This window comes from Phymastichus coffea, unplaced genomic scaffold (assembly GCF_024137745.1).
Source record: "Phymastichus coffea isolate CEN01 unplaced genomic scaffold, Cenicafe_Pcof_1.1 PCOF00175, whole genome shotgun sequence".
Taxonomy (NCBI): domain Eukaryota; kingdom Metazoa; phylum Arthropoda; class Insecta; order Hymenoptera; family Eulophidae; genus Phymastichus; species Phymastichus coffea.
This window is the reverse complement of record NW_026706986.1, coordinates 1-112,410: the sequence shown is the minus strand read 5'-3', so window position 1 is coordinate 112,410 and position 112,410 is coordinate 1. Positions and strand designations below refer to the sequence as shown.

The 112,410-nt window shown below is 38.4% G+C and overlaps 1 protein-coding gene and 1 long non-coding RNA gene across 3 annotated transcripts; one reads left to right on the top strand and one right to left on the bottom strand.

Annotated features, from left to right (window-relative positions):
• The first annotated feature begins 23,068 nt into the window (after positions 1 to 23,068).
• Positions 23,069 to 82,635, top strand: LOC131673388 (uncharacterized). 2 transcript variants are annotated; one of them, XR_009302705.1, is made up of 4 exons: positions 23,069 to 24,027; positions 73,092 to 73,148; positions 79,849 to 80,342; positions 80,418 to 82,635. It is a non-coding gene; the product is annotated as an uncharacterized LOC131673388 (long non-coding RNA). The 2 variants fall into 2 exon arrangements; XR_009302704.1 differs by having other exon boundaries at positions 79,849 to 82,635.
• Positions 82,636 to 103,436: 20,801 nt separating this feature from the next.
• On the bottom strand, positions 103,437 to 108,620 carry LOC131673398 (membralin-like). The gene is made up of 4 exons (XM_058951351.1): positions 108,526 to 108,620; positions 108,334 to 108,433; positions 105,514 to 105,865; positions 103,437 to 104,287 (listed from the first exon to the last, which is right to left on the bottom strand). Exons 1-4 carry the CDS (start codon positions 108,618 to 108,620, stop codon positions 104,046 to 104,048), a joined length of 789 nt encoding a protein of 262 aa, XP_058807334.1. The 3' UTR covers positions 103,437 to 104,045.
• Between the last annotated feature and the right edge of the window lie 3,790 nt (positions 108,621 to 112,410).

The window sequence follows — 112,410 nt, the reverse complement described above, 5'->3', positions numbered from 1 at the left end:
GTTTAAATTACTGTTATACTAGTAAAGTTTTTTGTATTTTGCATAAATTGTTGTTTTATGTTTCTGTGACACTGAATTTTAAGTAATACATGGAGTAAGCACATTTAATGAATTTTATTATGAAATACGCGCTAATATTATGTATAAAGTACTACAAAACTGTGTATATGACTTCTGTTTTTACAGGCATGTTTACGAATTTAAACTACGACAATAGTATATATCGAAATTTAGAAAATGTGTTTCGTTATTCGAATGTTTACATGGAGCATTAGTTAAAAATATTGTTCGAAAAAATTACATTGAAACAGGTTAATTAAAAAATTTTCAATGGAGTATCATATTTCATTCGAATAAAAACATGCTGTTCTAAGATTTATGCAACTAGTTTAACAAGTACGTATACTTGATAATCTAGTAGCGTACCACATCAGTGTAAGTTTTCTCGCGTAAAAGTGTAAAAGTTTTTTCTTAAGAAACTTTTAATACATATTTCACATTGAATACTGGCTGCAGCATCAGATATAGTGACACGGGATATTTTAAACCTTCAAACTACCGCTAGAAAGTGACCGAGTCTTTTAAAAAAATTGCTGATTTGTTTCTTCGCATAAAAAAAAACTGAAGGCTGTTAAAAATGGTAAAGATCGTTACAATCCAATTCAGAAATACAGCAAGAATTAGAAGATTATGTCAATATGCAAGTCGTAAAAAATAGGAAAGCGAAAGATTTCGAGCCACATTGTTGAACCGATAAAAGACTAGGGGTTTGGTGGAATGTCAGATAAAATTATCTAAAATTATTTAACAGACTTGAATAATCATTAACAATAAGTTTTGGTAGTTATTGTTTTATAGCGTACTTAAGAATCAATGTTCTTTGCATTTCACGTCAGATTGTTGACTTGAATAATGAATGGCCATATTGAATTGTTTAATCATATGAACGAACAGCTAAATTAAATCATATCACTTTCTATGCATTAAGTATTCACAAGAACATACATAATATAATGTATATTAATTTTTTCCTTGCAATTCCTTGACAGTTATGCCCCAGTGCACGTAAATTTTTCACGTAGGACCAACATATACAAATGGGTTTTCGCAACCAAAATGTTTAAAAACTCGTTTGTTTTTCATGGCATAACAAAGGTAGAACATTTTTCTATTTCTCTTAATCCAATCCGAATTTAATATACACATTGTTGTTGTAAAATGGGATTCATCAAACTTTTTCTATTTATGTCTCGACTTTTTAACAAACTCAAAATACTTAAATAATTGAATCAATTATTTTGTCCATTTTGAGGAAGTATATTAATACTTTAATAACACAAATATATCTGCAAACGTGACGATTTGATTATGTATGATCGATTACATTTATTTGCAGATAAGTTAAGCAAAAGTTTTGTCTGAATAAATAATAAGCAACAAGACTGCTGAAAAAAATAATCACAAACATATATTGACCCCTTATATGTATGTTAGACATTTAGACAACAAAGTTTAGACATTTTTGCATCAACAAAAATATAATTTCAAAGTACTAAAATAAAAATAGTTTGTATGTTAAATAACTGCTGTTCAAAAAAATATATATTGAATTTGTCAGAAATTTTCATAAAATTGATCTTTTTTTCAATACATTTTAGAACTTGATTTCGATAAAATTTTATCTACATTCTAGTAGTAGAATATTAAATAAGTTATTTTTTAGCGTATTCATCGTAAAGAATTAGTTATTATTTCCATTGGACTTAGCTCAAAGTAACGCAATGTAGTAAATAAGCTTCATATTTTTGCAATAATAATCCTGTTAGCAATTAGTGCAGTACATACCAAATTTTTCATAAATAAGTATATTAATTTGAACTTGAATATTTTTATTCGATAGAATCGTTGTAGTTTATTATTATCTTTTTATGATTTTAATGCAAAAAAAACCAGGAATTTTTCATAATTAAAGCATTACAAATAAAGATCCTTAAATATGCTATATTTTCACAATAAATTTTTTAATTTGAGAACAATTTCCTTTGAGAATAAAATTTATTATTGTTTTTAAATTGTTTTTTAAAATCCGTAGGGACTAAAAGGGAAGTAGCCAGGCTAGTCTTGTAATTTTCGAAGTTTATCTTAAGACTTAGCCGTCGTTAATGTATTATGTCATTTACACAAAAAAATAACAGGAAAATAATAATAATTTGTAAAACAAAAAGAAAGATATCTTTTTCTTAAAATTTTAATGGTTCTCTGGTAAGTAGTAGAAGCTTTTGCATACGCGCAACACACATCTTTACCACGTTCATATATTTTCTTCTTTTATCTAATGATCGAAAATTTCTAACGAACCATAGGAAGGCGTCGCTCTATTAAGCCTCGTGTGGATAGACTTCCGCGGGAAAGAAATTCAATTATGCGCGCCTCGCTTCCGAGCAACTTCCTCCTATCGTTATATATTCATGATAGGTCTTCTAATATTGGCGGCATTGTAACAGGAGGGGAGGAGGTATTATTTAATTCCTTGCCATTATCTACATTCGTTGCAAGGCTAACCGCATCCTCGTTTGCTGTATTGTTGCTACTGTTATTAGCCACCACTTGAAATGACGCGAAGTTATACTTGCGTCGACAGAAATATTGACACAAAGAATGATTAATTACATGAAGGAGTTAGGTCAGTTTACATCGTCACTCTTCTTTCCTAAGCTAATACTTTCTTGCATTTTGGCTCGTCGAGATAGATGTTCGTTCGAAATCGCAACGGTAGCACGCAATAGATTTATTAGTTACGTCACCCGTTGCTGCATGCACTTAGACAATAGTGCAACAATATAATTCAAGTACTCTTTCAATGACCCACGAAATTCGATATTAACGCGCATTTGCATGCTTTATAGACGAGCGGATTGTTTGAATTAAGTGTTGAGTGTTTTGTGATACTGTGTCAAAATTACATCTGTTTTCGAAAGCTGAATCCAAATTTGAATTGTGACTTATTACTTGAGCGTTTAGCTTCTAGTGTGTGGTAGTTTATTGTTAATTAGAATAAATTACAGCTTTAAATGCTAGATTGACGTTTAATACATACAAATTTCTTTTTTAATAACGCAACGAGGCGTAACTACCATTCGGCCGTTTCTATCGTATCAATTAACTTGCAGTACTATTTTACTCTTGGCGTCATTAGTGAATACGTCGCGTCGACGGTAGAGTAAATGAACCAGCAACTAATTATCATTAAACCGAAAACAATTGAGAATTTTTTACGTGTATATGTACAGCCGTAATTTGGATTCCGTACGCGCGTGGAAGTAAAACATGCATAAGTTAATTTGGCGCAATAAAAACACCCGAATACGGCAATGAAAGAGAAACTGGCGTGCAAGGGCATCGTATACTACTGAGTCGATTTTCTTTGTATGCTAATAACGTGGGAGAATTTTTTCCTCATCTATCGCCAACCGGTTTCCTTTGATTTCTAGTTGAGGTGCCGCGCGTACAGAACGAGAGTCAAGTACACGATAGCAATTGCGAAGAAGCGTTTCCTTACTTGATAAGTTGAAGGAAAAGATTTATCGAGAGTTCCGCAGTTCTTGGTTGTCACGATCTTGTGGAATTGAAATCCTTGACGAACGTGATTTTCACTTTGGAGGTCGGATGTTTTCTGCGTGTGCGCGCGAATCTAAGAATTCCCTAATCGTGTTTTCATTTCAAAGTCTTTTATATTCATTTATTCGTTTTGCGTTGAGCATCATTTATGCTGATGTTTGATTGATTACGTTAGCGAAATTCACTACGACGAAAGAAAAATCTTACGCTTTCGACTTTAGGTGCGTAATAATCACGCAGAGCGACAAAAACAAACACAACCAAGTACCGTCGCGTGAGTGAGCGTCTTGTTCACGCTGACGCAAAATAAAGGAAAGGAAAAGAAGGCGAGTCGACAGTTACTTACTTTGCGCGAGATAGCCGCACTGGAAAGAAATATAGTCGGCGAAAAAATCGAAGCGTAACCGACGACAGAATCTCATCTAGCTGGTGTATTCTATGTACTAATATTTTATTTTCCCTTTTCGAGTCTTTTGAAATTTACGTGTACTTTGAGCTTTTATTACCATTATTTTAAATTATAACTTTGCTCAATTCTAACTTACAAGGAACTAATAAAAAATATCATTTATCTTAATATCTATTTTTAATCATTATTATTGGAGAACATCCACAAGGTATAGTTCGCTATCGATCAATAGAGCAATTCTATAAAATAAACATTTTCTTGTGGAAGAACATAAACAATGCAAAGAAGTCAACTAAATCTTGTTTCCATGACAAATCTGCTGTTGAATTAGGAACGGGTACTTTTTTCGTTTTATTTAATTTTAGCAAATTTACTGATTGGAGTTCCAAGAATCTTACGAAAGCTATGCACGAAACATAACAACGGCTAGAAAATTTACGAAAATTACAGTGAGAATAAAACCATCGACGCATATAATCACAAAAAACTCGTCGAGACGGGTGAAAGAGAAAGAATAAAAATATGTGGAGCGAGAGACGTAACAGTTTTCGGGGCGTTTGTTAGCAATTAAACGTTGTAAATGGGCGACACTAGAGCGCGTAATTGGCCGCGACAGAAGGGAAAGGAACAAGGCTCCACGGCATACAATCAAGTGCTAGAAAGAAAGCCCGTCAAGTGTGCCTCGACACTTCTCTTAAGGTGATTCAGAGCCGAACGGGCTCAGAGAGAAAAGACCTCGTCATGGATTATCGGCCGCTCACGAGCGCCTCATACTTTGCTCAGTTTTTTCCGCTAAAAATAGCGCCATGGAAATTTGCTGTCGAGTTACGAACGTTCTTTTATAAGTCTACGACTTACTTGCACAATTTCGGCAATCTTTTGAAAGATTTCCATTGTTAACATTGTACACGCAGCAATGACAAAGTTTTACGTCGAATTCGCTATCATTACTTTGGATGAATAACGTAAGTGCCGAAGCTTATGTTCTAACTACTACGGCATACGCTGTGACGATGAGGAAAAAGTCTCACGTGGATAAAGATTTTAATATCCTATAAATAATACTTTTATTGGATGACGTTAATTGAGTAAAGTAAAAAAAAGGAATAGTCAAGTCGTGTCTCAATTGTACATGCTAAGCTTTTTCGTAAGGAGGCGTGGCTGTTACTGACAAGTCATTTTGCAATACTTTTCTTCCTGGAAACTTCCTCGATCAGAAGTTAGAGCTGCGTGAAATGCGAAAACAGAACGCAAATGTTAATCGACAACAAATAATCTTTCTTCTTATTTCGAAGTTAATGTGTAAAAATATTCCGGATTAAAAACTTGTTGAAAGTCATAAATTAGAAACAAAACTTTGTTTGGATTAATTATTGAAGATATATATATAAAAGGAAATAAGATGATGGTACTAAAGAATTGATATAGGCAGAATTTTCAAGCCAATCAAAGTCTTTATATACGTGATTCTGCTGTAACGAGCCATAATTTTCTCATTTATAACATAGTGTTTTGTAGCTTGTTAGCTTAGAAAAAAATAGAAAAAATTTAACTATTCCTTTTTTCTTTGCTAAATAAACTGATCAAAATCTGTAGACAACCGAGAAAGTTAGTTTTCAAAAAATGTCTTATAAACAGTTATTTACAATTTTGAAGACTACTTAAAGCATACAATATAAACAAATGAAATGAAAAAATTCTCGTTTAATTTCCGCAGCTATGTTGTTCAAGGCCCGCATGCACAATGTTCGAAAGTGGTATTGTGATTAGGATTATATCGCAGAATGAGTGAGATAGAGACAGAGACAAAAACAAAGAGGACCAACAGAATTGTCGTAAAAAAAACAGTGAAAATCGCCTGATGATTCGGTCCGATTCCGTCCTCTAGATTGATAGTCATGACGAATATCCGGGCGCTAGCACTTTCACCAATTGTTGTCCAGACTCTCCCGTTTTTCGGTCGCTACGTGCATATGTATCTAGTTCGACCTATGCGCGTGCGGCAGATGTTCAATTTCCTACTTACAGGCTCGACACAAACCGTACATGCGGTTGCAAAACTTGGTTGTGACTTTTTCTATTCAACAATTTCTTTTTTTCAGGAAGTAAATCCAGTCAAATAAATAGCCTTAAAAAACAATTGTTAAAAAATAAACATCTATTTCCATTCACATAAATAAAACCTAACCACTTGCTATACATTATATCGAAAGAGAAAATCTGTTAAAATTATTGCAACTCTATGTCGTAAAGTAATGAAGAGCATCCAATAGATTTCACTAAGTGAAAGAAATTATTCTGAATGTAATAAGCATTATGTCAATCAATTTTAAAAACTCATATAACTTATGTATTTTTGCGGGAAAAAGGCTTTCATCCTTTTGCCTTTTCGTCGATTATAAATTAAGCGTCAAACATGTCGTCACATAAATCCATGGCAAAGCGAAGAAAAATGAAAAGAAGCCACTCGGAAAACGACACTATTCATTGTGTTTGGTTGGTATTTTTAGAAAGGCAATTACGCATATGCTCGCATGACTCGGTTTTTACGCAACTCAACGTGTACGCAACGGATCCACCAAGACGATAGCCATACCCGCCCCTAAATATTTATCATAGGCGCGGTGTTAATAACTGGCTACGTAAGCTGCGGACGACCGGATAAATGTGCCAACTTGAAAGTGCATTTATGATGAGGATAAAAGCAATGACGCAAGCAACGATTGTTGCGAGTGTACTCTACTGCACTTTACGATATTTTTGACATGAGTCCACTTGTTTAGGATGTCGATGTGGTAATTTTTTATGAAAACGAAGTTTGTAACACTATTTTTTTTTTGTCAATAGTTTTTTTACGATCGTTGCGTAACATTTTAATTGTCTTTTAGATTGAATATTCCATCATAAACGAGTTACACGCATTGGTTTAATGCAATAGATAAATCATTGTGTCTCGAAAGCTTTCAAGTATTTATACATCGTCCTTGCATTAAAAATGATTAATGGTAAAAGTATTATCATTATTAAAGGAAATGTTATAATAATTGATAATCGGCAGCAGAATTTGTAAAAAATCAATATCGGAAAATGCATTTAAAAGAGACCATAAAAATGACCAACCCATACGAGTAATGTTGGTAGCGGGTTTGATCAAGTTTTTGAGAGGTCGAGATTTCCGCGTTTTATTGGCGCGACGCATCGCGCCCTTTTTTTAACTCGCCGCACTCCCTTTCATGTGCACACTCCCGTTATTTTATGTGTCACCGATGATCTATCAAGTTGAACGGATGCAGGTTCAGTACAGGAGTAGTCGTTCAACTTTAGCGTTCACTAATCCCGTTTTATACGTTTGCGTAGTCATCAAATTCTGCTAATAATTTTGCAAATAAAAAAATATGTAACTTTTTGCATTTATCGTTCAAATATAAAGAGTCCATACATTGGAAAATTACAATGTCCACGCAATAAATAAAGAAGAAGAAGAAGAAGAAGAACAAGAAGAAGAACAAGAAGAAGAAGAACAAGAACAAGAAGAAGAAGAAGAAGAAGAAGAAGAAGAAGAAGAAGAAGAAAGTAGTAATAAACTTACATGCATGTATCGCTAATGGTCGTCCCGAATCGATTCGCGGGCACTTGTTTACCTCACTAATGAGTATATTTCGCGCATTGACCAGAGGGGGACCAGTGTTTGTGATATATATACACAACCTTCTCGCGGTTCGATCGACACTGAGCAGACGATCTTTTTGTCGGCTATGTGTAAACGCGCGGCAGTCGTTTTTCCCCTTCTCTCCGCTTGTATTATACTCTTTTACCGTTACACGCCGTATATAGGAAGTGCCTATGGTGTAACAGTATACCTTTTTGTTTTTAGTTGTTTGTCGCCAACTTAATTAATAGGCGAGAGAGAGAGGGCCGATCGCTACTAGATGATGACTAATTTGTTTCTTTTTCTGAATTAACAAAGCGTGAGAGGGCATATAAGTAACTGATGTCTCTTACGTCTATGGTTATTAATTATGATGATATTCTTTTTCATATCATGCATGGCAATTGATTTTTAATGCTTGTCAATACTAATTACAACCTGTCTAAATGTCATTTGTATACTGGTTATTAGTGTGTGTCACATTTTGAAACGATCATCTTAATAGAGAAAGTAAATTTAGTGACATTTGTAAAGCGATTTCTATATGGAAAATTGCATCCAATTAAACTAATTGCAATAAAAAATATATTTTGAGCATCACCAACACGTAGACATTTTGAAAATTGTCATACATCAACTCTGTAATTCCCGTTGCATATCTTGGAAAATTAGTGCGCGCGAATCACAAATATTTGTAAATTTTTAACTCGAGAAAGCGCGCGCATGGTCTGTTTTCAAATATTCATTTATTCTATGTGCGTTCTTGATTAAATTCGTAACTACAAATCTGCTCGATTTCGAAATTAACTCAGCGTTAATGTTGTACAAAACTTGCATTCCCTTTCTATCGCGTGTATTCTCAAATTGATATTAGAAAATGAAATATATTCTTTGTTGGCGTTTGTTGAAAGAAAAACAGCTAAAAGCTTAGATTTTGAGAGAGTATACACGTGTTTTTATTGTTGATCTAGTATTTGTAATGGTCTTTAACGTGGCGTGTTAGAAATAAACAAAGTCTGGTAGAAATTAAAATTAAATTTAAAGAATATTATAATTGACATGCGTTGCCGAATGTAAATCTGGTGACCGAATAGGCTGCCGAAACGTGATCATTAATCTCTGAAGTGTGTATTACGATGATACGTGTCAATCTGCGATCAAAATCGGTTCATTGATACTGTAGCCTAAAGGTGAAACGAAATAGAAAATGGGTAAAATAAAAAGGGTCAGAAATGACCCAGCATACTTCAAGAGAATATCCGGCATATCTACAAAACAAAATAACGACAGAAGCATGAATAGCTAATCCACGTGTGCAACTGCAAATTAGCGTGTCTTGGGTTCTCGGTGATTATTTCGCTGTATGCGCCTGCATTAATCGGCGTCACGTACGACTCCTCTTCTCTATACGTCGCACGTGACCGATCATCCCGCTGACAGCGATTAATATTGCGAGTAGAAGCGTCGTTCATTCGCGCCAGAGCAGGCTTTTTATGGATCTTCTTTTAATCACGTTTTTGGAGAAGGTCTCGTTATACTTATATGGTTTCAATTTTCAAACGACGCTTCCGCTCCGATGCGTTGGCTTCTTAGAAAGAAATAATGTTATCCTCGTTGATTTATCGTTAATCGCTTGGTTATATGCACTCTGGCTCAGATTTTTCTCCAACTTTCGATTGACATTAATTTCTAACTTTTAATTTTTGCGCATTACGAGTGATCATTTTCAATTTGCACGCATGAATCCAAGAATGAAGATCGCTGAAAAATACGATAGAAAAGCAATAAAATTGATCATCAATTTCCATAATCTTTGATGAAACTTTTTCTATAAATGTCTCTTTTTAATCTGCGATAAATCAAGTATATCTCTATTAAATTAAAGTAAAGTGAGAATGTTGTTCGATGAAATTGAAAAACATAAATATTTTGATGTGAGAAATATTATTTATGTTAGTAGAATGGATTGAAAAATGTATAGAATTATTATTTTTTTAAGTATTTTTCTTCCTTTCATAATGGTCGTTTTCAACTATATTTTTAAACGCTAGATGAGTTTTTTATACTACTCAAAGTTGTCAGAAAGGAAATATCCCATTTAATAAAACGGCTATTAGTATGTTAGTGTACAAAAGTAATCTTGAATGATTGCCGACGTTTTGGTGACGTTTTAAATCACTATTTTCAAGGCCTAAATCCAATCAAATTTTACATTCTTATCGAAATTTGGATACGGTGTTATCATACTAACACTTATTGGAATAAAATATTTCATATGGTAATGTCACTTTTAACAGAAGTCGTTAAATGTATCAATGAATGTTAAATATGTTGAGCAAGAACAATCTTACTCATTACTCAGTAATCAGATTTTTGACAAAGGTATCAAATCATTGGTAAATTAAAAAAAATCGACTTGTAAGGATCCCAACGGGAAAAGATTACTTGGATTTCCTGAAAAACTCATTGAAATTTGAAGAAGATTGTGAATCGCTCCATATAAAGTATTGTCAAACAAATCTTGAATTATAATAGTCTAGGTCAAAAATACATTGATAGAAGTAATTATAACAACTAAAATTCAAACTGAAATTTAGATTACTTTAAAACATTTTGAATTTGAATTTTGATAAACTATTTATTAGACTTAATGATTTAGTTCTTTTGAATCCTTTGCTCGCCAGAGACATCATGTCATTGACGTATCGCGTATCAACTTTACTGAACTATCTTTCATCGGCGGTAAGTAAAGTTGTAACCTGCAGTATACCGACGTAGTATTTTATTGACTTTTAGAACGAAGACCTTCGTATGATCGGGTGCACGACAGGTGAAGCTACTTGCTCAGTTATATTTTCTATCGAATAGTGCGCCCTCGCTGGCGCCACTGTGGTGGTGTTGTGGCTATATAATGGAAAAATTTCTCCCATTAAAAAATTATTAACCGTTCTATCGAACACAGCAGTTTCGTTCAACAATATAATGCATTTCTTTAAGATTTGATAATCGTTTGAAACGAATGTCAACGATTTTTTACTGTTCTTTCAGGGTTAATCACGTAACAAAAAAGCAAGTCTATCAATAATACTATACAATTCAGATGCAAAACCTACCATTACGTTTCACTCTATAAAGTTATTCGCTCTTCTTTTCTTTCAATTGGCAAGCTCTTTAACTATTGATTGATGAAAAGTTTACTTTTAATTTTCATTTCTAACCCTTTACCTACTTGAACACTATACGTGACATTGATTTATGCGAACACTTCGGGATAAGCTCATCAATTACAACTCACGGGCTTTTGAACGATAAATTTTTTCATTCTCCTTTGGAAAATCACGGACTAATACAAATGTAAATGTATACTTTCGAGTCGTGGTTAAAGCATCCTATTTATATCCATTATCTGTGTATTTGCTTAGTGCTGTGGACACCATGTTGTCTTGTGTTTGATGTTTTTTTCACTTTAAATAAGTATGTTAATTGTAATTTTCAATTTACCTCGCGGGACGCAACCGACAAGCTATGACAAACTTCAGTAAAACGTGAATGAATTAATGTAATATGCGATCCATCATACCTCCGATTTTTATTAAAAGTGTCCTACAAGAAAAACATCTGCCGCGTATTTGACTTTAGGTGTAAAAGATAGCGTTGGAAAGCAAGTAACATATGTCACTTTTATTACATCGCTTACGCTTATCAAACATTTCCTATATGAAGTTGCGTCAATTAGAAAATTGTCCGTTCGGCTTTAAAGAAAAATCAATATTTCGACGCGTATATGCCCTTTCCAATTAAAAAATAAATTTTTATAAACTGGACTCGGAGACATTCTTCTCTTTCCGTTTTCCTCATCTTTCACACACAGATACACACGGACACACACGTGCACGGACACACATCAAGAGTGCGTCTCATTTATTGACCTAGCAACCCCCGGTGCTTCGACAATAGAGTTTCTCCCCCAACAGGATTGTTATCGATCTTATCGTTCATCAAACTCGGCGTGTACGTGTGTGTACTGCTGCTCTGTGGGTCAACGAAGCCTTTGACATGTATTTTTTTCTTTTCCGTTGAAGATGCCTCGCTGGTGTAATATATTGGAAAAGTATTGATAAAATTTATACACGAGAGATACCCCGCATAGTACGCGGTTGTGTATATGCACACGTTGATGGAAATTTTATTATCGCACGGAAGAGAGTCGCGAAATAAACTCTGTGTGCATGTGGACTTTTATGGATAACTTCGTTATTTACAGGACAATCGCGTTATTTTAGCCGCGCTTTAAAGCCTTTGACGGTATCACAAAATTTTCGTTCCCAAGCACTGTCGGAGCAAAACGGCGTAAAAATCAGTCGATGTGAAGCCAGTAATGGAAAAAAACGAAACCGTCGCGTCAATGAATCTTCATGTAAGAAACTCGTAGGATGATTGGAAGAGCGGAAGACTTGTTTGGCAAGTGTCGACGGGGGGGTTGTCCAATCGAGCGCATTTCATTAAGGACGATTGGCCTGCAATTACTGGGCAGGGACGACGACGACACTCGCTCCGCGGGTGGTCGACTTATTGCTACTGAAGCCGCCGAAAATTCGGCGCCGCGCGGGCGCACTATCATTGTTGTGAATTCGATTACCGACGGAACATTTATTTTTCTTGATTACCGACGATCTGTTCCATTGGATGTGTTCCCTCCGCATTCATTTTTATTAATCGACTGTTAATCCGATCAACGTCATTTTAGAGAAACGTCGTGCTGTTTCGCTATTGATACTAATAGGCAGGATTAATATACCAAGTTTGGATAGATGATTTTGCTCAAATTATCAAATGGAATTATTATTTAGTAGTAATCATATATGCGAAATGGACCTGTTGAATCGTAGCTAAAAGAAGCGCCAAGAGATATTGGAACAATTACAAATAGCAAATTGAACATTAACATTCAAGAATAAATTGAAACTTAATCATGAGAAGCTCCTTTAACTATTTTTAAGCAGCGATTCTCCTGCAGACACGTGAAACCAGAAACTACACCGCGATGGCCATCGCGGTACAAAAGTTTCTCTCGCGATTCTTGTCATCGATAAAAATCACAAGCGAGTAGTAATGGTTGGCGGCCGTGCGGGCAAAAAAATAATTGGACGTGCATATCCACTGACGCTTTACCTCTCATTACGTCACAAACGCGGACTCGAGGGCAACGCAAATACGGGGAACAAGCGTTTCAGCGCGCGCGCTATAGGATTTTTCTTTTCTTTTTTTTCGAGAACGATCGTTATTCTTGCCTGGTCGTTGTTGTTAAAACATTGCTTTGACATGTTACGTTATAAATTCAATCTGCACGGCTGCGAATCGACTTATCTGCCTCACAAGCGCAAAAGATGTTGACGCCTAGGAATCTATTGGAATGCGAGCTTTATTTCGAGTGAAAATTTGCCAAGGATAGCAAAGCCTTGCATATCCGATCGCATTCTCAATTCTTAGAATCCCATGCTACGAATACGATGCTCAACGAAGCACACGAAAATCACGGCATATTCAAAAGCGGACAAGCTCTCTCGTTGCTTTCTCCTTTGACGTGCAGAGAGGACGCTCGTATTGACCTGCATGCGCATGTGCGTACACGTCGAGGATATAAAGAAACGCACGGCTTGTCAATCGCAATGTACGCGCGAGAAAAAGATTCTCTATACAGAAAGGATGTTCCTCTCCGCGATCAAGGGTCTTTGCTCTGACGTCGCTACGATTTCTGCAAGCTACCTTGCTTTCTTTATTCTTTGCTTTTCACGAATGATGTTTGCGTCCTCGTGATTCTTGATCTGCGTTAAAAAAAAGAAAATGATGTACTGCAAATACACGCGCGCACTCCCTTTAAACCTTCTCGTCTGATCCCTCGCATAAAAGCCATTCCACTGGCGAAAAATAATTTTCGGACGGCTCATTATTTTCTATTGTCAGTCCTCTCCCTTGAATGTTCGTCTTCGGTAGTATATAAATAATCAGACTAAGGATAGTTGGCGTCCTTTTTCTTCGATCTACGTAAAGATCTTTATCTACGATAAAAGAAAACACGTATCCACGTATCGGAGCTCGAGCATCACACTCTCATAATTTTTCTCGCGTCGCGCGTGCCTTCTGATAATTTCACTCTCATGCGGGGTGGATGCTTGTTTCTTGATATTATGTCATTATGGAGCGTGTTATTTTCAGATGTGTTTGCGCGAGAGTGACACTGTTTTATTCATGATGCTTTTATTCATCGAAGGTATGGATGGATACTCGCCGTATAATTTTGCAATGGCATCAGTTTTTGGAATGTGAATGGACATTGAAATTAGAAGCATGGCGCAGTAAACTTTATATAAATATTCTTATCCATCTTTAATTAGCATTAATCTTATTCAAATGTAGGTAAAAAAGGAATTTTCTTGCTTTCGAATTAATAATTCATATTCGCCAATGTGGAATCATGAGAGCAAGAAATGAATATAATGTAGCAGCGGCAATAACAGTAGCAGCAGTAGCAGCAGCAGCAGCAGCAGCAACAGCAACAGCAGCAGCAGTAGAAGCAGCAGCAGCAGCAGCAGCAGCAGCAGCAGCAGCAGCAAGAAAGGATAGGTAAGGGTCGAAAAGCCGGCAATCAGTGAGTTGAAATCGAACATCTGTCCTTATCGCTAGTGAGAGATCTCAATCGTTCGCCAGCCACGCTTTCCAGGCGATCGATGCGCCCGTGCGGGGGCTTCGTTAAATTGAGATATTGTAATCGTCCCGAGACCTCCTCATCATCGTTATTCTCCCTCTCTTTTTTCTATACTTGCCGTTTCCTCCTTTCTCCTCGCTACGGCCATTCAGAAAAGTCACTCGCTTGTTTATCGTATCTTTCGATCCCTAAATCATGATTATGGCTTCGCGTACATGTGCATTGATTGCTAGTGAAGAAAAAAAATAAAAATTGGTGATGTATTGTGCTAACGACGTATTAGATATTTGCTTCTTTGTTATTACTGATATCATGATTAACGTGTGTCCAAGTTATCCGAAATGGAAAATTATTGACGGAGAGTATGGATATATTCTTCGCGAGAGAAAAGATTTTCGTTTATTGTTTGTGAAAAGCGCTACTGACCTGTTTTTTCGTGGGTAAAGGAGTTTTAATGTCTAATTAATAATACGTCTTGAACGTACGTTAAACCTAAAAAACAGCATACTTCCTGCTAGTATTCGATATCAAGAAACATACTCAGAACAACGTATTGAATACGAAATTAGACACAACACATACCAATCGATATGTATTTCCCGTCACGATAACTATCTGGCACAATTTTCCCCCGGCTAAACATTATTAGGAAACTCAAGTCTTTCTCGCAAAAAAGGGATGAGGGCAGCGCAAATAGATCGCGCTGCGCATATAGTCAAGGAGATACAAATTAGAGTCGATCATTATCGAGATAAATTTGTATGAGAAATAATATCGAGAAACAGGTGCGAACAGAGTGAGAGAGAAATGGAGTTCACAAACGAAGCTTAGTACTAAGAGTAATTGGCAGCGAGTTGCACAATTATATCAAAAATCAATCATCCGAATTAGAGTGGAGAAATTGAGAGAAGGAAGCTTGCTTGTTGTTGCGACCTGGGCAAGGTATTAACTTAATTGAAGCCAAGACGCTAATTAGCGGAAGACGTGGCAAAACAGCAACAGCCGGAGATGCTCGACAAACTCTACGCGCTTCACAGCACCTCGCACCTTAGTACTGAGAAACGACTGAGTTATTTGTGCAATAATCTGATTCTTTTCTGTAATAAGCTAGCACAAGCGTTTGCTTTCAAACATATTGCTAAGCCACTTACTGAAAAAACAAATCGTTCTTTGATTTTTTAAAACGTTAAGTTCAACATTTTCATCATGTGAACATTTTACGCCTAATGATACGAGCGCGCATTCGAGCGCATTTAAATATGCAAATGTTTCGACACTAATGGACCTGTTTTACGTACTATTACGTAATAATCTTGATAAATGTAACATTAAATGCTATTAGCAAGCTGTCAGTTCGACTTATGCCAAACTGTACGCGCGTTCTTGTTCAAACTGGGGATCAAATGACGTGTGTACCTGATGGAAAATGAAAAATTGATTGAGCGTGAAAAATAAATTAAAAATTTCATATTTTCACTGATGTAAAAATTAACCGTTAACATGGGGTACGGTTTCTTTACAGCTTCACAGATTTTGCATATTTTTACAGACGTGGTCTTTTGCAGAAGAAAAGATGTAAATATTTGGAGGAACTAATTCATAGATGATCTCGATTGACACTGTGTTTTACTGCTAACGTTTACACACTAATTGCTGTTAACAATGTCGTCATGCGAAGGAATTAAAATTATAAACTTACGTAACAATAATATTCAGCGATTAACGACATTGTCGACGATACGTTTATATTTAACCAATGCAGCAACGTGATACAATAAATAATTCATTCTTGTGAGTCGGCACGTTTGTTGAGGTTCGTAAACGTCTCTGTTCAGATCAATATTGTGCGTTTGACGCGTAATTGCATTCTTTATGGGCGCGTCGGGCGCTTTTGTCTTTTTAACAGCCTTGATAATTACGCCAGCAATAATCTAAATTCATCGTGTCTTCATCGTGTCGCGCGAGGCGTGTTAGCTTGTGATTTTATTTTTTCTGATTTACGTCTCTCTTTTGGAAGATTCGAGATTTAACGCTAGAAAAAAAGAACGAGAGAAAGGTTAGCGATTAACGTTAAGGAGAAAGCTGAAATGAAAGAGACTATACTAAGTGAAGAAATAGTGGAATCGGTCTGCTTAAGTTGATTTGTCAAGTCGTTCGCCTATGGTAAGGAGACTGCCTTCCGGTTGATTTGCATAACAGTCGATGTTCTTTTTCTCTCTTTCGAGCACGCGCTCTGTTAAAAAATTTGCATAATTTTCGAATCCGCCAATACGTGCTGTATCCCTCTTTTCTCTACTGTGTGCGGATAGCAAATTTTAAATTCAACCGCGCGCGAGAAGCACAAGTATAGCACGTTTGCGTTTTTAATGGCACGTGAGCTGATGACGATTGACAGACTTTTGAAATATTTAGTATTTTAGCAACTTCCGCTTTTGTGCATTTAATTGACTAGACGTGTAGTACATCCATTTTTTAATTGTGATTTGATTGCTATAAATTACGCGTTTCGAAATTTGGTAATTGCTAACTCATAAAAATACAGCGTATTAACGCTTTAAAGTTCACAGCAAAACAAATACTCGTGTTGAATTTTTAATTATCATGATCATTAACTTGAGAAATTACAAACGAAAATTTTTTATTTAAAGAGGATCAGCCGGTATTAAATAGTGAATATTGAAAGTTTTTTTCATTAGCATATAAAAATTGTCCTAATAAATGTATCGTTACGAAATCTTTTTCATCTTGAAGGGCTTAGTATGTAATTTTATTTTCTTGTTCATGAGTATCAAAGACTTATTTAGAGACCCTAGCAAGTTTCCTGTCCGCATGCTAAGTACGCACTTTCCGTATGCTCGGCCAAAAACATGCGTTCAAACACGAGCTTTCCACACGTCGTATCGAAAAGTTCTGTACGATACATGTTCAGGAAAGAGTTCCTCATCTTGTGTGCCTTTCCACCCTCGCTTTGCTCGGGCGTAAACGCCACGTGAGACAAGAATCTACTTTCCCGCACTTGTATCGTGATGTACTATTTTACGTTTGTCAACCAGTTTTCCTAAAATTGTGAATTGTTTTTTCTTAACAAAATTTACAAACCGGTCTAAAAACATGAGAAAATAATCTTTTGAAAACCGGTTTCACTCATTCCTAAACAGGACCTAACAAAGACAATGAGTCCTCCCGAAATGATTTCCGTTCACTTCAACATTTAAAAAAGCGTCATAAATTCAGTTTTCGACACTCCGTGCGCAAAGTGCGTCTTTCCCACAAGCTCGGCAGAAAATGTGCGTTGAAAATCGCACTTTCCACACGTCGTATAAAAAAAAAATGATACGACACATGTTCAGGAAAGACTTATATCGTAATGTACTTATATCGTAATGTACTATTTCTCAACAAATAAGATGTTATTATTAAGGGAACTTTCTAGAGCCTCTCAATAAGATTTTGAGACTCACAAACATGAAATTGAAAGCTTATATCGAGTCCTTTAAGATGTCAAGTTTCATGATGATATCTTTATTATAATACACTAACAAAGAAAACGTTCAATTGTTACTATCAAACACCGGCTGATCCCGTTATAGGATTATAAAGAAATTTCTTATTTTAAGTTAGATACTTCTCAATAGTTGTAGAACCTGTTTTAATTTATAGTATATTTCTTAATATTGTTTTTGACACGAGGGCTAATACTAGAAAAATTTATTGCAAATAAAAAGATATGTTTCAGAGAAAATATATTCTACCGTCTCTATGCGCGAAATAATATTATATTTAAAAAGAACCTATCCTTTGCAAGTGATCTTAATGATATTGAATAGTGCATTACAGGATAAGTGCGGGAAACTAGACTCTTGTTTCGTGTGGCGTTTACGCCCGAGCGGAGTAAGAAACTCTTTCCCGAACGTGTGTCGTATTGTTTTTTTCGGTTTTCGATTTTCAACGCACGTTTTTGCCGAGCATGCGGGAAAGACGCACTTTGCACACGAAGTGTCAAAATATTATATCCGAGTCACTGGACTAAATAATTAAATGTCCCTCGTCGTGAAACAAGCAAAGTTTGCTGAAATAAACAACGAAGTTCAGAATCTAGCATTCTGAATAAAGTGAAAACCATATGCTTATACATCTTCATAGCTATCAATCATGAAATCATTTTGAGATAAAATCGCAAAAATAAAATGAATTTCTTTGGACGAGATAATTTTTACGACCTCTATTAGAAAAATCTTTGCTATGTGACACTTTAAAGCATTCAAATTATCATTCAATTGTTTATATCACTATGTAGTTAATCGGAAAAAGAAATAAGAACAGTGCGGAGATGAATTTTTATTCAATGCCAGAAATGACAAACATCATTTGCAAAACACTAGAGGAAGCATAAACATCCTAGCATCTGGCGTGGCAAACAAATGTCAGTCCACAAAACTTGCTGCACTCCGTCACACGGGTATTCTTTTTATTTTCTTTCTGTATCCGAGATATATCCAGCCCATGACAACGACAGAATCTTATATACATTTCTATTTTCCGCGCCGTCGTCTTTTCTTTCTTGATCTTTTCAGAGGCTTCGTTCCATGTATTGTCGTCAGCGACGTCTCTTCTGATGTCAACTTTCAAACGCTTGGAAAATTGCCCAAACGCTCACGCTCTGTATACTGCAATCAACTTGATACTTGATTTTCGTCGTGATTTTCGAACACGAAACTTTTTATAATAGAATGAAATTTAGTGCAGTGTTCGCATAAGATAAAATTTACATAATCAGCTTTTTTAATAAATATTTTAGTAGCATTTTTTCATTTTTCATCAGATACAAGTTACTCGCCGATTCATTACATAGCAAAAAATCTCAATGCAAGCTTTTGCCATCTATACACTTTAGCCACTAACTAGGAGCCAATTGTACACTTACTTTATGCGATCAAGGATGCAAAAGCACAGTAAAATAGCCATGTAAAACAGCAAAATAACATATGGCAACACAAAGAAGAAACAAAAAAGCTATTTCGGAAACAAGTGGACGCCCAAGCTCGCTTGGTCATAGAATTTCAAAGGAGCGCGAATTTGGGCGAAAGCTGCCCGGTTGAAAGGATGTGGCGCGCGACGTACATACAGCATCTGTAAAGGATTATAATTTGATTGCGGGCACAACCAATGAATAGACGGCCGCCACGTCGCGGCTAGTTAGCGGCGTATTCATTACAAATTACAGACCACGACGCGCCGCACCGCAACCCGGTACTACGATGAGCTACGCACGTGCGAACCAATCGAGCTGCCTCTTCTTGTCGTCAACCACACATGCGTGCCTTTTAATTTCGTACCTGCATGTGCGGGCCTCGAGTTTGTTACTCCTATTTGAGGCTGACTTTTTGTCCCTGAAAATAGAGCGTCTTGCGGAGATACCTTTCGGCTGGTATTTCTCGTTTGGGTACGAGCGTTTTCGGTTTTGATAATATTATTCTTGAAAAGAATTACTTATGGGTCGTAGAATTGAACTTTCGAAGAAGCATTTAGTTGAATGGTTATCTTATAAAAACTAGCTTCTGAGGAACTTCATGAAGATGTTACAGTAAATTTCCACATTATTCTATGAAAATATTTCAAGAAGATGCATTTCGGTAGATTTAATCGAAATTTTCAAAACTTTAACAAATTTCCCTTAATAGTTCGGTTTCAGCGAAATGCACATTTTCAAAATTATATTAAATAAATTACTTCGTTATTGTTAATTTCGCAGCAAATTTAATAGTACGTTTTTATCAGATTCATTCATTTTAATCGTTGATTGAATAAAAAGAGCATTTCTATTAGTTTTTTTACATTAAAATTGATGCTTTATTTATATTTTGTAAAACCTGCTTAGAAAATCGATTTTATGTCTTAGTTCCGCTGATATCAAATTTACAAAAATTTGTCACTTAGATAATACCCACCAAGGTCCGTACGTCGCTCTGTATAAGAATCAAGCGAGCGTGCTGTGCCCCCCCCCCCCCTCACCCCTGCCCACACGGTGGCGTTTTATCTAAAAAGAAGCTTGTCACGTCCGTAAATAATCTTTTGTCTTTTATTCCACGTCCACACAATGTAACAGTCTTCGATTCTCCCTTTAGTCTTCATTTTCGACTTTTACCTTTTTTTCTGTTTGCACCGAGCGTACACATAGCGTGCCATGCGTGATGGCATACAAAATATTTATGGAAGGTGGCAGACTAATTTGCCGTATAATTATATTTGTGCGAGTTAAAACACAATCACGGTAAAAAATACTGACGTGAAGTTTTGGTAGCGCAATAGAATAAAATTATAATAATCCATTCAATATTCAGCTCTATAACAACATAAAAATTATCCTTGTGAAAATTTAATTCTAATAAATTAAAATCATTCAATTGATCGAGTCGTAAGGTTCAATTTCTTTGGCCAAACTGACAGCCAATCTTTGGATCAAACAGTCGGTAATAATTTTAGAATATATATTTATAAGAGCTTATTATCATACTATAATATACAAATCAGTCGTTGAATCGCCAGAGTAGTGTAACGTTTAATCAGCTGGGTACCAATGAAGCTTATGTAGTAGCCGATAACATTGAATTATGAACATTCCGAATCGTTACAAAATCGTCATAACGAAAATGAAGCTTTTTTAAACCAACGCTTGTCGCGCTCACTAGTAATTTGTATTAATATTCAATTTCATGCTTCAATGAAATCAAAACTATTATAAAATACACTGCATACATAAAATAGTTCTATGCTCTGACATGCTTAATATCCGTTGGCGTTAATTGGCATAAAAAATCCAATGACGTCGATATTCGCAGATATAGATATTATCTCAAACCTAATATCATATCAGATCTTTATTAGATGCTAGCTAAGCTGTAGATGATGGGCAGTGTATCAAGTTCGTTTTTCTTTCTTTTTCTAAGTAAATCTAATAATTCTTTTATAAATAAAAATACTGAAACTCAGTCTCGGGTTTCTGCTCGTTTGGAGAAATACTTTTCACAAACTATATTTCAAAATTCTTACTTTCAGCAAGATAACTATCATATTTTACTAATTTATCCATAACAATTTTGAGGTTATTTTTCCATATATAAGTTTAATTTAAAAATTTTTTTTAAATAAATTACTGGACAAAATGAGATTAAATTAGTTCACAGTATTTATTTTATGAAATAATCTATTAGCTTATGATTTTCTTCATATTTAATGTCTATTCGAAGCTGAACTTTACAACAGAAATATTCAATAAATTTATATGTCGTAAGAATAAATGTAATTGAAAAGTATTACAATAATTTATCATATTATTTTAATGTTAGGATGTTGAGTAAATGTAGATATTATTTTCTTAGTGCTTACGAAGCGTCTTACTTATTTTTTGTTCACTCAATTAATGAATACAAAATTGATATAAAACATTTCGAGATATTTATTAGCACAAATTTACTGAACATATTAGCTGCTGTGCTAATAAAATTATATGCACTAATTCCAAATACACATACATAGACATATATGGTGCCACATGACGGTATCCTGCGTGACTACCTTTCCGCCACTCAGATTACGAATAAAATGCCTTCACTTGGTAGGCCATCATTTTTTTTATATAGGACACATTTTTATGTAGGATAAATTCATGAGACACGCTCTCGTAGGAGACTCAGTAAAATTAATATCAAGTCGCCAGTGACAAGTACGGGAAAACGCATTTGGAGGCAGAAGAAGAAGGACCGAGCAAAGAAAGATCAGAAAGAAGCGACAATCCGTGAGGCAGCAGCTCAAAGGCGAATGCGCGAGCGACCCCTGAACTTTTCCTCTAGCCCCCGAGGCGCGCATAGTACATGTATATAAGTGCGAATCGTCGCTCTCTCTCTCTCTCTCTCTCTCTCTCGGAACGCAACAAGGGACTTTCCGAATAAAGCATGGGATGGGGGATGTAGAAGGGAAGAGAAGATCTCTCTCTCTCTCTCTCTCTCTCTTGCAAATCGAATTTTCTTCAAATTATTTATCATTTCCTACGGCAGTGCGCTGTATAATTTCAGTGATGCAAATTTGATTTACTTTATAGTTATGTGACGAGAACACTATTGGTTGCTAAAGTTAAGAGTACAGTAGAAGCTTGCATTGATGAAAATATTTTCACGGATTGAGTAATAAATATTTAGCTTGTAATTTGCAACAATTGGCATATTAAAACTTATCATTTTAAAAAGATAGTCACGAGTGCATTCATTTTTATTACTAAACACGTTGAAAATGGCTTACCAGAAAAAATTGTTTAAGTTGAGGTCTCTTTCCTGACAAAACAAAAATCATCATTCAACTACATTTTAAGGTTTGCCTGACCACTATGTCAACCAATTCGCATCCGAAGCAAACAGTCCACACCAGTATGTCAAAGCTCCCAAAGCCCGACGATCCAAAAACGAGGAAAGAAAGGAAAAGGGAAAATCGGCAACAAACAATTTTAGTAAACTAGCGTGAAGGAGAGTGAGCGAGTAAGAGCGCTTGCGCGCGGGAAAAAGGCGATTGGGGGGCGGCGCTCGAGCCACTCCCGATAGTACCCCCGTAACTGCGACGCACCCCCACAGCGAAAATCCGAAGCGCGTAGCGCGCCAAGGGAGAAAGCTTCAGTTCCTCGTCCGCTATCGTGCTAAGAGCACGCGCCCTTCAAGTATCCCTCGCACATTATGCCAGTGTTTCTTGTCGTGCTTCTACCATCTTTGTCTGCACTCGATTAATACCCGTACTTGATTATTTTAGACTTGTGGCCAGCTTTTGGTGAGGTGTTCTTTCTCATTCGATGCGACATTTCGAGTTAGATTCGTTCTGTAATAACACAATAGTCTAATGTTACGTAGGATTAGTTTTCTCTTCTACTTCATATTTCGGTTGAACGCGAACTTAGAAAATATATAGCTCTTTTTCCGATATTATATCTTCAACAGATCTTGATGTAAGTGGTGTACTTCTTCATTCTTTCAATTAGGAATTCAGACATTTTTTTCGCCGGTAAAATCCGCGTAAAATAATGTTATTTCTCGTTACATTTCCGTATCAAAATAAAATCAAGTCAAGGGAATCCCGTCAACTTCAATCTTTACAGTTGATTTTGCTTTCGCAGCAGAGATCGCGCGCTTGACATATTTTATCTCGCGATTTGATAATTTTTTTGCACATTGTTAACTTGGTCAGATATTTCATGTAATTAAGTCTTTTTCTCTGTACATATTTCGTTTGGAATTATACAAAGAATTTGTCAGCTCATTATAATTACGACAGTGCTTTTTTCCTATTCGTATTCGTTCATTTTTTAATTGAATAAATATGCGATAGCAGCATCACTCTAATAAATTCGTCTACTTTGAACAAGATATAATCATATTCTTCACTTTTTACGATTGATTTTTTTCCTCGAACACGCGGCGTGAAAAGGAGTTCTATAAAATAAAAAAAAATGTAACGTAACACCTGCTTCGTATGTATGCGGGCCCCACGTGTGCCTCGTTCGGTTGAAAATTTTTTGTAAGAGGGGAATGGCGTGCGCCCGCGTCGCGTTCGAGAGAGGAACATAACATACATCAGTCCACCTGCTACGACTAGCTGACCTGACTGGTAAGTTATTATACTGTTACATTTTTTATTAACTTTTTCACGTATTTGTAAAAATATAATTTAATTTAGACGTCAAGTCTTCGTAGATAAAAAACTTAAATGTTTGTAAAATAAAATTATCTCGACAATCTCAATGGTTTTAAATACACTACAGTGGACTACGTAATGTTTGTCATTATCTTGATTAGAAAAGTTTTATAACACGATAGTCGTCACAAGTTTCAAGAAATCAATAGTAAGATAGTCCAAAAACATTTTCAATTAATGTATACAGTCATAAAAAATTGCTTGCTTAGACAAACTTGCACTCCAATGAAATTATTATTATCAAACTCGAGAAAAAAATCAGTCAGTGTTTAACTCAGTAAGATTCTGAAATCTAATTAAATTGTAAACAAGCATCTATTGACATTCATTTTCTAAAGTAAAAACATCGAATTTCCAAAGAAGGCCACAACTCTATTTCAACCTTATATACAAAATTACTCTCTCTCTCCTCGAATTTCCTTTAGTTTGTATACGCTCGCAGCGTTTTGCTCTTACGCCCAAACATTGCAGGAATGCTGAGAATATGCGTGCACTCGCTGGTTAAAAGAACAAGTTGTTAGCCAATGTAGGTACAGCATAATTGTAGTTTTAATATGGTGTTTTAAAATAACGTCGAATAGCGCTTCTCCAGGACAATCCGACAATTTTCACACTTGTTTGCTCTCGAATAGTTACATTCCAACTGGTGATTAGCATTCGTACAACTTTGATCAGCGCACAACATAAAAATTATTTGACACGAAAAATCTAGTAGCTAGTGAGAAGCATCGACGACTCTTTTAAATCTGGCTGGCGCGAACACATTTGGTTTATTGGAAAAACGTCAAGTTTACAAAGTTAGCCAATAAAAATTACAACTCATTACCCAAGTTCGGCCGGCATGCCAGCAATTCTACATGAATTTTAACGTATGTATCATGGCTCGCCGAAAATTGTCGCTGAAACATAGGTAGAAAAACAAACAGAGAACTCGTTACAATAGTTTGTTCTAGTATCTGGCTCGCCAGTAAATTGGACAGTTTGAAAATTCATGTACATTGAACGGTCTTTTTCATTGAATTTTACGCGGGGGGTCATCATTTTACGTATTTTGCTATTTTGCACTTGTCTAATATTTGGAATACCACGAACATTTTCGGATGCGAATAGAGCTGAAAAAATCAACCTTTTTTCTTTTTTTAATTTACCCAGTGGTAACCAATTCATATAAATACGTAAGGAATATTTCCGTCGTTGAACCACTTTGATATTACAACCATCCTAGTACATAGTAGAGTATTTGTTCATCATAATCTTCGAAAACGATACGAGCACAATTTTAAACATTGGAATCAACATGAAGAACAATTATCGATCGATATAACCTTACACGAAGTGCAACAAATAAAAACTGGTTTAAATAATGAGTCTTACGTCACTAATTACGAAAAATTCACACCAAACGTTGTATGTCGTTAGCAGAAGAACGGTCTTCTTGGTAACGATCAGCATATCTAACTTTGCGCACTCGAGATTAAAGAAAATCAATGGTTCACCAGCTCTCTCCCTCGGTATGAAAGCCGCAGGTGCACCCGGAGCTTTACGCAAACTTTGCTCTGCTGCCGCGCGAGATTTCGCGAAATTAAAAATTGCCGCGATTGTAAATCTCTCGTAAGCTGAACTTGTGCCTGTTGGCGTGGCACGCAGCTATCGGAAAACTTTCCTTTTTTTCGCCTTCTCACCCTCCCAAGAATACTTAGCAAATGGCTCTTCTTCTTTTCCGCACGTTGTATATACTTTGATGCGCAGAATTATTTGCTAATTTCGCGGTTTGTTCCCACGCCGTTCCTTTATGGATTCATTTTTTTCTTCCCTTCTTGTTTTTCTTTTTATTAGGGTACCTTGTTGTTTTTCATATACATACTGCGGTATGAAGCGCGTCATGTTTTTTATGGCTTAAAAGTTCACGCGATATCTTTTATTTTGCGCTTATTTCTTTTTGCTGATACTATTCGGTTATATGCTATAGTTTCAATAGATAATATAAATAATTAGAAAATTGACGTTTAAAAATAATGTATTTTATTTGATAAACCGATGCGAAGAATGATCCGTCACTCAATCCGTTTGTAATCGCGGATTACATAAAAACTCACCATTTTCTTCTTAAAAAAATGCACTGACAAGTATAAGAAAGCCTGGAAAAGGTATTCTCCATCTGGCGAGAGCATAATAACACAACTAAACAGAGAGGAAGAGAGAGAGAGAGAGGGAGAGAGAGAGAGTGGAAGTATAAGCTTGGCGTATACGATAAACAAGGGAGGAAGGAAAAAACACAAGAATGAGATTTTGATATGCCGCAGGCGCGCGCACCACTATGAAATTACCTCGACGATATTTTCCAATTTTCCGGGCATTTAGGGTACGCGACTCAGTGATTCTCGAGCATTATACGCTCTGATCTCCAGTGTGAAATTGCTTTGCGTCTACCACTCTTTTTCCGTTTTTCTTTTTTTGACTTTTTCGTATATAAAGGGGAATCTTTTGTTGAGTTTTAATTGCTTTGCATCAAGTGGCTTGTCATTGGGGGAGACGAGTGTCGATTCAATAGACGTATGTTTTCAAACAGCTAATTATTGGATAGATTTCTATTGAACTGTTAAATAGAATGATTAGTATTCTTACTCAGAAAATCAATCAAATATTTGACCATGAGTGATAATATTGATTTGTGGATTCGTAGGCTACCGACTGTCCCCTATTCTTTCGATTTCCCGCGACAACCGAGTGAATCCGAACACGCTCACGCTGAGTAGCGCCGAAGTACGTTCCGGAGATACGATACAAGGCATTTATTGAGTGAGCATCAACAGCTCGTCATTTTGCTATAGCCAGTTGTGCACGTGCGTCACTCTGTAATCCTGTAGTGTTCATCTATATACGACACATCGGGTCAAAATTTATCTTTTTATTACAGAGTATTTTTAAATTATTAATGAGTTAATTAATTTTATCTTGATACCTCTAAAATACCTAAAGATTGAAAATACCCGTAAACGTTGAACAATATAATGAAGCGTAGATCTCCCAGTCCGTACGTTACTCTTTCCGCGTGCTTTTATCAGTATTATCCGATTGCTATATTCCGTTATGAAATTTCCGAGTTACAAAAGCAGCGCTCCAGTCGAAAAATACGCGGCGAAATTCTGGAAAAATGAAAGAAGAGGGAAACTATTGGAAAAACAATGTTGTTCGTTAGTTCTTAACTGAGTACAGGCACGGTAAAATTTCTAACTGTTGGAATATCAATTTTCCGATCGTTTTAATTGAGAACCAGAGCGTGGCAAATTATCCGCGCACGATCTCTCAAATGTATCCAACGAAAACTGAACTTGCAAGTTTCCGTCCGAAATCGAATCGACGCACGGTGGTTTTACCGGATATTTCGTGTATGCATGAATTTCGCCTATTACACGCACAACAGAACATGGTTGGGGGGGGGGGGGTCAAAAGCTTTCCATTCTGCGCTCGAACAGAGAAAGAGAGAGAGAGAGAGAGAGAGAGAGAGAGAGTACAATCTGCTTTATTTTCCTGTTCTATTTCGGAGGTCCTATTATTGAACAAGATTCGCTTTTTTGCATTATTCGAACGAAGAGGATAAATTAAATACTTGCTGTCGGTTTGGATCAAAAGTAGCAAAACAATTAGAGAAAAAATTCTGTTTTTTTAGCTTCGGCAAACCGATCCATCGTTCTTCGTAAGCATGTTACTTTCCGTCGGATGATAGATCGTCAAATATATATCTTTCAAAGTCAAAGGCGCGTCTATATGTTAGCAATCAATCGTGAGCGCTGCAAAAAATAAAGTTACGTGCGCCCTTGCTGCAGCGGCAAGACAAACTTTATGATGTTTGAAATTGCGCATGCCAATATTTGATAAGTGTTAGCAAAACGCTCGCGCGTATCGACACGAATTACATTATCATCGGTGATCGCGCAATTAATCATCGACGACCCAACTAATTAATCTTCTGTTTTCCAATTTTCGAAAATTACAAGCACACGATATCATTTCCAAAGCAATGCGCGTCCCATAACTATTCGCCGGCAAAACGTGAGAAATTAATCAATGTCAAAAGAAACGAATGCACCACTGCGGCTTTTAATAAATGTTGCATTATAAATAGCATTTCAAAAACAAGAATACGTAATCAATTGCTACTCGTGCTAGAGAGTTAGCCCGTATCGGTTCTGTACTAATATTTGACACATCCGGAAACACCTAGAAGGGTTATAGAACGGGAGCACTTTGGAAGGACACAACTGTTACCCAGAAGCTATAGCAATATCTTTCCTCATGCGAGTATATGTTGCCGGGTAGAGCTATCTCATTATCCTCGGCACAGCAGCGTTTCTCTCCTGGAATTATTTGTTGCCTCTTGCTGGAACTTTGATCGAGCAATATCCCTAACTCGTAAATACATAAAATTAAAGTCAAACCATAGCGATGCTCATAAGAAAATCTTGGTATTATCCGAAACAAATGCAAGACGACATACTCAGAGAACTAATCAACGAAAGCTGGATTTTAGAAAATTTTATCCTCCATTGTATCTCTCTTTGTCTACGCTCGATAATCCTATTTCGTGTTGAGCCGTGTCGTCACTAGAATCTCTCTCTCTCTCTCTCTCTCTCTCTCTCTCTCTCTCTCTCTCTCTCGCCAACAGAGGCAGCTTAAATAATTAACCTAATTGTTTGTGAAGTCGCGCCCGCGCGAGTCAACGAATCCTCTTTGGTCTCTCGAGAGCAACGGCTTATACTCATGCGCACACACGAGCAGAGGAAAACTTTTTATTGTCGCGTTACACATGGCATGACCTTGCAAGATAGATTAATACGTGACCGAGAGATGGAGTCTTTTTCTTGACCAAGTGTTAATTACCTTTTCAATTGTTACTCGTCAAAATGCCGGCGGGCTAATTTGTATTTTGAAAAACCGATACTTTGAAAGTAGATTATATTACAATTGCGCTCGATAGCTAGTCTTCATTGCTACGTTAATAATCAAACCGAATAGCCAATTATCAAAATTTTGGATGCAACCTATTTTACAGTCAACCACTCGTAAAATAAAGTTGCACAAAGTTACATCTATTTTCATTACCATTCTAACACTGGTGCACTTGGAAAGTTTTCCAATAATATCGCGTTTCAACGTATATACGTTTCTATAAATTCATAACAACGATCCGAAAAGTTTTGGCCTATAACTTGATATAATGCTTCTCCATGCGTAAAGCGTAGCAGTAGTCGACTTATTTGGGGCCGAATATTGTTTCCTCTGAAAGTTCCTTTTCCTCTCCTCAAGCCTGCTCTTCGCTTTTTTCCCACGAACTTCGTAATAAGAAATTCTTGAGCGGTTATCGCGCTGAATATAAATGGCATGGGTGGGGTTCACTCTACACCGCCAAGTTGCAGCGAAATTTTCAATCAATTCTTATGTACATTATAGGCCCGTGCATTATCACGTTATTCGTACCGCGAAGAACAGAAGCTACGTAGCATTAATTGTTATTGCCATCATCAAAGTCACGGACATTCAGAACTATAAAATCCCATAAGAATAAAATACGGCGTTAAACTATGGGAAAAAAAAAGCTTCGTGTGCAAACAACTTTCGTAAAGCAAAAATCGTGATTTTGAAAAAGATTGAATCGTAATTTAGAAGTGCTGGAAGTCATGGTTGTCTCTCGATAAACCAGTGAAGCAGCAAATGAAAAATTAAGCGAGCTTCATGCCGTAAAGAAACCCTTCTAGCCAAACATCATCAAGACCATTAAAAGAATAACGAGTTGCTCTCTTTCTCTCTTGGAGGCGACAAACGAGTTGCGACGGAATTAGGATTAAAAGTGGTCAAAAATTAAACTCTTATCTTGGCAGAAGCCCGACCTAAAAAGGTAAAGGAGTCTGGCCCCTCCCTTTCTCTCTCTCTCTCTCTCTCTCTCTCTCTCTCTCTCTCTCTGCGGGGACGTTTAATCTGCTGCCGGCGTTGCAATTTCTTCCCATTAGCGAAAGGCACCCCTCTACCTTTTTCTGTCTGTCTCTCTCTCTCTCTCTCTCTCTCTTTGCGATTAAATATTTGCATAATCTCACGATGGCCCGGTACTTGTTATATTATTATAGGTGAAAAGAGGAAGAGGCAAGCTGCGAGAACAGTTCTGGTTTTAGTTTCAGGTCATGAGAGTTTTGAGAAGCTGTATCCACCACACTCTTATTATAAATCAACGTCGTCGAGCTTGAACTTGTAATCTGTGTACTCGCTGCACGCTACATGCTTGTGAAAGATGGTTAGCCGGGCTTTTTCTTCTCTCGCTTTCGGTTGCCTGCGCTGACAAATTTCTTTGGAGAATTTCATAAATCTTATTTACTAGATATGTGCAACGATTGCACACTCAGTGTATTTTAAAGTTTTTTTTAATATGGATTGGCACCGGTCGTGGGATACCTATTTCTCTTTTTTGTTACCTAAATTGTTACTATCAATTCATTTGTAGGTTAAAGTAGAAAGCTCAGCGTTTGGTCAGGCGTGTCATATCAGGATTTCACATATATTTATCATTTTACATTTTTTTCCACAGAGTCTACATGTACACTGCTGAGTTTATCAAAGTTCGAAAAGGTATGTCGCTTTTTGCCTTTCTTGTATTTTCTTATATTTCGTGCAAACATGTGACCCACGACGGGTATCCAAACGAAATATAAATAAATGAAATCTAAGAGAAATATTAACATAACATTTTGTGTAAGATTTAATTAAACAGTTACTTTTTACACATACACACACACACAGACATACACTCGCACGTATAAATGTATGATAAACATATACATAAAAATAATTAAAATATTATGTATCTCGTACTCTTGGTAATATATAATCTAAAAGTATCTTAAATTTTCAATTAATCAAAATCATTTTTTTCAATATTTAATTTCCTCTAAACTTCTTGCAAAAATAAAGATAATTTATGTTATACAATTTGAAATGTAAATTATCGATACAGACACCATCTCACGGTAAATCCATGTGTGCTTAAATTTAAACGTTTAATATGATGTCACCCTTAAGAAATACATTGTCCTTAATTTTAAACACTTCTAAACGTTTAAATTCAGCGACAATGTATTTCTTATGGGTGACGTCACAATCACACACTTAAAACGTTTAAATTTAAACACATAGGATTTTAAGGTTTTGTCGTGTCTAACGTCAAAAAATAGCATACATGAAAGCTTTCACTGACATTAGGATATATGTATATAATGTCCTCTAGCCACCACACTATTGATTCGCCAGATGGTGTTTCGTTAATTTATATCTTCTCTGGTATTAAGGCGTAAATTTAGTGATTATATAAAGCAGTTGAATAAATTGATTAAATAACGTTGAATTCATATCAGCTTGGTTTTATTACGTTAGAAAAATGTGTCTTACTGGTGTTTATTTCCAATTCAATCTTCTCACTCATTGAATAATAGTTGCATGCCGCGCGTAATTATTAACACCTGTTTTGAGGAAGACACTCATCGTAACAGCTCTTAAAAACTGAACCCTTAGAGTGGAGAGAGTGAGAGAGAGAGAGAGCAGTGCCATTTAAGCACACACTCTCTTACTCCGACTCTCTGCCTACCGAAGCAGGTCGCTATAGTAGGGTAACTACAGCTCTCAGCAAACTCGCGTTGCTCAGCTTCCTATGAAATTGGCCGGGGACCACTTTGACGCGCCGATGATCTTCTATGGGCTGCCTCTCAAAACTTCTCTTCGTGCTTTTGTGCTCTCGCGAGTTGGAGAGAGAGAGAGAGAGAGAGAGAGAGAGAGAGAGAGAGGAGAGAGAGAGAGAGAAGAGAGAGAGAGAGAGAGAGAGAGGAGAGGAGAGGAGAGTGAGAGAGAGAGAGAGAGTGAGAGAGAGAGAGAGAGAGAGAGAGAGAGAGAGAGAGAGAGAGAGAGAAAGCTTTACTCACACACTACGCAGCTATGCGTGCAGACCTTGAAGGTGAACTTGTTTTTGCATTCTCGAGTTAATTGGGAAAATCCTTGTGCTTTCGACAGTATTGATCGACGCCATGCATGCATGTAACATTGCTGCGACGCCGCGCTTTTGTTTGATCTCACGCGTCTATGGACTACGGGAGCGTGTTGTCGAATATTCGACACAAAGGTTTTGCGTCTAACAAAAAACGACAAGTCTGCGCGTGCGTGTTGCAACATTTACTAAATTATAGGCATCGACAGGCTTCGTAATTTTAGAAGTAGATGCCACGTTGTTGCCTTTTGGCTAAATTAGTTGCAAGATAGTAAATCAACTATGCGCTGTGTAGGCTAAACTATTCCAAACACGCAGTAACAGATAGCCACGCGGGAGCTTTCGCGAAGAAACAGAAGACGAAAACATCCACGAGAAGTTTGTGTCAAACTATCAAAGTATATAGTAAGTATCGCGGGGACAAGGTGTGTGCGCATGTCCGAGCAGAGCGGGCGCCGAAACACAATTAGCACCAGTGGTCGCCAAAGACTGCTCTCGCTTTAAATTTCCGGCACGTTGGACTCGGGTCATTCCGCTTATCTGGGCATCATCAGAATAGCTTGTTGCTTTCTGTGAGTGAAAATTAACTAGACTACGTTTGATTTTTTTTATTTTCAAAAGGTGGCACACGATGTATTGCTAGAGGAGTTTTTTTTCGGTCACTCAGCAATCATCCAACTCTTATTATTTCATAAGAAAAAATCCGCACGTTCTACACAAAATTCACTCAATAAATATTTTAAGAGCCGCACACACTCATTGAATGACTGAGTATATGGAGTATCGATCGAGTTCTATAAATGTGAGTGGTTGAAAACCATGGCCAGAAAAAGCAACTTACCGCGAGCTTTTTTCAAATTATATTTAAAACTTTGTAGGTACTTTCATCATCGTCCACATCATTCAGTTTTTTGTTAAAAAAGAAAAACCAAAAATACAGAATTTTCACTGTTATTCGATACAGCTCAAAAAAGTATTGAAGTTATACGCTTGAATACATGAAAAGCGATTTAGAAATACAAAAATCTTACATACTTTTTAGCAAGGGAGGAATAATGCTTCTCATTCAGCGCACAAATAGAATCCCAAGCTCTCTTGACATTTCACTTTATATGTTTGTCTGTGAAAAGATTGGGTCACGTGTGACGGTCCTTTGAGAGTTTATTCACGAGTTGAAAAAAGCTCGATATAAAATCTAAGTATACATGCATGAGTAGACCACGAGTAAACAGTAATTGCCGCATAAGATCCTAATTATCCGGGATTACTTATCACGCGCCTGAATGAAATGTATAATCGGCGGATAACGATCTTGGCTTCATTAATGTTGCTCGAATTTGGAGAGCCGATTCAGATTCAGAGAAAATGTATTTAACTCAAACGAATTTTTAATCTCGAAAGAATATTTGTTGTAAATTTTTTGTTGGTAGAGCGCAATTTTCAAAGCTGAAGCTCTGGTTCAATTCTTTCATTGATTATTGATCCTTACTAAAGAATCTTTGTAGCTTCCTATATGGCAAAGATTATAGATTCATTCATGTGCACAACACTCGTAATCATAAGCACGAAAAATAAGAAAATACTCTGAAAAAATAGAAAATTATAGAATCACCACGAAAGAGAAAGAGACGCAATAAATCGTTTACGAGATTCCCGCGAGTCCTCTTAGGTATACGGCACATACCGTGTAACATTATGCGCGTATAGAGAAAAAGACAAAGACGACCATTCCGTTAACACCATCTTCCTCCTCTTTTTTATTTGTGACCCCAGCGTTAAGTAAGTTTCGCTTTAGGTTTTCAATATATATTCACGATACGAGGTACTCGCCAAGAAAGAATGGGCCATTATCAGCAACCGAAAAAGGAAGAGAATGAGTATATCATGGTTTCATCGTCGTTAACTGGCTCGCACGTCTTTCATTTTATTTCATTTTATTTTATTTTTCTTTTTTGTAGCACGCCAGAGGATCCGATATTAAGAACAGTTCCAAAATTGAATGGCTTGCCGGCGTTACGACAATACTTTGAAGTTACAATCGATGTTGAAATATCCTACGATGGTGATTCAGTCATGCTACGTGATAAGTTTCTGTGAGGTAACAGTCAGTGTTGGTTTTAATCTTTCCGTTTAACACGAAATTATTTTGGTTCACAATACTTGCGGAACAATATTTTGAAATTTAAACTAGGTTTATAGTCAGTTTTTCAATAATCTAGAGTAGCATTACTAAAATCAATTAGCATTCTACAGCTGGATCTGCATTCGAATCCAAACATATCATGAATGCGATTTTAGCTTACGTGGTGCAATTATTTTTCTTTATTAAATTTTCCATGCTGCATTCCTCTTAGATTCTTCAATTTCGTCTTTATGGCTTTTTTGTAGATAAAATTACGACATTTTCTTAGTTATTTCAAATATTTTCCGTGAAAAATTATTTAGCTGAAGAAATAAATTAAGATAAGTTAAAGATGAGACTTAACGCACAAAACTAGTTGCAGTGGTCAGTTTGATATTATGCTCAAAACGATGATACTTTGTCCTACTTAAAACACTGTATAAGAACTTATGACTTTCAATTTACTGTCGTTATTGTGGGCAGGTCGTGTAAACGGGGTAATAAGGAACGATTGGATTGATTTGATGCGACAAACGTCAACAATTTATTTATTACAACGTTTAGTGGAGAATATAAATGGGTACAAGGACTGTTAATAGCTTCGGAAGTCGACTTCTGGACCATTCGAGCGTCAGAACAAAAGTGCCGTATCGCTTGCCAGTGTCCACCTAGCTCCCTTCTCGTCGCGCCCTCTAACCAACGATTATGAAGGAAGCGCTTTCATGGGACTCGTCAGCGTGAACGTCGGCATCAACGTTTCCCCCGTGCTTTAGTCCCCAGCATACCGCTGGAGTATGCCACGCACCCCAGATAGGATCCCGGTACGTAGCCGAATCACAGCGTCACCGGGCGAGCCCTGCAGAGCTTTCCCGTCCGAAGACCACATGCGGTCCCATCAGGGCATTGCATGTGTTGGTTCAGAGTAGAAGAAGTGAAGATGCACGCCCTTATGACATTCAGTGTTCCACTGGTTTGTAAGACTTTGCCGCTGCCCTGACTCCCTTACGGACGGATTCGCATTCTTAACATTAAGCAAGCTAAATGAATTATACGATATATGGATTCGTATCTCTTAATGTTCTAACGCTGCTTTATTGCATTCATTAACGTTATTCCCCCCTTTTTTTTTTTTTTTTTTTTTTACTTAAATTACGTAAAAGAAGAGGCGGAGGTGGAGAACCGTGATTTTCTTATCTGATCGGAGATGCACGCAATTGGTATATCAACAGACGCGCATCTGGTTGCAATTAGCGACATGAAGAAACCTTACACGTGGACCGTTAAACTGGGTCGGCATAGTGCCTAGTGCCTAGATCTGGATTGCATATGTTTGCATTTTACTGCCCCTGGGCCTTTCTCGTTTATATGCTCGGACGTCCTCGAGGCCTTCTAAGTAGTATCGTGAGCCATCGGCGTGGTCGGACTGCGTTGAATAGACGCACTTATCTAACGCGAACAGTCGTATGTATAACATGTCATCAAATACAGCTCTCAAGTTACGAAATTCTATTCATATTTCGTGTCTAAAGCAAATGTTATTGAGCAGGCATTAAATGCCTTTCAAGTGCCATACTCAGTAATGAGCTTTAGTAATTCAAAAGCGTCGCGAGAGAGCTTTACACTTGATGATGTTAGTCCAGAAAAAGGTGAAGAAAAGCAATTCCTACGTCAAAAATACATGGATGAGAATCCCTCTTCTTAAGATCGAAGTTTTTGATCCCCGAGGGATACGCCAAAGAGCTGTTTACACTATCGGGAGCTTGGAATGTTGCTATGTATGGAGGAGGGTTGGCATACGAAGATTAATAATTGATTTGCTAGGTGATATAGTGTTTCAAACGAAATTAATCATCGATCGCTTTCTCACTCGCTAGTCGTTTGTTTATTATTGATTGCTACCATTATTAAACAAGTTATTTTCGGCAACATATACGACTCATACAACTATTCAGCTTCGATACGATATTTCACGTTTAACAATCAATTTAACTGGTACATATATATTAACTTTTCCAAAAGTGTAATAATTAATCTCAAAAATTTATGACGAACATTGGCTAAAATTACTAATAATATCTCAAGGTAATTCACATTAATTTAATTATAAATATACTTTTCATAAGCGACTGCAGCAAATTCTCTCTCTCTCTCTCTCTCTCTCTCTCTCTCTCTCTCTCTCTCTCTCTCTCTCTTTCTATTTAGCTCTCTTTGGTGTAAAGTGGTCTATTGAAAAAAAGAACCATCCAATCCTTTAGTCCTGCAAATAGCTTGACTCTTAACCCGCGTGCACGAGCGCGAGAGCGGTAAAAGGCTTCAATTTCCTAAATCGCTCAGTGCGAGAAGGTTCTCTCTCTCTTGGATTTGAAAGCGAGTGTAAAATTCGAAAATCCAGCTGACGCACCATAAGCCGCAACGTTCTCTCTCGCGTAGCTTTTATCCGTGAAAGAGAGAGACAGAGAGAGAGAGAGAGAGAGAGAGAGTTTACAGTAGTTTCGACGTTAACTTCAAAAACAAATGTTTAATTGCCGCAAGATAATTTTATACATACGTGCTTGATATACAGGATTCAGTTTCTATCATAGTGATTATTGAGTAAACCTCGTAATTAATATGTTAAATATAACGAGTTGTGAGTTTCAGGTGCGGTAGTTATTTGTAATCCTTATACCAAGAGTAAGAATTAATTATGAAAAAGAATGGCTCGTGTGATCAATTCATTGCGATGGCTTACGTGAAATTTTGAAGGTTGTCCATGAGATGAAAACACGTAAAATTAAATAACCATAATCGGGTAACGATGGGAAAGCAACATAGCGATAAAAAACTGCTCAAAAACTAGATGGGATGTAGAAGGAACAAGAGACAGGTGCGCGAAAAAGAGCAATCTTCAGGAAAAGATTGACCGTTCAGAGGATGATTATATTTTTCGAGATGAAGATCCGCTTGGAGATTATCGGAGTCACGTGTAGGAGGAAGCCTTATTCATAATCCGCAGTCTCTAGCCAATTAAGCTCGCGATTTTGCTCTCGCTCTCCTCGAGGATATTACGTGTGAAGCGGGAATGAGGCTCGAATGGAAGATCCGGGACTGCGATAACTTTTTATTGGAGGGAGACTGACTGAGAGAAGGGGGATTCGTTCGTATTCATGGAATTTGTCGACAGCTCAGCTCAACTGATTTATGCCTTTTGCGCGTAAAGCGTTTCCAGTCCATTAACGTATGTTTTTCCTTCTTTGAACTGATGTTTGTGCTGTTTAATTGTCTACTTGATTCTTTTGTTGGTAGCGTCGAGATTTTAAGGAAATAATAAGTACGGCCATTACCTGCCTGAGTGTGGGAATCGTAGATAAATATAAAAGGAACTGCGACCAAATGATTCAGTTTAGAAATAGTCAGGTAAGGATAACGCATTTCAAGCTGAAAAACTCTCCAGCTTGCCTTCGTATTTCAGACACAATCATCATATTTCAATCAACTAATGAGAGAAACACACAAGCCGTAAAAGGAAAGCCACAAAAGCAATCAATTAAAACCATCGAAACCCCAGCTAATCGAAGCGAGTTCTGGTGCCGGAGGGCCAGCCGAAAAAAAGCTACTAGAAGCATCAGCAGCTAAAGGTAACAAGAGACAATACATCAGTCACGTGATCCACCCTTCGTCGCGGAAAGAAAAAGTTTTTTTCGTGGGCGGGTTTGCCTCTTGATCCCTGTATATAGGCTTGAGAGCTTCCGAAGTAAATCTGTTTCCTCAGCGTACGCGTATTCTCCTCCCCTTTTTTCTCTTTTGCGCGTCCCTTACACTTCTGCGTGTGCGTTAACCTTTTTTCCCTTCATGAAAGCTTTGCTTCTTGCGTAATTTCACTTTATTACGGGGTCCGAACAGCTAATTTAATTAACTGGCTTTTCTCACATATGTATATAGATATAATTAATACATTCCCACGGTCTTGATGGAATTTTACTGTTTTCTCAAGTTCCTCGTTTGTTGAGCCCTTTTTCTGAGATTGTGTCATCCCAACTAAAATTTTTATCTTTAACTACATTTTGGTTATCTTTAGATCAGCAAACAATAAAACATTTCTTTCGTCGAATAAAGAAAAGCTAGAGAATTGTCTTGTCCGGATAGCAGGTCAATAATTTTAATGCATGTGAACTCTTTCTAGAACTAATTCGCAAACTGTTCTTCCTCTTTTCAGAAAATAACCTTTACCGCCGAGTCACTTTAAAAATGATTTTCACGTATTAGCCTCGGGGTCAGGATACTCCTCCCCGTGCTTAAGAGCAAGAGATTAACCGCACGCGCGCGATTCTTCACCATTTTTCCCTTTAGCCTTGCGGCTAATCAATTTTTCATGACTTAGGTAGGTACCCTCAATGCAAATTATCCCTGCGAGCGCGGCAGATAAAGAAAACGAAATAGAATACGTCGTGATAAATTACAGATTTTAGTAATCGCATCATTAAACTCAAAACAATTGGTAACAGTAATCAAGGCGTCTTCGTTATTAAAGAGGAATAGGATTTTGAAATATTCCGCAACGATAATAGAGAGAGAGAGAGAGAGAGAGAGAGAGAGAGAGAGAGAGAGAGAGAGAGAGAGAGAGGTAGTATCAACAAACAAAGAGGTGAAGGCACTGAGAGAGAGAGGAAGGAAGAGAGCAATGCAATTCACTTTGCAATGCTAATTGTAATATAAATATTTGCAGGGAGAGCTCCGGTGTATATACATAGCTTCTGTGGGAACATTGCCCGGGGGAAGGATTTTGCGCAAAAATAACTTTGCCACGTAGCGTCGCCAGTATAAATCGACAGAGGAATTAATCAATTAGTCGTAATGTATAATAATGGCAATAAGCCGTCGATATGCGGAGACGCTTTTAATGCCCTTCTCACATACGCGCGCCACGCGGAAAGTTGATATTCATTAGGGCTGCGAGCTAATTAACGTTCGCTTTAATAAGCGAGCATGACACACGCGTGTCAGCAGGGATTTGTTCGCCACGTTACCCGCCTAATTTACTGCAGCTGGATTCCAATGAATGTTTAATGTAGCTACAAACTCGGAACGTTTTTCGAGGACCCTGCGTGTACGTCGTTGCGGCAGTTAGGCGCGTCTGTGTCGAATGGCAATCGTCGCCGCTTTACGCGTATTAGATTAATCAGGACGAGCGCGTGAACAAATCTCCGTTGTTCAGGTATGGTTGCGCTGCGATTATCAGCAGGCTGAAGATTGGTCTTTTTATCCGCAATGAATAAATGCTAGCACTGGTAAAAGCACGCGCCAGATGCAAATGGACGCAACGCAAAGCGCGCGAGGAAAGTGCAACGATAAAGCTGCAGCACGGAAATAAAAGCCGGCCGGACACTCAGCTTAGGAACGACCTTAAAAATATGTAATTTCAGAGTGATGAAAGCTCTCCTTGTCTTCTTGCGCGTAGGCGCGCGCGCGTGTGCGATTTATGAAAAGCATCTGCTGCAAGCGTAACAGTTTTTACAAGCGGACACGGCCTCCCGAAAAAAGGAAGAGCGTAAAAGAAAGGAGAAAATGAAACAAAACAAGCTATAGTAGGTAGTAATCTCTCGACGCGTCTGTAAGTAATTAACGCATATGTGAGCGAAACAAGAAAGAGGCATGTGAAATAAAATGCTGGACCGTCGGAAGAAAAAGAACGAAAATGTGATTATATTTTCAATGGGGATTTGCTACACGGACGCAGTTTAATTAAAGTTGCCATAGCTGAATAAATGGCAAAGTGTGCTTATAACAGCTAATTATTGGTGCTATTCAATTAACGTAAAATTCTACGTGAGCGTTTTGTTCGAAACGTTAATTTCTTTTTTTGTAACGTTCGTTGCGTTTTTTTAACACTGAAACACGAGTTGGATAAAATCTGTCTGTACCACCGACCAAAGCTTGTTTGAACAAATACCCAAAACGAGCGAGACAGTACAGAAAAGTTGCAATTTTACAGGCAACTTTTTTTTGTTTTTCGAAACTCTATAACCGCTACTAATACGACTAGTTACAGTGTGGCGCAAAAATCGAGAGCGTTCCCTTTTATTACCATGTGTTAACATGGGTAATCTTTCTTTCTTTTTTAAGTCGATAAAAATGTTTATTACGTAGAAATTAATTTGAATTCTGCCGGCGGCCGATGTTTGTTTAGGTGCGCTACGTTGATATGTTTGCTTCCCCGTATCATCGCAACTGAAGTGAAAAAAATACGCAGATTCATACCCTTGACTGATAATTCAATCTAGCTGTAGCTGAAAGAAGCGCAAAAGTGCAAAATCGTGTTTGGATAATAAATTGGTTCACGCCGCCTATCACAATCTTTTCTGCGTACTAATAAAACTAAATGGATGTAACTTTCAGTACGAATTGCGATTGTAATTAAAAACGCTGTTTAATGCTTATACAAGAAGAATGCTACAAAGAAGAGAGGCGTCGACTGCAAGAGAGCTCTAACGCAGCTTGTGATGAATTCGCGGGCTTATGCTTTCGGATTAACTTACTAGTTTTTACGGCATACGCCATCCTTTCTTTCGCGATGCGCGGATCACGCGGAAAGAAACTGCTGATAGAAGTAGTCACTTGAAAGCTTGCGGTCATTAAAGGGGTTGTTGGAGAGGTGTCGGAAAGCTGTTAGGCCAAGCGTTGACAGTCGCACTGATGCTAAGTTATTGCGCGAAATAATTTTTTTTCAATGGCTCGAACGATAAACAGCGACAGATTTTATTTTAGAAAGAGAGAAGCTCGACGGCAATTAGAATGTGGCACTTGAAAAATCCGAGCTCAACACACTATAATAACGACAGAAGCACGGACAAAGAAAAAGAGAGAAGCAGCGACTACTCACGAAATAAAAGGACTCGCGTGTCATTTCCTCCTCTTTCATCTGTGCGAGAAGGTCCTTTGACGAGAGATAAAGTTGCCTACTCGGGGTGGCCGACGGCTTATTTTTTGCGTCTTCTTAAATTATATATCCAACTTATTTTTGCCGCGGTGTTAAGGAAGAGGAAGGAAGGCGCGTCGCGTAAGCGGCAAAATTGCTCCGAAACTCTGGGATTCGATTTCAGACTTCGAACTCTCTTGCTCAGTGAAGGCGCGTGAGACTTCAAAGTGGCGCGCACGCCGGAGACGTCGAAGGGAATATCATCAAGCTCTCTGATTGCGGTTTCCGCACTTTCGTGGATGCTCTTGCCTTTCTCTCTCTCTCTCTCTCTCTCTCTCTCTCTCTCTCTCTCTCTCTCTATCACTCTCTCTCTCTCCGACTCTTCTTGCCTCGCGAATACTTGTGCCTCACTGTCAAATACCACTTTGACCTCTAATTTGTTTCTTTTCCCACATTTTAAAAAAATATTATACTTTCTCTGCATTTCAGGTAAACTTTTCTCATCGTGTATTCGGTTTCATCGACGATCCGAAAGTCATGTTTAAAAATAATTAATTTATACACTGCTCACAAAATATTATAAAAACAAGAAACAATCGTCCCTCGAGCAAAACAATATATGTATGCATATCCGTGTGTTGGCGCAGGTCAAACGATGCTCAAGACGCGCCGCCGGCGTCGCTTCTGAAACTATCGCCCATTTAATCCGCGTCCCTTATTTTAACGGGGCACTTTTCGCTGGTAAAGGGCGCAAGCTCGTATAACATTAGAACCGGGCAACCTATGGAAGCGCGTCGCGCTCGCACTTCGCGGTCGCGTTATATACGCGGAGCGCGCAAGTGTATACGATTATACAGTCGCTGACAAAATTATCTGCGGTAGGGTGCTACGATAGATTTGCAAGATTAGATTGTTCTCTGATTTCTGTTACTTCTCGAAAATAGAGAATGGCATAGTGAAGGAAATTACGGCGTCGTCTTTGTGATGTATGCGATGAATTAGGATTATATTTTGTTGATTTTATTTTTCAGTCATTCGTTCTTATCTCAAAATATGTCAAGATGCTTCGACAATTTTCTGCATGAGAATTAAAAACTGATTCTGTCATAGTCGGAAACTATTCTTTCGTATGTTGATTGACGTTATCGTGTGAATTTTCAAGTTGGACTGTACTCGTGTTGAGATTTCATGTATTTGCTGAGCTATAGAGACGTTGCTGAGCCTTGGAAGGCAAGTTAACACTCGCCGCGGCAACGTTTCCTCAAAAGTACCCACTAAACACGTCTAGCGGCTTGTGTGCCTCCTCCTTTCTCCTTTTCCATCAAATTCTTTACGATCTCAAGAACATTCGTTTTCAGGCTTTTGATATAAGCAATTCACTATCCCTTTTCTCTTTTCTGTTTTACGATCTGTACAATTTTAAGCTTAACAATGCTGTGACGAATAAAGATTTGCATTGTACTGAAACACATTGCAGTTTGAAACATAACGCATAAATTTCTGTTACCGACAATAACAGCAGATCAAAAGTAGACACTATTTATTCCGGAATTTAGATATGTACGTATTATGAACTAATTTAGTTAGGCATTTAGTCGAAATTGGTAATTCAATTGTCTTATGACCTATGGCTTCGTGTAAAAGAAATACTCAGTATTCTTTTATGCCGGAGTCTCTTTATAAAATCAGCTTTCAATTTACAATACTAACGTTGAATAATTGTTCTGTTTGAATTTTATTATACTTTGACATATTTGCATTAAATATCCAGAAGTAGGAGATTTATATTTCAGTAGCAAATTCAATTTAAGAATACCTAATATGGATGGTCGGGATGAGGAGAGTGAAAAATAAAAGTGAGCCAGTTAAAATTTCTAAGCATTTCGAAATTTATGTGAAAACGAACAAACTAAAATATTAACGAAAACAAAACAAGTAAAACTAGACTTAATACGAGACATAAAAAATAAATCCCGTATTTATATGACGAAGTAGCCTCAAAATAATATGATCCTAATGCCCGTATTAACTTAACGAAGTAGTCTCGAAATAATACGATCCTAATACCCTACATATACATTTTTTGAATGTCACTGTTATTAGAAAACAACTTCAACAATGAAGATTATTAAAAATTAATAGATTATTTCATGTAAAATACTATGTAGGAATTACACTTTATTCGATGCAGTAATTAATTTAAAATAATGATTATAAATGTAAGCAAAACTTTAAAATTGTCGCGATTGAATAGTTGAAAAGTGATATTGGTTACGATGATTGTTGAAAAAGGAAATTTTGTAAATAATTTTTATAAAATAACGTTGCTGAATTGGCTAAAACTAATTTATAGTAATCTTTAAACAATAATACATCTGTTAATATGGAAATGTTCTATTAAAAATTAAAGAAAACTAAATTATGAGGTGCGATTGACGTTTCAATTTATTTAAAAAGAAATGAAAAGCGACCTTGGTGCGCCGTCTATTATCTACTTACTAATTACTATTATTGTCTTGAAATTTGGTTGCAAGAGAGAGAGAGAGAGAGAGAGAGAGAGAGAGAGAGAGAGAGAGAGAGAGAGAGAGAGTGAGTGGAGAAGATAAAATGAAAGGAATAGTACATTACGATACAAGTGCGGGAAACGTATTTTCTCGCACAGCGTGCGCAAAGTTCGATTTTGCGCACGCTTTTCCGTGTGCAAAGCCCTTGATTCCCGCACGCTTATCGTAACACGGAACTGCGCATGCGCAGACCCATTCCCGCACGGGGAAATACTTTGCGCACTTGTATCGTAATGTACTATTTAGTCTCTACAGTACTTTTTGTTGTAACATAAAAAATGTGCGAGTAGTGGAATCCAATTATAAGAATATCAAACCTGTTAAGTTTTAAGTATGTTCATGACTACTGTCAATCAGACAACTGAAATGTAAACAAATATTAAATGTATTTCTAATATATTTCAAACGGCATATTTTATTCATATATATATATATATGCTATCAGATTCTCAAAATTTGCATGTAAAGGAGTAAATAGATGCAATAAATAAGAAAAAAAGATCATAGAGCTTTCAAAACGCACTATACAATGTTAGTAACATACATAAATATTGCTTCGTTTTTTAAATATTTTTCTCGTTTTATACACTAATAATAAGTTAGATTTCACATTGCAAAATAAATTGAAAATATTTCATGAGTTAGGTAACTATTGTCAAATTGACAACGTCAGTCAATGTTGGTTTAAACTCCAGAAAGAGACCAATGAAACAAACAACGAATTTTCAAATATTATTTCTGAAAAAACTAAGGAAAATGTAATTCAACGATTGATGCCGAATTCAGTTTTGAAAATGACTGTCAGACTCGTTCACTCTCAAAGAACAAGGTGCATAACTATTTTTTAATCGGACAAAGATAAATTCTCACTGAAATGCCATCACTCATCGTAATAACGAATTGATTGTCGACACAAACAAGGTACGCGCGGAGTATCAAATAATAATGGCTGATCTGTCGGAATGTTAGTTAAATCAAGTAGGCAATATCAATGCTTTCAAGTGAGCAGCGCGCATACCCACACAGAGCCAAAATGATTCGAGCATTGTGCGCGCGAGCGTTGATCGTTAGCGTCGAACGCATCTGTGCGTGCAGCACCACGTGTATGTCGCAGCTGCGTTGCACGTACATAAATTTACGTGTAAACGTAAAGAGAACTGCTTGCACATATGTATGGCTAATCGTTCGCTGTAGTAGCGACACGTTGCGCGATAGTGACGCGCCGCTACCGCTGCTGTTGAAACTGCACGATCGCTTTTGACGAGTGGTTTCGGGGTGGGGGAAGGAAGGGTTGCAATGATGTCGTTTGATCCCGTCGATTGTGAATTCGACGCTGCATGTTACTGTTTTGATCTGTTCGTCTCGCTGATCTATTCACTGATTCATTTTTGAAATTGTATCTGTTTTTTGTTTGGCGACTCAAAAATACGTATCGGCTGGTTATTTATTTTTTCGAGCAATTTATGACGAACAGAGATAGAAGATATTTATTGACAATTTTTCATTTAACGTCAGACCTAAAGAATACAAAGTACGTACTCACGTATCTTTTGTGAAATTATTCGAGATGTATGTGAAACGATAATTGTAGAAGCAACATTTCTGAGTGTGTGCAGCTCACGCTGAAGTCGAAGTGAGAGAAAGCGAGAGAGAGAGAACTTTAATGAAGTGGTGTTGTTTCGTTGCTACAGCAGCATACTGTAGCAGCACGCAGGTATCCTTCCTATCTGTACGTCGATAAATAAACGCGCAAGCGCCCTGCGTATGTATGTACGTGCCGCGGTGGAGCAGCAACCCAATATCGTTCAATATGCATGATTCATATCACTGTTTCGACGACGAGCGACTGACACATGAACCGATTCGGTTCTCCGTTTTTTCTCACGTTCATATTTCGCTATAGACGATGAAAAAGGGAAACGCTCTCTCTTTTTTATTATAACGTCGATTTTTTCTCGCGGTCATTTGAGAATAGTAATTAGAGCACACGAGTGAAAGAGCCCTTTGTTGTACAGTGACACTCAACGACACGCGCTGAGAGCGATTCCCTGCAACGCAAAGTTAACAAATTGAAACTGCGCAGATAAATTTGTTCGAACTCTTGTTCAACAGGGACGTCTATATTGGCACGCAAATGGCCATTATTTCGCATATCACAAACGGATTATCTACAAAAGTTGCACGTTCACAATGGTCAATCATTTGCATGTGCCATGAGCAGCATCAACTCAATTGTCGCGTAAGCTACGATGCCTTCCCTTATTTATACATAATCACCGTGGTGAAATTAAACGAGACAATGCAGCAGCCTGCGAAGCGACGCATCGATGTCCATCTAATGGCAAATAGATCAAGCTATTTCCATGCGAAACGAGAGGGAACTTGTGAGAGCACGTGAAACGAATGGGAAGAACCAACCTACCTACTAGCATTGTTGCGCTTGGAATTGCGAATGGCACGTGGTCCAAATCATAACTGATATCCTCCCCAAGCGTCAAGTCACGTAACGTAAAAGTAAAAAGCGCCGCAACAATGAAATCTCTTGTGCAAGCCGTACAAAAGTGGCCTTATCAGACGTCGAGCAATATACGAGTATACGGAGACCCAGTTAACGCAAGTCAGGCGTGTTACGTAATTATTACGCCACTTGACTTCTCGGTGACGCACCGAGCGCCTTGCAAAATTCAACAAGCAAACTCAAACGCGCCAGCACATGCTCAGCCGGCATCTCTGGAGGCACTGCTACACGTGATCGCAACTCAAGTATATATACAGTTCCTTGGCGCTCAATAAGTAATTACGACCATATAACGGATTACGGGCAGCGCGATTGACAGCTATTGTGCCGCCACACCGCGACTCAGTAGCACGATTATACCGAGCGAGCAATTAAGCGTCAATGAAAATCCAATTAACGCATGTCCCGGCGATTATTGCCGAACAAGAACGCCGCTTTAGGGAAACGCACTCGGTTTTCATCGCCAATCGGACTTTTCAAACAAAAAATAACGGCGTGCGGTGCCGAGCAGCAACGAAACTCATAAAAATAAACTATTGTTCAGTCCGGCTACATCATAAAGTTCACCGAGAGCAAACATATTGGTTTACCGTTTTCCAACGCGAAAACCGTGGAAATCGAATGAAACTCGAAATGCCCTGACGCTCGTGTGCATGCGATACTCGCACCACGTACGCTCGAGAAGGAAAAAAAGAAAGAAATTTCTCGCTCGCAGGCGATGCCGAAAAAATCGGAGCCACGAGACGAGCAAACTCGACGTCGCGCTCCCTTTTTCTTTCGGCGAATTAATTTGCGTGGCTGAAGGGAAACGATCGCCGTGACTTTATCGAGCGACCACGCCCTTTCACACACGCGCGGTTAAAGGTGTGAGTTATGATAATGCGGCGAGCATTACGTTAATTGTCCGCCAAACACGGGGCCGCACCGCTAGCCTTCGGATATAGACGTGTGCTCGGTAAAGTTTAATGATCTCCACAGCGGCCGGAGGAACATGGCCGCTCGCGATCGACTGTGTGTGTTGAGCGTATGCGGGGGAGAGATTTGCTCCGCGTGTTATTGCTACCGCTCGATCGCTCGACCGCCGCGCGCAGGCTATTGTCCGCCTACGAGTTATAGGACGAACGCTCGCTTCGCCGTTAAATGCTTGGCCTAGTTCGCGCGATCAAAAAACCAGCTGCGATTATTCCGGATAATGGGAAAACAGCGTAATCAAGTAATGCTCGACTGATCGAATATTTTAGCAATTTGTATATGTTGAATGCCATTAACGCGCGTGCGCTCGTGCTTATTTCTAGGAAACAGTGTAATGTAATTATCAATTAAAATTTATGATGATGATAATATACATCAACATGTGGCTAGACGTATTATGAACTAGCGAACATGCCGACAATCCAATTATCGAATTGCATTACTGCAGCTAAATATTAAATAATTGACGAACATCTGTTACACTCAATATTGAAATTTCTGTTGTCAGAAAAAAGTTACGGGAATCTTATTTTTGAATAATTGTTTCCACACTGATCCTTGAAAACTATATATATTTTTTCGTTTATTTCAAGATTTTTACGGAAACAGCGTCTTGTCTCTTAGTTTCTGTGAAATATTTCTACGGCATTTACTACCTTTAATATCATTTCCTTTACCCAATCATTTTTTGAAGTAGAAGTAAACTACTAATTTAAAACAATAATGTTCGCCAAGCGGTAATATTTTTCAGTGCCAAATTCATTCATGTATGCACACTACTTTATTCTTGTATCATATTAAAGTTCGCTTATCGTCATGCAAACACTCACAATTAATTGTAAAAAAATATTTGCATAACAATACTTGCAAACTAAATAATCCTTTATTCCATAAGTTTAGTTCATAAATTGTAGCCTTACCGCTTATAAAAGGAATCGTAGCGTTAAACCATCAATAACGGGGGGGGGGGGGGAGTTTCGGAGCAGCCTCATTGGAGCGACTAGCGATTGCATGGATTCCGATTTAATGAAGCGCATAATTCGTTCGCGCGATACAGTTCACACACCGAAATTCACGTCTAGCAAAACGCATACGCAAAATTACACGCAGACACCGCACAAACGTCGTTTATATTCGCTAGAACTCAACTCTGCAAGAGAACTTACGCTCATTATCATCGACAAACCCGCGTGGATGAGGCTTTTTTCGGATCTATGTTTTTCATGACAGTTTGATCAAGTGTCGTTCTTTACTACGACGTTTTCGTCAACAAATCAAATTGAATATAGAAATGCTCGAGTTTCCCATGTTCATTAAAAAATCTGGCAAATCTGCTTCGTTTCAGTTGTAAAATTGCCTATGTGAGTAATACTTCGCAAAATAAAATGTACCTATTCTATTAGAGCGTATGTGCATGACGGCTATATCGAGAGTCGTAAAACCAGGAAAAGAACATCATAAGACATTCTGATGACGTGAGGATTTATTTACGACTTTATGGAAAATTTATTCAGAGGTGCGAGGAGAAACCACACATGGAGCAACGATTTTATTATCGTGGACGTGGACACGGCGTGAAAGCAGTGCGTAATACAGAATTTTTTTATTCGAATCCGACTTGAAAGAAATTGATGTGTCGAAAAGCATTAACAACTTGTTATAAACTCAATGTCTGAAAGCAAAAACTCCACGAGCAATCTATCCGCCCTCATCTCGGAGTAATTAAAACTTATAATTCGCGTCTCTGTCTTTTTTTATACTTTTTTTCGTCTTTAATCTTTTTTTTATCTTCCGGCAGTCCTCACAAGCCTAGAATTCTATGAAACGCAAAATCTCTCTGGAAGGCATTTTCGAAGATGGTACATATTACACAGCCCTTTAGAAACGCTACTTCATCGCAGATGCTTGCTTGGCTCGACAGTTTCGTCGGTAGAACAAGCACTAATTGGGCAAGAGAATGCAACAACCGCGGAATGTTCCTTTAAGCGGTAGAAGCTGGAACACAATGCTCTCTTCGGTGCGGAGACAAGCCGTTATTAACGTGAGCACGAGGTGTCGCCTACTCACTCGCTTCTCTTTGTGTCTGCTCGCAATAATTTGTGGCAGCAGTCGGATGCGCTGTTTGGTTCTAGGGCGCGTGTCATTATTATATTTGTTGCGCTAGTGGTTTACGAGATGTCACCACTTGCCACTAAAAAACATCGGAGAATAAATTGAATTGACGATTTATTCAATTCCAACAATCGAACAACGAGATGACATTCCGCATTCGTTACTTAAAATATCACGCGAGACAGTAACGATCGCAAATATACACGTACAACAACGAAAAAGAGCTTTTCAAGAGAGAGAGAGAGAGAGAGAGAGAGAGAGAGAGAAGTCAAGTGATATTAGAGCAGCAAGCAAGCGTAGCAAGACTCGAGTAAAGAAACGAAAAAGTCGACGGCCCCCTGTCTCTCCGCGAAGAAATGAGGCGACAAAGTCCGAAAGCTTTCTCTCTCTCTCTCTCTCTCTCTCTCTCTATCCCTCTGTTTTCCATTGTATTGTCCTGGTGCAATCGTCCGAACTTTAGTTTCTGCTTGGACATTGCCGCCCCCTATCTCGCTGTTGCGTATTTTTCTTTTCTTTTCTCAGATATCTCGACTTCTTTTGAAGAAGATTGGAGAATGCTTAAACAATGAATGCGATAGGAGATAAAAAGTTGCGTGGTATAAATCTCATGACGGTAATTTAGTTGATTAATTTTTGTTTTCTCCGAAATCTCCAATCGAACAATATACTTTTGACGATCGAACGTAATGCTCGTTAAATGTGTCTTGCAAGTTACTTAGTGGTTTGAAAACTCACCACGGATAATTCTTTGGCACAAAAGAATAACAAAAAAAGAAAGAGGCTCTGTCTTTATCTCCGCAGCACAATACAGACTATGAGAAATGCCCTAAGCGCCTTGAAAAAGCTAGAAAAGCTTCATAGAGAAACAGAGACATAACCGAAGAAGAAGAAGCAGTAGCAAAAAAGATAAAGCAGAGGATCATAGAGAAAAATGAAGCCAATAAAGGGCGAGGGAGAAGGAACAAACTTAAGAATGATAAAAAAGTGCGCGCACAAAAAAGAAGTTAGACGAAAAAGGAAAGATGCAGATACACACGAAAGGCGAGGGTTTGCTTTTAATCTTTCGTACGTGGTAACCTACATACATGTAGGGGAGTGTGGAAGAAAATGCGACCAGTAAAGTTCGCTTCGGGAATTGGACGTGCGAATTTGTAGAAGATCCTTGAAACGCGCAAAGAGATTGAGTTCTCAATTGATGGCAGGACATTTACCTTCGCTCGCTTGACAAAGCGTCTCCAGGTCTTATTAAACTCGATAATTCATCGCGTAGTGATTCGAAGGGATCGCCTCGAGACATGTTTAGCCGATCGGCGCGCGCACAATTGAATTTCGAATTATCGTCGCTCGAAGCATAAATCAGCGCGCGTATCCGAATCTCCGGAGCAGCAGGCTACATTTTATCTCGAAGATGATCTCTCTCTAACCGGGTTACTGTAGGCTTTCAGTAGCGCTAGCATATACAAGTATGTAAAACCGCGCAGCGTTATCCCCTTTAGCTTGTCTGCGCATACGCTGGCAAGCCTTTGAGCCTCGTGCCTTCTTCTTCGGCTGGTTCTTCTTTCTTTGGGGAAGGGAAGAACGGATTCTGTATGCAGTGCCCCACGAAATATAATAAAAGCACATGACGCGCAGGGTTATGGATTTTCGAAGGTGCCTTTTTCTTTTGGCCCCCGTCTTGATGCAATTTCTCCGTTGCGAATCTCTCTTAGCCCCTTTGCATGCGAGCCTGTCACTCGACGCATTATTCATACTTCTGTTTCGGAAAGCTCGCGATATTTTTAATCGAAAATTACATAGTTGTTGACGTATTGCACGCACGCAGTCGAGTAAACGACATTATAGAAGGACTTTATTTTGTCCATTCGCTGCTTTTCAATTATTCTCTCGTTCCCATGGCTGCATTTGAAAACCTACAATCGTCGCAGTCGTAGTCTCAGCTTATGTACAAGCCCATGGCAAATTCAGCTACTGCTACAGGAAGTTCAATATTCGAACGCCGCAATTCCTTCGAAGATCGCGCAAATCAAATGAGGCGCTCGCGCGTACTCCCGGAAACTAGATACGCTCACGTTTTTACGAGGTAGGCGTCGTGTTTTTACGTTTCTCTTATTGGTCTACGATCCTCTCTCCTTTTTTTCGGGACAGTGCGACGATGATTTTCACAGCTCGTTTTCATTTTTTTTATTTTTCCGAGGCTTATATTACGTGACTCCTCTTTTGACAACGTGATATTCGCCCGATTCCAAGAGGCAACGTATAACCTCTCTTTTTTTATCATTTCCTTAGCCTCGCGACTAGAAACAGGCTTTTTCATTCCTCTTGGAAAAGAAACTCTCCGCATTAATCCGAGTGTATACACAAGGCCGAATTTCATCTATCAATACTTTACAAAGAGGCCTCTCTTTCTCTCTCACACACGCACACACATACACACACACACGCGCGCGCGCGGGCGCACGCACGTACATCATATACGCACTTCATGCATATCATCATTAATCACGCGCAACTTTAGCGCGCCGCAAAGAAAAGCAGCTGCAACCGATCCATCAGAACTCGGGCAGACACGCATGTGCACACATAGTTGTGATGATATAATTGCCAAGAACCCTCGCTCTGAACACAATTAGTATAATGACAAAGTTCCAAGTTAATTTGTAGAATGGAAACAGCGTTGTAGTATCGGATTAATGCTTGTTATGGTTATTGCGTAATTTGCTCTCTGAGCTTGGACTGCACATATAAATGGCACTGAAACAACAAGTCACTTTGGCTTCTGTTGCACAACAATGATTTTTATGCCGAAGTAAACTTGTTTATTGAGATTTTTGCAACTTGGAAATCTAGTTTTAATGATCATGCCAAGTGAGGCGAACACAAAGAGAATATAAATAAATTCATTAAAGTTCTCGTCTATTATGAAATTGCAACAGTAGGGAGAAAACAAGTAAAGGGTGAGTCAATTAGATCTTACGTCGGACGCAAGCTTGCTCCCTTCCCCCGATTATGTATAGGTTCTAAGCTTGCGCAGCGTGAGCTTTCTAAATTATAAATTACTCGCGTGTAATTCTAGGGGGAGTTTGGAAGGAGGGGAGAACACGTTTGTGCGACGAGCTTCAACTAAAGTCGAAGCCAGAGAGAGAGAGAGAGAGAGAGAGAGAGAGAGAGAGAGAGAGAGAGAGAGAAATTACGCTTTAAAGAGGTTTCCTACTTACGCTGAAGAAGGCAAGTCTCCAGTTGCTCGGTAACATTGACTACGACGACATAGAAGCGTTTGCTTTAGTTTGATTTTTTTTTCAGCAGACAGCTATTTCAAACTAAAATACGTTCAATTAGAGGATAAGTATGAAGCGTACGTTTGAACGAAATTGAGAGAGAATCAGTAGCGTAGTCAAATATTCAAACTGACACCATTAAACTCTGTAGTTTCTTACAGCAAAACACCTTCATACTTTCATAAATGCTAAATAACTTCTTACGAAACTGCCAAATCGACGTTGAAAGTGTACGTCAAAAAGAGAGAGTATCACTTAACTATCTCGGGCGTCCTGAGTAATTTGCCGGCAATTAAGGAAGGGGGAACCTCCGAAATCTCCCGCGGCTTGACATAAGCTGCTATGAATGAACTTCCAGCACGGACATTGTCACGCCCCCACCACCTTTGGTGGTTATGGCTTGCCGCGTAAAAGTCAATGTGGCGAAGCGACGTTGGTTATATACAGCTCTGTTGCCTTCAGCATAAGCGGTAGAACGACGTGCGCTGAAATTGGCAATCGATACAATAATGTATTCTCTGCTAAAGATAAATGCATTGAATAAATCACAATCGTAAAATTAAGGCAAATCGTTCAACATTAAGTTTCTCTTTTGTTCGTGCTTCTCACTGTGACATTTAATATTGAAACGCGGAAAGAAAAATGAGAAGAGAAAAAAGTATCGGCGAAGGCTTAAAGATGGTGTTGAGGAAGTTAATAAGAATGTCAAATTTTACGGGAGAGAGGGTAGTATCCTAATTAGCTATCAGTAACCAATACCCCGAGAGCGATGGCCCGATAAGAAGGCGTCCTTCTCTTCTCCACCCCTACAGCCGAAGAAGAAAATGAGACCTGGAAAAAGACGCACAAGAATGGATGGCAAGAAATGAGAGTTATAAAAGGTATGAGATATTGCTAAAATGAATTCTACTGCTGCTGCGAGGTTGAAAATAACGTGGAATCTTTTTCTCCCTTCTCCTTTTCATTACAATAAATTAATGGATAATTGTTATAGTTTTTGTACATGTGTTCTTGTTAATAAATGATGAATTTAACTTTCAATTGAATTAGAAAAGCAAGTTACGATCACAACGTAATAAATATCAATGCAGGGAAGTAATGAAGGAAACGGGACGAGAGTCTTAATTATTTTATATGCGAGCAAAGCTATCTTCCAGCGGCGCTTTGATTGCCGATTAGATTAAGATTGCTTACCTTACATTGCCTTTCTTTGTTTACTGCGAGGCTAAAACTATTTTCTTTCTCGTCACATTGATTGATATCGTTTTTTAATGAAAACTGTCGCTGTTAGGAATAGAACTATGATATTTCCAATTAAATTCACTGGTTCTCTATGCACCATCATTGTAATTCTACAAATTGAAAGTCATTTTAATGAAAATTGTTCTTGAAAAGCAAACGTAGGTCAAAGTATCGAACAATCCTCAAAACTATCTCTAATGATTTCCGCTACGCAGTTATATTGACAAAAGTGGAACTAAGAGCTAACTGTGTATAGAGATAAAGAGAGAAAGAGAGGAAGAGAGAGAGAGAGAGAGAGAGATGAAAAGGGTGAGGGAGCGAGAGTAGCATCATTCAAAAAGGGAGGGGAGGGTGAATATATGCAGTCACGAAGCTTCTCAATAATGACGCTTGTGAGCCTTTTCGTGCCCATTGGTGCATCGACAGGATCGCGCTCTCGGTTTCGCTCGATGCTATGACTGGAATTTCCTGCAACTTCATGCATACATGTATGTATGGACGATCGATTGTGTAATTCGTGTCCATATAGATATGATGTCGATGTATATTTGGTTTAACCAATCTGCTTTTGAGAAACTATGTAGTTTCATTAAAATGAATTAAAAAATCGAACCCATATGTCACTTGTTTTATCGCTAAAAGTATCTAGCAATGTAGACGATTCTAAAGTAGAGTACGTAAAAACTAAGCATATTACAGCCATGTGCAAAGTAGTATAGTTATTTACCGTTATGGGAATAACAGCACGAGGAAGATGTACGAGTAAAAGAAGTAGATGAATGCAGTAGCTTTTTACTAATTGTTGTTTCTTGTATGATTTGATAGTCGTATTTTTTTCTTATTAGACAGCTTTTTGAATATCTCGATAATTACTCTGAAATAAACGTGGCTCAATATCAAATGCTTATAGCTACAATTTTCATTAATTAATAACCATATACTAACAAAAGTCTCCAAAAAAGAGAAAAAAAAATAGAAGAAAGAGAAAGGAAAAAATGGTCGAATGTCAAAAGATCGGGTCCGGTGAAAAGTTTCTTGGCTAATACAACTTTAACAGAGCTTGCACATTGGTTGGTATTCCCTAAGGGTTCGCTAGCACTGATTATGGTCGACCACCGCCGGCGGGGATCTGTTTTTTCCAATACGAATTAAAGCATATCAAAAGCACACATACGCGCGCGCGCGTACACGAAGCCTTAATCTAACTCGACCTCTCTCACGCGGTGATTGCATCGAGATAAATCTGTCGGTTATTCCCTTAGGGCGACGACGTGCGGCGACGAAGGAACCCGATGAGAGCGTCAATTTTATTGAGCTCTCGACGCCTCTTGCCTTGATCTTTTTGATCAATCTTGCGTTCATCTTCCAGGAGAGAAACTTGATTTCGTTTCAATTGTAACAACCTCTCTTGTGCGCTATTTTCCATGAGACTTTGTACAACGGCGTGTACGTTATTTACCAGCGTTTTTTCTGATTGACGATACAATTTTGTAGATATTTTTTTCTTTTCATTGAGCTATTAGCTATAAGCCTTACGAGAATTTACAAATTCGTTAAGTATGATTTTAATAGATCTAGCAAAATTTTGTTGTTGAATATAGTGAATCTGCTATAGCTGTTTATGAGATGTCGTCAATCCTCGGACTTCAAAAGATGTAATAATCAAGACTGAAGCCGTTAAAAAAGAATAAATTCAAAATAATGTAATGTTCGCATCCAACTTGTAAAGGGTATATTTTTTTCGGCGCTTACGCGCAAGTATTTCAATATCGAGGTCCTCTCCCCTATTGTCCGGCTCGTATATATATGTGAATGGCCATAGGAATGCGCTTTGTGTGTCGGTAACACAGTAGGAGCCTTTATTGTCCGCCTTGAAACCGCGTTAAACTTATGATCGTATATACACGAGGATTTCTCTATTTTTTTGGGAGAGAGGGATGAAATATTTCTTAATTGATACGTATGCGTGTGATATATAAAAATTATTTCTTTATTCTTGGTTTAAATGAAAATGTTAAGTTTCACATTTGGATCCTTGTAATAAAAAAATATTGTACCGTGAAACTTCATCCTGTTTTATTTGACAATAAAAGTTAGAAAAAAGTAAAATTTGAGAAATTATTCGCATTATATCAATCATTCGCCTATTCCGCCGAAATTCTCAAAAAAAATGTATCCATTCAAAGGGTTTCTCCTTTGTGGAAAAAATAATCGATCCGCAATTTTCAAATATTACAATAATGCTGAAGTCTTCTATCAAAGAAAAGTTCCTCTTGTTGGCATTCGGCGGGTGGAGTCGTTTTTATCCTGCACTGTACATTTCTATCGATACCGGGTGAGCCGATAAACTTTCCTCACAAAGAGTAAATCGTAGTTCGCAAATCTCAGCCTATAAAAATCTCCAATGAATATGTTGTGCTTTAGCGTTGCGGCTTTTTGTCGTTAAACTCTTCAAGTAAGGAAAAGGCAATTTGGTCAGACTCGCAGAAAAGATATCGCATATAAAATGGGTATCGATAAGTTTTCTTCAATAACCTGGAAAAAAAAAGAATCCAGATAGTATCGGCGAAAATTCGACACCAACATCCAACAACGTACACAGGGATCGTTTTCGAAACAAACCATATTTCAAGGGGAGAGAAAGAGGCTATGGTCCATCGATGAAACACAAAAAAAAATCCAATCTTGTCTTTGGGGGCAGGACTGCACTTTATATTCAATATAAAAGCCAAATGTACCGCAAGAGAGCTCTTCGCTCGACCATTTTTTGTCGACCCTTCTGGCAGTTTTCCGCTTCTGCTCTCTCTTCTTCCTTCTTGTTCTTCTCTCTTGTGTCCATCGCACGCGCGTATCTTTTCAGCTCGTTTCGAAGCTTCTTACTTAGTGGGGCGGAAATTTCGGGCGATGAAATTTTTGGTAGTGGATATCGTTCACGTGTACAATCAACTTTACTGTCCAATAAGTACTTTCCACCAAAAACTAGAAGCAGTGTATTATACTTTGCGTAGAAAATTATAGTAGCCGCACGCTGACTTTCCAAATTGCAAAATTGGTCAAGATGTGCAGTGGTATTTTACAACGAACTATTTAACCAATTTCATTTATAAGACGGACAGGAGTAGAAAGACAAAAAGCGAGTGCAGATGAAAAACAAAAGACGCGTGCGCCCACGTGTGCGTGTGGACCCGACGTTGGTTTGCAAGCGCGCTGCCGCTGTCTCGCAAGTTTATTTTGCCGGCGAGCGACGAGACGTCACGCGCAGCGAGAGAACGACGCGTCTAGCTTGGGCACTTTTAATTAATCACGGTCCCGCAGGCAACAACGACGATCTTTCCTATATAGCTATACATTCGTCGACTTTTCCGTGGAAATAAAGGGAATGCTCGATCTCCATTTGTTACCGGACTGAACTGATATTCGATTTTTACGTGACAAACTACGCGATGCTTCTTTTCCTTCCTCGCTGAAAAACGCTAGCTTTGGTCAGAGTCTTCCAGTTGATTTTAAGTGAATGAAATGGCTTTCTCGTGGCTTGCGATTCAATTTCTTCTCACCAAAGGTTTGTTTGTTGCTGGAAGCAAACGATAAAACATAAAAAATGCTTTGTCCCCCCCCCCCCCCCTACTACCTCTACTAATTTCATTTCCAGGCCTAATAATCCGCCGAAAAAAAAACCAAAATATTTCCATTCACTACGGCTCTCGTCGCACGCCCATTATTATTATCCGAAACTCGCAAACTCCAAAAAGCCTCTCGGTCTCTTTAAAACTGAAAACTTGTTGTAGCGCTCGCGCGCTCAGCTCATGAAATTCTGTCACGAAGGCTGTTTCAGACGAAGCGAGGGAGAGCAGCAGCAGCGCCTGTTATTGGGTCGCGACCACTTAATATGTAAATGCGGAACAGGAGCGAGCGAGCGCCGGTCGCGCCAATACTTTAATTTACATTTAAAATTGCTCAAATCTTGACAGGAGCCCGGGCCGCTGTCGCCTCGCCTTCCCCTGTCGCTCCTTCTTTTTGCTTGCGCTTTGTCTTAACGAGCTTCTTCCAAGTTTACAATCGAAAATAATAGAGAGCGAGCGCCCAAGTTTGTTCCTCGCGTTGAATTACTTCAACGTCGCGCAAAAGTAACCCAGAAGCCTGTTGACGCGCGGCTGTCGATATTTCCGTCTCTCCAGCGAAAGCTACGCGATCAAAGCTTTTTCCTTTCCCGGGTGCGTCTCTCTCCCTCCGAAAAAAATGAACCACCTCGCCACTTCAAGCCATCGCAGCGCATTAGCGAGACGAAAAAAAGGTTTTTTTTTCGATCGAGCAGCCCTCGGCAGCGGCATATCCAGTCTTGTTTAGAACAAACAGTAGCGCGCGTGCTTTTTCTCCGGCTGCGAGGATTTGCCGAGCGTCACGCGCTTTTCTCTATACAGCTGGGCCGCCGCTCGATATCGCGGTAAACGCGCCCGCCCATCGCAATGGTGCCTCTCGGATCCACTTCTCGCTATCCCCCCTCCTTTATCTCGCATTGCCTCTCTCTCTCTCTCTCTTGCACTCACACGCACACATACGCTCACTCACTCCCTCTATTGCTTCTTTTTTTCTTTGATCTGGTCGTGTTACTTGCGATTTCTACTTTCCAATTCAATTGTGTGCTTATTTTTCGGCTAAGGATGTTCCGTGAAATTTCTCGATTGCGCTGTACGAGTAATTGCATGCTATCAAACCTATTTTATGTTACAGCTGCGTTACGAAAAGCTCGTTACGATGTTAATCTTCTTTTTATTGCATATAAAGTGTTATGTAGAGCAATGAATATTTAAAAATATTCAACTTTGAAATATGTAAGATTTTTAATATTCGTAAAACTAATTTTATACAGTACACGAAGGTAGTACGGGAACTGACCCCCAAGGTCATAATCGCACAATACACGAGAGTCGCGTAAGAGAACTAAACGTACTATCAATTTCATTCGACTCAAGTAAATTTTAATCAAGAAGCAAAAATCTACTTACTGTATAGAATTTGCAACAAGTGGGAAAAAACATTTTTTTTACATAAAGCTACTGTCGCGTATACATAGAAATAATTTTCACAATATGTGCATCAAAAATTCTCCGCTATCAAAGACATAAAAAAAGAGAAAAGAAGAGAAGAGAGACGCGAGCGTAGAAAGTCACTTGGCCGCAAAATTTCAAATATCGCAGACCAACCGCACACGAAATTCCAGAGAGATGCTCGTACGTAACGAGAATTTCAGTCCATAAGCGAGAGTCCGACTCCCTCTCCGCCCACGTCATCTCTCGACGGACCTAACGCGAATGGACGTGGAATCCTCTTAAAGGCTGAGGGGGGAGAAGCTGTAGTGGCGTATATAGGCCAGTCGACGATCTGCTCTCTTTTTTCCACCCTCACTCCATTCACGACCTTTTATTTTTCTTATACGAGAGGGACAAACGTGGCCAGCAAAAATTTTAACGTCACTAGTTTGTTTCCTTTAATGAGGCACCTCCCCTCTCTCTTTTCTCCCTCTTTTACGATGCTTTTTTCCCTCTGAACTTTTTTTTTTTATGGAAATGCAAGTGTCCATATGGGGAGTTGCTTTTCTTTCTTGATATTTGCTTTTATGCTGTCTCTCTAAGTAACATGAATGGCCAGCTTATATATTATTACCGTATTTCGCCCAAGTTCGAGATGGCATTACTGAAGTGCATTGCCGTTGTGCTATTACATACGCAGTACGAGTATTATTCGCTATTCGTTCGATACCAAACTTCAAGTAGTTTATCGCATTTTTTACATTGAAAATTCCTTTTTCATTCTCGTGTTCAACAAATGAGGACTCTCAACATTTGTAAGAAGTGTACGTGGACAATGTGAAATAGAAATAAATGCAGTTAACTCGGGTCGTTGGCGAGTTAAAATATGAAACGCACTAGATCCATCACGAGCTTATTGGATAAGAATTGGAATATATACAAGCCACTCAAGAAAGTGCGGGAAACCGCATTTACGAGATTCTCGCTCTATACGAGATTAGCCCTTTGCTTAATTGAACCTAAGACCCGACATCATACTTTTCATCGTCGAAATTTTTGTAACAAAGAGGGCACAGGTAGAAAGTAACTCTGTATCTCGTTTCCAAACGAATCCGGTTCGTTAAATTTGCCAAAGGAATTGGCAGCGAGTAGTAGAAGCTTTCGCATGATACTCATATATTAAACCGATTGTAACATGGCATCGTGGAAGTTTGTTCGCGTGTGCTTTAAATTCATCGCATTAGTTAATTAATTTAAAAAAAAAAAAAACTAAAAAGAAATCGGGAAACAATCTCCTTTCTATTTTTATTTATTTACTTTTTTCCCGTAGTTACCGCATTCGAAGAAACAGATATCTAGAAAGCTGACTTGTTTGCCCATCACATTTCCGGTTTCTCTCGCATCGCTGCTGCAACGAGCGAGCAAGCAAGCACGGAAGTTCGTCATCCGTAAAGTTGTCTTCGCTCTTGTAGTTTTCGCGATTGCCAAGTCAGACACGACGGATGTGAACGCGACAATATTCTGTAACCCCCTTCGCGCACATAGCGAAGCTCGAGAAAAGTTCTCTCTCTTACTCTCTCTCTCTCTCTCTCTCTCTCTCTCTCTCTCTCTCTCTCTCTCTCTCTCTCTCTCTCTCTCTCTCTCTTGCACTATTTTCGCACTTGACTGTACTCAAGGAACTACTGCGAGACTTGATGTTACTTAACTTGACATACACATTTTTCGAGAAAGATCATACTTGCAAATATCGTTGAAGCTGACGAGATACTAATATTTTCGTAGAAGAATCGAGAGATCGGTGACTAAAAGAAGAGCGCGGGAGAAATGAAATTGAAAAGTTGCGCATTAATCGCATGTTAACAGAAAGATTGAGCAAAACTTGACAAACAAAATCGCATCAACGGCAAGTCGCCTCGGGGCGCGTTGCTGTGCCTACAAAGAGAATAACGGCGTTTGTTTTTGTAACCAATTTACAAAGCTATGATTATTTACAACTCTCCTTTGAACAAAATAAGAAAAAAATTTACAATGGCCGATTGGTTGAGAAAACAAGTTTGCGCGAGTAAACTTCTCATGTTGATTATTATATATACGCGGGATTCGATTTGAAAAAGTCGACAAGTCCACCGGAAAAATTATGAGGTTACGCAGTCAATTGCGAAACGAGGCGGTGCTGTGGCCTCGAAAGCCCAAGAAAGAGAGAGAGAGAGAGAGAAGACTATAGTTCTTTCGAAACGGGCTTTTGTCGCTATTCAATTCAAACGTTTCGATTGCGATTTTATAAGCACTTTATCAAGAACTGCCTTCGGAGTTTAAGAACTTTGAAATAATAGGTCATCGTAGCCAAAGAGAGAGTGAGTTTCTTTATTATTCAAAGTTCCGTCGAGAATGCAACAACTGTTTCTTTTACTGCGAGTGAGTAAATTAAAAAAAGATTCGCTCGGATTTCCAGACGATACTCAATATTTATGCATTATTTTCAATGTGAAAACACTATCAATCGATGAAGTCCATATCACAAATCTTTTTTCCAACGAAAAACCATAACAAATATCATTGCTTAAAAATCCAAATCATGGCACAAACCAAAGTAGCTGAACGAACTTCGGGGCGACTGTAAGCGAATTAACGAAATAAAGTTCTCGCATGAAAACGGACAAGTGTGACATTGTTGCACCCAAAGCAAATGAAAATTGTCGCGGGGGTATCAGAGGAAAAACGAGGCGTATTCCCGCGCTTACACAAGTCTCTCTCGCTTTCACGAACGCGATCGATTCATCGATACTTTAGCTCAAGCGAAATCACTGCCGAATGAAAGGCAGCGTTACGAGCGCAAGCACAAATAATTACGTTATCAAACTCAAGAGGGAAAATGCATTTAGTTTTCATGTTGCTTATATTAAGGCTTTGTTCATTGTATTTTCGTAGAATTGAATCAATAAGGCTGTTTTCGGTTTTACGATACATTATGTTAATAAAGGTTAAAACTGTAGTGTCTTCATTTGTATTTTTCAATAAGTCATTGTCATAATCCCTTATCTTGCAGTATTCATTCCCATCGAAAAGTAATGAATAAAAATTTACGTCTCCAGCCACACACAAATACCAAATTGTCCTGAATTTGCGATATCATTTTAAACCTGAAAAAAAATTCAGTCTCACGAACCGATAGACGGGTGAAAAAGGGTTGAACGCGTTCAATTTAAATATTTATAAGTTGACGAGGGGGGTGAACGAAATTTCCTCTCTTCCACTTTTCTAAGTGGTGAAGAGAGTCCGAACGGGCCGCGGAATAAATTAATCGAGTTTGTTATGTAAAACTAATTTCATTACTTGGCTGCGTCGCTAGGTTGCGCTATTACCACGATTAATTTGCCCAAAAGATTGATAGAGCGCGCCGGCGTACACTTTTCGACCAACTTTGCCTCGATTGAATTTGCCGTTTTCGTGGTTGAATTATTGCGACGCTCAATTATCCGATTATCGCTTTGAGCCGGAGATTTACCAAAAGAAGCCTGAGATGATTTTATCATTATTCTAGATTCCATTATGATGATTGGAATTTCAAGTTCATAGTCATTGCAAGATAAGAGTTCGTATAATGGGCTTGCAAGTCGAGAACTGACATGGTAAGTCACATTTTTGACAAAAATATCTTTGATGATGATGGCGACCTGAAAAATTTTCATTCAAGTAAAAACTATTTTTCACTGCTTAACGAGAGTTGAAAGAAAAGTCAACTCTACTAAATCCAATCCATGCGTTCTTTTCTTATTCACAATTGAGAAAATGAAATTTGCTGTAGCCATGGATATGTCATTTTAAATGTTTGATGAAATAAGATCTCCCGTTTCAATGAGAGAAAAATCGCATCTCATAGCGTGACGATGCTTCAACTTGCTGGCAAAGCATTTGGTAACCAGTCGCAAATACAAGAGAGAGAAGGGAAGGTAAGTATGGAAGACGCTCGGCAAGATTGAAGTTTGCTAAGCTTGTAAAGGGAGATGTCGGCAAACACAACCGACACTATGTTTCCGCGAGTATTTTGTTTAACAGTTTCTGTGCCACGTCGAATGAATTCATCTCAATTGAGTTATTTCGTAAATAAAATGTGACACGCAAATTCTCAACTTTCAAGAATAAGAAAAATCGTTTCGATGCTTAATAAAAGAGACGATCATGGTGAGATATTTTAAAAGGAAGCCATAACGCGATGTTTAAATTACAGTGAACTCTTTGTGAGTAACGTTTGTTTGGAAAATTAAAACATAGAAACAATGATCAAGTGATGTTTTGCTTTGTAGAAGGATCTTTTTATTCAGATTTATTTCAACTTTCAATTTTCGAGATGTGAATTTAACTGAAATGATGATACGGTGTCCTCATTTATAATCATCATGAAAAGCAGACAATATTTTCATTTAATTTCAAATTTACTTTAATAACATAGATTTCATACAAAGTCGTACACATCATTTTTCTGCAAATGGTTTTCGATTCTCACAGATAAAATAATGTTTTTATGCTATAGGCAATGCTTAAAGCGTACAGATATATCGTTTCCTTGAGAAAAAGCTTGTTTAAAAGGTTGTTTAAAAGTCTTGTTTAAAAGGTTACTGTACAATGAATTCATACGTTTGATAAATTCATGAAGCATTGTTATATTAAAAATACTGTTGTTAAAGTTATAATCGACGTAGGTGTGAATTATTATTCCAAAGCATTTCACATGAATTGTTACGCACTTACAAAATGTTGAATTATCTAGAGTATCGAAGAAATTGAGTAATAGAAGAATAAAGTTGAATTAATAAGATGAGGCCAAAACATCTCTTCTCGATGATTATTACAACGTATACATGCAATGTCTCACCGGAAGTCTTCTTAATTTTCTTACCAACGTTTTCTACTCGCAGCGCTAAGACGATTATCGAGGGGAAAAGGTCAGATTGAGTAGATGTGGCTTTTAAGAGTCATATTGAGAAAGAGACTTCCGCTTCTTCTTCTACTTCTTCTTCTTCTTCTTCTTCTTCTTCTTCCTATTTTCTCTTTTTCTTGCAGCGGCGACGACGGCCTCTTCGGGAGTAACCACTTTCCATTTTTTTCTCCGCTCGGTATCCATTGCTCTTTGTGAACTCTCAAGCGACCCTTTGCTTTTTTCACGACGGTAGTTACAGCGTTTTCGATTTTCTCGTACGTATTGCAGAATGCATTGAAGCTTTATAAGCATCTCCTTTTCGACGATCGTGGTAACATAGTTTCTTAGAGCTCAATATTCTCTGCAATTACGTTTTGCGGTAGATAGTAGATTGTCACATTCTATTTGCCACTGAATGACCAACGTATATTATTATAAAGTTAATTTCTAATGACTGTTAAAATAATATGCCCACTAGTAACACAAATAAGCTTCAACTCTACGAACCTAAAATTCATTTGTTTTGTCAATCGAACAATCGCATTTGAAATCAAATGCATTCACACATCGTATCGCTTTCGCACTTACGCATATTCGATTCTCTCTCAACATTAAAGAGCCTTAGGAAGAGCGGTTGGGAATGGGATGCAGTTGCTACCTTTTCCCTTAATCGAAAACCAACTTCGTGCAGATGCGTCCCCGGATTTTTTACTCTTTATACACCTGAGAATGCGATATTGTATCTTATTTTTGACTCTTACTTTACGTATAATTTGCTGGGTTTCATGAGCTTGTATTTTTCTTGCTTGAAACATATCTACCACGTAGTAACGTAGTATAAAAGTGATATTTGAACGATTTCAACTTTTTTTTCTTCTTGCACATTTCGAGGCTACGATAGTGAACATTGCAATAAAGTCTAGTAAAAATACAGTTACACTGTAAATAATCACCGCAAAAATTCGTGAAAAAAATCGACGATAAAAAAATCAATACATTTAATTAAAAGCAAACGGTGATCGGTTCGTTGCCTTTCGAACGCACACAAACGAAATAAACAATTGGAGAGCCCTCGAAACAACAATAGCCGAACGAGAAGAAAAAAGCATATATTTCACGTGTACGGAGTGTAAATCGGAATCAAGCTCGTCAGCCATGAATCTCGATCGAGCGTTTCTATGTTTATCCACGTATTCGGTCGTACGACGGCCATCGATTCCATCACACTCGATTTACCTAAGCCATGTTGGATACGCGCTCGCGCTTCGAAGCAAAGTCGAAAAGAGAAGATAAAGTTTACGGATGTACAGAGTGAAAGATGATAGCACATTCGCGTAGTTTTCTCTTACTACTAAACTATGAAAAAATCTAAAGTGCACAAGCGCCAATCAAAAGGATAAGAATAGACTGCAAATAGACGCAAAGATAAAGCGAAGTTAATCCGATAAACGTTCCGATATTCTTTTCTATATGTATCGAAACAAAAGCAAAGTAATACCGATGATATTTTTACTTGAACGTATAATTTAATAGGACCTTTAATTGACCTTCTTAGGGACGCTTGTATTCTCTCTTATAACCAAAACGAGTGGATGTATCAATTTAATACAAGGGACAGTAGAAGCGTTCACCGCCAGCGGATTAATGACACAATGCATTGCGCAAGAGAAGTAATTGAGTATATTACTTTTCGACAAGTCGTGTGTTTGAAATGGTCATAACGAAGTATTATTAATACATACACGGTTTCCGAAATCAAATTTACAGCTGCACATCGAAGTCATTAATAATATCTTTTATAGCTCGAGTTTATTCAGTCAAATGCTCTAACTGAGCATAACATCGATGACATTTCTACTTGAACGGAAAAATTCAATTGTTCCAACATATTGTTGAACGCCGTCACCCACACAAACTGTTCCATTTATACCGCCAAACTAACGGTGCAAAAAAGCAGGAGGTATTTCAATCGGCAGCGCGCGTGTACAGAAAGAAGTCTACGAGGATATCCAATTACATTAGAGCGTTGCCCCACGGGCGCAGAGCCAATTTCGAGCTGCGCGCTCGCGCTCTCGATAATTAAGCCTACGATAACCCATCGCGATTTTACCCCTACTCTCCTCAGCGTTAATTACCATTCGCTAAATAATGAGAGTTTACTCTGTCCGCTTCTCGGATGGCGCGGTCACTCCGAAGATCGTGCTCATTATCCCCGGCTTGTTCTTCACATTAATCATTGTATTCATTATCAGCCAACATTGTAGCGCACAGTGACCGAGAAAAAAGGAAGCGGCAATTACTTCACTGTCATTGGAGAAAAGCTTTCATCTTCCCTGGCGATTGAGCTTTTATAGTTCCTGTTGTTGTAAAAAAGCCACGCATCGATTCACAAGTGATCCATTTCCTCCCTCCCTTCGCTTTTTGGGCTTCTTGATTTTCTTCCTTTTTTCAGTAACGTTCAATTGGACTCGTTTTGCCCCCTTCCTGATACGTTGATTTTCAGCTGTACGTTCGTTTCGCTTTCTCGGACAATGTATTAAATGCGCCAATCGGAATACCGCGTCGTACTATTATTACAAATGTTTTTTTTTTAATATTCACGAATGGACGATACTTGGTATAAATGAACGATTGCACGAGTAATAGGAATGCTAAGGTAATCCGAATCGAATGATCAAGTAACTGCTTGAAACGTTTTCCATTAAAACTACAAAACTACATCGAAGCGCAAAATTAAAAGCAGGACTCCATTTTACAGAACGATTGCTTAACACTTGGAAGACGCTTAAGATCGACAAATTTTTTCCTCTCGGTCTCTTGTTTGATCAATTCGATTCTCCAATTAATAAAGCATTAAGTGCTAAAGTGAATGGCGTTTTGGTCAGTCACAGCTACGCTGAAAGAGAGACTAAGACGACAAAGAGGGATGCGCACTTGGAAGTGGAAATTAAGTATGTACAATTTTATTTGCTCGACAGAAAAGGGAGGAGTTTTCAGCGCTTTCCAATTACAGTTCCCAGAGAGATTGTGTTGCTGCCGCGCGGCTCTCGTCTCGCTTCAATGAAGCTAAAGGAAGAGGCTTTAAAACTAGCCGAGGAAAATAATTAAGAATTTCGTAAAATTAGAAAATCTCTTACATCTCACTTCTTTATTTCAGGGAGTTTTTATTTGCGCGAGTTGTAAGGCGAGATTAATTATCCGAATGAATAACTTGATTTTTCTGAATGGATGACGAAATTTCTTCAGAATGATTAGCTTTTTTATTTTTTGACCAAACTTTTGAAAATGTACTATTTATAAGACAAATATTCAAAGAATCTTTTGCCTATGAGCCTTTTTCCGTGTACTACACGTTGGTCGAGTGTCATTTAACAATCTGATGAAATTGGGAAAGCCAAAAAATACGCTAATGGTATCAGTGGGTATAAGAAAAATGTGTTCAATCATAAAGAAATCGTTTAATACATATTTTTCCAACGTTTTCATTATTTCCGTATAACACGGCGTACTAACAGTCACCATGGTGTCATATACCTACATGATCTCGCGACGAAATATCCCGCCAAGTGGAATTGCTACGAAATATCAGCGTATCGTTGTCGGTGTTGGCGGCGTGTCTAGGTCAGCCACTAATCACGTAACTTGTTTCAAGTATATTGTCAAGGTCAACAAGCTGCCAAGTTATATCGCCTTTATCATGTTGTATATTGACTGACGATTTGGATTAGTAGACTTGCCGTTTAATATAACTTTGTCAATTCTAAAGCTATTCATTGTTCAAGTTTTCCGAAATGTCAACACAGAATTTATACGTAACGATGTTAGAACTTTTAATTTTAACAAATTTTCGTACGCATGGCAACCTGAAAATTGCGTAATGCATACTATTATCGTCCTATCGTCGTCGTCGTCTCACGCAGCCCCAAATAAAAAAAATAAATAAAAGTACACCATCGCGTGTTCTCGGAAGGCATGTATCGCAGACGAGAATATTGCTTTCAACGTTCTCTCGCTACGTCGCAAAACACTCGCCGCGTAATTGAGTTACGCTGGGTAAATTTCAATTAGTTAAACTCAATTGTATCGACTAACAGTATGTATGTTCTTATATCTACGAAATAGTTTTCTTTAAAAAGATCGGCTTTTTTCTCATGTACCTATTTTTTCAACGCATCCGAACGGAAATGCGAAAAAAACATTCAATTAGCATGTACATTTTTTCGTCGGTTGTTTGTTGATCGATACTTAAATATTTAACTATCACAATAAAATTATTCTAGTGAACCAAAATAGCAGTAACCATAAGCTACCAAAGTTTACGCTTCATTAATAACCGAAAAAGTAAGCGGGAGAGACAAGTCAAGCAACGAAGTAATCCACGCTCAGACGAATTGCAAAGTGGCTAGAGAGAGAGAGAGAGAGAGAGAGAGAGAGAGAGAGAGAGAGAGAGAGAGAGAGAGAAGGCCACTCCCTTGGCCCCCATCGTCGATGGCAATATTCTAAGTACTCGTAAATGCAAGGGATGATTTATCGCTGGGTAATCCTTCAGTCTCCGCGCAAACGATCGCGAAAGTTCGCTCGCGAAGTGGAAGGGACGAGAAGACCAATTAAAGTCCGACGCTTGATTATCATCGAGCGATATCGCAGAAAACTTTATTTATATATTTATGACGACGTGCCGCGAAACTCAATTTCCTATCCGAGTTAACTTTCTCACTCTTTTTTTATTAGACATTTACTGCGGAAGTTATAACGTCGCGGATATTTCTTTTGGAATACGAATCACTTTTCTGAGAGAGCGCTTTTGCGAAAGCGTGTATTGACATCCATTACGGTAGAATTATTGTTGTAGCGTTCTTGTGTTGTTAATAAATCAAGTTTTATCTTTTGATTACTTTCATTAATATTAATAACTCATTTTACTGTATATTATTCCATACTTCTCATTATTGCTACTATCGCGTACTCAGCTAAATATATATTTAGATGTTTGGTATAATAATAATAATAATAATAATAATAATAATAATAATAATAATAAGAATGTAATGAAATATTTGAAAAGGATTATTTGTACTTTCGTTTTACCTAAATTATTTATATTACTGAAGAGATTTAGTATAATCAACGTGTTAAGATGGATAGATAGAGCGAGAGAGAGGGAGTATAAAAAGAATTACACAAATAGTTAAGCTAATCAAACAGCATCATAATAACTATTTAAGTGTTTTGCCAATTTCAAATTGGATGTTAAGATTATTTTGTTTTTATAGTATACATGTGAATCTATATATTTTCTACGTGACTCCAACGTATTTGGATGCAGCTATTCAATTGATAATCAATCATGACGGCATTGAAGTTACAAAACTGAACAACAATTCTAATTCAACAAAATTCTTTTGAAGCTTAACACCTCGATAAAAGGTAAACTAAGCAATCAAACAAAGCGCGAAGGGAAATTGCATTTTTTTCAATAAAATCCACGACGCGATACACACGCGTCATTCGTTGGCAAACGAAATCATGTCACTGGCGTTCGGAAATCGTATGTATATGCATGACATTCACTTATCGTTCACGAATTACATTCGTATATACGCTCCACATATATTATGTATACATCGCTCGATAATCTCTCGCGATATATTTTGTTGCGATTTCCCGTACGTAACGTAAATGTTCCACGCGATACAAAGTAATATTTTCACTTTTTTCATTGACAACTGAAAATTCATTCAATGCGGTTGACTAATTGAGCTGTGAAGAAAAATGCTTTTTTCGCTTTATCCGTAACATCGTTAATTGTTCGCTTTAAGGATTATTGCCGTCTATGAAAACGTTTGGTGCGTAATCCGAAACAATTATTATTGTGCTCGAAGTAATTAAGTTGGCAAAAATAATTTCTCTTTGTCGCACGAATGCGTTAATCCGCAGTAATTGATGGACGCCATGATGGTACCGAAAACGACGCGAGTTATTATTAATATTTCGCGGTTTGCCGAAGACAGGTATAGAAATACACGAAAGTCACTGCTGAATCTCGTTGCGCTTGTTCATTAATTGTCTACAAATTCCGTTCCAATTTCTCCGCACATTCATAAATCAGGTGCATGTACTTAATCCAACCAATCATGCTTCTGATAATAAAATAATTTCGTTGCTCGTAGATTTCTCATTTATTCGAACAGTTACGAACAATCAATAAAAATGATTCATAGCAAGTTCACATCTTGAACACGCAAAATGCAATTAAAAGAAATATCGTTCTATAAATCTCGCGCAACACCGATCAATTTTCGTATGCAGAAATCTATCAAACATTCCTCTTAAATTTTCATTAAAAATCAAAATCTGCGAATAACTCGTTTAAAATAAAACCGGCGCGCTTTCACAACTCGGATAAAACACTCTCGGACGTATAGAAGGCAACAGCGCTCAGTATAAAATTGGATCCGAAAAGAGAGGTGCAGAACTGAAGTCTGGTTAAGGCAATAGTTTTTAGCGAAGCACTCGTTTGTAATCGGAAGCCACTGAAGAAACAAGCTCGCGCTGTTTATTACCGTGAAAATCTCGGCTTCCGCCTAGTAGTTAGCCCACTTGCAATTTATGTAGATGAGTGGCTAGCTTCTTTGGCTTCTGTCGCAAGAGAGAACAATGACGGGATTTTACTCTACGCGCGTGCTCGATCGGTTTTTCTTTGCCAATTGGCACGCAAAGGCAATTGAGAAGCAGCTCGTTGATTAATCTAGCTGAAAACTTCTTTGTCGTTCTTTGAAATTTCACGCCAAAGCGAATTCCAGGAAATCTCTGTCATTTCGTTGTAGATTTTGCAAATCAGCGACGTGTGCAACGTTGGCTTCATAAGCAGATAAATGTGACTTTAACCAATGGCACTCGTACACAAAATGCACAAATACATTGATCAATGAAAGATGTGAAAAATGACTGTTTGTGATGAACGTCGACGTGTAACTGTTAACAAGTAATATAAATGCATATATATAAATCTTATCAATGTCCGAAGCCATCCGTCAAAACGTGATTACCTTTCTCCGTGTAGCAGTGAAAAGATAAAAAAGGTAGTTGAGCATATCCTGGCAAATTGATGCAAGGCAAATCTGTATAAGCGAAACGAGTCTGCATACATCTTGGCGGTTTGTAAATTCGCAATGAGGTTTTTTCGCGTCGTCACGTTATTCGTCATGCCAACGTTGAGGCTTAAATCTAACCATTAAATTTAGACAAGCCTCGCTCGCACACGCGAGCAAGAGAAAAGAGCTTCAATAAAGAAAGCTCGCAGTCGCAAGTTCCCGGACTGACCGACTTTCGCACTTCAGCCAAAAGTTTCGTTTCAACTTACTCGCAGCCATTGGGCTAAGCACTTGCTCGCGCGCGCGCGCACGCCGGCCACTATTATATTAATCCACTTTGTATCCCGGCCGCTACGCTGCGATTTCCAGTTCTTTCGCGTACTGTTCCTAGTTAGCCGCTACTTTACTCGACTTTACTTTGCAACAAGAGGTATTAAAGTTTGCCTGTAAGATTTCCGATAAATCCTCTCTCTGAATTGCCCTACCAATTCGAAAGGGCACATTTTTAAATAACTCGGCTTGTGTCGGCTTATGACGACGAGGAAAAGAATGGAGCGCGGTGGCATTAACAATGCAAATGGGTCTCGGTGAAATGTCGGCGCGCGAGCTTGAAGAATAATTCGAGCACACACGGAAAATACAGAAAGATTGCTCAATCCGCGCAGCATACGAACTGGAATTGCCTTCTCTGTCGGGCAGCGAAGACACCGGTGCTGCTTTTAAATAATTTAGTTCTTTATTCGCTCACGAGATAATGGAAACCGAGCGAACGTTCAATCCTGGGATTAACAGACATTGCTTGATGAGCTATTGTTGTATGCCATTGATCGAATGATACACGATTTTAAGATTAAAATCTGGCCATAACGAAGTTCGTTTTGTCGATTCGCGTGCTCGGAAAGTTATTTGAGCGTCGTTCGAATGCCTATCAAAACATGACGTTCAGGTATGGTCGCTGTCGACCTCGGTTTCTTTCTCCTTTAATAAACAAGTGATTTTCATCAGCAAGGCGTCAGGATTCAGTCAGTCTAAAAAATAAGCTACAGTAGCAAACGCTGTGAATCTGAATATAACAAAACAAAAAGAAAGAAAACAGACGAGTCTATCACGAAGCAACGTTTGGCCTCATAAAATCGACGAAAACGACGGAAGTTGACATTTTATTTCGCACGCAAGCAGTTACGAGCAATCACTGTCAGGATTCCCAAAAGCGTTGCATCGTCGTAAAAGGAGAAAAAATGTTAGGCGCGCGTTTGATGACGCAATCGATCAGCCGTCCCGTCCATACACATCCTGGGCGTACACCTTCCTTCGGACACGTCACCATACAGAAAATAATATTGAAGTTAGCGTGTCCTGATCGATCATATGGCCGGACGCTCGCTTCGAGGTACTTGCGAGCCTTACCACCTGACTTTTGTTCTTGAATTAGATCAGTTTTATCGATACTCGGTTTTCGTTGGCATCTCAACAGTTCTCCGGTAATTCTAAGACACTGAAAACCGTTTCCTATTCGATGCAACACGCCGCGCAGTAGCAGTCTATGTCCTTTGTGATGTAAAATCTAATTTTCCGAGCAAGCACAAGGTTAATCCACTAACCGGGCTGCAAACAGACGCCAGGACGTATAAAACTTTCCGACTGCAGTTCCGAGGCAATGAATAATTCGCCCGGGCAATTTACTACTTGGCGAGAAAATTCAAGGAAGAGCAAGGTTTCCAAAGGAGTGTCGCGCGCCTGATTTAACTTACGCAATTTTCATACTCGAAAAATATCGAAGTTTGCGAGCATAAGTATGCGTAAACTTTGACGCTTATACCGTCTCAAATGTTAAGCAGAACGCACAACGGCAGACGCAAAACTATTCGCTTTCTGTTCGGTCCAAATTGGCATTTGACAAGAAATGCTGCGTCGATTTTGGATGCTCCTGGCGACCGTATAACGTTTGCATATTCAGATGTGCACGCTACGAGGGAAAGACAGCTTTTTGTTTGTTAATGAATTCGAAAAGGGCTTTTCAATAAAAAAAATCGACGTAACTGCAGTCTCAGGCAGAACTATTCACGTCGAAGCCATCATTTGAGGCAAATTTCAGCGATAAAATCTTCTGTATTTTTTGTTTTATTAACATACACAAGATAACAGTGGGAATTTTTCTCACACAAACCTTGTCGTCCAAATACCAATGCTAATTAAAATCCTTTTTTCATTCTAGCATCGAGAAACCGTATCCCGTGCAATCAGTCCTCCCAGATGGCCCGGGAAACAAGAGGTAAGTTTTCAAATGTGAACAAGTCCTATCCCCTCCACAAAAGAGAAAAGAAATTGCAAGCGAATCGAGAATAAAGAAGTAAAAAACGTTGCAGACGCTCGACGAGGCGTGAAATCTACGATTCGGCATGGCGCAAAGTCGCTTGGGGAGTCTGTGGAATTTCATAATACCGCGACTGTGCGGCGACGTGTATCGTGAAAATCCACGAAACAAAGTGGTGCGCAAGTACAAAATATAACGTATGACCTCGGCAGTATATGGTCTCTTTATGATGCCAGCGTCGAATTCCGAGAAAATGAAAGTTTCAGAACTCCCTCAGATACCGTCGCTACGCTCAGCCTCGTTGATTCTACGGGGTGAATGCCAAACTAACCATAGCGAAGATTGGGACTCGAATGGAAAGAGTGTATATAGATCGATAAGACTGTCGCCGCATGTGTCCAATTTCATTCATTGTAACTCGCACACAAAACTAGCCCGGTGAATTCCACTAAAATATTAAAAGCCACACGACGACGGGAGGAAAAGCCTGATGGGCAAAGATTGCCAAGTTTTCGCCTCGCGGGACCGCGCCGAGAGTCTGACTTATTTAGCCTTCCTGGGTTGGCTTTTGAATGCTCTTTTGTGTTCCGTCGGAGCAGGAACTTTATTAATTGCGCGTTTTGTTATGCAAATGCAGCGCGTTGATGCCGCGACGGCGTTGGCCTTTTAAAAGATTACCCCCCAATTCATTTTGCCACAGCACCAATTGGGAAGTTGACCTCGCGCACGCGCGCTTTCTGACAGAAATTTTGCCATCTTCGACCTTCAATTTGACGGAAAGCTGTTATTGAAGCTGGCGTGAATGAATTAAAATGATTCAGGTTAAAAATGACCTCTTGAATTTCGACTCTCGTATTCATCGGCAGCTTTGTGTTTCTTGTATTTTTTTCTCATTGTCACGTACTTTTTCCTACGCACAAAAGTTTCAGCGTCACGGTAGACCGAAACAAAATATCCCTCCGGGAAATGAAGCATAATGGCATCTTAAAAGCCTTGAGAATCTCCTTTTCACTTGGCTTTCCTTCCTTTTTTCTCAGCAAGCTACACCTGCACTCGAGCGTTTCATTCAAATGCAAATGATTTTCTCGCGATAGCCACGTATCCATATAATAATAATACTGCAACAATCTTGTTTACGACTTAATTCGTAATCCCTTAGCGTAGATTATCGCATGGATACGTAAATTCGTGCTCATCGTGTTATTCGCCGGCTAAATCACGTAGACTCGCGCGTACGTGAAATAACCATTAGTACATCGACTAACGATAAACGGTCCGCAAGCGAATAGCGCTCTTAATCCCCCGTCGGCGATACATTTATAACAATCGAGTCTCTGCCACTGCTATATTTGCCAGTCGTATGCGCTGCACTTTTTCAAAGGGTAAATACTCCTTTCTTTTGCTTCTGCCTACATTTTAGATCGGATCGTTGGCTCTCGATGGCTGCATTCGCTCGTTTCATCGCTTATGATTTTATTGATCGCAAGAACGGTTTTTTAATTCTGTTGTGAATATCAATCGAATGCAGTCACGTGAAAACATCTTCATTCCCGAAAGATTCCGCGAACCGAATTCCACAGACTACACAATGAAATGAAAGTCAGAAATAAAAAGCATAGAGAAAGGTGCCCGTCGAGTCAATTACAATACGCATAGAAGTCAATAATCTGCCGCTTCGAGGTAACAGAATTTTAAGTGGAGGGGCTAATATCGAAATATCCGATCCGTATATTTAATGACTGCCACCCTCCCCGCGTGCCTCGTCAGTCAAGTTCAATTCAAGCAGACCGACGCCGCCGCTGCCACTATTGGCAGTCACTCAATAAGACGTAGCAGCAGCAGCAGCAGCCCTTCGGTCTTGTTCAAGTCGTTTTTCTCTTCTTTTACTTTTCTTTCTCTCGCGCGGGAACAATGCATCGCGCGCAGTATTTCTTTTTTTCGCGAACAACTTTCGTGCAATGAAACGCTGTCAACGGTGCGGTCCATTTTAACGTTTAACAACAATTGCGCATGTCGGTCGTCAGTTATTTCCTGTACAACCTAGAACGTGTATATAGCGTGTGCACTTTGAAACGGCGTCGTAGTTATATTTTATGTTGATCGCCGAGCTTGTACAAATTAATAATCCGCTCGACATGCATAAACTGAAATCCGCATTGATTCGCGTGTTGTTTCACGAGCACAAGCTTGAATTCAATCGCATAGCAATATTGAGCAGTGTATAAAGCCGTAATCACCGTGAAATGTGCAGTACATTCGATGATTGGATGTTGGTCAGTGCAAGCCACATGGAAATATTATAAGATATCGCTTTTAAAAATATAACATGAAACGGAGTATCACCGTGCGCATTTTACGCAGGCAAATCGGCACCGCGCAACGCGATTCATTTAGAATGGCAGCAAGTATTGGGTAGGAGAAAAAGCCTAACCGAATATCGTGCTCGTAACATTTGATCCAGTCTACCTTGCACACGCACGCTGCGATGCTTTGCCGTGCGTTACACAATTCCGATCGGATTCCGTGCGCCGACTGCTTTGGTGAAATTACAAATATTGACACTCGAGATTGCCCAATGCGCTTCAGCCAATATTCTACTTTGTCTCATTCCCTGTCGTTTGCTATTTTTGATTATGCCCAACGACGAGTCCAAGAAAATTAAGCAAACACGGCACTGTCGCTCGAAATAGCGTTGATAAAAGCCAGGCAAGTTGCCAATCAAAGCAAACTCTTTGGAGGACGAGTGCCCATATCAGGCGCGTTTTTCCGGCCGCACATTCATATACGCACAGAATAAGCGAGTCTCTCATTGTAGATTGTGGCCAATTGGTTCGGAGTTTGCGGTTGCCTAATGAAGAGCGACATTGGCGCTCAGCCCTCCCTCTCCTTTTCCTACTAGTACTGGTACTACATACTACTACTACTACCTCCATCCATCACTAATTTGCCGTTAAGTGCTCGGCTTTGTTTCCGGCCCACCCTGAATGATCCACCTCCCCCACAGCAATATCCGCCAGCACTTGGCGTCTGCGATCGAATTTGGTCGACGACCCGCGATTAGCCCGTCCACAGAGACTTTGGCAAAGTCCACTTGAGAAGCACACTCTTGAGCCCATTGCCATTGCTATTATATGTGAGCTGCCGTGCTTACTTCAAACATTTTACACGACTCAAGCAGAAAATTCATACTTGATGAGTCTAAAACGTTACAAGTGATTATGCGGCAGCAACAATACGTCTCTGCGATGAGTTATTAATTCTGTAAAGCGATTCTGGAGACGGAAACGCGTCTGCGAATACGCGTTGGAAATAAATGAATATACTGCGTCGAATTAACTAGATACGGTGACACACGCACCTAACGATATCGAGGATCCGAGCGTTCGTTCACTAATGCTTTATGCTGATCTATCTCACTCTACTCTCGTCGCTCGCGGCGCTGCTGCTGTCGTGTTGTACAGACCTGTCTACCTGCCTCGAATACAAGAATTTCAATCGCGTTGCTTCGCTTGATGAAATTCAGGATTCCATATTTATTTTTATCAAAGCGGTGCAATTATTTTCACTCAGCAATATTCATCTTTGATGGCAGTTCAGCGTCATAAATTACGTACACTTTTTATCGTTTTTGTATATAGCCATATAGTATCACCCTCCGACACAGCAGATACCGTCAATTTCAAATTATTTCAAATTTGGTCAATTTTATTATTTGGGGGAAGCCGTAGTTTTATTAGGGCAAGAAGGGTTGTGGTAGTAATCGAATAAGTGTCACTTGAATTCAACGTGTCCCAAAGAATAAGATTTAGCTGTTCACTTTTTTCCTAGAAACGCAAGTAAAAGATATTATTTGACATGTCGGTCAACACCTCATCACCTTTTCGCAAAAAAATGAATTGACAAAAGCCCAAAGTTTATAAAAAAAGCGCGAACTTTTGCTCTCTCTCTCTCTCTCTCTCTCTCTCTCTCTCTCTCTCTCTCTCTCTCTCTCTCTCTCTCTCATCGCGAGAATTGATTTCGCTTTGAATTCATGGTAAAAAATATGTATACGGCACATGCTCTTCCAATTTTCAAACAAATAGCATAAAAAAAAAGTTTTTTCAGGAGCAAATACCAAAAATTCCACGAGTTGCGCGAGTGCACGCATCGTGCATCCGTAAAGAGTGTCAATTGCGGAATTAATTGACGGCTTCTGCATACGAACTCTCTCCCTCATTAAAGCTCCATTCAACAAGGAACGCAGTAGCCTAGTATTTTGAACGTGACAAGCATACAGATATCTGAAACGGCTTTCAATACGTCTGAAAGAGATATACACACAGAGAGCCGGTGCTTGGTATGTTCGCATAGCCGAAATTTCATACGGATTATGCACGCAACCGCACCACAGGTAGAAACTGCTAATTGGTGCTGCGATTGGGTTTTTTGTCTTTTCAGATTTGTGTCCTACTCTTTTATTCCATCCGAAGTTAGTTTCCAAGCCGATCATGGAGCCTTTTTCAAACGTTCAAATTCCACTACATTCAGCTTTATTGCCAATTTCTCTACACTAAATTTTTGTAACTGAAACTTTGGTATAATGCAGCGGCTATGCCAGTTGAGCTTTATCGTTTTTACTACCATCCTCTCTCATGTTACTACTATCCTCTCTCTCCCTCCCACACCCTCTCTTCCTCCCTCTCTCTCTTTCTCCCTCTCTCTCCCTCTCACTCCCTCTCTCTCTTTCTCTCTCTCTCCCACTCTACTTAAAGCGTTCGACCTGCAATCCTTCGATGCCTTTCTCCTACTCAGCACCGCGAACGGAGGCTTGGCTTCACTCTGTGTCAATCTATGGTATGTTCCTCCTTAATCAGCCTCTATCTCTGATTTTGACATCCTCAGATACAGCGAACTCAAGACATGGTAGTTCATGGCTTTTAATGATCCTTGAGCAACAAATTTTTCGTCGCAGAGTTAAATCCGAGTCCCTAAACAATACACTATTGAAGCTACCAACAATCTCGCTTCCATTCGATGTGTCAGCCTTCACCTCCTTCTCTAACTACCTTCAAGCCCCCGGCAACTACTTTTCCTTTAATTTCCCTCCATTTAATAAATCCTCCTAAATTTTATCTCCCATCTTTTTGATTCCACATTACACCCGATCCTTCTCTCCACTCTCTAGATCATTTTCTCCTTACCTATCTCTCTCTCTTCTATTATCTGCTTCATTTTTCCCTTGGTAAACTTTCTGTTATGTTTATTTTTGTCATATTTAATTACTCATCCTCCCTTACAGGGTGATACTTAAGAATCCTGCGTAGCTTTCTATCGTTTACGTCTAAAAATTTTATGTAAATAGTGTATATTATTTAGGTTACTTATTATTAGTACTTAAGCTTTTACATTAATGTTAAATCTTGTGTTTTTGTGAATTTTTTATCTCTTCTGAACGCGTATCTTATATTGTAATTTTTTTAACTGCTTTAATCAATCGTTTCTAATTGTGCTATTGTGCGAAACTTTTGTTTATTTTATTTCTGTTGATTTTGTTTATTTTATTTTATTTTTTATATTATATGTACCTAAAACCTACGGGGTTATACCCTAAGGTTAATAAAGCTAAGTCAATCAATCTATTAATTAATCCCTATCTCTTTCCCTCTTCCCCCCCTCCTCTCTCTCTCTCTCTCTCTCTCTCTCTCCCCTCTCTACGGATGCTTCTGTGCCGTGCACAAACAAACCCGCACGCAGAAATATATGTATTTGAAGCTGATTCAATAAGGATGGCGGCGTATGCACATCTCATTTGTCACTGCATACAGAGACAGACATAGAGTAGAGTCCGAGGTTCCCATTTCCGTAGCTGTATAATGCGGTGACACGATGCGCATACCCAAATCCGTGCAATGGCCTTTCCCTTTGAGATTGGATTCGAAGTGAGAGACTGAGGCTGCTGAATTTGCGACACAATTATATGCTACCACAGCGAACATCATTGGGTGATTTCAATGCTATGATAAATTTTCTCTGCCTACTTTATTTCAAATTCGCCTAGTTTATTTTGCTACACATTACCTTATTTTAATTTACCGATACATTTGTAGAACTACGTGTTTCGGTGTTGGGTTGCGGCGTTATAGGTTAAAAGCGATATGACGAAAGATCAAGAGAGTATCGAAACACTAATAACAAAACTAAAAGACAAATTAATAAAGCGATTTCCAAAGAGGCTTTCGCTCGCGAAAGAGAGAAACGAGATTCCTTGCACTGGGGAGAAAGTTCTCAGCTTCGTGTGCCTTTGCGCGCCGCCGGAACAAAATTCATTTGGCCAAATTAAACAGAGTTTAGCAATTTGGCCTTAATCCATTTGTCGGAGCAGGGAGAAAGATCCGCGCGCCATCCGTCAGTCCGCTCTGTCGAGTTTTATTCCTACCTCATCTCTCACTTTCGTGTAGCCCACTCGCTTTCTTCGTACAATGTGAGAAATTTCGCTGGACTTGACACTCATCTTACGATAAGCCTTCTTTTTTTTCTATGAATAAGAATTCAGAGGTGTAAAAAACGACGGTGGAATTATGTTTCTTTAAAATTGTTTGGGAAGTTTTAATTTTTTAACATAAATATATTGTCGTTTGTGAGACGGAGAATTAAAAAAGATATTTTGTTGTTGTTGCAGATTTCACCAACCAAAAAATTGCTGACAAATGGAGGACTGTCTACAAAATGAAACTAACGATATACAATTGTATCGACACTCTGTACAATGAGTCAAGACCTCAGAGGATTCTAGAATCATCAAATTGAAAAATTCAGAAATATTGAAATAGCCAATTACAGGCGTTTGAATTGGTACAATTTCCCTTTCCCTCTCTCCGTTTCTCGTTTTCCCAGCGCAATTGCACAAATTCTTATGAGAAGAGGAGGACGATGCCAAAAGCTCCCGAGAAGCACCAGCCGAGTAACAGTATCCCAGCCAATCACAGACATCCGATACCGTCCGGGTTTTCTCTCTCTTCCTCCTCCTTATCTCCCTTAGTGACGCTTCATATTCCTTTGGCATTTTTCGCAGTAGCTTATTTATTTTCTCCGCTCTAGCTGCTATCTCGTTATCACCAGATATCTCTTTTTTTAAGATTTCTTTCCCATCACTTTTGCAACACTACGCCCCGTGTCAGTATTCTTATTTCTCCTTTACTTCTTGCTTTGCTTGAATTCGAATTTCAATTGATTCTCTCTTTTTTTCAGTGAAAATCATACTCGACGTCAATAACTTCGTCAGCTGCAGCAGCAGAGCTGCGCATCGTCTACTCGCAGGATTAATGATAGCTTCCATTCCCCCTGCAACAACAAAAAATAATAATAAAAGTCGAGACAGACGGCTGCCACACTGGTGAAAAAGCATGAACTCGTGGACGAGATAGAGGGAGAGCAAAAAAATCCCCAGAAAGAGTAGCCGAGGGAAAACGAGGGCCGTAACGACGTTCCCCGCGGCGGAAATTTCGTTGGCCTCGCGCGCTCGACGGCATCGTTAACCGTATTCGGGCCCCGAGATTGGGAGTCAATTCAAGGTGTAGCGCGGCGCAAGAGCGACGAGTTCTTAACGCTGATAAATTGGAAAACTTTTCTACTGCTCGAGCCCCCGCGAAGTAGTGCGATTGAATATTTTTTTTCTTTCTCTCTCTATTCAACCCGCATCGTCAAATTCGAGCTTCGTCGCGAGTCCATGCAAATCTTACACGATTTTTCCTTCGTCACTTTTTCGTCGGAATCAGGTATCTTAATTAATAATTAGAAACTGTTGTCCTTTTTACTGATCATTTAATTTACACGGATCGTATAATGTTATTCATCGATAAAAGTAAACCGAAAAATTTTGAATCCATCCATTAATCTCTCACGTGAAAATTAAGCAGACGTCTGAAAAATCAATAATCCCGGTCGATTGCTTGGTACGAAAATAAAACGTCCTGGTGGCTTGGGTGAGAATCTCATCTTTCTGCTCTTCGTGAACCTTTCCATAAACAATATTCACATTATGTGGGAGATAACAGCGAGGCTTGGCGGCAAGCGTGTTCGAACAGTACTTGCGTACTTTAATCTGTGCGCGCTCAATTAATTTTCAGAACGTATAGTAGAGAGAGAGAGGGAGGGGGGGTGAGAAAAAGAGAGGATAGGAGAGGGAGAGGAAGCTTGCCGTGACAATAACGAGTCTATTCGAATCTGCACGCTGCCGTCTGAATGCGAGTTCTCGATGTTTAATTTAAAACGTACGATGTTGTACATTGACATGATAAATTTGAAAGAGTGAATAGTCTGTTACAACTCGAGGTCGCGAAAGTATTAGCAAGCCCATTGCATGTTAGAGGCTTCGCCTCGGTTGTCAATTCTCACATTATATGAAGTTACCAATAACTTCCCGTCCTGGGTACGTAATCTAATATTTCATTAACTTGGCATTTATTGTTTTGGTTTAGTCCAAGTTTCCACGCGTGGCCTCGACAATGATCGCTGAGTAATTACATAAATTCAACCGATCATTTTTTATATTACGTTTCACTTAACTGGGCAGAGTGCGAAATTGAACATCTGATAAAAAAAATGTCATAATAAGCGACATTATCAAAGTTTTTTCTAAACGTGAAATACGACATTCTATGTGCAATCAATTTATCATCAAAGCTCAGCTCAATTGTTTTTTCTATATCTGTACTTTATGTTAGTTTAGCAAATATTTTAAATTATTATAAAGCACATATTACAACTTGGTTTAATTTTTGGCGTGAAAACGTATACACTTTCTGCCTAGTTCATTGTGAAAATCCAGTTAATGATAAACTCTATGCTTTCGATTAGCTCGTCTGCCGATGGCGTAATTTCCGAATTCCTCACGAATGTTCCAGAAAATCCTAAATTCTTTACTATTTTTCAGAATTAAAGACACATCAAAACGTCATATCTTTCAAACCTAATGGTATATTTTGTGAAGAGAAGTTAACCACACTTTTTCTAGCTTTATTTCCAAACGGGGGCCTCAAAAAGCTTTTGCCAAAGAAGACTTGTAATTATAAAACACCTGAAAAACTAAAATCATCGAAGGCCAGGTTGGCGACGCGTATTCTTGGGGAATTAACACACATAAACGCTGTTATTGCTTGAGAATACACGTAGTTTGTCTGGTCGATCTCTTCAGGGAAGATTTGCTGAATATCATTTATGGTTTTGCAAAAATTTATTGAGAATATGGAATCACACTAAATGAAATAAAATTGTATAAAAATAGATAAGTCACTTACAATGTTATAGCAATGTTATATGCTGCGAAAACAAGATAAATTGTAGCGAAGAGGAGTTAGTAATAGCTTGTTACGCAAATACTACTTAATGTACATTCGAATGAATCTTGTAAATCTGTCATCTTTTTTTGCATATCTTTTCATCGTCAAAGCAATTATTAGTGCCTCGTGCTGTCACAATCATCAATATTTTACCATTGTTTTCTTTGTGAATTGAAACTATTCAAGAATCTTTGCGATTTGTGTAAGATGTTGAATAAATTTCTAACAAACATGATGATATTCTTTATTTGTAAAACACAGTCCATAGAATTCCTGATAATATCCATCAGAATCATTCAAATCAATCTATCCTCAGCTGCCAATTGGAAATCCTTTCATCTCATGCTGACGAACCATCATTGACAAACCAAATCTCTGCACAAAGCAACTTGCAGGTACACAATCCGAAGGAATCGAATGATCTGTCATTAGAAATTAGCATTTGTATACTGGCAATCATCAGCGACTTACAGTTAATCTTGTGTGGTATTGTAATGTGTGTGTCTAGACTGGACTTTGCCTGTACAAACGTAGCGGGTCCAGCGCATGGAGAGACGCGTAATTTGATTGCGAAGGTGCGCGTATGCACAATATGCGCTGCACAGCAGCTATATGGAGGTTATCGAAGGCCCTCCGAAACGATCAAAGGGACGCGTGTAGACGAGCGTATAGGTGCTGCTGCATCGAAGCTTCATACCGAGGATCATCGTTGGATTAAATTGGCCGGATGAAGAGTCTTCATGCGGCCACTGATGAATTCCTCCACGTACATACACAGACACTAACGACGTAAAAATCACTATGGACAAGGTATTATAGTTTTCACGGGCAGTCTATTTGTATTGACTGCTTGGATTAATACGTGACTGCGAAATTAAAGTTCTTGTATTTGCGTCAGTGTAGCATATTATAGCGTACCACTTAGGGTTGATTGATTTTGGTTCGATATAATTTCGTTGATGTAGTGTACGGTAACTCTGATCCCTGATATTAAGCGAACTGTTAATTTTGTTGTCCTTATTACTAAAGGATTATAACTATTTTGGAGCATTTATCTGTAGTGACAATTTTATTCTTAGTAATGTTATTTACAAAGGCTGTATAATTAAAATTAGGTGAATATTTTTTCGTCAGTGAAATTTATGAGTTCCAGGTATTCTTGATTGATTGAAAAGTCATAAAGTAAACTTGGATTATTAAAGGATTCCAATTATTTTTAATACTAGTTTGTAGCTTGTATTGACAAATGATGATTAATTTTATTTTGAAAGAGATGCACAATAAAATTGTTATCAACAAATATAATTAATTACGTCTGTGATAATAATGGTGACATTTTTATCTGTTTTAAATAAATTTCCAAAATATAATTCAAAGGCAAATGATCTTATTACAAAAGCACCGACGTAAGTCAATTAAGATAACAGAAATTAAAAGAATGAAGGTAAGAAAGCAAGCAGCATGAAAGTATTCAACAAACACGAAAGGAAAATATCAATGCAACAGAATGAGAAATAATTTCCCAACGAACTCTGCCTGGAGAGAGAGAGAGAGAGAGAGAGGGAGAGAGAGGGAGAGAGAGAGAGAGGGCGAGGATATAAACCCTCGAGTCATAAAAGACGAATAGTGGGGAAGACATTTATACGGAGTTTTGATCGATCGGATCCCCACGTCATTAGCGGCGCGATCGGCTTTTCAAGAGGTTCGAGACTATCATTTTGCTGCTTGCGCGTCTTTCAATTTGCGAGGAATTTTACGGCTGACGTCGCGCTGCATCGACCTTTTGATAGCTCTTTTTTTGACAAGCTGCTGCATTTTTCTGCTTGCTCTTCTCTAAAAGTGTCTGACGTTTTTATTTCAAAGTACACTTTGACATGTTGACTTTTATACGAAAAAACGAGTGTATTTATTTTACCAGGAAAATCTTTAAGCATCGTGAAAATGCGTAATAACCGTCATCACAAAGAAAACTTTATTTAATTTTGCGTTTGCGGCGCGTTGCGTAAATGTCACATGTGGGTGGTATAACGAAAGGTTTGCAGACGTGAGAACTACGCGCATCCACGTGCGCGGTTACTGCTGCTTGTGCAACAGTCGTGCGCTCATTATACTTGATTTGTCGAAAAATGAAAGCGTCAAAGGTTCGGGTATTTAAGACTGCATTTTTTGTTGTTTCACGTTTCGCAAGGGATATATGTTTTTTCAATGATCTTGAATAATCGAGATATAATTATTTTTTCTCGCGTCATTTCATCAAACATTACGTAATAACAAAATCTTACGTAACGTTTCAAATTCCATAAGAAACTTAATCATTATCCAGTTATCGTCGTAGCAACAATAAGCCGTAAATTCTGAGAAGGAAGCTTTTCCATTTAACGTTACATCAGATCCATTTCAAACCACAGAGTTAGTAATTTCATCTGGAGAAAAGCTAGTTTTCTCAAGGAAGAAAAATAATGCCTCAAAGCGATAATAATGTTCACCCCAAAACAATGATAATCATTGCGTTGCGACTAAAAAACATCCCCAAGCGAGAAAGAGTTGTTATTTTAGTCGGAACGCAATATAGCAGCAACTAGGCAAACTATTGACGAAGACGTGTCGAGAGTTTGGCTCCCGCGGGACAAGAAACAACGACTTTGTGTGTGTGTAAGTTGGCGACGATATCTTACAATTATCCCCCAAATTAATTTGACGCCCTCTATCTCGATTGCTCTCATTATTTTCGGCTCTTTACTGCGCTTCTTTTTCTTTTCTACTCATGATTACCAGAGTTCTAAAAGAGACACTTATAACAATTATATGTGTGATTGCCATCGTCTACACTTCGAGAATCCCAGTTTGAAGACTGACTATTTCGCTTTTCAAACTCACGAAAATTAATTCATCAGCGACCACTTCAACGAGACATTTCTTATACATTGCAGACAAACTCATGGAGTAAAATCCATAACGGCCTGATTATCCAGAAGAAGAAAAAAGGTGTCTCTAAAGCGACGTTAGCTTTAATCGGCGCGACACGGGTTCCAAGTCATTATCCATCGGGTTCCCTTAAAAAAATCGAATTACGCGCGGCTCCGAGACATAATGGAGAAATCGAAGGCTACGACGACAATAGCTCTCGTTTACTTTGTCTCGACTTTTCCTCAACGACTTAATTGCTCTTAAGGAGCCATTATCCCCTGTTGCACGCTGCGTTTTCTCAGCAAACACCATTGTAGAATCATTTTTTATTTCGTTACGGTTTTAAAAAATGAATGTCATGACAGTCTATGTAATTTTGAAGTGTAATCCATTTGGATGTATATTCCCACAGGTAACTCTAAAAAAAATCGATAAATATAGAAAGTGCATTGCGAAATTCTAAATGTGAAAGGATAGAGAGAAAAAATTGTTTTTATGACTCTATTTGGCGAATTTTTATGGCTTTTGCTCATCTTAATCGTATCAAATGCAATCAATCAACATTACAAAACAAGTAAATTATCGTTGCATTCATAGTTTCTGCTCACGTCACATTTCAATTACGTTTCTATAGTCTAGACAAACAACGACACAAAACAAATAAAAACCTTCTCTCGCCTTCTACCTTCTGCACAAAAGAAGAGTGAGGCGTTTCCCATTCAAACACAAAAGGAAAGGTTGTTTTTAAAGAATCGTCACAAAAAACTCTCGTCGAATCCTGAAAAGTGAACGCACAAAGCTGAAAGACATGCTCCTCAAGGGAAGTTTTATTACGTCAACAAAATCGCGCGTCTCTTTTATTACGTTACATAATTCTAAATACTCTTTATGAATTCGTCTATTTTTCCATATATTTATTTACATTTATTACTGATGAAACTCTCTCAAGTAACTTTCAAAATTGATATTTTCACTAAAGCTTTCTCAATTAAAGACAAAATTACCGGTAATCTGCATAGTATCTATCATCGATTGCACGTTTGACTTCGAGATCTAGAAATGATTTTTTATCGTAAAACTAGAAAGCAAAATAATGTTTTCATTGCTCGCTTCTTACAATTGACAATGATGATCATGTTAACAAAGTATGCTTGTACAGTACGTGTACAGGAGAGGACAAGAAAGGACGGAAAAGTTGCGCGCGCAGGGGTTGCGTTAACGAATGTTATTGATGCTCGGCAATCGGTGCAACGTTGTGTGTCCTTACTGTCACCTTATATACGGCGATTCTATTTCAACACCACGACGTTCGGGGGGAGCGGGGGGATCATCCACAGTAACGACCAGAGCAGAGCAGAAAAAGATGTTACTCGAGCAGACTGTTATATGGGCGATGATACTTTCGTTGTTTTTTAAATGATGACGAGATTTATTTTAATGATACTTAATTCATTCTGGAAATACTTTTTTTAAACGTTTTACTTTTGTGAAATAGAGCTACTATTTAGTGTCGGAAGTAATAATACTGCAGATGAAGTAAATTTGAATAAGGTCTTCTTCTATACGCCAACTCCAATCCACTCGAGCAGTGATCATTTGAGTGATATTTAACGAAAGTCTTTACGCGAGAATCTCTTAAAAATACAATAAAGCTCTATAGCGTACGAAGCTTATTATGTTATTACAGCAAATTTCTATGATGAATAAATTCCAGGAAAACTTGTACACAATTTTTACATAAAAGTTGCAGTAAAGGAATTTTTATAATTATTCATTATTTTAGAGAAAGATTAAAACATATTTTGTACACGATAACTACGAGTCTCCTCGAAAAGTCTAAACAAACGACAGGAAGGGAGATTCGATGAATAAAAAGGTAGTCCAGATAAACAAAAAGAAAGAAGCGGTGTTCATATACATGAGTTTTCAAAGCAGAGGAAAGCACCAAACTCGATTGATTTTGCAGCGACATTTTTGTGACAAACGGATCGCGTAGGGGCATCCTCGAAGGAAATCGCTAGGAGGAGAAAGTTAGCCACAGGAATTCCGTTTCGGTTGCGAAATGAGAAAGCGAAGCTCCGCAAGAAAAGGAAAGAAGAACCCCCAAGCGAGTGGCCGAGTAAATAAGAGGGGAGGAATCTGCGCTCGGTTGCTTTAATGATTTGGGCAGATTGAGTCTTACAGATCACTTTGATTTTCAAGTCACGGGAATTAGAATGAATTACTTACTGTGATGCAAAATAGACTTAGGCTTAAGTGCTAATTTCATTGCCGAAAGAAAGGTTCAAAGGTATCTCTATTTCCACGTTGTAGAAAATACTTTTTTTGATGTCGGAAAACTTTGAAAAAATAGAATTATCGTTGTACGCAGCAAGGTTGATCAAACAATTACAAATGAAGGGTAACATCGGGAGTAAATAAGGCGGGTTTTTCGAATAAAAAGGAAGCAATATTTCACAATTATCGCCTATTAGAAACGTACAAACCTGGCGGATAAACATCACACAAGCGTGCAGGAAAGGAAAAGAAACGAAGCAGCACAGCGCCCCTATATCCGGGGATCGATCAGTTCATACGGAGAAAGGAGGAAGAAGAATGTAATCCTCCAGCCGAAACAACGAGAAAAGACACCTTGCCATGCAATCGAGCGTCGTTTCTTCTCTATATGTAGCTGAATGATTTTCGCCGTACAGGACTTTCTTTGATGATGCTTTGGCAAGTTTTTTGACTTGTATTTCAAATAACGACTTGATGTTGAGAGTCGAATATACATTATACTTTAGTTCAACAAAAGCGTCGTTATTTATCGTCATTCGATCGCATCATTCAATTTCGAAATAAAAACTCGTAACAGCTAACAAACTACACTTATCTTTTTTATTTCGATCTACAGAACCAATCAGCAGGTAGACAAACAGCATCGGTCGCGACAACAGACACGCAGAAGCAAGTGGGCGAGAGTATATAAGGAGTCTCGAGTCGTCTGACGCGGTACTGCGGTGTCGTGGTGGTCACGGCGATATTTGCGATCCACTCGAATGTGAGAGAGAGAGAGAGAGAGAGGGAGAATGAGAGAAAGACAGAGAGAGAGAGAGAGAGAGAGAGAGCTTCGATGCTGCTGAGACCTTTATCATCTGAGTCAATGTGTGCGTTATATTAACGTGAATTTCGCCGTTGTAGTTCGGCATAGGGTTTAAGTTTTTGTCTGCCGCTACGTGTGGCCATTATAATTCGATTGCGCCGCGCGAATATCGCGTGCGGCTACCGCTGTCGCCTGCCGACTGGCACTGTTCGGTTGTTGTCGTTTTCTCTCTGGGCATTCTGCAATTATTTATTTTCCGATCTGAATGCGCAATCGCGTTTCGTAACCCGCAAAAGTGTGAATTTTATATTGGCAAGCCATATAAGGGGGGGGGCACACGTGTGATATAATATCATTTGAAAGTTAATCATTCTTAAACACTAAATAGAGTATTACATAGAGTGCGAGTCATTACCTGTAATTGAGCCGCGTTGATATTGATGACGTTTGAATAGAAATTACTCTGCTGAATATCCGCTATACGGTATCCATTTTGGTATCGAGTCATCATAATACGAATTGCACACAATAACCGAAACTCAATATAAATGATTACTTACGAAATAATACCATGAGATACGTGCTAGCCTTGCTACTCTACATTTTCAGTCACTAACCAGAGTACTAAATAATAATTCTGATAAGCACATCAAGCAAACAAAGGTAAATCCTCTCAGTGAACGCAAGAGAGCTTTGCAAGTCTTGAGCTTGCAAGAGGCGGTTTGGATGACGAGAAATGAAGAAAAAAGAAACCAAGAAAAAGAGTCGACATGGAAAACCGTAATGGGGGGAGAGGGGTGAGAGAGAGAGAGAAAAAGACATCTTGAAAAAGGCAGAATAGAATGTATCAACGCAACAGCCAATCCCATCCGTTATTCCATGTCACCCTCTCTGTTCATAACACGTGCCCTCGAGTATCCGATTCAGCGGAAAAAACTTGTATTACCTTACCGGGGCTTTAGTAGCTTTATACACTTCGTTTCACTCGCGGGTTATGCAACCGTCGTAACGTGTACTTGTCACAAGTGATTTGTTTCGCGTAATTTTCCGATATATGATTTTCGAAAAATACATTTAGGATAAAACAATGAGAGATTTACGTAAGCAACTTGAGAAAAAGGAAAAGTTTGCCTGTCATAAAAAGAGACGTTGCCGAAGTGTCACCACATCTTCGAGAGAGAAGAAACGAGGCAACGGAAGGGCAGGCAACACAATGTAATTGCAAATTCAACCGCCTGATTAACAGAGAAGAGGCGGCGCTTCGATTTGTAATTAACTTCGCGAGCAGCAGCTTGACATCAAACCTGTTAGCCACGTTGAACAGTATTCTCTCTCTGTTGCTCGCGTACACAGGCACTCTGAATATTCGGAAACAAGTGCGCTTCGTCGTCGGTCGGATTAACAAAGAATTCGCATCCGATAGGATCGCCATCATCATCTTGAATGCAAGAGCCACGTCACATTTTCGCGAGAGTTGTGTCTAGACGGCAAAGGTAAATCATAAAGGTATATACACATGCATGCATATGAAACTTTTTTTCTGTCGGCCTGTTAAGCCGCGAGCGATATTCGTAATTAGCTAATGGCTCATTATTCTACTACACGGACTGGTACGCACGCGATCTTGATGGAAGCCGCGCTACTGATTACGCTACCGATGTGAGTACTTAGATGTTCAAAGGAAACCGGCTCGCGTTGCCCTCTAGGTCAATTCCGACTTGAGTATTCGTTTCCATAAACTTTAGAATTTGGTGAAATTTACGTTTGAATAATTTTTATCCTTCGTCCGTGTAATTAAAAGCATTTGCCTCGAATGGTTTCAAAGCGGCGAGCCCACGCGGCCATAATTCATCCGAACTATCACGCACATTTGCTCGTGCAAACACAAATGCTCTCTCCCGCTCGAGAATTATTTCCAATCTGCGGGCGCGAAGACTACTGCTGGACTCCTCTCCATGAAATCAACAAAACGAACTCAAGCGCGCGCAAATATAAGCCAATTCTCGCGCGGTATGAAAACATTAATCAATTCGCAGGCGTGTGCGCCTCAACTTTTGATATATCTTTGGCGCAACGCACGTGCGTTTGCTCAAGCAGGCTTTGAGCAGCAAGGCTAATCACATACGCTGGAGTAGGAGAATGAGGAAAAAGAAGCGCCAGTCTGGACAAACGAGCAAACGAGTCGCGGCTTGCAGTATTGGCTTCGAGCTAGATTTTAACGGACTGGTTTTTCAATCTAGCTGTTTAATTTATCTAGATAAATATTGCTCCTCGAAAGTCAACGTTCCGAAAAGAGGCAACCACGTACACAGCGCGATGAGCGAATGGTGGTTTGCGTAGGTAAAGGCTATCACTACTGCTGCGGACGGGGTAAAGCTATTTGTTATGCCGGATGAGCGGCGTGTTATAATGACGTCGTGTCTGCGCCTATCGATTGCACCTGTGCGCTTAAATACGATGTCTCTCTTGCAAGCGATATGCAACAACGTCCAATGATGATCGACAAGCTCCAAAGTTGATTCGTTCGAGAAACGTTTTACGTTACGTTAATGCATTCGTTATTGGTTCCGTGACGAAAAATCTAATGCAATACACAACCGTGCCTACTTCGAGAGACTAAGTAACCTCGAGATGCATCTTGTATAGTGTTGCAGTGCGCTTCTCCCATGATAGAAGGCCGAAATTCATTTACGCGCTGGTGCAATATCGCATGAGATTTTAGTGAAAGTCGGTAAAGATAGCTTCAAAATGAACAGTTGAAAAATCGAAACAAATGACAAAGTCAACTAAAACCTCTGCTCCGTCAAGCTGGAAACGTAGACTTTCGTCATTGTATATCAGTTGAAAAGCGATGAATCGTCCACGCGCGGAGGACAAGTAGTCGAGAAAAAAAATGCTTCACACGCGACAAAGTCAATCGAGCAGCGTACGGACGCGTGGCGATATCGAAGTTAACCTTTGTGTGTGTGTGTGTGTGTGTGTGTGTGTGTGTGTGTGTGCATGTTGTGTTGTTATGTGCGTGCGCATGCGTGTGTATGTGTATGTGTGTATACGTGTGCGAGGGTTTATCAGTGCAAAGCAGCTGGCGCATTGCACGCTTTATTTATAACGCCAAAGAGAGAGAGAGAGAGAGATCATTTCACGCCAGCGATTCCACCCTACTCGAGACTCCGAGGTGTGAGAGAGAGAGAGAGAGAGAGAGAAAGAGAAATACGGCGCGCAAGAGTGTTTGGTATCGTTGCAAATCTTACTAGCTAAGAAGTAATCGACATGGTTTTGCATCTGCTTGTCCTGTTAGGAAATGTGAGATTTTTTGATCGAAGCTAATTAAATATCTCTTTTATTTTTTATATGAATGTTTACAAGTTTTATTAATACTAAAACGGTCGTATACTCAATATTTTTGATAGTTAATTTTTTTGAAGCTACTATGTACTAAGCTATCTAATTTCCTTTTTAAAATTGATTTAATTTGTAATTCATTTCAATCAGTACTTATTTCTAAAATGAAAGGAGCTACATTTTTTCAATATCCCGTGCAAAAGGTATGACTTTTCTACATACTCGGTATAGAACATGCGCTCAATTTTGAAGTTTTTACACGTTTGTTTGAAAAATTCTGTACCTAACATGTTCGAGAAAGAAATTTTCGTCTCGTATTCTTTTCCACCTTCACGTCGTTTGGACATGAACCTCACGCAACACTCGTTTTTATTTTTCTCGCACTACTTAAGTAGTGTGCTAATGCGATGAATGTAGTATAATAAATGGTAAAGTATTGTATATATTGTATGTAATTTTGGAATATAATAATAATTATTATAAAAGTTCATCGTCGTTCATCAACTTTGAAAGAGCAAAATCATTTTTGAATTCGGATCAATTAAGCTTTAATTCAATTGATGTTAAACAAATTATACGATTTTATAATTCTCAATGTTTGAATAGACGATTAGGTAGAACTATATTCCTTGATATGTTTTTGTAGATTCGCGATAAAATAAAAATAACTATTATAATAAAAAGTCTTTCTTTATAGATACTGTAAAAGATTTAGAAGAAATTGTGTTTTATAGCCAGAAAATATTTAATACATGTTAGAAGCTTCTACAAAAAAATAGAAACTACATTTTATTATTCGAATTAAAAAAAACGGATTTTCGAATAAAACATCAAAGTACTTAACGATCTTTCATTTTTTCGATGTATAAATACACTATCTCGCAATTAAGTAAATGATATTTTCTAATACTGAATAAACGGTATTTTTGCGTGTTCAAAATTCATAGTTTTTAAGTAAATCAATCAGTTTAACTTTCAATTAAAACTTAACAAATGTAGAACTTAAATCGCAAATATTAATCTATGATTTTTGCATCAAATTTTATACAAAATGTTGAAATTGTACCCAGAAATTGTACAAGTATTTCAATTCCGATGTAACGCTGCAAACGTCTAATGCTTCCTCATTGATCCTGTGAAAATATATACTTGAAACAACCATTTCAAGATAAGGAAGCTATTTTCGTTGATTCTCTCGTAATTGGTTTCTAGCTTAGTAAAAAATTCATAGATTTTCTCATGATCCTCCTCTTGAATTTTTGTATTCAGTTCAAGCTTGTACGGAAAATAAGTCGTAATTGACAAGCTTGTCTCAAATCCAGACGAGAGAAATAAAAACTTTTGGACTAGTGCTTCTGGCTTAATCATTTTATCATCACATGCCATTTCTCATCATCGGATACTCCTTTTTCCATCAATTGCATTAATAAATTAACAAATTTCTTTCAAATTACTTAATTTTGTGTACTCGATAAAAAGAAGCTGTCCTATCTTTACGAATTTAAGGAATACGTAAAACATCAAGGACGATTGAAGTATGTCCTACCGATATATTTATTCATGGAGATATATCGAATACGTCTGTGTCGTTTGAACTCATTTTCGGGATAGCTCAAGCTTTCTTAATCGAATCCAAATACTATTGTTGCAATGATGTCTGTCATGTACCTATAAAAATCATAGAAAATATCTTCACTAAGTGTAAAAAGCGAGATTACTGTTGACAGATACATCACCTGCCCATCAAATCCTTTATTACAATGACATCATTCGCATTAACTCATCGATATTTTTAACCAATGAAAACAATTTGCTTGCAGTGAAATTTGAAGTCAATTTAACTAGGAGCTTTTTCTATCTTTTTCCGACAGTACCGAACAGATTAGCTCACATTTTTTTAATTTTTTCAAGATCTATTTTTTCCTTAACATAAACGTTTCGAGCATAGGAATTAGCGAGTTACTTAATCAAGACTTGATGAATGAGCTTGGAATTGTGGAATTGTTGATCACTAATGTAGCTTAATTGGGCACATAGGCCTCTTGAAAACTGATATTTTATCATTTTTCGTAACGTATGCAGCATTACATGGCAGACATATACTCATTATTTTTTTAATAAGAAAGGGAAAATATTTGCAACTTAGTATGCAAAGGAAATTTTTGTAACTCAAGTGTAATAATTTTAAATATATCTCATCTATCCACTTTTAAAAGAGAAATACTAATCACTGTAAATTTGTGAAAAGATTAAGGAATATATTGTTATTGTTATATATCAACAGTATCGTATTAAAATTTAAAAAGACATATTTACAATTACTTATTAATTTGGTCAGTTAATTTGAAAGTTATCAGAGCTTTTTAATGAGATTCGTTTTTTCCACAACAAGTTTGACATTGCCGAAATGAATGATTGGAGTTACATGTAGTACTTTTTTATTTTTCCATTAAGAATAAACAAAGAATTTCAATTAAACGTAAATGTCTGAAATCCATAAATATTTTGAATAGACTAGGAGCTCCGACGTTAGCAGCCCCGTAGAATAAATATACCCAACCGAATCGCAACGTTAAATTATAGAATCATGCCTTCTAGTTCAGATCAGCTACTAGAAAATCATTATAAGACAAAAAATAAAAATAAGGTTTAAACAATTATATTATGTCGTTGTTTTATCCCAAGTGATTCGTAGTATTGTTTAAGAAAGGAAGCTGTTAGGTAATCGATAGAGACTTTCCCCTTTGGATTCGTTTGAACCATTATTTATTTAACGAATTTTGCTAAAATTTCGGTAACGTCGTCTACCTCTATTTTCCAGGCTACCGTTGAAATAAACAAATATGTATATTAAATAAATATTGGCTCGAATGAATTCGAAGGGGAAAGATTATTTCGATTACGCGATATCCTCTTTTATTAAACAGTGATCTCTAATTGAACATAAGTCTGTCTTAATTTGCAGATTATATTTCTTGCAGTCATGAAGCATCAATTTACCGGAGAAACGTCTTATTTATGTTGTTTTTCTCTATATTTCTATTATACAATAGATGATAATTATCAATATTCCGATAACCTTCGAACATTCGTCACAGTCCAAAATGCTTATACACTTACAATTACAAAAAAGATAAGTAGAAGAGCTAGTGTAGAAATTCATCCCAACAGTACATATATATATCTTTGTGGAGCTTGTCAAAGGCATCGTGCGGACAGCGTGGAAGGAAACTGGCAAAGATGAGAATTCTTAGCCGCACTGCTCGCCGTCGTAGAATGCTGGAATTAAATTTATTCAGGCAGTGCCAATAAGTCGAAAAGACCGACTACGTTGTACGGCTTCTCTGCCAAAAGGCGCAAAATCCGATTTCGCATTGCTGGACCTATGCCTCTTTTGCTGTGTATTCCACAAGGAAGGATGCCGAAATTCTAAAACGAAACTAATTTCACCAAACGCTCTCGGCTCGAGGTACTACACTTCAAATATTGTAGGATTACGATTGTTCAAAATCTTTTTTTTTTTTTATTTTTCAAATTTAGAGGAGACCCGGACAAGACGGACACTCGGGTGGACATTCCAGGTAACACTGACATAGTCTGTTATTTTTGTATTGGTTATAGCGAATATTGTTACAATGTACAGGTATATTCTTTATATTACAATCATAAAAATTTAAGTATGTGCGTGGTGCTCGCGGCGATAACATCGAGTCTAAACGATATTACTTACTTTTGACGTATGGCTTATGATTTTTGGTATATATGAAATTGTATTATTTATTCGGTCTAATAGTTTAAGAATGTTTTTTCATATAACGGGCAAGATCGTCCGAGGCAAATTAAACACTCCCGAAAATTTTTATTTAAAAAAAATTTTAGTTTTGTTTAATTTTCAATAGTTCATAAGTAATTTCGAAATATAACTTGGTGTTCAGCGTTGATTAATTAAAATAATCTACAAATATGAGAGAAAATCAAAATTCGGTCAATGGTCTGTCAAAAATATGAAAAAAAGCAGAAATTACGTCCTATTTATTTATTTATATGTTTATTTCCCTCTAAAAATATAAGAGTTTATTTATTTTCATCTAATGTGTTTTCTTATAGCATATTTATCTTGCTCGTCAATTTTTCATTCACTTGTTATTATATAGATGGATTGGTTATCGTAACTATTTTACGTTTTTATCTGGTTCCTTTTTTTCAATTTTTCCTTAAGGTGTCCGTTTTGTCCGGGTCTTCTTTAAATTTTGCTACGACGATTCCTTCTTGTAGGACATTTTTCTTATTTTAGTCATCGAACCAAACGAAAAGTTTACAAATGTACGTTAGAAATCTACCAAGGCAATAAGACGCTATCGCGAAAAAAATAACATGTTTAAAATAAAAAATAAAAGTTACGATCCGATGAAGACTTTCGCCAGACAGAGAGCATTTTTTTTCCTTCGGCGAGATGGCGAAACACGAAAGTTAAAAGAAAGAAAGGAAAGAAGAGGAAAAAGTGGAAGTGTCTGTCGACACCCGCAGTTAACAAGTCAGGGAGAGAGACGACATCAAAGCTCTTTTCCTTACCTTCGCGTGCGAATAATTGGCTGCTGTTCGACTCTCTCCAGATTATGGACCTGATTTTTCTAATAGCGCGGCCTCGCTATGTAGATTTCACGAAATGATGAATCTTATATGGTATGAATACTCTAACAATGAGTACTCATCAACGTGGAATTTACGACGCTAGTACTTAGCAGTAATTGGCACACGCACGACTAGATGTCGAAATTGAGAGTCTATGAAACATTACCATTAGTATCAATTATAAGGCATTCCTATGAGAAGATGTATTTTCATTCGGAACGATTCAACATTTCAATTGCCAACATCTTGAAATATTATCAAGTTTGACCAGCTACAAGGCAAAAGACAATCTAAGCTTTCTTGCACAAGCAAAAAGAAAAGTATTTCGGTGACATTCTTATTACTGTTCAGCTTCTCGTCTTGGTTTCATTTCACCGGCAGTGAATTAGATTGAGGGAGTAAATACTAATTTTTCCGACGGCGTCACCCAACATAAGCCTCGTAATTTGTTTGATTTTAAGAACAACGAAGCTCTTTTTTCTCCGAAAATTCGAGAACAATCTCGATTAAATGGAGATTTCATATGATCAAGCACATCTACCTGGAAAATAGGTTGGTGCAAATAAAAAATTAGTTGGAATCGTGCATGGACGTTGCCTTGGTTTAATGCTCTGGTTATAAAGTCAATATCAGATTATCTGCCTTCGCACTAACGTTTACTATTAGATATGACTAACGTCGTCAAGCGCGCTTTGCGCGCTCATCTTTCATTTGTACTAATATTCAGATTCAAGTGCTTGAATCAAATCATAATTATTTATAAGCGAAATTAAAAATTTTAAGATACACCACATACATCGAACGATTCTACGCTTTGAAAATCCGTCAATATTAATTGGTAAAAAAACATTATTAAAATTATATTTGTAGATTTAATTGTAATTTTAAATCTAATAACATAGCAAATTTTTAAGTGTTTAGCTACAGGTAATGGAAAGTGCACTAAGTTTTTTTCTTTTTTTTCATTTTCTAAATAAATCGAATCGTCAGCTGCGCATCACAATTATATTTTGTTTATTTTTTAACAAATTTGTCTACGAATAAAAACTTTTGAACGATATCCTCATATCAATAGATTTATTTTGTTGAAAAAAATATTGAAAGTCAATTTCGGTTCATTTGGGATGGTACTTTCCTTTAATTAAATTTTTTAATTTTCACATTTATTAATCAACGTTACTGTTATCTTTCATCTATTTATCCGTCACATTTTTTATTTTTCGACACTCCGTGCGGAAAGTGCGTTTTTCCCGCACGCTCGGCAAAAAACGTGTGTTGAAAATCGCACTTTCCACACGTCGTATCAAAAAATACGGTACGGCACATGTTCGGGAAAGAGTTTTTCGTCTCGCGTGGCGTTTACGCCCGAGCGAAGCGAGAATCTGCTTTCCCGCACTTGTATCGTAATGTACTATTATATTTATATTTACAAATTTTATTTCAACAAATATTCAACAAATCTATATGGGCAAATCTACTAAACTTTTGATCTTGATAAAGAAAAATGTAAATCAGCAGTTTAGATAACATGTCTTTGAATACAATAAAAATTATTAAAATTCTTGTTTATTATCTTGTTTATTGTCAAAATAATGTTTATTACGTTTTATGGAATGGTCCAAAAGCTATAATCTTTTTTTTTAATTATAATATTGTATCTGTTAAAAAGATATTTCTTAGCGCTATTCTGAACTATATTTGTTTTAGAAAATAATTCTATCACGTAAACAGATGGTAGATGTATAAATAAATTGTGCATACATGAACTCATATTGCATGTTTTTCGAATTTATCGTACAAATAAATTACAGAATCACATGTATCATCGACTATCAAATTACGAAGAATTAGTATTTTGAAATATCAGTTTTTTAAATAGTTATAATAACATAAATTATTTCCAAAAAGTATGAAAATTGTTTGATAGATAACAACGTTTATTGCTTGAGCACAAATATACAAAGCTGGGCCAACAACGTAAATTTCAAACTAACAGTAACACAAATTTATTTTCAAAAAATACAACCGATATGTTATTGACATATTATAACATTTTTTTAGGATTATTATTACGTTTATTTTTAGTTTTTAAGTTAATTTCACTATGTACACTTAGTTCTAGAAGCTTGTTTATTTCTTACTTAAACATTTATTACGTGTAGCATTAATTAATTAATTTAATTATCACAAAAATGCTCTAAATATTTTACGACCGTAGAGTACCTAAATTTATTTATTTACCATTAGCATAGAAATATCCCATTAAGTATAGAGTACTACAAAATATACAATCAGTTTCTACAGTTTTAATGCACTATTACCGACATGCTTACCAATTATCCTAATTAAGAAAAAAGTTTTCACACGATAGTATTTACTTTGACTTCCATTTGCAAGTTAGATTAAGCAAGCACATACTTCGCCAAAGCCTTAATTCCTTTGTTAATACGCTTACTTACCGTAGGAAATTATATTTCAATGATTTTAAAAATGTTCCTACTTTTAAATCACAAAATATGAAAAATTTTCCATTTCCCAAAAAATGGGAAACACGAATTGAACATCTATCATTCTTCATTGATAAAGAGCACATGAAAATGAAACAGACTTACCGTACAGAGAATACTACATAAGATATCTCCTTAAAGTTTTGAAAAATTTTAAACAATGCTCCAGACTTAACAACGTCATGAATTTTTTTTCAAATAGTTACACGGTGATGCTAAATTTTGTATTTTTTTATTCGAACGCGTATACATTAGAAAAAATAGTTCTAATATCCACTCAACAAATTTTTTCTTACAGATTTTTATTAATCAACGTTACTGTTATCATTATATTACGGAAGTAGTGCTGTAAATACAAGCAATTATAATTGGCCTCTATATATTTCTCAATAGTTAAAATGACGGGATACGGAAAAGTTATAGGTTTTTTAGATTTACTATATGTCTTGAAAATAAATGTAATTAAAGTAAATTAAGATTATTTTACCATATTATTTGAAGGTTAAGCTGTCGGGTGAATGGATTATATTCTTTCTTTGATGCCTACAAATTGTTTTTCTTTTATTCATTCAATCAACCGTTATTAACTGGAACCATTTATTAGCACCGATTTGCTACTTTTACATACGCATTACATACCGTTACAAATAGTAACTCGCGTGACCATAGTTCAGGCAATCAGATCACGAATAAATTGGTTTCACTTTCAGATCCATTTCTCTTTTTTTTATAAAAGGATTTTTAGAAATATAATATTAATTTTATCTTGCCCTATAAGTCCAGCATCCTTTTCATCGTCACAACTATATAGCCTGATTTTGTCTCGAAATCAAGCAATGAATCTCAAATCCATTGAAACCACATGTATCGAATACGAGAAGAAGGAATCAAGTCCAAAATAGGCATTCGCGAGCCCGCGGCTAGCAACGTGGTGGCAGGCAGCAAACGGGATAATGCAATAAAGGTCCCAGCGAGTCTGAATCGGTAGCGATTACTCCGTAGAAGGAGGCGGTTGAGCGTGAAATTCCAAGAGCCGGCCAAATCGATTAACATCTGCAGGGGACAGTCGCCGAAGTTTGCGTTGCACACGGAAGCCGAGTGTATATTTGTGTATACATAAAACTCGGACTAGCCATTTTGTGCGACAATCGCTCGAGTTGAGTATTGCATATTGGAGAATTTATATTTCTTCGCAAAACAATGCAAGTAGTAAAAAATGATTACGGTCAGGCGCAGATCTCGTTACTAAAAGGTCGAATGGCGTAGCTTCGATTTACTTTAGTCGATTGACTAAAGTGCACGTGCACAAGCTTCATGGAACATAGAAGCTTGACTTGGAGCTTTTTGAATAGCAAACCTTAAAATACAAATTCATCGTTGACGCTTCAGCTGGATTATGTAGTAAAAAACTGTCGAGCAAGCAGTGAATGAAGCACAGCGACACGTTACAGACTAATGCTAAAAGCTAAAGTAGAGGGGGGAGGGAGGAGATTGAGTAGAAAAGCGAGTTAACCGGGCAGAGACTCGAGGTGTGGGCCGGTCGACACGGAGGGGAAAGAGGAAGGGAAATGAATGTCGTTATATAGTCGAGTAGCCTGCGAGCGACAACCTATTGTTTACCGCAGAGGATAAGCCCGATTTTATTAAGCCCGAATAATTATATTCCGCGATGTGAAGCATCGACACGCGCGACTCTCCTCTCTCGCTGATAACACAGGCCTGCAAAATAGAGAGTCGTCACTGTTCTTTTACAACTTACGGTCATTTCCGAAGTAATTTTTGGCGTAGAATTATAATCCGTCGTCAGAATTGCTTCATCACGTCAGGTTTTTGAGTAATCGTCCCCTAAAGGTCGAAAAAACACGTTTTTTGGCCATATTCAAGGCTTGATTACATCGTGAGTTTATATTCTTTTCAAAAACGGTTGACGGCATCTTAAAGAAGCACTCTTACCCTTCAAAACCCATTTTTCAAATTTAAGATATCATTTTTTTTTATCAAGATATCATCAATGGAAATTTGCCATTTTTGAGGTTTCACCATGAGCTTAAAAGTTCGGCCAATTGTCCTGGAAGAATACGATATATTTCTTAGTTTTTTTTTTTATAATGATTCTAGAACGATGTAATCAAGCCTTGAATATGGCCAAAAAACGTGTTTTTTCGACCTTTAGGGGACGATTACTCAAAAACCTGACGTGATGAAGCAATTCTGACGACGGATTCTAATTCTACGCCAAAAATTACTTCGGAAATGACCCTCAGTTGCAAAAGAACAAAACCTTGCAGGCCTGTGTAATGACGCGCCGCCACCGTAGCTGATGATGAATAAAGGAAACGACGCATCATTGATCAGGATTGTTATACGGCTCGAACGTTGTCACGCGCTTAACGTAAGTAATGAAAGGTACAAAAAATTAATAATTTCTCGGAGAGCAATTACAATCGTATCTTGGCGAGCGATAAACTCACGTACACAACGTCGGACAAGAAGGCGCCGGAGCGACTCCTCATGAAGCGTTTATTACCGTTTCCCCCCATTCTCTCGGCTTTTTGTTTCGGATTAAGGGTAAAGTGAGTGCGAGCGGGTTTTAATTTTTTCCTTTTTTTCTTCTTCCCCGTCCCCACAAATGCCGGACTTTCCCTTCTTTTTTGCTTTAGACCGGAGAGTGCATTATTACGGCGAACAAATTTAGGCAGATGCTCGTTATGCTCGAGACTGCAATTTCTTTGCTGATATATATTTGCGGTGATGAGTTGGCTGATAGTTCGCGCGCTTTTATGGTTTCTTCTATTGGTATCGTTTTCAGCAATATCTTGCACGGCAGTTTCTGTGAGAAAAGTTACGTTTTCAAAATAATCCTTTACGAAAAAAATCTGCAATTCATGATAATGCACTGACGAGAGAAAAGCACAACAACGCAAACATCGGGTTATTTTTCTCCCGAGGTAGCGTTAAATCGCAAAGATATACTCGAAAATCCACGACTCCATTAGCTTCATCCGCATCGGGCGATGAGCGGCGGCGGCGGCGTTGTCGGCCAGCGAGAAAAGAGGAATAGAAAAAGAAAAAAGAAAACGCTGCTGCGGCCAATCAAATAAAGTAGTCCGGGAGCTCGCTTTCGCCATGGATGCAAATCCGGCCTCTCATGGCTGGCGTAGCCTTTCCGTACCCTCAGGGGCAGAGAGAAAGAGAGAGAGAGAGGGGGGGGGGCTAATACCAGGAATACCTCGTATTGTTCGTACGCGCGCGCCGCACACCCTTTCCAATCTCGCTCACTTTTCATGATTCGCAGCGTGTGCGCGTGAGAGAGCGATCGCCTTGCTTTTTTACATTTTCGAAACTCGTTTTTGCCGACGCGTCTTCGTGCGCTGAAGCGAGCAAGCGTACCAAAGAAAATACCGCGACGGTAATCATCGATTGCGCGGGATGCTACGCCAAGAGATAGTCGCTTTTTCAACGCGGAAGCCAATCGAGCAGTGACAGCGTGGAGGCGACGACACTCGGGGCTTCTCAATTACAAACCTTAATGAAAACAAATCGTAACGTTAGTAGGCTTCAGCTCATTGGGTTTTCCCCGTGTATGTGCCAAGCTCGGCACCTGTTTGATTCGCGCACGAAGCTTCTGCTATTTGTCTATTTCGGGCCATGACGCGACGCCCCCCACCAAAAACGATCAATTTCCATTCGGTTGGGGATTCCCTCTGTTTTAAATCTGCCACTACTGCTCTTCCTCCCAGACTCTTCGTTTTTTTGCCGCAACGCTATCAATAGTGTTGTGATATTATGCGATTTTTCCTAGATTTTTTTACCCTTGAAAATCGCTTGGATCCGTTAATTTTTCATTTTGCTCTGAACAAATATTTGTTTAGCCAAAAATACTACATTTGCGTTGGTTATTTATGAAAATGCACCCTTTCATTTTTAAATCAACAGCAAAAATGTATTCGCATTCAAGAAATGATACTAGCCAGAAGGCACTCTTCAAGCGCGAACAACGCGCCCAACAGGATACGATCGATAAGGTTCGAAGTATAAATAATAATCGTGCGGAGATTATCTGGCGCAGGAATGTGCATCTGCACACACACACACACACACGTGGTCTATGATGAACGACTTGTTTATTTTCCTTCTACTCCGTCTTGTATCCTGCATCTTAGAAATGAGCCGATCTTCGACTTGTAATTTCGAATCCGCTAGAATTCCACTGCTTAATCTCGATGCTGCGGCTTAAGTTTTTTCTCTCGTTTTCTTTTTTGTCGTGCTTATATGGAAATACCTTTCCGACAAGGCAGCAAAGTTTTCGATTGCTTTTTATGGAGTTTGCGTAGATGAAAGTCTATCTTGGTGAATATCCTGATACGAATGAGTCGTATAGTTATCGATTATTTAACAAATTATCCAAGAATACAAAGAACAATGGAAGGAAATGACAATGAAATAAAAAAAATTAGATCATAATTTTTATTCAAAATTTCTGTGCACTCATTGACAAATATTATTTCAATTACGAGAAATTATCCGAAGATAGGACATAAAAAGAAAAACAAATAAGAAGAAAAACCTATATGTATATAACTATCTTCGTTCTTTCGTTTTGTTTTCCATCTAATTTTAAATTAAAAGTCCCACAAAGACGTACGTACGAGACTCAACTGAGCTGTACATATTACATAAAGCGTTCATTAGTTTACAAGTCCTCGTATCGAAGTCTTAACCGAGATCAATTACATACATGTATATATATATATACTATAGAAAAAAAGAAAAGCACACATTTGTTCCGCTGGTATCTCTCATCGACGCGATGCTTAAAATTTAAAAAAAAAATAAGAAGCAGCGAATAAGAAGGGACACAAGAATAAAGACAGTGGATAGGGAGGAACAACCACTTATACAAAAAAATCAATAAATAACAACGTGTCGCTCTCTCCGTCTGTACGAAGAACCGCTTGTACATCCCTTTCTCACGCTATCTCTCTTTCATATCGTTCGAACGGTAAAAGAACGAGCAAGCACAAGGCGCTCGAGGAACTCGTCGAACTTTCTTGTTTTTTTATTTTAGTTAACAGTCGGTCGAGGTTGCCCTAGCAGTCCTCGGTGCCTCGATTACTTCGAAGCTTTCCGACGAACCTTCACTGCTACTGCTGCTGCTACTCACCGTCGTTATAGCCGTTGAGGCCATCGTCGTAGTTAGCGTAGATGGCGATGTCTCGAACGATGAGGTGCCGCTGCTGCCGCTATTCGTCGTGGGTAACGTTATCAATTCCGTGGACGATGTTATTGTCGCCGAATCAATCGAGGCTACTGTAATGATGATAAAAGAATTTGTTGAACCTTACGTCTAAGCTAAATTAGTTTTTACTACTGATCACGCGTAACTTTTACGCAAACATTTCTACCAAAAAGCAAAATAGTTATTAAAAGTTTTCTAAAAAATTTGAAAAAAATTAACGAGTTTTATACGTAATTATCCTAAATTATTCTTCTCTCGCGAATAATTTATTCTTCGCACATACAACACCCTAAATTATACGGCATAAATGTTTCCTCGTTAAAAACTATGTGCGTGTATGTACGCTCATATAAATTCATTCCGCAGAAGCATCATCTTGAAATTGTATCGAAGCATTAATTTCAATCTAATTTTATTTCATATTAAGTATTAGTTTTACGGGTGTAAACAAAAATCGAACCTAGGCAACTCACGACTGTAGTGTCGAGTATGAAATGCTAATTGTTGCTTTCGAATAGCTCCGAAACGTGTAAATGGTAATCAATCTGTTAAGAGAACGCGATCGGTTTTGTTTTGAAGCGCGGGAGGTTATTTCCATTAAATCATCGAGGTAAAATACCTCAAGGCAAAACGTTCAAAATAGCAAGCATTCTACATCGATTGACACTCGACATAACGATTCGCGGAAACTTTAACAAAAGCATCAAACTCGTATCTATCGCAATTTGCCCCGTGCTGAACTAAAACAGTTCTCTCATGAACACGTTCTCATCGCGAGAAAAGCAGCATCGACCGCGGAATCGTATGGCGGTGCAGGTGCGACTGTCTCGTATTTTGATATAACCGCGCTGCGGCACAGCCGTGCTGCGCTTTGCACAAAGGCATAGACAAAAAGAGCCGCGACACGTTATACACTCCCGCGCTCGCGCGTTAATGTTACGCGCGCGAGGCTTTGAGTTTCATGGCTTTCGAGCCTGCGGCTGTCGCCCGTGCGCAAAAGCAATTATTACCAGGCGATTCGGATCGCTAGGGGGCCAAATTAAAAGCTTTTATTTCCGATCCGACGCACATTTTATCAGTTGGAATGTCTGTTTAGATTTACGCTTATCGTAGATTACGTATCACGAGAAAAAAAAATCACTCAATCCTCCTTCGGTTTCAGCAATTAGCAGAGAACATTCGTTCTACGTTTATGATGAAGAACGATTCGCTTCTAACAATCATTAGCAAAGATTCGCGTCTGATAGTTATGAAAAAAGATATTTGAAATGCCGCAGACTAAACAATCTTAACTTACCACCACTGTCGACCGCAGCCTGAAGCCCGGGATGAATATCACTGAGATTATCGATCCTCGACAAATCACTAATGTAATCCTGTTGACTTCTAGTCTCAGCTTGCTGTTCAGCGGCTGGCAGCGACGCAGTAGCAACAGCAGCAGCAGCAGTAGCAGCAGCAGTAGCTTGAGCATCGTTCGACGGAGTAGTTGCTTGCATTGATGGTTGTTGCTGTCGGCCTCCTTGACCTCCCCCAGCAGCACCTCCACCCGGTTGACCAGTGGCATGGTTACGGTAAAGCAATTGTTGCAATTGCGCTTGCTGAAGGATCATCGGCAGTTCGTAGTGGTGGAAGAAGTAGAGCATTGAATGCTGAAATACAGAAGTTGAAATTTAACACTCCGCATTCTCATTTCCCAAACTTCGTCGCATTGGAAAGTCAGCGCCTTATGAAAACTACTTTGGACGTATAGAGAATCAAATAACCAATTTGAGGCAACAGAAGATCCGAAGATTAATAATAAATCACGCGTCCAGCTAACCGAGAGAGAGAGAGAGAGAGAGAGAGAGAGAGAGAGAGAGAGAGAGTGAGTAAGTGTCTGAGAGAGAGAGAGAGAGAGAGAGAGAGAGAGAGAGAGAGAGAGCGAAATCGGATCTAGTGCGTATCCGGAAAGAGATAACGCCCCACGAGAGTAAAACGAAAGTGGAGACGTGCGTTGGGGACGTAACTTTGTGGGATCATTTTTCTTGTTAAAATCTCTCGCAACCCCTTGGCGTCCATACGTGTAACTGCAAACTTTCGACGAATCTGAACTGGCCACTCTCCTCATGGTAATTTAGCTATGTTCAATTGGGAATAGGTACATTGTAGCTGCTAAGCCGCTAGCTTACCTACTTATTGCAATAATTTAATAAAATTACTGATTTTCATCTTTTGCATTCGAAAAATGCTCCCTGACTGAGACTCATTCGCAATTCGATCTGATTGCTACTGTGGTTAGGCTGTAATTAGCCGGGGCAAGAGTTGGACTGCAGGAGGTGTTCGTATAAACTTAGTTGTTTTGACGTTGAGGTCAGCTCTGTGAAGCTTGCGGCATAGAGCCGTACACATACGTCTCCAAACTTTTATTGTACTATAATTGACATGATTAACTTTGGTGTAAAGTCTACACTGAATTGCCAAGCTGGACACACCAAATAATTTGAACAATGACTTATGACAAAAGTCATCAAAATATTCAGTTTGCGCAAGAGTCGTAGTCGGGAGCGGAGGAAGGGAGAGGGTTAGTTTGATTGCAAGCACGCGGACGTCACAACGCCGCCAGCAAATTTATATGGAAATTCGCCAAATTTGTTCTGTGCCTTGGTTCTCGCGTGACATTCTTTTTTATTTTTTATTCCTCGTCTCTGCCGAGTTATAGAGTCGAGAGAGAGAGAGAGAGAGAGAAAGAGAGAGAAAGAGAGAGAGAGAGAGAGAGAAAGAGAGAGAAAGAGAGAGAGAGAGAGGAAGAAAAGTTGTCAGAGAAGCTAATAATATCGAAACGCCAACGTGCACAGGTCAAAGGAAGCAAGGCCTGATGGAATTTTCAGATCGCGAAGACGTTAGATGACGAATATGGCTTTGTGTGATATCAATGTATTAAAATAGAACTTATTTCTTATTCATTTCTCGACGGAAAAAATATTGAAGTTCAAATGTCGAAATTAATTTCCTTTTTCCAAATAAAAAATGACAAAATTAAATACATTTTCTTTAAATCTATTTTCAAAATAATCTTGCGATTCACACTAGCATGTAAGAAAACGTTTTTACTTATACCGCCATCATTTATTTTACATATACAGTGTTATACAAAATCAAAGACTACAGATGAAGATCATAATGGTGCAAACGAGTGTTCATGCATTTAGCGATTCACGGTCCGAGATAAGACTTCAGTTGTCATTCTTCTGTTCGCGATATCCCGTTGATTAGTTTGCCAAGCTTTATGACGTATTGAAATATTGAAGCATTTGGCTACTCTGCATCCAAATCAGCTTAAAAGTTAATTACTTGAGAAAATAAATTTTCAGAAATCACACACTCAAAACGAAAGAAGAAAAAAAAAAGCAGACACGGCGATCGAATTTTCACCGAGATGATAATGATGCTATGTCGTGGGGAGTTGATTGTTACCGTTTCGCAAGTTTAATTGTTCACCCCAACTCAACAACTCTGTTATATAGCGTCCAAAATCAAAATACAGTAACGGTAGTATAACCCTTTGGGGTTCTGCAGAAGATGAGAGAGAGAAAGAGAGAGTCTCTTGCCAGATATAAATCTGTTAGTCCTTGATGACTGGACAATCTCTTTTTTCTTATAGTGCAATCGATATAAGATATTATAGCCGAGCACGTTTGTAAATTTGAGAAACTACTGAACCTCGCATACAATACACAATACAACAGTTTACGTAACAGCATCGACATAACTGAGAGTAGAGCAATTAAATTAATTATTACGACTCATCCAGTCGACATAGTAATATATCGCTATCTGCTGAAACAAGAGTACGTCATCGTTTCGGTGAGTAATGTCTCTGTTGTAATGATGTAACAAGGGAAACAAGCGAAAGAAAGAGGGAGATCCATTACCGTATGTTTTGCGACGAGGAGTCCCTGCGATTGACATTCAAAGAGGCAAAATTTGCCGCTACGATACGACGATTGACAGTTTCATCAACAAGAACTTTTAGCGACGATTTAACGATCATCATTTTCAAGACACAAAAGAATCTCATTTTCCACTTCAAAGAATAAACGTGCTGGTTTGTTATGGAAAAATAACAGTTTCAACGTACCTGTATGAAGAGCCATGACGTGACGAGTGCTAAGCTACTGTACTGCCCGTTGAAGCGATACTGATAAGCGTAGAAGGTGAAGTGGTACAAATAGAAAAATCTGCAACAAACCAACACACGTTCCAAACATCAGTTGGCGCGTACAAAAAACATGTTACGAATATTAAATCTCGCATAATGCTAACCGATCACCCTCGAATAAAAATCATCCTTTCTGTACTACGTAAGCTCACCGACGCAAGTAGCAGCTCGAGGAGAAGTAAGCAGGTGTGCTCATTATCAGCCATTATCGAGATTACTCTTGGCGTCTAGAACTCAAGGCTCTCGTGTTACATTAAGAGCTGGTGACATACACGCGCGCACACGTGGCGATGTATTACTTGGCAGGTCCTCCTTCCCTAAACTAATGGATGCATCGCCTCGCGGATCAGATACTATTGGATTTCAGCTACGGAGCTATATCCTCTATGCCTAAACTAATGGTATCCCCACGAACTGAATGCGTGGGGAGCAGCGACAACGATGACGACGACGACAGCACGCCGACGCCTGCCAGCAACGGAACGGATTTGCAATTGGCTGCTGGCAATTAACCATGGTTTCGCTTCGCGATATGTTGCACGTTGACATTGATTTTGCTGCTTGCTTGTTTTTCGAAATTTGGAGGTTGCGCGTTGAGCAAACAATTATCCAAGCGATGAATTCCACGTAGTAATCACTCACGAGCTCGCACAATAGCGAGGAAAATCTGAACGGACACAACGCACTTTACGATCCGGAGATGATGACTGTAACGTAAAATACACGTGAAGAAGACGGAAGATTCATAATCAAGCACAAGACTTTTACGAGGGCTACACGCGAAGGCATTGCTATCAATATTTGCGGATCAACGACGAGAGAGAAAACACAGACAAGACGGCGACTGTGGGTGTAGTGAAGAGGGAGAGAGAGAGAGAGAGAGAGAGAGAGAGGAGAGAGAGAGAGAGAGAGAGAGTGAGAGAGAGAGAGAGAAAGAGAAAGAGAGAAGGAGAGAGAGAGAGAGAGAAGAGAAAGAGAAGAGAGAGATGAGAGAGAGAGAGGAGAGAGAGATGAGAGAGAGGAGGAGAGAGAGAGAGAGAGAGAGAGATTGATTAGCTGGTAATTTATTACGTGATGCCGTACGTGCGCAAACGTTGCAGTCGATTTTTGGTGTATTGGCTTTTTTCGTGGATTGGCGCTTTCCCGCACCGTCGAATAGCTCCTATAGTAGTATTATCGTTATTTCAGCAGTCGACAAGTCATCGAAACTTCAAAGGGAAAAACGCCTACCCATGAAGTAGGGTACAACCATATACCGCGTGAAAAAGACAACGCGGGAGCTTTCAACCGTCTTTCTTTCACTCGCATAATATTCACCACGCATTCATGCCTCACGAGACTACTCCCCTCTTACTATCGTTTGGCTGCTTCGAAAAAATCACAATTTATAATAGACCCGACAGATTTACGAGCTGCGACAGCAGCACAGTCGCAACTTTCTCTCTCTCTCTCTCCTCCTTCTCTCTCTCTCTCTCTCTCTCTCTCTCTCTCCTCTCTCTCTCTCTCTCTCTCTCTCTTTCTTTCTCTCTTCTACGGCGAAACTGTCAAGTTTAATCTTGGGCGACGATGATGCAGTCTTAATTTTTATGAGCTTCTTTTTCTCTCTCGCATGTATGTATACGAGTCACCGCAGGCGACATTAATTAAACTAATGTACACGAAGGAGCCAAAAAAATCGGAGGGGCTGTAGTGTACATTATGAATCGTGTTTCGTTTATTATTCGCCTTTTCGTGAAAAATTCTATTATCGTGTTGTTTTATTTTTCAAAAGATTCACCGATCAAAAGAATCGGTGGGGGAAGAAAAGAAGCATATGTGAAAAAATACCCTGCCCCGCAACAAATATCTCTCACGTATACATCGTATTAAAGTCATGCGTATTCGATTTTTCTCTCTCGCACATCTTCATTTGTCTCAATTTTACTCACTTGCGGATACGCGCGCGCGCACGCAAACACGAGCAACGTCGTCATTGATCCCTCGAATGTACACTGTTACTGTGCGAGGGAGACACGCCCACGTACGATAATTGAACGTGCGCGCCCGTGTGTGTGGTAGCTCATGCAGCCTCGCCATATCTTCATAGCCTAATCATTAAAGTTATTGTTATCGTTAAAACTCACTGTACATTATATACGTCTGGAGAAGAAAAAATAAAAAATGTTGCCGTCCGTTAATCTCGTTCAGATGCTTCCTTCTTCTACACCAACTCTCTGGAGAAGGATTGAAGACACACACTTTGTGACGAGCGTAGAATACGTAACGCACACGCGCATACTCGGCTTCTTTTGTGGCAGCACATTGTCGATGACGAGCAGAGAGTATATGCATGCTCTTATGGTCAAGTACAATGGTATGCTGATTATGTAATCACGTTATAGGCTCTTTCCCCTCACAGAGATTACATGTACACGAAATGAAGGCTCTCCCCAGGTTTCGGACTATATACCATGAATTTTCTTTTGGCTTCTCATTCTCTTGACTGTATATTGTGTTGGCTGATTCAAACTTATGATTAATTATTAGCGAGGGTACTTTGAACAATTACTTTGAACAATGGGGTTGCGTGAGCTTAATCGCGGCATGACTGAATGATAGGACACATTTGATGTGCAATAATAGGCAGACAACCTAATCACATTTTTATTTTCAATCAGCTTCATTTCGAAAGTATTGTAAAGAAAACTTTTATCAAGACAAATCTGAGAATCCCTAACATAAGAACATGAGATAAAATTAGCGGAAATAATCATAAAGATATATAGAGCAACGAAGGGAGGAGAGGTTGATTACTTTGCGGCCTGCTCGTGTCTCGGCGTCGGGTGTAGAGTTGCAAACGCGATCATGTTGGTGATGTGGTGAATTAGTATGTCGAGCTGCTTCGACATAGAAGCATCACACAAGGATTAAGTGACAGGGGAGCATGTTTAAGGTGGCACGTGGTTATATAAAGCAGATATACTGCAGCTACTCCACAGAGTTAAAGCTTACCTGCAATTAGTTGATTGTCTCCATTCAAAAAACGACTAATTTCTGTTTATTTTTACCGTTTAAATCTGTAGACTAAAAAATACATTTAAAAGGTAATAAGAAAATACCATCAGACAAGTGAAGCTCAATAAGATTCAAACTATCCTATCGTGCGAATTGTAAACTTGGGAATTCGAATTTCGGAGGGGTTCTTTTTTAGCTCTCATGTGTTTAAAAGTTGACTGGCCAATCTATATTATAATTGACGCGCGCTTTCTTTTAATAATTTATAGCTAGATATATACAATCAGAAATATGAGCAGGTCGGTTAAATGAATGACGATTTATTTTTGTAAATATATTCATTGTAATATACTCATTGGAATTATATTTTTACTCTCACGGGTTTCAAATACGTATTTGTTTCGTTTGAGAATACAAATACCAAAATTGATTTGCTGTAAATATGGTGTGCATTAATTACACTGTAGGTGCTTTAAAAAGCTAAAGAGATCGCGTTGATGGTTCTAAAAGAGCGGACAAACAAAAATTTATGTTCCGCGGAAATTTTTTATATTAAAACAAACGATGAAAAATCACCACATCGAAATAAATATTTACGCCAATGTATATTTTTCTCTGGAAGCCTTTGAACAAATTCAAACACAATAATTTTTTTCACCTGCCAGGATAAAAAAACACTGATGAATTTTCAAAAGCTAAACATCGTTGCCTGCTTTATATAAGTATAAGTATGTATGTAGTAGTGCGCTCATCAGTAAAAGGAGAAAAAAAGAAAGTTAGGAGTAAAAGTGACAAGGCCGGAAAGAGAAGCAAGCAAGATTGGCTCCATGGTGCGGCAGCCTTCCGACATAAGTATATTGTCAATCAATCCACGAACATAAAAGCAATCTACGGTCAGCGGGACGCTGCTGCTGCTGGCATCCCGCGGGGCGTCCACCCACCCCGATGGATGTCGAGAGAGAAAGAGCGTAAACAGCTACCTATTCTTTCAGCTTTCTTCTT

Coding starts and splice junctions, on each gene's coding strand:
- LOC131673398 (XM_058951351.1), bottom strand. CDS start 108,620: ATGGCTGATAATGAGCACACCTGCTTACTTCTCCTCGAGCTGCTACTT. Junction 108,434..108,525: donor AGGATGATTTTTATTCGAGG/GTGATCGGTTAG, acceptor GGTTTGTTGCAG/ATTTTTCTATTTGTACCACT. Junction 105,866..108,333: donor CGTCATGGCTCTTCATACAG/GTACGTTGAAAC, acceptor TCTGTATTTCAG/CATTCAATGCTCTACTTCTT.